General features: G+C 33.8%; 3 protein-coding genes across 3 annotated transcripts; 2 read left to right on the top strand and 1 right to left on the bottom strand.

Moving 5' to 3' along the window:
- The first annotated feature begins 16,569 nt into the window (after window positions 1-16,569).
- On the top strand, window positions 16,570-18,536 carry LOC123656618 (piggyBac transposable element-derived protein 1-like). Its single transcript, XM_045592285.1, has 2 exons — window positions 16,570-16,665; window positions 16,759-18,536. Exon 2 carries the CDS (start codon window positions 16,773-16,775, stop codon window positions 18,534-18,536), a length of 1,764 nt encoding a protein of 587 aa, XP_045448241.1. The 5' UTR covers window positions 16,570-16,665; window positions 16,759-16,772.
- A 6,717-nt stretch (window positions 18,537-25,253) lies between these two features.
- LOC123656668 (serine--pyruvate aminotransferase, mitochondrial) lies at window positions 25,254-35,488 on the top strand. Its single transcript, XM_045592329.1, has 9 exons — window positions 25,254-25,305; window positions 25,409-25,428; window positions 27,944-28,109; window positions 29,356-29,548; window positions 30,644-30,809; window positions 33,051-33,206; window positions 33,341-33,433; window positions 34,309-34,557; window positions 35,065-35,488. Exons 3-9 carry the CDS (start codon window positions 27,951-27,953, stop codon window positions 35,216-35,218), a joined length of 1,170 nt encoding a protein of 389 aa, XP_045448285.1. The 5' UTR covers window positions 25,254-25,305; window positions 25,409-25,428; window positions 27,944-27,950; the 3' UTR covers window positions 35,219-35,488.
- Window positions 35,489-39,140: 3,652 nt separating this feature from the next.
- LOC123656617 (dorsal-ventral patterning protein Sog) lies at window positions 39,141-133,269 on the bottom strand. The gene is made up of 17 exons (XM_045592284.1): window positions 132,893-133,269; window positions 79,368-79,471; window positions 78,884-79,016; window positions 74,725-74,859; window positions 72,625-72,834; window positions 48,708-48,782; window positions 48,375-48,637; window positions 48,150-48,310; window positions 46,119-46,392; window positions 45,755-46,036; window positions 45,123-45,297; window positions 44,610-44,776; window positions 43,709-43,912; window positions 42,574-42,750; window positions 42,363-42,483; window positions 40,378-40,619; window positions 39,141-39,484 (listed from the first exon to the last, which is right to left on the bottom strand). Exons 1-17 carry the CDS (start codon window positions 133,014-133,016, stop codon window positions 39,227-39,229), a joined length of 3,105 nt encoding a protein of 1,034 aa, XP_045448240.1. The 5' UTR covers window positions 133,017-133,269; the 3' UTR covers window positions 39,141-39,226.
- Window positions 133,270-144,179: the final 10,910 nt, after the last annotated feature.

The raw sequence follows: 144,179 nt of genomic DNA, 5'->3' as shown, positions 1-144,179 counted from the left end.
GATAGTTGCCCCGTCATGAAAATAGTGAGTAGGATAGATGCCCTTTAAACCGTGTAAACGAAAAACCCAAACCAAATTTTAGGTAGTTCTACTCCTAATACATCGATTGTCTCCAAGAAACATGGGCCATAGTAATGAAAAACATTTTGTGTTTTTTTATATCTTTTAATTGTTATAATTAGAACATAATTTTTATATCACACAGATTACTATACCTTATTAAATTTTTAGAGCTTTTGTTTAACTAATATAAATTCTTAAGTTTCAACATGAGTATGATATATCTATATATATATATATATATATATATATATATATATATATATATATATATATATATATATATATATAAATTAAATTTTACAAGCATTTATTCAACAAAAGTATAAATTCTTAATTGTTGGTCTAAAATATTCATATCAAGTGTCAACATGCACATTGCACAATCATACTTTCTCATCGAAAGCTGACTGTAGGTTTTCTATAGTCCAAGAACATATTCGAGCTCGCATTCCTTCCTTTCTTTTATATTTTCGTGGCATAGTTCTGCTAGAATCAGTAAAACATCCAAACATAAATATACGGAAATACATAAAAAATATAACAGACACAAAAAAAATTTAAACATATAAACTTATTCTGTATATGGTGAATGAAGGGATAGATGAATAAGGGCATCTATACCTCAAAAAATCAGGGCAACTATCCTTTGTGATTAGGATAGATGCCCACGTATTTTTTAAATAAATTATAAACAAAATAGCATCTATTTACAACTATAAGCAGACTCAATGACCCAGTCTATTGACGTGATAAAAAATATAACGGAATTACTTACTATTTATAAAATTATACAACCTTAAATACTAACCTTTAAAACTTTGACGTGTTTGTAAATTTCGCCACGGAGAAAATTACACACACGTGCCAAACGCGTCCTTGCCACACGAATATCTGTTGGTATCTGAGGTACGGGGTGATTTCGACTCCTACTTATGCGATTAATTTTTATTTGTGAGTTCGGGATGTTAGGTTTTTAGAACACGTTGCATCTATCCCACTGCGGCATCTCTCCCGGTTTTACCATAATTATTATTAAGTAAATCTTACACATTTAAAATAAAAGTTAAGAATAAAAGATTCCGCTCCAAATACGGGAGATACCTACTTTTTCGTTACATCAAGACACGTTAGACAACGAGTGAGATCCCCGCAGTGCACTCCGGTACGAAATTCAATTATTTACCATGGCCCCGGCTGGCAGTGCGTAATTGATTTATTTGCTCATTGCACATGTAACCACGTATTGCAGATACATGTTCTTTAATTGACTCTGTGAAAGAGATGATTGCAAAAGCTATATTGAAGTTCCCACTAAAGTATTTCTTTTGATAATTCCCACAAAAATGCTGCTTTTAATAGTATAAAGGTCGCAAACGTACGGTTTGCCTGATATTAGCGGATACCGTTGCCTATTGACGCCTGCAATACCAGGAGCATTGAAAGCGCATTACCGACTCTATCCTCGACTTTGGCGCTACTTGAAAGCATTGTTGTTTAGTTCTTGACTGATAAAAAATATTGCGAAGTTGTTAAAAATATAATAATAAACTATTTATTCATGTATTAGAAATTACAATAAGTAGATTTGAACCTACCAAGCTTCCCAGTAGATTTTCGGATATTAGAATTTCTTCTAAGCCGTGCAGGTACAGATTACAAGAGTTTATTCAACGTCAAGGGGATTACAAAGCTTATACGTGCATTTATTAATAAAACCTCTAATTTAAATGCATTAAACACTAAAGTTACTGCTCCAAAACCAAATGGTTTATTATCTATAGTTTATTATATATAAGCTATTCAAATTGATTTTTACTGATTGATTTTTATCGTAACAACATTTATACTAACTTAAGAACCTTTTAAAAGACGTTATACATATATTAGTGGGTGTAATCAATTTCACACTGAAACGACAAGCTTGAAGATTTGGGCAGAATTGGCTTACAAGCCACGTTAAAGGACGAAGAAACTAAAGAAGAAGAAGAAGTTAATATTATTTTATAATAATCACTTACCCAAGAAGTAAAGAATTAAACATAATTATATATTTTAAAGCTTTTAAGCAAATTTAATAAGAATTAATTGTAAAAAAATATGCCGCTCCGTTTACTTTGTGATTTTCAAACAAAGATAAATGGTAAGCAAAAAAGATATAAACATTTCTATATAAAATAAAATGCTCCAAATGTAAATTCTATATTAATAATACCTTAGAATTAGCCGCCAGCTGAGAGAGAGACAAATATGTATGTCCAGCAGTGGGATGTTACAGCCTGAAGTATATTATATTTGAAAATAGCAGTAATAGCTTCTAAAATAGCTTAGCTAGCGGTTTATTGTTAAAGCTTAAGAATTATATTTGTTTCTTTATCGCATTGTGCCGAAATTGTACAAGCTGCGCAGCTGCACGACAAAACCCTCGCTATTTACATAATTATTCAACGAATCTCATATTCACTGTTACATATGTCTAGAATAACTAATAAATAATGACTAATAAATATGACATAATGCCTATATTCGTATACATATGTACATTTGTCTTTAATGGTCAAAGTTTAAAAGAAAAATAATAAATTTACTACTTATACTATTGTTTACTACTATTGTTAGTTTCGCATTGATTTAAAAAAAAAACACTCGAATTAAGAACATCCTCTTTTTTTGGAAGTCGGTTAAAAATATTTAATGCTAGTCCAGATAATTCGCATATTGTTAGCTTAGTTTAATTATTTGAATATCAATACACAAAACTTTTAGTGTACTTAAAAAAAACAAGCATTTGTTTTAGGAGAAATTGAGAGATTTTAATTTTTTACTGCAAAAGATTGAATCAAGATAAATTACTTTGTAAAAAATATTCTATTAACTAGACGTGAATAAAATATTTTTAAGCAATCTTATTTTAAACAACAAAATCTTATTATTGTATAACCAAAAATATATCTCCCGAAAGTATTTAATAAATTCCATGAAGTCTTAGTATCTTTTATGCAAATTTTACTCCAAAAATATTCCGAAAGATATAACTCAAAATTAGAGTTACAGAAACTTCAACCATTTGCAATTTTAGTCAAAATAATGTTCTTCTTACTGGATAAATATTGGTAAGTACCTTTGTTTAAAACTCGACTCGACGAATGTGAAAACTTTGAACTTATTTAGAATGTCCATCAAAGTTATATCTTTAAATCCAGCTTTACAATATCCGACGTTTATTTTGAAAATGCATAATGTGAAATCAAAAGCATTTTACGTTTAAATTTACATAACTAACAGAAAATTGCTGTTAGATGATTTAATTCAGGTGCACCAGCCGGACAATGTAGTTTTAATAAATTTATTCAACAAAAATAAAACTGAATATTTTTTTAATAAATTTATAACTCGACTATAACTACAAACACATTTTATTGTTTAAAAGTAAAATTTCATTAATTTTATTTATGATAAAAAAAACAATACTTTATGGTATCGTTCACCAAGTAACGCTTTTTTATTTATAAAATAAACAAACAGCTGGTTCGCTCAAGCTATGCAAGAAGGACTTAGTGAAGTCAACTAAATGAAAATTGCGGTGGGCCACAGATGAAACGAACTGTAAAAATAATGGCCTCCAGCAATGTGACTTACATCGACTAATGCTGACGTCGGGCGATTGCTAAATTCTTCCATAATCTATTCAATGTTCTATCGTGCAATATAAATTAGTGACTTCATTAATTGGTAAAATACATATGTTTATGAATCCTAGTTATTTATTAATTTCATAATTATATTATTGATTATTTATAAATATTTTTATTAAAAATGTTGTTTAATGAATTCAGCCTGTAACATACCACTGCTGAGCAGGGACAGCCTCTTTCTCCATATATAAAAAGGATCAGAATATAATCCACCACACTGCTCCATTGCGTATTTGTGGATATTTTCCCTACTATGTGTAACGATCATTATCACGTGTACCTATATGGATAACAACCGGGACCGACGGTTTTACGTGCGCGAAATATTTATACAAATCCAAAAAGACATCTCGAGCGGGAATCAAACCCGCAAACCGTCAGTGTTTTAGGCGACTATTCACATCACTACACCAGAGCGGTTATTACATGCTAGTTAGTAAAACTTCATTTTGTTGTTAATAACTCAATATATTCAATATATTCATTCTTAATATTAAATCACTTCATTACACTAATTAAATATATGCTTGATTTTGGCGGATATTTCGATGGTCATACAAAAATATTTGTAGAATAATATTACCTAAATTTAATGTAGGAATAATCTCCACACTGTAATCTCAATAAAACAACCGCTCATCAAACTATTTCCTCGATGAAAACTCTCCGGAAATTAAAACCAGAGAAAGAGTCCTACGGGACATTAACTCGCTGAGAAAAGGAGATTTAATTTATAATTTGTTTTCAGCCTTACATTTTGTTTACGGAAAGATCTTTGGGAAGACATTTTCCGGGACGGAAACCCACTAAGTTTACTAATTTAAAAGCTTTGTGGCTGCAATAGCGAACGCTTATAGTATTTAAATTTTGATAAACCCTAGTTTGTATACTTTGTGCGTTTTATCGTAATTTAAAAAAGGTCTATTTAACTAGAGAACAAGTTTAGGAAATTACTTAAAGGACGATTGGTTACGGCAGTAAAGAATATAGCCTCCCCCGCTCTTCCCATGGGCGTTGTAAGAGGCGACTAAGGGATAGCACAATTCCACTACCACCTTGAAACTTATAAAGCCGACCGATGGAGGGATAACCATCCAACTGCTGGCTTTGAAAACCACAGGCCGAAGATGGGCAGCAGCGTCTTAGGTGCGACAAAGCCAGTCCTGCGGTCACCAAACCGCCTGCCCAGCGTGGTTACTATGGGCAACACACATGAGTTCATGTCATTTTTAGCGCGTACTTATGGAGACCAATGTGCAAGAGTGGACTGCGATAGGCTGAAATGATCATGTCAAACGGTTCATAAATAAATAAATGTTATACCAATTTAAAGATTCGCGTTGAACATGTAAATACCCAAACGACGGTGTTTGTAATCTAAAATAAACTAAAAGATATATCCAAAAAATGATGTCCAAAGTCACTATTCCACGCGGACGAAGTCGTGGCACGGCTAGTTTCAAATAATTTTAAATCATACTCCGACGATTGTACATGTATGTTATATTTAAAAAAAACCTTCATTTATTTTAGTGTTTAAAAGTTGTTGTGTTAATTTACTATTCTTTATACGCTATTTGTTGTATTCAATATTCATAATTTATTGTTCAGTAAATACTTCTAATTTTTGTAGTTTCTAACTTGCATAAGATTGTTAGATGTATCGAAAGTTTGATTAATTTCTGATTAAGTAACTTTTTATCGGTTAATCGTATATTCGTTTAGTATAGATTTTAATATAATTTCAATTTTCAGTCAATGCACATACATAACAGCTAGACAATAGCTGGCACATGATTTTTTTATTTATGGCCCTTTTAGAATATATTTTCTTAAGAAGTCGGTATCCGACGACGTTTTCTTATTTACGGACGAGCGTCTCTGCGGATCGCCTGTCTATTTTCTTTTCCATTCCCCCTTCGAAACAACATCCACAGTTGCGATGGGAATCAAAACAATTTGTTGGAGCAACATTGAACTTGTTTTATCTTCATTCCACTTTCAATCTCATAACGTAACTATTATCACACAACATCGAACGCCACCCGACCTCTGTACTTTCCTTACCCTGCCCAATGTTCTTTCTGCGTCTCGTTTACTTATTATACTGACCAAAGTAATTACACCAATTTCTTATTAAGTGAGAAATAAAACCAATTGTTAAACCGCGGTAACCGAAAGACGATAGCGGATTAAACAAATATGAGACTGGCAAGCGTACTTGCCAAATGTGCCATTCGATAGCGCCAGAACATGGCAGCAAATTTACAACCACCCCCTATTAGCACTAAATCTAGACATTAACCCGATTCTGGTAACCAAACTTCACAGCTACTCGTCCGAAATATTGGTCAGAACGAGCCGAGTGTATTACAGCGCGCGACAATTTTATGCTCTTGGCTAACTCTCCGTAAGAAAAGTCTAAAGTGGATAAAAAGTTTTTCAAGTAAATTTATCGCACTATATTACTTTTTAAACTTTTAAATGAAATGATCATCTAATGATTGAAATTTTTATATGAAATGTTCATCTAATGATTAAAACTTTTAAATGAAATGATCCTCTAATGATCCATCTATCGGAACCCTATTGGTTTTCGATAGATGGCATTAGATTATACTCCTCATATTTTTTTCACACCAGTGACCTGATATGAATATCGCATCTTAAGGACTCCAACAATCAGGTGACAGTGTAGTCTTCATCACAAAGAAAACTAGTAACTAAGTCTGAATTATCTAATACTGAAAGAAGTTTTCAAAGGAATGTCTACAATTCCTTTTAAATTCGAACCAAGTGAAAAATAACTGTCCTGATACATTGCAGGCGAAAAGTTGTTTCATTAATAGAGTAAACGTACAGTTTAAATAAAATTGAATCAGTAACTGCATTCAGTCAATACTGATTTACGGTTTGAATGTACAAATAAAACGTATTTCAATTTCTATCACACTAATTTACTACTATAAAAATTCTGCTTTAATTTATCTTTTACAAATAAAGAATCATATAAAATACGAAATGAGTAGTATACATCTCATCACGTTTTTCGATGAATGTAGTAAGTAGTAGAAGTATAGAAGTTTTTTCTTTTCTTGAATTGGTAGATATATCTTAGCTAGGAATCAGAATTTTATACGAAACATTCTTTTAACCGACTTCCAAAAAAGGAGGAGGTTCTCAATTCGACTGTATTTTTTTTATGTATGTTACATCAGAACTTTTGACCGGGCAGACCGATTTCGACAAATTTTGTTTTAATCGAAAGGTGGTGTGTGCCAATTGGTCCCATTTAAATTTATTTGAGATCTAACAACTACTTTTCGAGTTATATCTAATAATGCGTTTTTACTTGACGCTTTTTTCGTCGATCTACGTTGTATTATACCGCATAACTTTCTACTGGATCTACCGATTTTGAGAATTCTTTTTTTGTTGAAAAGGGGATATCCCTAGTTTGGTACTGTGATAAGGAAACCAAAATCTGATGATGAGATCCCAGAGAAATCGAGGGAAACTCTCGAAAAGCCGCAATAACTTTTTACTGGGTTTACCGATTTTGATAATTTTTAATTTAATCGAAAGCTGATGTATATAATGTGGTCACATATAAATTTTATCGAGATCTGATAACTACTTTTTGAGTAATTTTTGATAACGCGTAGTTGCTTGACTATTTTTTCGTCGATCTGCGTTGTATTACTGGTCGATGTAATTGAAGTCGGTTTTTTTTTCGTTTGCGAGCAAACACAATTATTCATCACATAGTCCACTGCCGAGCCCAAGATTGTTTAAAAATGTCAATTTGAAAATTTAGCTATGCTAGTCCGGATTTAAAATTTTTACCTTTGAATTAAAATCCAGGAGATCTATCTACTGAGCCTTTGTGACCGTATACAAATTATAATTCACTGATGCTTTTAATAAATGTTATGTACATTAAATGTGCCATGATATTAGCGGACATTAAAAGGGGCCTGGAGTATCTGTTTCAAACTGGCCATCAGAGGGTCTGGCTGGTTGGATGCAGAAACCATCCTCACCAACCTCCTGGCTCCGAATGAGACCTTCTTGGGAATCTGGAACGAATGAGCCTATGAAGCTGATGATGATGATGATCATGATTTATAACGCCCTTTTAGCCGGTTGCTCCTTCCCCAAGCAGTGGAAAGCAGCCACCGTGATAAGTATACAAAATCTACCACGTTAGTTATCGTCCCCTTAGTCTTCTCAATACGCTCGAAAAAGTATATGAGAAGATTATTCATATCGAACTCAAGACGGAGCGAATGGAACTCCGCTCATGAACGAACTATTCAGATTCAGAGCTCAACACTCATCCGTCCATCAGGTGCACCGCATAAAGGAGCACATTTTAGCGAGATTCACCACATCCCAAACCCTTACAAAGGGGCTCTATTATTCAATATCGCTAAGATATTCGACAAATTCTTGTATAACGTCTTGATATACAATTTCTTTCAACTCAAACTGCTAGACTGACTGCGGTTCACATGATACTTCTTCTCTTGTCGCATTTTCCGATATTGTGTGCACGGCAATCTGTCTTCGCCCCGTCAAATCTGCGCCCGAATCCCACAGGGCTCGGTGCTCTCATTGCTTCTCTATTACTATACACGAATGATAGAAGCCAGACATCACGCTCTATACAACTCCTTCACCCATTCCGATTTCATTCTAAGCCGAGGTGCGATCTCGCTAGGAAAGACCTGTAGGCTGTAGGACAAACGGCCATCCCGAGCCCTCCTAACGGGCTCCCTTTTTTAGCTGGGTCTCAGTACTCAGCCACCCCACCCGGCGACGCTGTCAAGGCTGATAGCGCCAACAGTAATACGCACTCCGAAAAAACAGTTTCACTCCCAAATTCATAACGATTTATTTGGGAAAACGAAACCTATAATCACGAAGTTAAGTATTACTAGTCACTACATAGTATAAAACAAAGTCGCTTCCCGCTATCTGTATGCTTAGATCTTTAAAACTACGCAACGAATTTTGATGCAGTTTTCTTTAGCAAATAGAGTGATTCCTGAGCAAGGTTTATATGTATTTTACATGAATAATATACTAGAGGAACACTAATAGTTTTTACACCCGTGCGAAACCGGCGCGGGTCGCTAGTCAGTAATAAAAAAGAAACATGAATTATTTTCGAAGTTAAGCCAGTGCTAGAGAAATTAAGACATTTTAATAAATAGACGAGACCAAACCGTTAAAACCAGTAACTGTTTTGTAACTCACCTCAGGTGGTATTAGGGAACGTTAATTGTAATATTACAGCGCTTGATTGAAGATATGTGTTGAATATTTTAGCTAACAAGGCAAAAATATCGCTTACATCTATGCGGCAAAGACCTTTACTTTACACAACAAGCACCTAACAAGCCTTTAACTTTAATCCTCGTGAAAACGAAATTGAACATTATAGGTGTTAACGCAGTTCAAATTTGAAACTCTTACAATAAATACAACATTTAGTCTGGAACAAATTGAGAGAAACTGAAAGAAATTTAAGCCTACAGATCTATTCGTGACTCATGGAAATTCCTCGACTGGTACCGTTCAGAACACAAGTAAATACGAATTAAATTTAATTTCATCAAGCGAAGTATTCAGTTAATTATAGAGTTTACCTTTAATAATAGAGAACAAAGCACATGATAACGATATTCATATGACATCCACAAAGGCAGTAAAGCTATAACGATTAAAAATTTGCATATTCCTAAACACTCTTGTAGTGCAGGGACTACGCGCCCGGCTTGCGGCTACTCGACCTCATTTTTATCGTGCATATTTAATTTATAAATTTGCACCGCATGTATGTCTGACATTACTATAAGAGGGTGATGTGACGCTGACACTCAAAGGTTAATTCAAATATTATTCAGCGGGCGAGCTTTTTGCAATATCAACATACCTCTAAAGTGTTTATTTTTAATCTGAAACCTCCATTAGTTAGGCATACACAGGCTCACCCACCTCTTTAATTGTTTGACGTTTGTAATATAAAGCTTAATGCAAGTATAATAAACAAGCTTATATTTTTATATTTTTATTTATGCTAAAGTTTCCTGCTCTAAGGAACAAGTGACAAGATCTCTTGTTAGTAAAAAGTGTCACCCTGCTATATGATTTAAGGCTAGTGGGGTCACGGAGAGAGCGGCCTTCACGACAAGCATCAGTATTGTTTGTTAGGCGATTTTCCTTTCTATGTTACAAGAATAGGGGCAATCAAATAGATAACATTGATTTCCTTGAATATTAATTAATTAATAATACGATTTCTTTATTGCTTACAGGTTATAATTTTAGATGTAACGTACCTATAAGTTGACAATAAATACAGAAGCACATCTATAAACATTTTTGAGAAAAGCTTAAGAAATCCCCTACTTTCTAAAGTCAGTCCTAATGTATAAGACGTAGAATATATACGTATCTGTTTAGTTATGTATGCATGTATGTATAAATGTATGTATGTATGCATGCATGCATGCACGTATGTATGTTATGTATATACTTTATTTGTTTGTAATCTATATATATATATATATATATATATATATATATATCTATCTATAATATATATAAAAGCGAAAGGTCACTCACTCATCACGAAATCTCCGAAACTATAACACCTACAAACTTGAAATTTGGCAAGTAGGTTCCTTATAAGACGTAAGCATCCGCTAAGAACGGATTTTACGAAACTCGCCCCCTAAGGGGGTAAAACGGGGGGTGGAAGTTTGTATGAAAGTCCTATGTTTTTGAAGTTAGAGACTTGAAATTTAAAATGTAAGCTCTATAGATGGTGAAAAGGTGTCCAAATAATGTATCTTTAGAAATCAACTCCCTTTTGGGGTTAAAACGGGGGGTGGTAGGTTGACTCACTCATCATGAAATCTCCGAAACTATAACACCTAAAAACTTGAAATTTGGCAGGTAAGCTCCTTATAAGACGTAGGCATCCGCTAAGAACGGATTTTACGAAACTCGACCCCTTAAGGGGTAAAACGGGGGTTGAAAGTTTGTATGAAAGTCCTCTGTTTTTGAAGTAAGAGACTTGAAATTTAAAATGCAAGCTCTTTAAATTGTGAAAAGGTGTCCAAATAATGTATCTTTAGAAATCAACTCCCTTTTGGGGTTAAAACGGGGGGTGGTAGGTTGACTCACTCATCACGAAATCTCCGAAACTATAACACCTACAAACTTGAAATTTGGCAGGTAGGCTCCTTATAGGGCGTAAACATTCGCTAAGAACGGGTTTTACGAAATTCGACCCCTAAAGGGGTAAAATGGGGGGTGGAAATTTGTATGAAAGTCCTATGTTTATGAAGTAAGAGACTTGAAATTTAAAATGTAAGCTCTATAGATGGTGAGATTGTGTCCAAATAATATATTTTTAGAAATCAACTCCTTTTTGGGGTTAAAATGGGGGATGGTAGGTTGACTCACTCATCACGAAATCTCCGAAACTATAACAGTTACAAACTTGAAATTTGGCAGATAGGCTCCTTATAGGGCGTAAACATTCGCTAAGAACGGGTTTTACGAAATTCGACCCCTAAAGGGGTAAAATGGGGGTTGGAAATTTGTATGAAAGTCCTATGTTTTTGAAGTAAGAAACTTAAAATTTAAAATGTATGCTCTATAGATGGTAGAAAGGTGACCAAATAATGTATTTTTAGAAATCAACTTTCTTTTGGAGTTAAAACGGGAGATGGTAGGTTGACTCACTCATCACGAAACCTCCAAAACTATAACAGCTACAAACTTGAAATTTGGTAGGTAGGTTTCTTATAGGACGTAGACATCCGCTAAGAACAGATGTTACAAAACTCGACACCTAAAGGAGTAAAACGGGGGTTGGGAATTTGTATGAAAGTCCTATGTTTTTGAAGTAAGAGACTTAAAATTTAAAATGTATACTCTTTAGATAGTGAGAAGGTGTCCAAATAACGTATCTTTAGAAATCAACTCCCTTTTGGGGTTAAAACGGGGGATGGTAGGTTGACTCACTCATCACGAAATCTCCGAAAGTATAACAATTACAAACTTGAAATTTGACAGATAGGTTTTTTAAAGAGCGTAGACATCCGCTAAGAACGGATGTTACGAAACTCGACACCTAAAGGGGTAAAACGGGGTTTGAAAGTTTGTATGAAAGTCCTATGTTTTTAAAGTAAGAGACTTGAAATTTAAAATGTATGCTCTTTAGATAGTGAGAAGGTGTCCAAATAACGTAACGTATTGCGATTCGAAGTTCCTGCCCTGATCAGAATGGATTTCTAGAGGCACACCAAAGCGACATATCACTTCTTCGACTAACTTAGAAGCGACTGTTGTAGCTTCTTGGTTTGGTATCCTTTTGTTGATCTTTTGTTTGTGCTGTGTGGCTACGGCACTAAAGAATTTAGCCACCCCCTCTCTTCCCGTGGGTGTCGTAAGAGGCGACTAAGGGATAACAAGATTCCACAACCACCTTGGAACTTAAGAAGCCGACCGATGGCGGGATAACCATCCAACTGCTGGCTTTGAAATACACAGGCCGAAGACGGGCAGCAGCGTCTTCGGTGCGACAAAGCCAGTACTGCGGTCACCAACCCGCCTGCCCAGCGTGGTGACTATGGGCAAAACACATGAGTTCACGTTATTTTTAGCGTGAACTTGTGGAGGCCTATGTCCAGCAGTGGACTGTATAGGCTGTAATGATGATGATGATGACGATGATGATTGTTGCTCTTGTGATTCTCGCAATTTGAAACTTGTTTACTCTTGTAATTCTTGCAATTTGAGACTTGTTTGCTCTTGTGATTCTTGCAAAGCACTACGAATTTCAACCCTTTGTTGCTCTTGTGATTCTTGCAAAGCACTACGAATTTCAGCCCTTTGCAGCTCCATTAATTTAATTAAACTTCCTAATTGAAGAGCCACTTGAGGGTCTGTAGAAGTTACGGTGTCACTCTTGGGCGTGGTAAGGTGGGCGTATCCAGTGGGTGGGGCTTTAGACAAAGTGGGCGGGGCCTGAGCCTGAGTGGGCGGGGCCTGCGCCTCAGTAGGCGGGGCCTGAGCCTGAGTAGGCGGGGCCTGAGCCTGAGTGGGTGGGGCTAGCGACCGAGTGGGCGGGGCTTGAGTTCAAGTAGGCGTGGCCTGGGGGGCGTGGTCAGTGGGCGGGCATGATAGGCGGGGTCAGTGGGCGGGGCTTGACCCACGGTGGGCGGAGCTTGGTCCCCAGTAAGTGTGGCCTCCGCAGCTCGTTGTGCCCTTGTCCTGACGCCCTTGAAGTCTTCTCTCGGAGTTAATGGCATCTCCAAATCTCACTTCCGACACCAGTTGTTACGTGATAGGGTTCGAAGGATTTGGAGAGAAAGACCTGCTGACTCTTTTCAAGACTTTATTCACTAGCACTAGGTCCAAACACTAAGCACTAAGTTCAAACACTAAGCACTAACAATGTCCTAAGTCGTAGCCAATGTCGTAGGTTTCGCTGGTACCACTCTTGATCACTAGTTTTCACTCTTGAAGTCGCCTCGAAGATCGCTCAAACTGAACTGTACTCGCTCGCCTGCGGCTATTTATATCGGCCGACACGAGGCCCAGACCATTCTGGAAAGTTCGCGCATGTACCCGGTTTTCGAGACTATACTTCTATATAGTTCCACAATAGTTCCTCTAACGCCATCTAGTATTGAGTAGAGAGTTTCATGCTATCGCTGTCTTTGTGTGGTTTCAATGGTTGCCGCTAGATGGCGCTAGTTTCTTTGTGTGTTCGTAACAGTACTAATATTTTGTATGTGTTTTAAAGTACAATAAAGTATATATATAATACATAAATAAACAACTGCTTAATTACATTTACACTGCCATAAATTAAGATACCGATAATTACTCTTATTTAACTACACTTTCGCCTGTAATATCCCACTGCTGGGCATAAGCCTCTTTCTCCATTGAGGAGAAGGATCAGAGCTTATTACACCACGCTGCTCCAATACGGGTTGGCGGATATATTCCCTACTATGAGTAACGATCGCTATCAGGTGTACATGATAACAACCGGGACCGACGGCTTAACGTTCTCTCCAAAATATGCGGTGAGGAGACCCACAAGGACTGCACAAACACCTAGACTATGGCCAACATCTGTATGGCCAATACAAATGTTTGTCATGTGCGGGTGTCATGTCATCGAATCGGCAACCGCCAACGCAACAGGTACAAACCGGTACTGTGACCGTTGCGCCAGCGCGGCGTGAAAATTTTAACAACGATACATATAATTCAGAATAAATAAGAAAACGTATCTGCCTCTTAAGTTAAATAACGTCAAAGAGTTTTCACGAGTGCACTCTTTACGATAGCTAAAAACGCTGCAAGGTTCAGCAGAAAAACTATTTCATTTCTTGAATCCAAAGCGAGACACGGGAAACTGAACAATCTAATTACATCTTTTATCTCTTTCCCCCGAGACTTGATATTTTTCCTCGCGTCTTAGGTCACAGAATACTTCTAAGTTGAAAACTCTTTTAATTACATCTTCTCAAGGAGTCCGCAATTAACATCCAGCGGAAACGAGCAAGCGCGGCGAAAATTTAACATAAATATTTATTTTCAAAATAGAAAATATACAAAATGTACATTTAAAACGTATTTTAAAAAGATCATATTTTTTCTAGCATAGACAAAAAGCGGTATGAATGAAATTCTCTTTAAATTTTTAATAAAATGACACTCCTCAACGTTTTATTATTTAATAACAAATATCTTCTTTCGATAACCAAATGCCTGAAATAGTCTTGAATTACACAAACTCTTGAAGAAGTTTGAAGTTGAAGAAGAAAAAAGTTTGTCTAATTCAAAATATTAATTTGCTTTAAATATATTTTATTGTCATTTTTTATTTTATTGAAACAATATACATACATATTTATAATTCACAACTTAAAAAAATGTAAATTGAAATATAAATATATCTTAATATATATAAATTACGCTTCACGTTGTTTTTCCACGATGGACTCCTAAACTACTTAACCGATTTTAATCAAAGGACCCCGCACAATTTGTATGGAAAATGGCTCTCGGCTAAATTGGCTGAAATTTTGCATAGGGGTAGCTTTCAACATGCTGATCGAAAGTCTCAAGGGGCACAAACCCCCAAGTTCAACCCACGACCCTCTACAGCCCCCCAAACCCCCAAAATGCACTTTACAATAATCGACTGCAGTTTTGCGAAGAAATAGGCACCAACATGCTTAACATAATTCTAAACTATACCCCCTCAAAATAGACCCCTGACCACCTACAGATCAACCCCCCACTCCCACCAACCCTTATTTTACTTAGCTTAAGTTTTTAAAAGAGATGAATATCAACATACTGGTCGAAATTCTCAATCAACACCTCCCCCCCCCCCCTAAAATCAACCCTGACCCCCCACACAAACCCCCAATCACCCTAAAATTGAGTAAAGACTCGTGAATGTAGTAGATGATGAAAATATTCAGAAACAAGAAAAAGATGATGATGAAGAAGTCATTCTGGGCTATTATTGCACCTGCCAGAGTGGAGCACGTACGCTAGGTACTTGCGCGCATGTTGCTAGCGTCTTATGGTATTTAGGATACGCCCGACACCAACAACATATTAAATATCCAGATGAATCTTTACTTCATACTACTCTAGATGCTGCACATCGTGAAGTACAAAATCTTAATATCGAAATAATTAACGATTTAGAAGGGGTGGGGGGGTTATAAAGGGTTAGGTATTGGGGGTATGAGATGGAACCGTGGGGGTCTGTGCACGATTTGCAGTGGGTTTGTTCACTGAGATTTTTGACTGGCATTTTGATATCCATCTCTTTCAAAAACTTAAGCTAATTAAAATAAGGGTTGGTGGGGGTGGGGGGTTGAGCTGTAGGTAGTCGGGGGTCTATTTTGAGGGGGTATAGTTTAGAATTATGTTAAGCATGTTGGTGCCTATCTCTTCGCAAAACTGCAGTCGATTATTGTAAAGTGCATTTTGGTGGTTTAGGTGGTTGTAGAGGGTCGTGGGTTGAACTTGGTGGTTTGTGCCCCTTGAGACTTTCAATCAGCATGTTGAAAGCTACCCCTATGCAAGATTTCTGCCAATTTAGCCGAGAGCCATTTTCCATACAAATTGTGCGGGGTCCTTTGCACACCGTGTGCAGTTTGATCCAACTTGAAAGATAGGCTATATTTATTTTGATATATGTAATTATTACATTTAAGAAAAAAATAAGGCGGTACGAAGTTCGCCAGTTCAGCTAGTTCAAATATATTTATATATTATATTTTGTAATTTAAATATTTGTTGATATCCTTTATTAATGTTTGAAAATTAATGAGTCCTTTATTAATTAATTTTCAAACCATAACAACAGTTAAATTAATTAAAAATCATTAACTATTTATATATAAACTTTAGTCGTTTTTTTAACAATCATCATCACAAAATGTCATTTATTCAAGTTCAAGTAACAGTTATATTACACAAAACTACAAATTATTAAAAGCAGCAAAAGAATACCACTGAAGTTTTTACAATGCTACAGTTTACATTTCATTGTGGTAAAAAACGTAGTAGGTAAAATACAATCTCAATAACAGTTTATAATAATAAATTACACAGTTATAGCTTTATGTTTTCACAAATACTTTTGTCGAAAGGTAGAACTTCTTAAGTTTTTATTTAATATCCCTTAACACCACTCGCGGGGGACCTAGATCCCCCAGCGCGCTCGTTTTTGCAAATTATATAAATATTTAGAGCGCGATCCGGTCGCGGCTTTGAGTATTCCCAGTGACGCCCGAAAGCTGGCGGTGTGCGGACGTGCGTCGTGTTAACGTTAGAAGTTTGTAAGGTACGAGTAGTTGCGGGACCTAGGTCCCCCTCGAGTGTAGTTACGTAAGTTTTTTTCGTTGATAATAGTCTTTAATATTTGTATTTTTTTTAGGTTTGTGATACAGTATGAATAAAAATTTGGATTCTCAGCAGATAGAAAGGCTACTAAATGACTTTGAACTCGATGAGAGTGAAAACGACACTATTTTCCCCGAGATATTATCCGATTTGAGTGATGCAGAGGATGAAGTCAGTGTTCACGACACGGAGAGCGATGAATCAGCAGATAGTACTTTGGAAAATGAAGAAATAGAAAACATCGAACAGCAGAATAGAGAAGCAAATGCATTCTATGGTAAAAATAGATATAAATGGGCGAAAGCACCGCCTTCGCAGTCACGAGTTCGAGCGCATAACATAATTTTGCACTTACCTGGCCTTAGAGGTCCTGCTCAGGCAAAAAATAAGATGACGCCTCTCGATGCTTGGCAATGTCTATTTACTGATGATATTCTTGATTTGATTTTAGAGCATACAAATGAAAAAATTACAATGTATTCGGAAAAAAATACATGTAATTCTGCATATACCGACCATCTCAGTAAAGAAGAATTGTGTGCATTTATTGGATTGATGTTTTTATCGGGCATATTCAAATCGGGAAGGGAAGATGCTCGAGGTCTCTGGTCTTCTAAGTGCAAGGGTAGACCTATATTTAGAACAGTTATGAGTCTCAATCGATATCTTTTTATTTTATCATGTCTAAGATTTGACGAAGAACATACAAGAGAAGAACGAAAACAAACAGATCGTCTAGCTCTTATATCAGAAGTATTCAATAAATTTATAAAAAATTGCATAAGCAACTACAGCTGTTCTGAATATGTAACTGTAGACGAAATGCTTGTACCTTTTAGAGGACGTTGTTTATTTCGGATTTACATGAAATCTAAGCCAGCTAAATATGGGTTGAAGATAATGTGTTTGTGCGATGCAAAAACGCATTATTTATTCAATGCTTTTATTTATTCCGGAAAGGAGAAAGATTTACCAGCCAATGCTACCTTGATACCTACGAGAAACGTAATGAAGTTAGCTGAACCGATCTATGGAACTAATAGAAATATAACTGGGGATAACTGGTTTTCTTCTATTGAGTTGATCGACGCATTGATGGAAAAAAATCTCACTTACGTTGGCACAATACGTAAGAACAAAAAAGAAATACCTCCGCAATTTCTTCCTCATAGAAACCGAGTAGTTCTCTCATCACTTTACGGCTTTCAAAGAAACAAAACTCTATTGTCATTTGTTCCTAAAAAGAACGTCAGTGTTACTCTAGTGTCTTCAATGCACCATGCACCTGTGACCAATCCTGAAACCAAAAAACCCGAGATAATCGATTTTTACAATTCTACTAAAGGTGGCGTAGATGCCCTAGACCAAAAGTGTGCTGCTTACTCTGTGAATAGGAGATGTCAAAGATGGCCGACCACAATATTTTGCTCAATGTTAAATATATCTGGAGTAAATAGCCATGTACTTTACAGCGCATCGAATCCTCACAAATACATTAGTCGTTACAAGTTCTTAGAAGAGCTTGGATATTCTTTGGTGACTCCTCATGTTCTGGATAGAAGACGCATTTCAAACCTTTCAAGGGAGCTGAAAGGTATGATGGACAAGTTCCTACGCGAGGTTGGTGCTGAGATACCTGAAGATCAACCAAAACAAGGTCCGAGCCAAAATAAAAGACCAAAGAAATCTAGATGTCATTTGTGTCCAAGAAGCAAAGATAGTAATACTCCTAGGGTGTGCTCAAAATGTATGAAAAATGTCTGTCGTAATCACTCTATTGATGTAAAAATATGTACTGAATGTGAGACATAAGTTGTAATTACATTATAATTATAATTTTCAGCCTAATAGTTGAGACTGATAATATGTTTATAAATAAAAGATAAAAGAAATATTACTCAATTAAGTCTAGCATTCCCTTTGTGATTTTGCATGTTTTTAAAGTTATTGAAGAGTTTATGTCTGTTTTTGTTTTAGGTTTATAGGTTATTAAAAAAAGGTGTTTTTTTTTGTTGTTTCGAAGCTATTTTTTATTTATATTGGACCTGTAAAATAACCCCTATAAATGAACCTTGATTTTTTGCATCTTTTTTATTTGACACTAAAAATTGTAATAATAATTATTAAAACCTAAATAAAACTGCTTATTTTCATTAATTATATGTTTTTCATTTATATTATAGAAATAAATCCTAACATATTCTACATTTTAACATTAAATAATGAACACAAAAGTGAGGTGACTTAGGTCCCCCACGAGTGTAGATGTGTAGACTGAAAATACCGAGTGGTGTTAAGGGATATTATCGCTTTTGATACATTCAACCAAATGTGATGGTAAGAGGTTTATTCATCGAAGGACTATGTAAGCGGCGGCGGCGGTTCTCTCGAAATACATATTGTTGGCGCGAGCTGTGTTGAACTGGTTTCTTGCTACGGCCCGGGTAAATAAATATACAATGTTCAACACGCTGCCTAAACTTACTGTTCTAGAAATTTTAATTTAGAATACTATACCGAAACTTTTTATGTATTGGTAATACTTTACAATTAATCACTCTCACTTCACTCACTTCAACCTATCGCAGTCCACTGTTGAACATAGGCCTCCGCAAGTTCGCGCCAAAAATGGCGTGAATTCATGTGTTTGCCCAGTCACCACTCTGGCAGGCGGGTTGGTGACCGCAGGATTGGCTTTGTCGCACCTAAAACGCTGCTGCCCGTCTTCGGCCTGTGTATTTCAAAGCCAGCAGTTAGATGGTTATCCCGCCATCGGACGGCTTTATAAGTTCTAAGATGGTAGTGGAACTGTGTTATATCCCTTAGTCGCCTCATACGACACCCACGGGAAGAGAGAGGGTGGCTTTATTCTTTATTGCCGTAGCCACACAGCTTGCAATTAATAAAAAGTACAATTTCGCAGTCATGAAATTCCCCTAATATTCGGTGAAACAGTGTTTTTCAATATTCTTAGTTGTACTTTGTATCTTTTGTGCAGGCAATTTATGAAGACAACCATAACTACTTAGGCCATACTGGATATACGAGTTGATGAGAGCGTAACAATTAAAATTGTAAGGGATCTTGTTTTTTAAAATAATGATGTTAACCAAAAACTGTCTTAATTTGTCACATATACGATCTGTTTATGAGCTCCATGAAAATGTATTGTCTATTTCCAGAATCACGTACATCCGTGAATTAACAATTTAAAAAGCTGAAAGAGCACAGTTATTTTTATCTTTAACATGCAAACAGTTACGATTCTGAGCAAACAGTTTTGTTGTGCGAGTCTGTCGCTGGTGCGATGATTTTATTATTATCAGCTTAGTTTTATTCGCATTAAGTCTTACATCATGGCACCACTGCATCAATACATCAAAGTAGTCTTGTAACTTCTTAATGACCACCTCAGGGTCCCTATCATATCAGTCATCACAATACACGTATCAGCGAATTAATAACACGTACACTTTTTAACTCAGCTACTCATATCGCTTACATAGGACAAGAAATGGATTGCGCCAATCACCGATCCTTGAGCTGTATCGACAGTCACATTGATATGGCTACTTAATGTGTCATTCACTTTAACAGCGAATATTCGACAGTGACGTCAGTAATAAAATCAGTATCTAAATAACATTCAACTTTTTCTTTTCAGAAACAAAATAAATAGCAGAACACACAATCCACCATTTTACTTCGATATCAAGTTACTAGCAGCGGAATGGAACTGCTATGAAAGCACTGGAGCGTTAGCTACATTTATTATTTTATTTACACGTGGGTAATCATAAAAAAATATGGTAATAATTCATAAAACAATATTGTAATCTATATATTATTACGTGAAGCAAAAACTTTGTACCCCTTTTAACGAAAATTGCGTGGACGGCAGAGTATAAAATTTTGCACAGTTATAGTTTATATAGAAAAGGAATGCAGAATGCTTATAGTTTTTAAAAATTATGCATAAAAACATATTAAATCAATTTAAAAAAAAAAAAAAAACATTTTACACACTACCATGTATTTGACACGCCGCGTTAGCGCAACGGTTACAGCCATGGATTGTACCTGTTGCGCTGGCGGTTGCGGGTTCAATCCCCGCACATGACAAACATTTGTATTGACCATAGAGGTATTTGCCGTGGTCTCGGTGTTTGTGCAGTCCTTGTGGGTCTCCCCACCATGCCTCGGAGAGCACGTTAAGCCGTCGGTCCCGGTTGTTATCATGTACACCTGATAGCGATCGTTACTCATAGTAGGGAATTTATCCGCCAACCCGCATTGGAGCAGCTTGGTGTAATAAGCTCTGATTCTTCTCCTAAATGGAGAAAGAGGCCTATGCCCAGCAGTGGGATATTAAAGGCTGAAGCGTATGTATTTGACACAATCGCGCATAATTGTATAGGTATTCTTTTGTTGATTGTCAAAGTCTATAGTCAAATTGAAAATTTTTAAATACGGTTCTTTATTTTCATTATTTTATTAGTTTTTTTGCTACTCTCTCGTCTTGTCACCTACACTAAAAGGACTGGTGCGATTTTTGCTGGTGCCATTGGCATAGCGATTCAACGAAGAAATGCTACCAGCATTCTTTATTCCATTCAACGCGGACATGATTTATTTAGTAACTATCTGTAAATATTTAGTTCTTATGTTTTGAATTTTAAATATAAATAATATTGTAAAATTTTGAAATAAATTTGTTTCACCTTAATCGCCCAATATTAAAATAACGACTTAAATTCAATCTTTGATAAACAGAAGAAAATTATAACTAAAAGATGACTTCATATTTATAATGAAGAAAAATTAATAGAAAATTGGTCTAAATAAGTCTTTTCCTTTTACTTTACCTAAACCACTTTGGGAATCTAGACAATTTTCAGGAATATAGTAAAAAGAAATTGAATGAAAGCTATTTCATTATAAAGACGCACATAAATAAAATGTTGTTACCTGCTTTTTACGTTTAATTGTTTGAACAAGGTGGAAATACCATAGGGAAATACGCATCATTTTAATATTTTATTTTTTTAGCCGAAAACCAATTAGCTAATTTTGATAAAATTCCAAACGATTACTATTGAGTCACACCATTTTAATACATCTCTGTTTGGTTGTACGTGTTTGATCGTAAAGGAAAAAAACCTACTTCAATTAAGTCGACAAATACAACGTAAGTAGACAAAAAAATGGTCAAGTAGATACGCGTTATCAAAGATTACTCAAAGAGTAGTTATCAGATCTCAATCAAATTTAATTGGAACTACAAAGCAAGTATCAGCTTTCGACTAAAACAATAATTATCAATATCGGTAATTCCAGTGAAAACTTATGCGGTGTAATATGTACAACGTAGGTCGGCGAAAAAATAGTCAAGTAAATTAAAAAAAAAAACGCATTATGAGATATAGCTCCAAAAGTACTTGTTAGATTTCAATTAAATTTAAATGGGACCACTCGACATGCACCACCCTTTGATTAAAAAATCAACAAAATCGGTTCATCCAGTCAAAAGTTCTAAGGTAACAAACATAAAAAATACAATTGAATTAAGAACCTCGTCCTGTTTTGGACGTCGATTAAAAATATACTAGCTGACCCCGTAAACATTGTTTTGCCATGTATGTTATTAACCTCCTCACCCCCCCCCCCCCCACTCCATAACCTATGGGTATGAAAAACAGATGTTGGCCGATGATCACACCTACCCGATATGCACACAAAAATTTCATAAAAATCGGTCCAGCCGTTTCGGAGGAGTATTTTAACTAACATTGTGACACGAGAATTTTATATATAAGAAAGATGACGCCGTAGTTAAAAATATACCGCCGATGCTCTTGTACAATCTATTCAGCGATGCGTCACCTTTGCTATCGTCATTTATATAGGCGCTTGGGCACAAACATATTTCCCCCCGTTGAAAGAAATCCTTTCAACCATTAAGGTCTTCTGCAGAAGGTAGAGGGCACGATCGAATAAGAGGTCTTCGGACACATCCTCTCGTTGTATCCACATCAACAACACTGGGTTCTCCATCTAGTCCATGAAATAAGCACATCCTAGACACCAGTTTAACGGAGATATGAAATCTTCATGAAATAGCACCATATGACCAACTTTTAGATGCACTTTACTGATTTTATACTTAATTCTTTGCTGGGGCTCTGTTATGTACTCCTTTTACCATCTGTGCCAGAAGTGCTGACGTATTTTTTTAACCATGCATTTCTCTGATAAATTTTACTTGCCTTGTAGTGTTCTAGTACGGATGCTGGTGGCGCTGTCAATGGTCTCCCAATGATGAAGTGTCCTAGGGATAGGGAGTTGAAGTAGAAAGAGGACAACAGAGCACGATTTTTCAAAATAGTGATACTAATCGATAATAATACGATAATAAGTTAAATTAATGTTTCCTAACTCATTTAATATGATATTTATCGACTTGACTCCCGCCTCCCAATATCCACTAAAGCGAGGAGTGTAGGCCGGTATAAATGTAAATTTGGCACTATTTTTGGTTGCAAAATCTGAAACCTTTTCAGTATTATGTTTTAAAATATCTCCTCACTGCGATAAAATTACGACTGTGGTAGCAAAATATCTCCGTTGGTGTACCTCTCCGAGCTATGAAACGTTTTAGCGTCATGATAAAAGCCTCCCCAGACTCACGGCTTCTAAATGAATGTACTTAAAGCGCATACAGATAAATAAACAAATATAACATTTTATTTAGATTTTAAACTTAATTAGACAGTAAATCATAATCACTCGATATTTACATTTTTTATTTGTTTATCTTGGACAGTAAATGATAGTACAGTAGGACAAGATTCTTTTGTGCATTAGTACCAAGTAAGTTAAATGATTCGTTAAGTTAATATTATAATTATTGGTGCTATATTTAAATTATTGTTGCGCCTAAACTTTGAATTATAGTTTTTTAAATAAAAAATATGTTATTTACATTCACATCTATATTAATGTTCTCAAAAAAATGTTTTAAATTTCATCTAAACTTTCTTAGAATTAAACAACCTGAATCTTGCTTGCTTCGGAGTCGCCCTTATCTATGCATCTCAATTGACTCTTAGAATCCTGTTACGAGGTCATCTTCGTACAGGTTCTCTTATATTACGTATTTAAACGGAACCATTTCTCAAAATTTAAAAAACGCTTTCTTGCTAAATTGTACCAATCTCCGAGGCAACCAAGTATGTCAATTAAAGGCAATTTAACACAGACCTTACACGTCTGATTCAATGACCATCGGTCCTGCGACATAGATAAGAAAACCTAAGCGTAGCCGGATACTTTACAGCAACCATGGTCACGGGACGACTGACCTTAATTGCTGTAAAATATCCGAAACATCAGGCATATAAAAAACGTAATAAGCCGTGATAAAATCGGTTTTATTCAATTGCACTTCACCAAAACTATTTACCATTGCGCTGGAGGATGTCTTTAAGAAATTAGATTGGGGGGAACGAGTTATTAACGTCAGCAGCGAATACAACTCTCACCTTCGTTTTTCCCGCGATATCGTCATCTTTGCGGAGACGTTGGGTGAGCTAGGCCAAATGCTGGCCGGCCTAAACGAGTCCTCCTGACAAGTCGGTCTCGGTATGAACTTGGACAAAACGAAAGCTATGTTTAACAACCAAGTCATACCGAGACCGGTATCAGGCGATGGTAAGAAACTTCGTTCCAATAAATTATAACTAAATATTATACATTAATTAATTATTATAAAGCGTTTTTTGTAACCGCTTTTCTGAACATTCTAATACCGGAAACAGTAAAGTTTTCAAATACTATACCTACCTATTATATTTATATGAAAAATCGTGTTTTAAAAAAAAAGAAATATTGGCTATTAATCACTCCTGACTCACGTGATAACAAATACTACAAGTTAGAACAATTTTAATGTAAACAAAACTGACACGGGACCAAATTATAGCGCGTATGTAACAACAAGAAACATTTATTTTATTAATTAATATATAAAAACTAGCCGATTCGGCAATGCTGTCTTGCCGCTAAAAACCCACAAAAAAAGGTTAAAATTTAGGGTTGTATATATTTTAAACGCCAAATCATAATAAAATAGAAAATAAATAATTTATCGAAAAATTAAAAAAAATTTAGGGGTGGACTACCCTTAACATTTAGGGGGATGAATAATAGATGTTGTTCGTATCTCATACCTACCCAATATGCACACAAAATTTCATAAGAATCGGTCAAGCCGTTTCGGAGAAGTTTAACTACAAACACCGCGACACGAGAATTTTATATATTAGATGAACCGCCGAAACGTATATATATATACGCATTACTTCCGGATAACTGCACTAGATTATATTACTTTTGTTTTTGGTGTGTTCATTTTTGTCTGGACAAGGTTTGGAAAAAAAAGAAAACAGAAATTAAAACAAAATTATAACTTAACAAAAACAAAGCGCCGCGTCAGCTAGTATATTTATTAATTCCGGAAAGATACATCTTATCAACAACTGTTCAATGCGCTAGACATCATTTGTCTTCAGATAGCGAAGCTGTGAGTATGTAACACGTACATCTTGAAATTTTAAAATTTTTTAATTTATTTTAGTAATTAAAAATATTTGTGTAACGTTGTATTCTTTATGCGTTTGTTGCAGTGCTTACAATTTACTTCTTGGTAAGTACTTATAATCTTTGCAGTTTCAATAAATTATAACTTGCATGAGCTTGTTAGATGTATATAGTTAACAGATTAAGGGCCTGTTTCTCAAATTGTGGATAAAGTTTATCCTGCAAATAAGTTACGATTAGACTTTAACAGCAGGAGGCATTAGGGCCATACAATAAACTAATACTTTTAGGTTAATATTAGTGAATAGATATATCTCATAAATACAGAGAAATATGAGTGTGAAAAAAATTATTCAAAACTTTTATCTGTTGGATATCATTATCCGTCAAATAGCATTATCCACAACTGGTAAAATAGGCCCTAATTCCATTCAATTGTCAGTTAAGTATCATATATATATTTTAACATAACCTATTAATAAAACTTCATTTTATAATCAATGCACGAAGTAGTTCTGTAAAATTTTAAATATGAAAAGTTTGTAAGTGAGAATTGTCAGCATTCCATTTTTTATCAATAGGTATACCTTTAAGAATATCGTTTCTTAAAAGGACGGAACTTGACGACGGCTTCTTAGTGTATTTACGGACGAGCTTCTCTGCGTGTCTATTTTATTTTCCTTTTCTCCTTGGAGACAACATCCACAGTTGCGATGGGAATCAAATCAATTTGTCGGAGCAACATTGAACTTGTTTTATCCGCATTCCACTTACAATCTCATAACATAGCTCTTATCATTGAACATCGAACGCGACCTGACCTCTGTACATTCCTAACTTTGCCTATCGTTCATTCTGCGTCTCATTCTATTGTTCTACGGAACGAAGTAATGGCACTGAATTCTTGTTAAATGGGATACAAAAACAATTGTGAAGCTGCGGTAACCGAGGGACGATAGCGGGCGAAACAAATATGAGGCTGGCAAGCGTCGCGTGCCCCGGGCGGGGCGTAGTTGCCAAATGTGCCATCCGATAGCGCCAGAACATTGCAGCAAATTTACAACCACCCTATTAGCACTAAATCTAAACATTAACCCGATTCCGGTAACCAAACTTCACAGCTACTCGTCCGAAATATCGGTCAGAACGAGCTGAGTGTATCACAGCGCGCGACAATTTTTTGCTCTTGGGCAACTCTCCGTAATAAAAGTCTAAAGTGGATAAAGAAGCATTTTAAAGTTTTTCACGACATTATTTTGAAGACATTTTAAATGTTAATTAATTATATCTAATTAATGAAATACTGGCGCTGGTCAATAGAGTAATCGATGGGGATGAAATCTGTATTTCAATATATATTTTTTAATGTTTTAAATGTTTTTCTTTTCCTAAGCAAAATAAATGATATTGAAATCCGTTGTGTTAAAAAGTAAAATAAATTTAATCTAAATTATATAACAAATCAAAACAAAATACATATATAATTCGATACGATTGATTCCTCATTTACAAATAGACTTCGACTTCGTTTTAAATGAGATAAGTTATCTTTAAATATATCATTACAGAAATGCGTCAACATATTTATTCAGATACATTAAACTTGTATGCAATATACTAATTATTTGTACTAGTGGTCACCGAGTGGTAGAAATTCGACCATAGTTATAATAATTTAGATTATAAGTTTGAACTTTAAGCAAAGGAGTATATATATATATATATTAGCATTCTGAACTCCTTCTCTATATAAACTATGAGTCTGCAAAATTTCGTACTCCTCCGTCCGCGCAAATTTCGTAAAAAAGGGTACGTTTAAGTTTTTACTTCAAGTATTAACTATTTGAATATATGCATTCTATAATATAAAAATGAGTCGCTGAATGTGTTGCTAAGCGCAAAACTCGAGAACGGTTGGACCGATTTCGCTAATTTTTTTTAAAAATATTCCTTGAAGTACGAGGATGGTTCTTACGGAGAAAAAAATTCTAAAAAAAAAAATTTTAAATTTCCCGAACAAGTCTAAAAACAACACTTTTCTATACTCCCATACAAAAGATTTGTGATAATACTTAAAAGTCAATTTGAACTTTAATACCATACGATAAAGTTTGTGTTAGGCGATACGAAGTTCGCCGGGTCAGCTAGTTGATTATAAATAACAATTTAAATGATAGCAACGCTGTCAAAACGCGTAATTTGACACTCCTAGGAAAATACCCTGTCCTTGGCTTTGGAATTTAAAAAATACGGGTAAGAAAAAACTTAGAGAGGTGTCTATCCTCGAATGGGGCCAGTATCTCTCTTTTTAAGGGTCAAATAAAACAATATATACTTCAAATCTATATTATTTAAATTTAAAAATGGGCTTTTATAGAATATGAAGGGACCTATGTTCATATACACACTATGAATACAAAAATAATATACACTTTAACTACAAAGCTTTTTTGGAAAGTAACGCCAACCTATCCGGCTTTTACCCTACACTATATTTAGTATATTTAAATCAACAAACGAAACCTATATTACTGAAATTCTGGCTTTACAACACAACGGCTAACATCAATTTCCAACTGTCGATTTTATGTAAAATAACTTTTAAATTATCTACATTTTAGATACAAAATGACTACTTCTAAATTCATTGTACCGGTACCTAATATAGAAGATCGCGAGTTTACAAAACCATTGCTATGCGGACCTGGACCCTGTGACTTATGGCCATCCGTCGCTGAAGCTCTCACTAAACCAGTCCTAACGCCCGTGTGCGATGAATTTTTTAATGTAAGTTACACGTTTTTTTACTTTTAGTTTTTTTTTATGTCACTAGGTCGGCAAACAAGCGTACGGCTCACCTGATGGTAAGCGATTACCGTAGCTTATAGACACCTGCAACACCAGAAGCATCGCAAGCGCGTTGCCGACCCAATCCCCAATCCCCCCAGGAGCTCTGATCAACTTACTAACCAACAGGAACACAGTACTGCTTGAAAACAGTATTATTTTGCTGTAATCTTCTGTAAGGTCGAGGTACTACCTCAGTCGGGCTGCTCCATATTTTGAGCAGGAAATTCCTGCTGTGCCCTACCTCAGTTCAGTTCAGTAGTTAGCTCTGAAATTATACAGGCAGTGTTAATGAACCTCGAATCGACGCCATATTACGTTGGCGAATCACTAATTAATGTTACTATTTGACGAGGCATCAATAGCAACAGCAAATACATTTCTCACCTTATATAGGCCATAAAATTCCACTAGGTCGAAAAAACTTGCGGAAGACGATAGTAAGATTCGGTTAGGTTGGTTGGTATTTGACAGTCTGCCCAAACTTTGAAGATTACGTTATTTAAAAAAATCTTAAAGCAATGCGTCGTCTGCGTTAGCATACGGTGTAGAGACGTGGACACTGACATAGGGATTACTCCACAAGATTAAAGTTACTCAAAGTACTATAGAAACGGGCTATGCTTGAGGTATCTCTCAAGGACTTGATCAGAACTTAGATTATCAGCAAGAGAACGAAAGTAACGGACCAAGCCCATAGAATCAGCAAGTAAAAGTGGCAGTGTGTTTATCACGTGTGTCGATAGACGCTTAAGTAGACGTGTCCTGGAGTGGATATCGCGTGGTGCCAAAAGCAGCATGGGACATTCACCAGGTTGCGGTCGGTACACAATGATCTACATAAGATTGCCAGTGAATGATAGAAAAGAGAAGGAGAGACGCCAGCTTTTTTTTAATAAATTGGATATATTAAATTGCGTGACAAGTGAATTTGTTAATGATGACCAAAATAAGTTGTTACTTTAATGGGTAATGAATGTTGTGGTGGCAGGAGAAGATATTTTTCTATTGATTTGATGAAAAAGGTTTACAATCGTTTGCTTCTCACTGCCTCACACGGAATGTTGCAAAATAGGGCTATATCCTATTTCAGCAACGCTGGTCCGGATTAAAATTACCATCTTTGAGTCACTGTGCCATCGTGTCGGTATAACCATTTTAATTCTCTAATGTTTAATGTGTCAAGGTTTTGGCTGACATTAAAAAAGGACTACAGTATTTGTTCCAAACTAAGAGCCATCTTGTGTTGGCCATCAGCGGGTCTGGCTGGTCTGGTGCAGAGACCATTATCTCCAACCTCCTGGCCCCGAACGAGACCTTGTTGATCCCTACGAGAGGAATCTGGGATGAACGAGCCTATGACTCTGCTAAAAGATACGGTAACCAAATTTCTTTTATTGTCACTCCATAAATATTTTATTGTTTACAATATTATACATATAAATCATATGCAAAAAATATATTTAACTTGGCTTGAAAAGATTGAGGTCTATTTTTTAAATATGAAATGTATTATGCCATAAACCTACTATTATTTTATGTTTTATATCTATTTTTTGAGTGCAATAAAGTATGTTAATGAAAATTTGTTTGGTACATATTCATCAAATAACTAGACCAATGTTTACTTTTTAATTCCAAGGCGAACCCATTTTTCAGCTTTTTTCTATTTTTTCATTTTTTAACTATACAAGTAACTTGTACTTAGGTTATTTTGTTTTGTCATTATTATACAGAAAGACAATATATAACTAAAGAAAAAAGAAAGGTTATATTACTATTACAGACACGGGTACGGAACTTTGAGTGAAATAACTTGTAAAATATGTATTAAAAACTTTGAAAAATTTGACATTTTAAAATGGAACTAAATATTGATAACTAAAATCCGAATCGTATTATTCTAAAAATATAAAATATTTGGAGAATATTCTTTAATAGGGACTGAAATTTTTTTCGTTTCTGTCAGTCTATTCATTTATCTGTATGTATTTTCACCGTCACAATAGTAATGAATGGTATTATTTTGGTTCCATACTACGATCTAGCATTCTAGCATCATGCATGTAATTGCAAACGAGGTCACGGGTACAGCTATTTCGTGATAAAGAATATATATGAAATTATTTTTACCTTTAGAGAAATTTGACCTCGTTAGTAAATATTGAAGAAAAAAGATACAAAAAAAATATGATGGTAGGTACTTTAATCCAGTTAAGTGATAGGAGGAAGCAGTTCAGAAATAATTACTACTCTTGATTAAAGAAATGAACATTGAATATTTTAAGCGTAAAAGACAAAAAAAAAATCACTTACACCGTAACTATGTCGAGCTTCTTGTTTTATACAACAAGTACTTACTCAAAAATTTGACAGAGTTTATCCAGATATATCCAAAGCTGCGCCTAATCATCATCATATCGACATAAAATTATTTATCAAACAATTGGCTAACGAAATCGCGGTAATTACAGGTATTAACGCAGTCCAAATTCGAACCACTTCATATACAACATTTACCTTGGAACAGATTGAGAAAGAGCTAAAGAACTTGAAGCCTACAGCTCTATTCATCACTCATGGGGATTCTTCGACTGGTACCGTTCAGAACCTAATTGGCCTAGGAGACCTATGCCACAAGTAAATATGATTTAATTTTTATTTCATTAAACGATGTATTGAGTTAAATATAGAGTTTACCTTTAATAATATAGGTACAAGGTACGTGATAACGATATTCATATGACGTCCGCAACAAAGGCAGTAAAGCTATAACAATTACAAATTTGCATACTCTTAAACACCTTTGTAGTACAGAGAGTACTCATTTTTATCGTGCATTTTTAATTTATAAATTTGCACCGCATGTAAGTCTGACATTACTATAAGAGGGTGATGTGACGCCGACACTCAAAGGTTAATTCAAATATTATTCAGCGGGCGAGCTTTTCGCAATATCAGCATACCTCTATAGTGTTTATTTTTAATCTGAAACCCCCCTTAGTTAGGTATACACAGGCTCACACACTCTTTAATTGATTGACGTTTGTATTATAAAATCTGATGCGAGAATAATAAAAGGCTTTTATTTTTATTTGTGCAAAATTTTCCTCCTCCAAGGAGCGAATAAAAGAGTTCTTATTAGTAAAAAGTGTCGCCCTGCTATATGATTTAAGGCTAGTGGAGTCACGAAGGGAGCGGCCTTCACGACAAACATCGATATTATTTGTTAGGCGACTTTCCTTTATTTGTTACAGGAATAGGGGCAATCAAATTGATAACATACATTTCCTTGAATATTTATTAATAAAATTGCTTTCTTATTGATTACAAATTTAAATTTTACATAAATAAAAGTTAGTATTTTATTTATGCTGTATTGATGTGTTAAAGTAACTTCGCTGTCACTATTTTTTATACATAAATTTACGTGTAAGTTGATGATATGTATATTAGTACCTATATAAATAAGAGTGAAACGTGTAACAAGGGCTCAAATCACAAAGATAATAATTATTATTGTTTATTTATTGCATATTTATTAGAGTTGCAACAAATTAGCAGACAAATGATGTTTATTGTTGCTAAAAGAAAGATAACACTTATCACTGTTTGCGTAACACAAGCTACTCGTATAGATTATACTAACCCTGTGACTCCCAAGTCTACTGCTACTTTTGACCTTGCCACTTCTCTTCTTACTTACTTCGAGCCCAATCTTCTTCGTTTCGTTAGTTAATACTTAACGCGTTAGGATAAAAATTCTAAATAAAGATAATTAATTGTTAACGTGTCGTGGATTCTAACATTTCTATTAGTACTGATATTTTTATTAAGTTAAATAAATTATAATTTAAATTATAATTTATAATATATTTTCGTAACTACAAAAAAAAATAATAACATATCTGATCCTATTTTTTAAAAAAAAATATGTTCTTAATTTTAGAAATTTACTTAAAATAGTAAATTACATTATATCTTAATAAAATTTCTATCCAAAATCTTGGATTGGATATTAAAAGGACCTAAGTAGCTCCAGCTTGATTATGATACTGTATGTTACACCTGACTTGCTGCTGTTGATTATGGTAGATAAAAGATATAAAAATAAAAGTTAAAATATAAATATATTTGCTAATATTTAATTCCTATGAATGAGCTCACGAACGCGCTGTACGATGATGATATGTGAACGTGAACTGATGTATTTAGCTAATAAATCGTGCAACTAACGTAAACTGCTGATCGGGCGATATGTATGTGCGGCTGAACCGTACAGATACTGCAATGATACATATGTGACCTTTGTGTATGAACGTTTGTTAATTATGAAGTCAAAAATACTTTGTCATTTTTTAGAAAAATATAATATTATAAAAAACAAATACTATAAAAAAATCTTTGCTGTAATTTCTTTGCTGTAACCTGAAACACAAAGTAAAGCGCAGTAAATATTCAACTCATTAAAATGTATACTTTGACTTTGAAAATTTGAACAAAACATTTAATACAGTGAAAGTTAACTACGATACATCTAATACATAATAGGTAAGAAGAATATGTATCTGCAATAATTTAAATATTTACTTTCGAAATAGAAAATGTACAAAATGTGCTTACATTTAATTCGTATTTAAAAATTATTGCTTATTTTTCTAGCACAGACAAAAAGCGGTTCGAATAAAATTCATTTTAAAATTCTTTAACAATTTTAATGAAATTGATTTCCTTTCAGAGTTTTTTTATCATTAAACAGTTATTTTTTACTCCTTAAGGTATAGGTTAACCTACATAAGTATGATGAATTTAACATACATTGTTGTATGCATAACAATTATAATACAGATTATAAACTATATATAAACTATGTTTTTACAGGTATGGGACTCTTTTGATAGTCGATACTGTAGTATCAATAGGCGGAGTACCTTTTTTAATGGACGAATGGGGTGTGGACGCCGTGTACACATCATCTCAGAAGGCTCTCAGTGGACCGGCTGGAATTACTCCAGTTGCATTTAGCAAAAGAGCTGAGTAAGTTTTCCCTCTCAATTGTTCTGTTGGTAAGGTTCTATAAATTGATTCATATTATTTGAGCTATTTTGGTTATTGTGTAAAATCTATTAATGTTTTAAACAAACACAACAAAACAATTTTTTTCTTTTCAGAAAAAAAATTAATAACAGAACACATGATCCGCCATTTTACTTCGATATCAAATTACTAGCAGCACAATGGAACTGCTATGGAATCACTCGAGCGTTAGTAACATTTATTATTTTACTTATTCATATATATAACAACTGTCAAAGTTATTATTGTCATTTACACCAATATAATATAACAATAGCGACGGACGTGTCTGCGATGAAAATTATACGGAGCTTGGCCATGCTACAATCTCTCATACTTGTATAAGTTTAGGAAAAAGCATGTCTAAACTTTTTAAGCCTTACCGCAGTTTGATCAAAAAAGAGCCTTAAAGAATCTTTGAAAAAGAAGCCCGATAAGGACTAGATATGACAGTAGAAATTCACTCGTTATTTTTCCATGTACCTATCTCTTACAGTGCCTCTCTCTAATAATGTAAAAGTGTTTCTTAATATTTTAAGTTAACCTCATAACTTTTTATTGAATACTGTATGTATATGGTGTACCAATTTTGATGATTATTTTTTGGAAACCTGGGGGCTAGCCATGTGGATATTTGATGGGTAGTTTTTGAATTATCTCTAATAATGCGTATCTGACGTTTCCTTTATTACGTGTTGATGTAAATTTAAATCGTTTTTTTTTTATTATTATTTGCGAATAAGTCAAGTCCTGCTTTCCGACACACATCATTTTTTTTAAAAAAACAACTGCTTATGTAAATTTGTATTTTGTCAATCAAATTTAGCAAAATGTTCTACGTTATTGTTAGTGTCATCCCTTATATTTAAACAATAATCCCACATAAAATAATAAACTATTTTCATACATTACTTTATCAATTTTAAGTTATATCAGAAACACCCGAAGCACCAATTATTACTTTCATTGGGACTGTCCACAAAATCAATAATGTATCAATTTGACCATAACGTTTTAACTACTGCAATTCTTTATTTAAGAAACGTTTTCTTTGTATTAATAGGTATCATCACACAATGAGCCCACCTCAAATCTGGGCACTTCGATGCTGTTTGAAAGAAGTTTGCAAAATAACTCTTCCGATTTTTTGGAACCAACACGCTGAAGTCACGGCACTCTTTCACAAACGTTTACAGGAATATGGATTTAGTTTCTTGATACCAAAGCCAGAAGACCGGCTACCGACTGTCACCACTGTGACTTTACCACCTGGTTACGATTACGCAAAATTTGTCAAAGTACTCAGAGAAAAGTAAGTCAACATCTCAGATATTCTGAGTAAATGTAGTTTACATAAACATAACATAACTCCTCGTCTTATTGCCTCCACTGGTGACAAGAGGGCTGGTGCATTTTTTGCCCAGAGAATCGGCATAGCGATTTAACGGGGAAATGCTGCCAGCATTCTTGACACTATTACACGCGGACATGATTTATACTAAAACTATCTGTAAATATTTAGTTCTTAAGTTGTGAATTGTATAATCTTTAATAAACTATTGTTATTCTGTTTACATTAATTGAATATAAATTTCATTTTTTACTACACTAGCCATGTAAAAATGAAACTCTAGTATAGTCTCGTATAGTCTTGCATGTCTCATGCTCAGATGATTAACATCGTTTGTTTCATCTCGTGTGTATTCATTAAAAGATTTGATTACTCTTTTTTTAAAACAAAAAATCAACGATATTTTACCAACTTACTAACTTTACTTGATAAGCTTTCTCAGACAATAATATTCATTTCGTCTTACAGGCACAATATTTTCATACTTGGCGGTCTGGGTCCAACAGTGGGAAAAACTTTAAGAGTTGGAATAATGGGAGTCAATTCCACCAAAGAAGTTGCCGAGAGGGTTGCACGAGCTATGGCGGAGACTTTGAAATCCCTTATTAAATCATCGTTGTAATTAATTACAAGTAGCTAACTAGTACACTACATAATGTATGTGGCTATGTTAAATTTAGCTCTTCACCTAGAAATGTTAATTCATCTATATATATATATATATATAAAAATAAATGTTTGTCTGTATGTCATGTCACGATTTTCAACAAAGTGATTTGCATGAGTCCACAAAGGTTTCGGAGTTGGGACGACCATAAAAAATTTTTTTAAGGTGGCGTAGCAACGCGCGTAGGGTACAGGTAGTGAACAATAAAAATAGATTTAAAAAGTACTAGTGTATTTTTTGTAATACCTTTTTTTAGAAATGCTCGTATTTAGAGAAATTACAAAAAAATCTATCAAAACAAAAAAGGGCTAAAGCTAAAGTGACTATGACTGTAACCATGATATGATGAATGTGAGTGATAAAATAATTACTTTAGAAAAGAGCTTACAGCGTTAAAAATACGCATCATTTCATACGAGTTTTTTTCTTTCATTTTCAGTTATATTTTATTATTTTTCCTTGACATGCCATAATAATATTCATTCTTTAAAAAAATGTAACTATCTCTTTAAAAGATTTTAAAAATTTAACGTATCACAAGTAAATGGACGAGTAAAATTATATTTCTGCACCTTACTCTATCTTTTTTTTTAATACTGAAGTCTAAGGAGTAGCTACGCCATACTCTTTGTAAGTCAATAATATAATTAAAATAGAGACTTTAAATGAATCTTTGGCGAACATAACGCAGAAATTACCACCGTGTGGTGGTTTTATTTTTTTAAAAAGTAAAATATATTCAAGTATTTTAAATAATAAGTACTTTTTTGATATATATTGTTAGTTCAAAGATGTTTACTAAAAGCAGCACGATCAGACCCTCACACATTCCAGAATATTTTTTTTCAAAATTAACAAACAGAATGTTGCCTAAGAAAATCAATTTTTCAAAATGCTAAACACCTTACATTACCAACAAAATTATTCAACATTTAGATTATTACTTACATTTTAGGATGTGGGCATCGACGACAACTCAAACACTGGAAAGTTTTTTTGATAATATTTCGGTGATAACCAAATGAATAAAAACAAAAAAATAACTTTATGGTTGTTACCCTCATTTAATTTTAAGAAATTTAGCTGTAACAAACTTTAAATCCCGATAATATATCTTATTAACTACACTGCTGCTGGAATTTTTTTTTTTTGTCTTTATTAAGCAGAACACGTGTATTCATTCTCTCTTACGCAATTTCGTTACGACGCTGCTTCCACTGCGCAACTCCGAAAACCTTAAGGGAGTAAAAACAAAGAACCAGGTGGTGTTCAGAACTTGACTATTATCAAGTGTTCGAGGTAAAACTCGAGTTTCACTAGTAATACTATGAAATTGAGGACAATATCTGATGTTAATTTTTCTGTACCATAGAATTATTAAATATTACTTTTATTTTACTTAATTTACAACAAAGTATATATTTATATATATTTATGTGTGTGTGTGTGTGTGTGTAAAACAGGTAGATATAATAATGTTACACCATGTATTCATTTTCAGATTCATTTAAAAATATGACAATAGAAAATAATACAAAATATTTAGTATAGATATTGTGCCAAAAATTATCCTCGCTATAATATTGTTATTAAAAATATACATATATTGTAGTATAGTTTTACACGGGGGAAAAGAAAATCATGTTTGAATTCACAGGTTTATTGCATACTAAAACCGTATGGCGTTATACAAAATTTTTGACCAGTTTGACCAGTCCAGCTAAATTTAATCCTTATATGCCGAAACTAAATATAGGTAATTCCTTTCAAATCAAATAAAATATATCCCTTTGTATAAAGAGGGAGAATAATCGAGTCGGATACTAGAAATAATTATCAGATAAAAACAATGCAACACAAGCAAGTTGAAAGTACCTTTTATGGCTATTAGTTATGTTATTCGCAAGCCATAGGTGTGATTACACACTACTGTTAGATTATTGCACTAAAACCAGAATAAATCGTGCCATTATCGAGTCATATCCTAATTACGTGAAAACATAAAATTAGATAGCCAATAACGTGAGTATAACAATATAATACATTCACAATTTTGATGGACTAGATCCCACAACAAACGTATTTCTCTTCAAAACGTTTACAATTTTTGGCAAAGTCTCACAAAAGTAAGCCCCCGATCATTTGCCGTATAAGCTAAATACTTTAGATGTATTTTGTCATAAAATAAAATATATTTATCAATATCAATCAAAGCAGACATATTCCTAGCTACATGGCATTTTATCCATCACATCAACACATTTGGACTAGCTTCCTTAATTACGTAACTATAAAACTGTACCTAGTAATTAAACAAAACTAGTCAAGTAATTCACTTTAACTAAATCTAATTGCTTTATAACGGTGTGTAACCGTGCTACCGGTTTTTAACAGCATACGCTAAACGAACAATATCATTAGGTATAACATATATAGTGAAATTATAAGTAGAACAATGTGTAGTATATTTACAAAGTGTGTTGTGGCCGATACTCGTATGATATATCGAACTTAAGTTACGCGTACTTACGTTTACTTACATATAAAAGTTAACACAGGCTGATTAAATACGGTAAGAATTACCGATTATGTATGTTACATTTACATGTGTGGCATTACTTAAAGATATACAAACTACAAGCAAATGCACAAATAGATTGGATCGAATCTACGACGATATACAATTTGCGATGACGTCGAAATGACGATATACGATCGCTACAAAGTGAAATATACAATAAGAGTCGTAAATAAATATGCACATAGGTATAATAAAGTTAAATAATTTATTATTTACATTAAGAAAATATGGCACATCTTTAACATCGACCGCGCTCACATTCCTGACTCTCCGTGCGATCGTGACGAGCAACGCGGTCGGCGAAGCGCTCCGTGCGCCAACAAATTTCTGAATAATACCAATTAAAATACCGGTGGGAAGCGAATATTCAACGCCGAGCGCTCCGGCCGCTCCGAGTCGCTCGGCCGATCGCCGCACGCCGACCAAACTAGACGGACTCATTCGAATCGCAAGAGAACATAAAAATATATCAGTCTATAGAGCGAAGCGTTCACTCACTTAGCCTAGGAGCAGTCTGGGGTATAGACGGGGGCCCGCGCGGGGCGACGAGGAGCGCGCAGTGTTCAGCTGGGCGGTGGTGGCGCGCGCTGGCGGCGGTGGCGCGCGCAAGCGCAGCACGCGTCGCCGCGCCGCCGCTTTGCGCACGCCGCGCGCCCGCAGCGCTTGCGGACACAGGTCACTTCGCCGTCCTGCAATTTTATTAAGCATTTTATTAATCTGACGTGCCGTGATGGCGCCGTTTCAGCACTCCCCGCAACCCGCTTATCTGACGCGAATGGGGATCGATTCTGATGCGAGACATCAGAAGCCATCACGACATGACACAACACATAAATGTAAACGTTGTCATATAAAATGTATGATACCGATTCTGTTCTGATGCGACACGACACGACAGTCAAATATAAATCCGCCTTTACAGTATACCATTTAAAAAGAAAACTTTTAAGAACTAAAATGCTCTATATATCTTTTGTCAATTATTATCTACATCGAGAGCCTGTTTTACCAGTTCTATTTAACAGATGACAGTATCTGATAGCAAAAAGTTTTTGGTTCATTAATCATTTTGCCATCGAACTCTACTTTTTATGAGATATTTCTATTCGCATATATTAATTTTAAAGTTGCAGTTTATTCATTAAGAAAAAAAAACCATAGAGCATAAAGGAAGAAACAGTGCCTATTCCTCCGCTCGCTGTCAAAGTGTATTTGTATTGCCATCAGTCAAATAGCGTTATCCACAACTGGTGAAACCGCCCTTAGATCCTTATTTTTTTTTTCTTTCTCTTCTTCTTTTGCACCCGCATGCAAGCGTCTGACACACAGCGCTTTCTGTTACCTGATTTTTACAAGGCTAAAATTGTAAAGTATTGTAGAAACTAATTCGAAATAATCGAAATCAGTAGAATAATTGTATTAAAAAAATGTATACAGTGTAAATCTTTATTATCGCTCACCTTGCATCGACACGTGACACATCTTTGTTCGCCGTGAGAGTGTATCGATGGATGAACTTCTTTGCCGTTAGGCAGCGGTCCGTCCGGAAACTTGCAGCCGCCCTCCGCCAAAATTTCTTCAGCAGTCCGCGGCGCACCTTGATCCTTAGGCGTTTCTTCTTCCGTTTTCTTTGCCTTAACCTTAAAATGATTAAAACATTATTTAACACTTATTGAAATTCTAGATGTTGTGTGATGATGTGTGTATCTGTGTGTGTGTGTGTGTCCATCAGTGTCACAGATGGACACACACACACGGGGACACACACACCCACACACACACACACACACACAACACACACACAAATACATACATACAATCACATGTATATTTTATTTTATTTTATTTTATTTAGTTAACTATTGTTTGCTCTGTATTACACTTCACGTCTAATTGTGTAATTATATTTAGATTCCTAGAGGGGAGAACCCTGTTATTCTGAGATACAGTTTTATCTTACTAGTTCAGATAACAGGTGCACTTTAGTTGTGAATACATTTATTGATATCACCTTAATTGTAAAAGTGTGAATTGTACCTTTATTTGTTACGAATAAAACCCTTTTTTTTTCTGCACCTCTCCTTGTCAATAGACCAAACAAATAATTTATACATGAACCAAATTTTCAAAGCTCAGATAACAATATTTTTAATATTAAACTATAAATTTAAGAATAAGAAAGCTCTGATATATACTTTCTACCTAATTATTAGAAGTACCTGCCAAACATAAAAAACAAATGTATATTCCCAATAAAGCTGGCTTTTTCTCATTTATCAGGAAAAATTAGTTCAAAATGAAAACGTCATATTTCTAAATTCAAAAGTAATTTACATAATTGGATGTTATTGTTATAAAAAAAATATGTACCTATATATTCTCTCTCATTTAACTTTTGAAGTATATTCATAAAAATCCTTGTTTAATTGTTACTCTTTTATTAAAATCTCACTCGCCATGTACCTAACAACTAAAAACTAAGTTTCTCGACGATTGTTAGAAAAATAACCAAATGTAATGAAAAAACATTTACCTCAGGACAAACTCTGCAACAAGCTTTTTTGTCCGGCCTATAAGCATCTTTCTCTGCACATCTTAAAGGTGGGCATCGTACTCTAGGACATCGCACTTGCCGTGTTTGAAATTCACATGTGCATATAGCACATGTATCATAACCTCCGGGAACGAGATATGGATGCCAAGAAGATCCAGGCGCATGATATTGACCGGCTAAATGACATCCATGGGATTCATTCCAAACAGCTGTAGTTGAATCTGAAAATTATCAATAGTATAAAATCAAAAAAAGAAAATAAACTATACTTTTTCACTGTGTTATGTATAGACAATAATAAAACAAGATGTAACAGTGACATCATCACTTCGGCCCATCGCAGTCCACTTCTGAACATAGTCCTCCCCAAGTTCACGCCAGACATCCCGGTTTTCCACAATGCTCATCCAGCCTACACCAGCAATCTTACGTAGATCGCCGGTCCAGCAGGCTGGAGGGCGTTCAACACTGCAACACACAACTGCCATTGGTCCACACTACCACTGCGACACAGTGACCAGCCCACTGCCACTTCAACTTTCTAATTCAGTGGGCTATGTCGGTTACTTTCGTTCTCTCGCGGATAGTCTCATTTCTAATCCTATCTTTGAGAGAAACCTCAAGCCGTTCCATTGCACGTTGAGCGACTTTAAACTTGTGGAACAGTCCCTTCGTCAGTGCTCACGTTTCTGCTCCGTATGTTAACACAGGCAGGACGCATTAATCGAAGACTTGTCTTCAAGCATTGTGGAACTATATATTACATCTCAAGGTACAACGCTACAAGTAACAACCTGTAATCTTATTAACCGACTTCAAAAAAAGGAGGAGGTTACTCAATTCGGCCGTATGTTCGGGGATAACTCCGTCGTTTATGAACCCATTTTGATAATTCTTTTTTTTTTTTTGTTGGAAAGAAAATATCCCTAGTTTAGTACCATGATAAGGAAACTATGATGGGACTAGGATGGGATCCCAGAGAAATCGAGGGAAACTCTCGAAAATCCGCATAACCTTTTACTGGGTGTACCGATTTTGATGATTTTTAATTTAATCGAAAGCCGATGTTTATCATGTGGTCACATTTAAATTTCATCGAGATCTGATTACAACTTTTGGGGTAATCTTTGATAATGCGTATTTACTTGACTATTTTTCGTCTACCTACGTTGTATTATTTTCGATATAATTGAAGTCGATTTTTCTTCGTTTGCCTGCAAACACAATTATTTACATTCTACGCTTGTTCAAACTATATTTAAATGAGGGTAAAAAAGACGAATATAAAAACATGTTATTTTATCCTTATTATTTATTTTTGTGTTACCCACACATTAGGGAATTCTAAAGATCACTCACGTCACTTAGAACCGTAAAAATCATTATATAAAAAAAATCGACCTAACGGGTACATGGTTCCATAACTTAATTGGCTAGAGCACCCCCACGGCGAGTCGGAGATGCAGGTTCGATCCCCGCTGGACCGGTCGATTTTTGATATGATATTAAAAATATATATTAATTCATCATCTTAAAATTAAAATGTTAAGAAGTATTCAACAATTCAAAGAGCAATTACTGAAGACCTTTTTATACCATATCAAAAATAACAACACAGTGTAAATTAAACCTGCGATAGCGTTTAGATATAGATAGTGTTTTGGCTATAAATATATTTATTTTTTTATTATATTTACATTGAAGAAGATTGGTTCATTCAATACTTCATAATAAAATAAGCACTAAGTAAGAAATCTGTTCAACACAATAATATTAAGAAAATAAACACACTTTACATGTAACATAACTGCTGAGTCGTAGTATTTTATTCAATTAACGTGAAATTTGATTAATATGTATTAACTGTGGCTTAGATAACAGCCGACTGAACCTAACAGCAGACCGACTGCCGAAGAAAATTCAATGTGATTTGTAATAAATAGCGAGATAAATATAATACCTACTTGTACAAATGGGACAACATTGTCCGGGTGGTTGTATAGTGGGCACTGCGCAGTTGACGGGCGGGCAATGCACTGGGTCACAACGTAGAACACCATGCACACAGCTGCACATGTGGCAAGTCTGTAAAGATGAGGAAAGATTCTTTTTTTTTAAATTAAAAATATAAGAATTAAAGAAAAATAAAATAAATTTATTCAAAAACAAAAGTACCTGAGTAGATATCCATTGCGCTCCGTCTTCGTATGTTTTTCCAGAATAAAAGCATGACGCTGTGTTAGACAGTGAATTGTCAGGTGGAGGAGAATTAACGTGCGATGGCTCATAGTTTGCGTTCAGCTCATTATCAGAGTCAGGCACCTCTGGCAGACACGAGAGTGGCACGCTTATCTGAATAGCATCATAAAGTTTTTATTTACTTCAAAAATTCCACTTCAGTAATATAATTCTTATCAGTCTAATTATGGAGAAGAAAAATTTGATTCATCAACGAAATCTTAAATTTATTAAATTTTAATTATTTGATAAGCGCTATTGACGCAACAGAAACGTAACTAATATATCTTCTATATATTAATACGTGTAGCAAAAACTTTGTACCCCTTTTTACGAAAATTGCGTAGTAGTTCATATAGAAAAGAAAGAAACTCAAAGAGAAAAACTGAAATCTGTCAATATTAATCAAGATATAGAAGTTGATACGAGTATACTTAAATTTGGTTTACCCAACACTAAAAACCGCTGTATTAGCCATAAGGCCGCCTATTGCAACGGATGCAAATTCTATTTTTATATATCATTTGTAATAAATACTGTTAAAGCCTTGTATTGGTGTGCGAAAGAGTAAATAAAAAAAATATATAAAAACCGAATAAAATAACAGTCAAAATATAAGTGATAATTGTTGTTTAAGATGAGCTTACCTCAGTGCCATAACTTTAGCGGCATGCAAAATATGAATTGCATTACTATTTAAACGTTTTACGATAAAAATTAATGCCTATTCAATCACACTCATCACTTCAGCCTATCGTAGTCCACTGCTGGATATAGGCCTCCACAAATTCGCGCCAAAAATGGCGTGAATTCATGTGTTTTGCCCATAATCACCACGCTGGGCAGGCGAGGAGTAAAAATTAAACGAAAAAGTTAGCTAATATTTTGGTAGTATTGCACCATCAAAATAATTATACTAATGTATCACACACTTGTATAAAATAAATTATGAATATCCATTAGTTATTTTTAAGTCGACGAAATATCGAATTAGTAATAATAATGAACTATTAAATAATATTGATTCATATATCTGAGATATAAAAAAATACAAATCCATAAAATGTACTACCTGTGGTAAACGCGCGCGCAGGAATGCTGTGTCGTTATCTGAACCTCGCACGTTAATATATGCATTTCCAGCGTTTAACGCCGATAGCTCAGCCGTTGATGGTTCTAGAACTGAACCCTCGGCTCCAGTTAATGCTCTTGAACCACCAATAGTTTGACTGTCCAGCCAGGCAGACCATTGATTGGGATAGCCATTTATTACCACCTGAAAAATATGTAACATAAAGTTACCGTGTGTATATTAAACGACAAGAAGTTCTTAAAAATTTGAATATACTGAAGTATGAACCATATGAACAATGATTATTGACATACATAAGGTTTTAAACACATGCTTATATTATGTTATAATCGTACATAATTTATTACACTATACAAAGTTAGAAATAGCTTTTTTAATGAATTTAATTACCTAGGAAAAATTATATATATATATATTTTTTTTATCAATAATTGTGTTTGCAGGCAAACGCAGAAAAACCGACTTCAATTATATCGACAAGTAATACAACGTAGGTAGACAAAAAAATTGTCAAGTAAATACGCATTATCAAAGATTACTCCAAAAGTTATAATCAGATCTCGATGAAATTTAAATGTGACTACATGATAAATATCAGCTGTGGATTAAATTAAAAATCATCAAAATCGGTACACCCAGTAAAAAGTTATGCGGATTTTCGAGAGTTTCCCTCGATTTCTCTGGGATCCCATCATCAGATCCTGGTTTCCTTATCACGGTACCAAACTAGGGATATCTTCTTTCCAACAAAAAAAGAATTATCAAAATCGGTTCATAAACAACGGAGTTATCCCCGAACATACATTAAAAAAAAGAAAAAAATATAAGCGGTCGAATTGAGTAACGTACTCCTTTTTTGAAGTCGGTTAAAAATACGTACCTCATAGTTCATTCCACATAAAGCATCAACAGACACCCAGGCAAGACCAGCAACTGTTGTTATCGGAGGAGAAATTCGAACATCTGTGCGTCTTAACAGAGCTGGTACGGAACTGGCAGCGTCTGGTAACGGTCGTGATAACAACCTTCCCCGTAACATTGGAGGACCTAAAAGTTACAAAGTTTTTAGATTGGCGGACCAATTCTCAATATTCTTTCTTTTACTTTCACGCAATCACTAAGGTCACAACAGCAGGATATATCCTGCTAAAAATCTGGAACAGCCTAAAGGTGTACTTACACCTTGACCTTACAGAAGCTCACAGCCAAGCTGCTTTCAAGCAGTGTTATGTTCCTGTGGTGAGTACCATAATCAAAGCTCCTTTTTGGGGATTCGGCAACGCGCTTGTTTGTCAATATATATAAACAGTCATTTTAAACAGGAACGGTATAAATATCACTAGGTCCTAAGTAATTTAATAACACACTAAAATTAGTTTAAATGTGATTGTACCTGTATCTGTACCAATGTGAAAAGCAAGTTGATCTTCGTAAAGCGGAGGGAAGATACGAGCGCTCGGTCTTGCAAGAACTCCCGATAGAGTATTGATTATTTCCACTTGTGAATGACGTTTACCTTGTTCTTCCACTAGAGTCATTTTTGGGTCAGAAATTCGAAAGTCCTCTAACTAAAAAAAAAAAATAATGAGATTTAATGTTGTAACATATTTAGTCATGCAAGGTAAAATTTTCCCCCTCGTTTATTCAAATAGGAACAAAATAAGGTATGACTGCATTATGTCCGTCTAAATTTTGTATTATTATTATTTGATACTAGCTGACCCGGCGAACTTCGTATCGCCTAACAGTCGATTCTTTAATTTTATTAACTTTTTTTTTAGAATTTTTCTCTCCGTAAGAACCATCCTCGTACTTCAAGGAATATTTAAAAAAAAGAATTAGCGAAATCGGTCCAACCGTTCTCGAGTTTTGCGCTTAGCAATACATTCAGCGACTCATTTTTATATTATAGATATACACAATGTAACAGACACACAGAATACAGAATGTAAGATTAACCAAAAAGATAAGGTATGAATTTTTTATACTATATAATTACTTACAAATTATATAATATAAGCATACCTGTATATGATACACAAGTGATCCATCCTTGTCTATGTATACCATAGCCAGCCCCTCAGGAGCAGGACCAGCTGGTGGTCTTTCTGCCATTAAAGGTGCATGGAAGACTTCACAGGCTACTCGTTGTCTAACACTACCGGAAATACGTCTTTCTGAAGTTCCTAACGCTTCGACGGATAACATCAATCGGCCTCTTGATAAAGACCGCAGCTCAGCAGCAGAAACAGGAGTAGAAACTTCTAGAATATTTAGTTCATAGCCTGGTTTGCTTACTTTTTGAATCTAAAAATTATATAAGTATGGTTCATTTTTATTTCAATATACTTTGACAATCAGAACTATCCTATATTCATAGAAAACTAACCTCATCAATTATTGTCTGGTTTCTTTCTGGAAGCGTCAGGAGAACCCTTACTGACTGGTCTTTAGACACAGGCATGAATACACCATTGTATATGATAGCCAGATGTAAGCTGGGTGCAGCTCCAGCCGCCCCAGTAACTACAGCTGTACCTCCCCACCATCCTTCCTCTTGTCCTGGTGTGCGGTAATCGTCACACGGTCCGTTACCAATCGTCATGGGTATATGTTCAGGTTCGAGGAGTGACGTAAACATTTCCGTAGAAAGCGCTGGGTATCTAAAATTTAAAAACCGATTTGATTATAATTTTTTCAAAAATACCGAGAAATGTTGTTTAAAAGCTGTTTAAATTAATTTTCTTTTAAAAATATAACTTAAATCTAATCAATTTAACTCTTACAAGTTTTCACATTAAATATTGGATTGGTTGGATATGTCTAGCTAGGTACTAAATTCTTATTAGTAACGTAGTCGAGTGAGTTTCCGTTATTAATCATACGGTTAATTTAATACGAACAATGAGGCTACTCGTAACATCCTTGGAACATTGTTTCGAGGGTAAACTTTATAACGTTTTATAAACTTTATAATGTTTATATGTCCTGGTTAAAATTAGTGTTTGATTGGACGGCTAAGTTCAAGACTAAGGAACACTGTTTAACTAAACGCTTAAGAATCATAAGTTATAATTAAATAAATATCTTATAACATACATACACGGTCGTCTGTTCCTATGATAAGCAACTTAATGCTTGTGTTACAGGTAACAGCCGACTGTTATAACTATTTTTTTTTCGATGAATATATATAGAAATAATACATAGACAAATATATAAATACAAATATTACACCCAGTCTCAGGCGGGAAGCGAACCCGCAACCAGCAGAACAGAAAGCACTACAAACAGCGCTAACGGGATAGCCACGTCGTCGATTAGAATCGATTAGAATCAAATAGAAAATTGATTTTGAATAGAATGGAAAATCGATTTTCAATCAATCAGAAAATCGAATTGAAAATCGATTTACAATCGAAATGAAAATCGATTTACAATCGAATGGAAATTCAATCAAATAGAAAATCGATTAGAAAATCAATCGAAAAGAAAATCGATTTTTAATCGATTAGAAAATACACATGTTAAGATTATTATTTTCACAAATGGTCACAAAAAATGCTACTCATTTGTTAATTTTGACAGTTTTCCTCAAACGCTGAAGAGAGGGGGCGCCACTATCAAGTTTTTGCTCCGGTTCGAAAAAATCGTAGATCCGGGGCTACAAAGACTTACGTAACGTACGTAAGTAATGGGCTTTAAAAATATGTATAACTCAGCTTGAATTATCTATGTATCTATCTACATTATCTATCAAAAGACATATTAGAAACTGAAGTCTTTTGATAGAAGAGTAAAATTATTCAAATCAATGGAGATAGTAGTGGCGACACAGTTTCGACAGAATGCGTTAATTCCTAATAACAAATATTTGTAATAAAAAAATAAGCAAATATGCGTTTATCAATTTGTATATTTTGATCACTCAAAACAAACCCCAATTTATAATACTTAATTTTTAATTAAATTCATTATTTGTATTAAAATAAGAACCAAAGTAAACAGTATTTTTCGTATCCATTTATGGAAAAGACCCATAAAGTGTAAATATAAATTAAGGTAATTGACAAACCGAGTGTAGGATACCTAAGGCACGAATGGTCCATGCAGAGGTAATGCATGCGATTGTAATGCATCGGAAATGTAAGTGCATATAAAGTTATATTATGCTTTATGAAATTGGTCATATATTTCGTATTTTACGATTACTTTCTCAGTTTGTTACAAGCACGCATGACACGCATAGATATTAACGGGCCTTTAGAACTTCTTTACACATACTCGCACTTTGTGCGTCATGCTGTAAAATCTACGTTTTAAATGTGCCAATAAAAAAACACATCATACTATACAATAATAGAACATATCCATGTAGTGTATACTATATTTTTTTTTTTATATAAAATTCTTTACGTACCTATTTATTCGACCGCTGAGAGCACTTTCCATAGAATTGTTACGCTCGTCACCCCAAATCAACGCCACATACAGATTGCCTTCTCTCAATAAGCGCTTATACTCCCGTGGCACTCGACGCCAGACGCCACACAACTGTAAACAAGGCAATTCATTGAGGACCTAAGAGAAGAGTGGTTGATTAAGCCAATTAAATAACAACAAACAATTTGTGATTCGATCGTACCTTATCGGTTTTTTCCTCATAAAGAGCGTGAATCCCAGGAGCTTTTTTTAAAGGATGTTCCAAGAGCATGCGTCCACCTCTATCTAGAAAAGCCAATGATCGCGGTTGTACTTCCATAGAAGGTCCGAGAATAACAGACCAAAATAGATGGCGACGTCGAAAAGTAAAGCGAGCGGTAGCAACGCCTGGCGCTACAGAGACTCCTGTCATATCGTCTCGTCGAATGCACAGTGGTGAACGACCGGTAAGTAAGGCGCCAAAGTCTGAAATATTTTTTTTAGATTATTATTATTTTTAATATAACTTTTCTTTAAAAAAAGAAAAAAAACCTACGTCTTGTACTTAGTTCCTCATCTTCATTAGCCGTTATGACAACCGTTGGACTATCATCTTGCACAATATCAGGAGCTGTAACATTAGAGAATATATTTTATTAAATATTACAAACTGCCAACTTTGTAATTTAAGGTAATTTTCAATGAGGAAACAATTTGATGAAACGTTTACAGTTATAACAAAACTTTCACTATGATATTAACAATCTCATAAAAATATGTCGTGCAAACAATTGATCGCAAATGGGGACCAACGAATAAGTGTCGATTCGCAAGACCTTACCAACCCATCCATTCGGGTTGATTGGATCAAATGTTATTCAATCGTAACAGAATCGGCGTCCAGACGGCGACGGTGGAATTTTCTTTTTTGATTATCATCATATTCTGTTCCAGTTGAAGCTAGAGAATGGCGTTTGATGTAAAACATCACAGCTTTGATGACGAATTTGATAAATGAGCCCACCGCAAATGTATGCATTAATTTCATTTTAATTAATATTTATTTGTTTTTGCGTTATCGTTCCCCGATATAGTAAGAAACTTTTTCTATTATAACGAAAGGTTTTCGGCGTCGTAAAGATGATTTCAAGAATCTACTCCGGTTCCGTAACGATTAAAACAAAATTTTCGCTTTAAAATTAAAAATCTAAATATTGATGTCAGATTAAAAGACAATTTATATTGTAAGAAGAAATGCTTAAAATGAAAAGAATTTTTTGTACAAAAACAAAACTTCTAATAAACTAGAAAGGTGTTAACTTTCTGAAGACCACATTTTTTATACCATTAGGTCAGCAAATACGCGTACGGCCCGCTTGATGGCAAGTTATTGCTTCAGCCTGTAATATCCCACTACTGGGCATAGGCCTCTTTCCCCATGTAGGAGAAGGATCAGAGCTTAATCCACCACGCAACTCCAATGCGGGTTGGCGGATATATTCCCTACTATGAGTAACGATCGCTATCAGCAAGGCAAGTTATTACCATAGACATATTACCATAGACCTATTTCGAGTGTTAAGGCTAAGCAAAATTGTCTCATTTGGGCTTGGTTGACAGGTTGTCGAGAAGCCTTTACATGCCGATGGTGTCACTATATGATGCACTATATGGTCAAGACGTAGCCATTTTTTATCGAAAATTTTGCTGGAAATGCTATCGAGAGATGTTAACAGCTCAATTTCTTCCTATTTTTTATGATATGGATATCACAAACATGTGGTTAAAACAAGCCACTGAAATGATGAATTTATTGCAAACCAAATTTACCGATCGCATAATTTCACGAAATTCAGGTGTTAATGATTAGCCAGCTCGATTGTGTGATTTAACACCGTTGGATTCTTTTTTATGGGTTCATATTAAAGACAGTCTATACGGAGCCATTGGAATCGATTGCAGCCTCAACGCTTAAATTTCGTGAAGTGGTTAACGAAATCGACCCACCATTTTGTCAAAAAATTATTAAAAACTATGGTAAAGAATCGACATACGTAGCCGTGGTCTTGGTAGATATTTATCAGATACCTATCATTTCTCTCTAATAATTGCCAAACCCTACTCTTTTTAATACCGTAAAAATTTTAATCATTATCATCTAAATTAATTGTTTAATTTTGATTTAATAAGCAAAGTACTTGTTGAAAACCCTAATATTATAAAGCTAAAGAATTTGTTCATTGTTTTTTTTTTTTTTTTTTTTGGTAACTAATCTTAGGAACGGAGGTGCGAAATCAATTTTGATTTGTGTTAGATAGTCCATTTACAGAGGAAGGCTATATAATATTTTAGTACATTTTTCCTCATATTTATGTAGGTAAAAACGTTGGATAGAGTTAGTCATAATATAAAATAAAGGTGCAACTGACTTTCCACTCTGTGAATTATACAAATAAATACTAGAATAATAGTCAGCAGTTACTTTTGTAACCAGCTAATTTTTTTCTAACTTTGTTTTACACGCGTAAGTTATGCAACACAAACAACATGCATGAAATTAAATAGGTTACTTCTAAGACTATAAATTATATGGTTAATAAATCGTCTTATCATATCTTTCTCATAATGTAGAATGCGTTGTACAAGCAATATCGGAGTAACCTTAGCAAACATTATGATGAGCTAGACCTGTTTACGCTCTGATATCCTCACAGGTAGATTATGATCTAGTTCAACTCGGCGCCAGTATTCATAATTCAATCTAAGAATTCATTTAATGCTCGAGACAGTCTTAAATTTATAGGCGGGTGGCGCCGACACTGTGACGTGTAAGTCAAGAGTACTTGCAAATGCAAGAAATAGCTGGAATCGACTGGCGTAGACGACCAATCGTTAGCATTAGAATCGATCACTCATAAGTCATTGGTTTACTATAAATTGATGAGATTGAAATGAATTTCGATATTCCTTAAAATTTGCCTAACAGAGAAAAATCAACGCTTTGCTGTTTTTTTACATAATATACAATTGTTTGCTGATGGCATTTATTTTAGTCCTTAATACAAAATCGTTTGAAAAATAGAAATAATGATGTTTGCTCGTAACTAGTCCTCCTTTTCATACTTATTAATATTCTTGGAAGTTTTTTGATAAGGGATAAATGCAAACGATACTAAGCACCTTTGACTGAAACAAGTTCCGCTCGGCGCCGAGAGCATTAAGCGTCTATGTTCGCAATGAATATTTATAAGCATTCACACACGCATTTAAGGGAGAAAATCTGCCAATATCTAGGTTCTTTGTCGAATTACTTCACTCATTAACGTCAGACTACAGTAAATTTAAGCTTTTGAAAGTACCTTAGAGTTAATACGTGACTTGACTCTAATCAGAGGCGAGTTAATTCCGAGTCCGACCGCGGCCTTATGTTTTTAGGCCTCTCCGACGCGGCGAGTTTTCCAATCGCGTGATGTAACCAGGCGCCGCTCTGACGACGACGTTCACGACCGATACCATGAATAGACTTGCGTACGCGACACTTAGGACTATCAAAAATTTATACCTAAAAGACTACAAAAACTGTAACATTCTCCGTCAACTTCTAGGAAAGTTCTTCCTATTTCAGCACAATCTCTAACTTATCAGTTTCACATTCCATTATACCGTGAAATTACGCTAGTCTCATGCTATAGGTACTACAAACTTTTTTAGATTCTGCGTGCTTTACGTATTGCACTTGAACCTTAACGAGTAACTGTTCAGTAAATCATAATACTGCACACGAACTACCAAAAAAACAAATGAACATTGTTTACTGAGACTGGTGCGGACTTCTTAAACATCCATAAACCAACCAGGCCAAACATAATAATCATAATTATGATAAAGTCATCTTATATTGAAATTTTAAATTTATTTTTGCTGTATATTAAACCTGTCATTCTAATACGTACAAAATTAAAATTTTTAATTGTTTTTTTTTAAATATAACCCTGTTAGGCACGAACAAACGAACCGCGAATTCTTAATAATGTAGATCCCACTGACATCTTTTGAGTACAACAGTGAACACTAAAAATTGCCTTGACGTATTCTAATTGCAGTCTCATAATGGATTTAACCACGGAAACAACGCTTAATAGTAAAAAATAAAAGACAAGAGCAAGGTCTTACGAAATTATACTAAATGAATTCGTAACTGCACCTTGACCTCGACACGGTCGCCGTGATGTAATATTTCAGTAACGATACTATTCTGAACAAATGACGATGCATCGTGACGTAACAGCGAGACTTACAACACGCCGCGATCTTCTCGTCTCGTGTCTTCTTGATTGGAAGCTTCGAGTATGCCAACTTTTTATCGCATTAATTTCAAAGATCATTTATCTTTATCACTAAAGTATATTTTTGTGCTATATGACTATTATATCTATACAAAGAGAAATAGATCGCTGAAATTATGTACGTGCATAACCTTTGAACTACTGCACCAAATTAAATCATACTTTTCTTTATTATTAAAACAACATTCGAAAAAAATACTAAAATAGATATAAAAAAACTAAATTTACTTGAAAATTTCGCGGTACGAAGTTTCGACGGGAGCAAAGTAAAAAAAGTTAACTACAATTTTGAGATTTTTTTTTATTGCAGTAACTAACTAAAAAGTTTATATTTTACAACATGGCAAAATAAAAAATACAAATATCGCCTCATTTCTTGTACTTTTGTCAAGTAAAAGAAGACAACTATTTTGTAAAATTACACGACGTACATGCGTTCAACTACCGCCTGGCCGCTTGTGTCATCAGTCAGATGTCATGTGCTTCGCCGGCCGGCAATAATGTTTGTTTGTTTTGGCTTTTTACGTATTAAGGTTTGTGTGAAAGTGTTATCATAATAATAAACCATTTAAATACATCACAATAGACATGGAAAGACGTTTTTGGAAATTCTTGGAATTGGAAAAGTCATACTTTTTACACTTACTGAAATATATGAAACATCTTTATTAAATCCACATTTATTAATTCCTATGTAGAAACGACCAAGTGATAGTTAACTCAGTTGTCATATTTTTAAGCACAATGTAGAGGCAGACAACTGCAATATCTCGTAAATTAAACATAATTAGAAAAAATGAAATATACAGTTGTTTGTCTTTCTAAAAAATATAGCAGTGATGAAAATTTCAACAAATTTGGTTTGAAATTGACAAAATTGGAGCACTCTTTCCTATTTTGCGCTCTCCTGAAAAGTTGCTGGTTTGTATATAACTCTTTTTACTTTGCACCCGTCGGTTTGCGGGGTCATTTAGTTTTATACATGGCTTTTACTTATTAACAATAAATTAAAAAGACAATTTCTAGTATTACTGTTTAATATGTGATTTATGATTACGATTTTTCATTATTTCATCCATTACTATCAAAAACTTAATAAATTTCTCTTTTTTATCTAACGTTACAGTTACAGATAAATTTATAAGCTCTTTTCCTCTAATATGTTTTGGAAAAATTCCTTCAAATTCTGAAAAAATACCTAATTTTCACTTATTGATTCCTTCAAAATTATAAACAAAAGGCTAATTTTTTCAGTCAATTCAGTCAACAATTTTGATAATGAAATTTTAAAATAAATGAAGTTAAACTTAAGCATCGCTTTTTATTCCAACGTTTTGTGCATGAAAGCTGTTTTAATATTATATACATTTATATATATATATATATATATATATATATATATATATATTTACCATGATTTACACGATTCACAATTCTATTAATATTGGCGTGTGGGAATGTGTGGCCTTATAAACATCACGTCACATTGTAAGTAATCTCAACAATATTTTTATTTACTTACATAATTAAAACAATCAATTAAACCCTATCGATACATTAAATACTCGACCTAATTATCTGCTAACCTACATGCGGTTCAAATAAACTCGAGATAACATTGATATTGTATTATTCTATTTACAGTTTCCTTATCTGGATTTAATATAATATCTTTTCATGAATATGTGGAAGATTTAATTTTACGTTTTTGTCATATAAGCAACGTATCATATAAATTGAACTATAACATGAGCTGCACCAAGTAAGTAATCGTGTATATAATCTGTGAAAATTTTAAAATACCATCACAAAATGTATACTAAAAACAATCACATATCGGGGGAGAATCATAAATCAGCAGCAGCCCCCCGCAGCACGTACATTTTACTTAAGAGTACTCAGATTAACTAGCAGCAATTATTATTATTTAAATGGCTCATTGTTATACCTACCCCGTTTAAAAATGTAGGTATTAATGTATGTATTTTTTAAATAGGTACACATGTGAATGTATGTAATTTTAAAATAGGTACATATTTTGACTTGGTAATTCCTTAAAAGTCAGAAACTACACTAAAAACAGAAACTACACTACCAAACGCATTATCTAATTTTTTACAGCTATTAATATGATATGCATATGACATTGCATATCCGTAACGTCTTTGCTTATTGTAATATTTACTAGAATGTCAAGTAGGTGTCACGTATGGATTTTTTGTTATTAATTATATCTTTTACAGAACATTACGATGATGCAAATCTAGGGTATTAAATCATCAGATTTATATTACCTACATACATCTACTCATATAATTATGTACATATGTTAATTACGTACATAAGTAAAAACGAGATTATGCTATTCTTAGTAAACATTAATTTTAAATAGAATTCAACATGTCATTCCGCACGCATGCCATTCATTGAATGAATACCCTTAACGATATCCCCGCATCTGATGTGAGAACAAAGTCGACTTGGCAGAGTCCGCGATAAGACAATGTGTCAGAAAATCGTCAACAGTGACGCCGAACAGCTATTCGATTGAGGTTGACAGTACGATACGGGCCGAGCCCTTATTTCGAATTCCCTCGACACTGACTGGCGTGTTCGCAATCGGCTCCGTACTAATTTATAGGTTATATTCGTAACGATTGTGGCAAAGAATGTTTATGGCACAAGGCGCGGTCTTATTGTTGTCGAGAGACATGCCGCAGTGTCCGTGCCCGCACACACGCCCGCATAACTGTTGCGCTATGAGAATGCAGTGAGCGTTGGCTCCGATTCAATGTCCATTTCCATAAAATATAATTTCATCTCAACATTCTCTTGATGTACCGAAGTTAATGTTTCCGCACGATCTATATTCAAGCTTACCACGAATTGCATGAGTTCATGTAATGTTACGCGAAAAATAGGTCGCATTTGAATAAGAAATAAAGTATTGCATCCGCCCGCTCGATTATATTTCGCTGTAACAAAGTTTATACGACTCGAGATTTGCAAATTTAACTGCAAACTAAAAATGGTCTGTATGTACTTCGGAGACATCGCCCAACCGAGAATCGGTGCCTCAACACCACGTTTCCCTTGTAAGGTCTCGCTGAACGAGGCATTGTACCGCCTGCGGAATTTCTTCGGCGGCCTATGCACCGCCGTTTATGGACGACCACTTAACCAAAAAAGTAGAACAACAATCCACGTCCGCGCTGTTTACAAGACGTGCAACACTCCGGCCGCATTGTCTTGCGGTGAAACGTTAGCGATTTGCATTTAGCGCCTACAAGGTCCGGACAACCCTGCACTGTTTTCTCAGCCCGAAGCTCATGAATTTCTTTTACAAGGACCTATCTCTTGAACACGTTTCGACATCAAATTTCAGTGTAGTAAATAAATGTTAAACTGTTTTTATTACTTTTAATAAAGTTCTTTAGGTTACATTCATTTTTCTTAAATGATCTAAATGTATTCGAATTTGACTTATAGGCAAAAAATTCTTCACTAATTCTGCATGACTTCTACAATATGTATAAACGAATCTTATATTCTTTTCATGTTAATAAATAAAACTTACGAGTAATTGGAAATTAAATTTTAGCATCAAATAAACCCAAAAGTCTAAAACATTTAAACTTTCGAGAAATAAGAAAGTCTAAAGTTTTAAATTCGTAAATAATTTGGCTGATATTTGAACTGTGCAATACAAATAAGAATCAATTGCCTCTCACATAATAATATATGTAATGGTGTGAACGAGGACTATTGGCGAGCGACATATCAAATTACGTACGTACAATATGCGTAGAAGGTTTGAAATTAAAATTTTTACCTGTGCAAAAATAGCACTTATTGTTAAAGTACATAGAATCTAATTTTATTTTTATACGCACTGCGCTTTATTCCGTTCATCGTTTAGTTAAAAGTGATCGAGAAGCGAGGACTGAGGACGCACCGCCAGATCAAAGGCGATCCGTTCTGAATACGAAAGTCCAATGAGTACATATAGAATTACCAATGCGTTTGTAAATTTGAATATGTTTATAATACAGCATCTTTTAACACTAAAACCACGGATTTAACTTATCATTATACTTAATATTTAGTACCGTTACTTTGTTAAAATTTATTCTATAGAAATGACGTCACAAAAATGTGATTTGTGAATATAATTTTAGCTGCAGAATTACAGCAATAACTAATATTGCTCGACTTGTCCCACCGACCCGAATTAATCGATTCGAATTGAAGCAAATGATACGTCGAGTTTAGTTCAATTTAGTGAGCAAATATTGGCGAATGAATGAATCATTTAGCGGTGATTAGGTTTTTAATGTTCAAGTTTTCATTATAAATTCAAAGCACATGTACTCGTAAATATTAAACAAGTGTCTTTTATTTTATTAGTAAAAATATTTAATTATATAATTGCTTCATTTTGGTTGTATATTTTTTACGAAGATTATTACTATATAAATATTTAAAGTCATTAGTTAATAAAGAAATTCAGTAGAGGAGGAGAGCGGGGCTGAAAGAGGTCCGGTGACGAAATAATATAATAATTATACTTAGTGAATGTGAACGCGTCTGGTAGTAAATATTTTAGGGATTGGAAAATGTGCAACGGCGAACATAAAATATGAATGATAAAAGATATTTGTGATTGTTTACCATTGTTGATATAGTTAGGTTAGCATCGTTAAGATAAAATACATAATAATATTATAATCTTTATATATTCTCTTCCCATACTTAGTACAGTACACTAGTCACAGGTCACTCACTAGTCACAGGACTGTCGATCTAGTGTCTTAGATAATAAATCGCCTGTAGAATAAGCACAATGCATAATGTTAACAAATCACATTGATAATCTAGTCTATGGATAATAAATTTAAAAAAAAAAACACAAAACTGCCAACACTTCAGTCTGTAATATCCCACTAATGGGCATAGGCCTCTCTCCCCATGTAGGAGAAGGATCAGAGCTTAATCCACCACGCTGGTCCTATGCAGGTTAAACGTGCCAAGATAAATGAAAACTTCTAAAGTCGTATGTAACACCGAGATATACGTTCAAAATCAATACATATAACAAAAATGTAACGGGTCGCTGTCGGTACATTTAAGACATGAGAAAAAATATTATTGGGACCTTTATCAACGCAAATAGCGTCCAAAACAATAATAGTCAGAATTTTTGTCTGTTTGTCTGTGCGTTTGTGCACGCTAATCTATGAAACGAAACGATTTACTAATAAATTTGGCAAGCTTAGCTTAACATTTAGTGTTTGTTTCATGTGAATAAAAAAGTTAGGCCAATTTAAAAAATCACGTGGAACTTGGAAAGTCACTATTCCACGCGAAGGAAATCGCCAGCACAGCTAGTTTTAAATATAAAGACATTTAAAAAAAAGAACAGAACTTGTAATTTTAACATTATTATATTTTTACCTAACACAACAGTTTCCAGCCTCGATCTCCCCAAAATAAAGTCCCTATTATGTCTAACATACCATTTTATCAAAGACAAGGTCAATATTTTAATATCGGCTTTTCTTAGAAAACAATATTAATTAATCTTAACTAGAAAAATTGCAGACGGATTTATTAAATATAAATAAATATATATATTATAAGTATACACAGAAATAATACATATATAAATATATAAATACAAATATTACACCCAGACTCAGGCGAGAATCGAACCCGCAACCCGCGGCACAGAAAGCAAGGCCACTACAAACTGCGCCAACGGGCTAGTAGTACCTAGTATATTGATGATTTTTCTGTATTCGTGTGATTAAAAATCATCAATATAAAAATGACATATAGGTATGGTCAGGTTCTTATATATTGTGTCTTAAACTTTAATATACTTTTTTCTAAAGCTTAAGCCTTGACTAATAATACGCTCTTGTGAAAGTACGTCAGGACCATAAGATTTAAGGTAAAAACTAGCAAGCAAATCTACAGAAGTACAGAATACAGACTTATTAAGATACTCAATCTGTAAGTTGTTTTTGCAAATGCATTCAATTATGTATACCAGTATTAACTCGCAGACCTTTACAAGTGTGAAATTCGAATAAAATTAATTTAAACGCATGCAATGCAAATGGGAGTCAGGCAAGTCGAATAATAAAAATAAAGCTCAATATAATCGCATTTAAATATTTTAAAAAGGTAAAGAATTTGTACATTGGAGATTTTGCGTCTACGGTACAATCTAGAACGGATGCTGTTAAATTGTTGCTGTGAAATTTATAAGTTACGAAGTTTTTTAACAGGTAGGCATGTAACATTGCTAATACCTTGTTAAGTGTAATATGTAATGCATAATAAACATTGAATAATGAGTATGTAAAATATGCTGAACTGGGAAAGCAAAACTAATTATAATTTCAAGATGACCGCAAGTAGGGGATTATGCTGCAATATAATATCCATAAAAGTAAGTACATTAATGTCAGTAATAGTATTGCAATGTATTAAAAATGTTCATACAATTATTATGTAAATTTTAATTGTTATAAATTATTCAGTATTGACTACCACACATTTATTTCAATCAAATATATGAACGCGTGATCATCACATATGGAAATATTATATAATAAATAACGTAAAATAACATCATTTCATCATCATCATCATCATTTCAGCCTATCACAGTCCACTGCCGAACATAGGCCTCCACAAGTTCACGTCAAAAATGGTGTGAACTCATGTGTTTTGCCCATATACACCACGCTGGGCAGGCGGGTTGGTGACCGCAGGGCTGGCTTAGTCGCGCAGAAGACGCTGCTGCGCGTCTTCGGCCTGTGTATTTCAAACCCAGCAGAGTTAGATGGTTATCCCGCCATCGGTCGGCGTTTTAAGTTCCAAGGAGGTAGTGGAACTGTGTTATCCCTTAGTCGCCTCTTACGACACCCACGGGACGAGAGAGGGTGGCTACATTCTTTATTACCGTAGCCACACAGCTTTTAATAGTTATATTAGTATATTTACAACCATATTATCGTGAAAACAGAAATAGGTTATAAATAAAATGCTCTAACATTGACAACTTTTCATCGATTCAATATTAATCGGATATCGGTAAAATAAAATTATCGTTTCATGTGTATACAAAATTTTTGTTGTACAAAAAAACTATTCTCGTGTAGTGCTGCATATAGGCACATAAACACGGCGCTTTGTGGCTTCGATTCCCGCTCGGGTTGATATTTGTATTTGTACAAATATTTATTTCCGTTTTGGATGTCATCCCTAAGGACGTCCCCACCGTGCCTGAGCACGTTAAATGTCGGTCCCGGTTATAATAATAAATACCTGATAAAAATCGTTACTTATAATAAGGAAAGAACATATCCACCAATTCGCAGTGGAGCAGTGATGTGGATGAAGCCCTAAACCTTCTCCTACGTGGAGAAAGAAACCTATGCCCAGCAGTGGTATATTACAGGCTATATCTTGATCATGAATCGTGCTGTATATAAAAGATTGAAATTATACACTAAGTAGTATATCCAATTTAAAGTGTAACCCATTTATATCAATCATCATATTAGTTCCTGGCATTTGTATGGATTTTATAGTCGCTTATTAATAAAATATTTCAACTTTGTTAAGAGCAAGGTTTATAGCGCTATCGCAAATCTTTCGTAATCGTGACATGTCAATTGGACACGTTACTTGCGTTATTGACATTTGATTATTACTGTTATAATATAAGAGTATTATTCATTATTATGCTAAATTAATGAGATTTTTTTTTTTTTTGCTTTAGACAACACAGGGAAAACAATTGAAAAGCAGTAGAGACCCGATAATCTAAATGAAAAGATCAGGCAAGCTTAAACACACCACCGAGATAAAACAATGATCACAAAGCAAGCTCTATTAACGCTATTGTTTTGCGGTAAATTTTAATCGGACTTATTTTATAAGAACAATATATTCTGTTGTACTTTTAATTGAACTTACATTTAATGAATGGCTTACTAGATGATAAAATTATTGCAGAAAATACTAGAATTGTTGCGATTTCAACTTCAAATCGACGTAATTTATGTTACTAGTTACAAAGTATGCACTTTATTTTATAACTATATGTAGGTGCCTATTATCAATTAACGGTGCACGACAAAACAATTTCGCTTCACAATAATTTTAAGTTAAGAAATCTACGGTCACGACGTGTCATTACTGATAGTGTTGTTTCCACTACCGACGCTTACGAGAATACTATAAGTGCAGTTCGTTCTGGAATACTTAATTAAGTTACTTAAGCCGCTACTTCGCAGAAATCCATCACGGCTAATCTCATGAACAGGATGAAATAACTTTAGGATATTCACGACGTAAACAAATTATTTTACTACTCTTTACTGTGTTATTATAGTGTCTACACGCAACTTTTCCTCGAATTCGTTGATACCATGCAGCTAAATAAATTATACATGAGAAAGTTTTAAAACATACGCACAGTGTGTGCAGTAAGGAAATAAATTTAACCATTGCAGAAAATAAATGTATAAATTGTACTCGGAATAATTTCTTGCTACAACAACATTCCCATCAATATGCATCTCATTCAACCATCTGAACTCAACCTTGATCTTGGCATCAACAAAATATCAATCACATTACAATAATAGAGATCAAACATTCGTTGATGTACTATGAATGGTGCTCTTTATAAACAGACAGAGACTGGCGCCCAAGCATCGGCGTCAGTCTGACCATGAACGTAAGACATTAAAGGTTGTACAATTGTACATCCCTGTTCATGACCTCTACTATAATTATGTTTTCCTGGTACTGCTATAAGAACCTGGAATGTAGAGGTAGGGAGAGGCATGTTTTATTTATTTTTTAATCTTATTTATACTATATTATTTAATAAAATATTTTCGAAAGTAAGTGATGTCCATGAGTTATAAGAATTAGGTACACATAAAGTTTTTTTTTTCGAATCATGGATGATGGCAATTGTGTAAAACTAAGCCTGTTAACAAAATATCATAATTTTAAGGTAATTAATTTAGCCAATATAATTAATCACAATGCAGGAGCAGTTGCAAAATTTATTTACGAGCAAGTAAAAATTTACTTAGTGGCTATACAAATATGTATAAAAAGTTCTGTTTGATTAATATCTGTCAACATGATAATTATCATGCCAAGTAAATATTAATGTTCCTCAGTAAACATACTACTCGAAAGGAAATAAGAGCAATCACATATTTTTTTCTGGAAATCCTTCGATATTTGTGTCTTAAAGGTAATTAAATTAATTAAAATGACTTGTTTGTATAACATAGGTTATAGGTATAGGTAGAATTATTCCTACTAACATTTTACATTAATTAAGTTGTGTATTAATACAATTAGTGTAAAATATGGACTTACCTGCAATAAAGATTATTATTATTGTTAATCAATTTTAGTATTTTTTTTTTTTAAGTTTCCAGTGTGTAAGGAAAAATTCCTTTACCATTCCGGTGCTAAGATTTTCTACAAAATTTTATTTATAATCTGCGTTATTATCCTTGTAGTTTTTCCTACTTTACTTTGGAGATCACGCACAGTCGTTGGATACGACTATTATCATAAAAGCCTCATGAGGATCGTAAATATTTAAAGTTTTAAACATCTTAACGAGTAAAGCTTGAAATATTCTTCTATATAAACGAAAGCTGATAAGAAAGACAACATTGGTACAACAGTGGTACATACAGAGGAACTGAAATCTATGTTTATTTACAGAAGGCAATATAGCAGCATTTTAACACAATCTTTAAATAAGTATTGTAAGCGCATAGCTATATGTAAACAAATGTTTACGCCGCTTTTATAACGAGTAATAAAGTCGTACGTAAATTACGCTATTTAGCTTTTCTGTACCTCATACAAAAATGCACATATACTGGACAAGTTAATTTTTAAATTACATTTGAAATATTTTAAATCCTTATTCTATAAATTGAAAATTTTTAATATTACATAATTATACATTTTATAAAATTTAATATAAAACTATTGGAAAGAGGCATTTACTTGATGGTTATAATTCCGAAGATATAGTTGTGTAATTACATTTATGCTGTATTTATTACTTCTCGTTAAACAGTAAACATTTTCCTTGATTAAAATTTATTATCCACGTAAATATTCATTTATAAGGTCATGACATATTACTTTAATATCGACGTGCATTACATTAACGTACTGTAAAAAAACGTAATTCTTCATATTACAGAAACTGCACAAAAATGAAAAGACAATGAAGTATATTTACATTTTTTGTGTATATTATATGCTTTTGTTTCAAATAAATAAAATAAATACAACGATTTCGTAAGAAACAAAATAAATATAAAATTAGCCAGATAGTATTATTTACTACGGAAAAACGCGTTGTCCTAATAAAAACTGCCATATTAAGTTTATATCATTTCATTTTTTTTTTATATACTTTTCTAATAAACTTTGTAGACACTTTTTAGTTGAGTGTTCTAAGCATGAACCGGCTAGGGAAGCATTAATTACAGTTTTTAGTTTAAATGTGAGCGTATTTCACAATGTATTGACACAACCAAACTCAGAAGAAGCTTATAATTTGTTTAGATTACTTTATAATAATTTATATATGTATATTTTTATAATATTGTTCGTTATTTAGTTTTATGTAGTTGTCAATTGTTATATAAGGTATAATAAGAGTGACATACGCATTTCAGTGTAAATTCCCTTACAAAAATAAAGAAATAAAAAATATCATTGTAGACCTATGATTTTTTTTTATTTCATACTTTATTCACATTTTAACAAATAGGACGAACTTCTTGTATAATTATTTGTAAGAATCATATTATATAATGTATAGACTTCGCAATCTCAAGGCGCTTATAAACGCATAGGTCATCTGTAAAAGCAATACTCAATTGATTAGGTTATTAATTGTATACACAAGTTACTCCATTGCAATTGAATTTATAGTTTCAATTACACGATTCGATTTCTCTTAATGAGTTTGTATTTTATTTAATAATTTATTTAAATGGCATGATGATGATAAAGTTATATGTTACTATAGACTCCAAAATAATGTAAAAAGTAAATTAAATTTCCGCGTTCGGATAGATTATACTGAGTCGTAATAATTTGTTCCACTGTTTAATTTATTAAGTGTGAAAACTTGAAACGTTAAACTACAAAGGCTATTAAATATCGTTAACATTAAAACTCCAATATCTTCCAATAAACGAATCGTGTAAAAACAAATTTAACGATTATATATTTTGACATTTGCATCATTCAAATGTAGATGAATTTTTAAGGCTATCTTATAAAAATCGAATTTATAATTAAGTTACTTCCTCTTAAAAATATTTGGTTTTTTTCTGCGATTTTTTGTATTGATCACGATAAAAACTGTGCTAGTTTTATTTTTTAAGTTTTTTCGACATACATACGTTTTAGAACTACTCTATATATATAATACTCTAATATATAATACTTAAGTTATAACAGCAACACTAAACACATTCATATGTGTTAAAGTCAATTGTATAAGATTATAAAAAAAGTTACCATTAAAAAATTAAATATTCACATATCATTAAAAATATTGTATTTTCTAACATCATATCAGAGAATTCGAAAATGCTCATGTAATATTTAAATTAATCTTATATATAGCCACTCCCTCTCTTCCCGTGGGTGTCGTAAAAGGCGACTAAGGGATAACATAGTTCCACTACCACCTTGGAACTTAGAGAGCCGACCGATGGCGGGACAACCATCCAACTGGCTTTGAAATCCACAGATCGAAGACGGGCAGCAGCGTCTTCGGTGCGACGAGGCCAGCCCTGCGATCACCAATCCGCCTGCCCAGCGTGGTGACTATGGGCAGAACAAATGAGTTCACGCCATTTTGGGCTCGAAGTTGTGGAGGCCTATGTCCAGTAGTGGACTGAGATAGGCTGATGTGATGATTTAAATTAATCTTAAGTGGTAAAAAACTTAATGTAATGAAAATTTGGGGAAAAAATTACTAATAAAATTAGTCAACAGTTAATATTGGCATTAAATGCGTGTTACGGGACCATTTTTTAATTTTTTATTAATTTTTTACTGTACGACACAGACTAAAACCAAAGCACATAAATTTAAATATTAAATTTCGTACACCTATCAGTCCTATCGCTTTCTAGCGATCTTTCCCTGATAGGCATTGAGAATTTGCATCAAAAGAGATACTTAATAAAAAATTGCATAGATAAGACAAATTAATCTACAAAATATATAAAATATTAACTAGCACATTACGTACCTACATGAAACTATTCACACACACAGATATTAAAAAAAAAAAATCTTCAATCTCAGGTATTTGAGATAATTATTTGTAGATAATAAACAGCGTAACTGGTGTTTTGCTAAAATAATTCGTAAAATATAACGAAAACTAATTTGTCGAATAATTGCATTTAATAATAATAATAATAATACAAAGTTCTGACAGACCCAGATGTAGACCAGCCCAGCTCTATATCCTGGTTACAACACGGGAACCTCTTCGGAGAAACCGAAGGTTTTGTCTGTGCAATTATGGACGAAGTTATTAAGACGAATAACTACCGGAAACATATCATGAAAGATGGAACTCCAGACATATGCCGAGCTTGCCATAAGCCTGGAGAATCCATTAGACATATTGTTTCTGGTTGTAGTCATCTTGCTAACGGTGAGTACTTGCACAGACATAACCAAGTAGCCAGGATTATACACCAACAACTTGCTATTCGATACGGCCTCGTTGAAAATGAGTTGCCTTATTATAGGTACCTATAACCCAACGCCATTTCTTGAGAATGGTCGTGCATTGCTCTACTGGGATCGATCTATTGTCACTGACAGGTTTATTGCAGCCAATAAACCTGATATAGTGCTAGTAGACCGATCAGCGCGCCGAGCAATTATTGTTGACATTACAGTTCCACATGACGATAATCTCGTAAAGGCCGAAAAAGAAAAATTAAGTAAATATTTAGACCTTGCCCACGAGATTACCGGCATGTGGAATGTAGACTCAACAATAATTGTTCCTATTGTTGTATCGGTTAATGGTTTATTAGCGAAGAGTTTCGACCAACACCTTAAGAAACTCTCACTTGACTGTTGGATCAAGGGTCGGATTCAAAAGGCAGTGTTGCTTGAAACGGCCCGCATTGTGAGGAGGTTCCTCAGCCTGGAACCTTAACTACCGGTGGCCTGGGCCTCAACCTGCCACCGGAGGACTTACTATTTTTATATTTTTAAATATTTTTATTTGTCTTTTTTATAAATATATTTAAAAATGTAATCATAAGGAAAATATATTGAATAAAAGAAATAATAATAAATAATATAATAAACATACGAGTAACATCTACTATGCAATATTTTTATTGTACTAAGGTATGTGCACGGATTTTAGAATATTATTATTAAAGGCGAAGAAACACGTGACTAGAATCTAATTTATGCGAACTTTTGGTATCAAAACTTTTAGTTTAGAGAACAACCTGCTATTTATGTAAATGCAGATGATAATCGCCGAATTGTACGCATGCGTAGCGCAGTATTGTACAAATGCAGTGCACTATATTGGATACTTCTTTTATTTGTTCGTGGTAAAGACAAAGTTTTTATAAAACTTATTAAATAACAAAAAAGTAAGTCCGTAAGTCTGGTAAGAAGTAGACTGGTAAGATATACTGGTAGATTTTTGGAACGCGGAAACGGAAAACAATAGTATTATTAATTAATTTAGCAACTATAATTATATCATAAGACACTGTTATTTTAACTTAGAATTTTTTTACTATTTATTTTGATATAAAATAACAAAATAATATTTCTAATTTGTTTAAGAATCAATGCCTTGTATTAACCATATAAAAAATTTCAACAAACAACAAACTATTTTCATAACCAGTGTCAGTCATAAATTATTATATCTTAGATAAATCTTTCCACGATTCCAGGCTATCGAGTGCAGGCGCGGTACATTCGTTACAATATTTACAAATTCCTTTCAACGCCTTTTCGTACTAACGCGTAGTTCGATAAACACATATGCTATCTATCTAATAAAAATTTGTGAGCATTTAAGAGTGTTTAGAATTACAGAATTAATCGTAGATTTTTAAACCAATAGTCTTCACATCTTTATCTTATAATTATGTAATTATTAAGTGAAAGATATACATTATATGTCAGTTAAATAATTATCATTGTTAATTGACATAAGCATTTTTTTTAATAATCATTGTTGAAATTTTATTATTTTTAATATACAAGATAAATATGAAAATTATTACTTAATCTAACACTACAGTAATAACTTGCAAATGTATTTATTACTTATCATTAACTTCTTTTTTAAAGTTACTTTTATTATAACTGTTCACCCACTTAAATCTTCACTTTATAAAATATATGACAAAGTTTTTAAGGTAACGTATTGAACTCTAAACTGAAATAATAGGTATAGATATATAGATATATATATATATATATATATATATATATATATATATATATATACTACCTAACACTACGGCTCAATTTAATGTAGTACGAATGAATCACCAATTTCAAACGCCACACGACGCACTTAGGATCGAAAGCGGTAAATAATTCCTATTTAATTCTATTGATACACTTCCGTTCATAGGACTAAAGAACGTCATATTTGAGAATTTTCATGAAAACGACGTATTCGAGGCACGTAACAAAACGCTCATGAATTATTACAGATTTTAAAGGACTGTTTGTGGTCGCCATGCTCTATTCACATTCAAGTGGCGGCTAAAGATGCAGAAAACAGCAAGCGAGCGTTGATCATAAAATTATGTATGAACAAGTAAGTGTCGGCGCCACATTTCTGTGAACAATAGAATGGTATGTAAATGACGCCAAACGCGCGATCATAACTTGGGTACATATAATTATACGCACATAGATTTATTATTTTTACGCGACATATCGTACGCTGGTTCATCCTTCAGAACTTTAAATATGAGTGTGTGTGTATCGTTTTTAATATTTAACTAAGACTAACAATTTAGATACTGAGTTAAAGAGCGTTTCATTAGTAACCAAGAAATTATAATATTGAGCTTGATAAATTTAAGAATAATCTAGGTATAATCAATCATATTAAAATTGATTAATACCACCTTGCGAATATCGTTAGTTTACAAATGAGACTTTCATTACAACTACGAAGTAGGCAACGGAAATATTGTATTAGGATGTCATAATTAGATTTCGGATAACGTTAATGTATATCGTTTTTAACCGACTTCTCGATTTTATCATCTCGTATTCATTTATTTTGCCTAGATTTTACGTGCAAGGATATGTTTAGTGGTACAATTACGTGCCACGAGACTAAATAATATCTTTCAAACTAGGGTCAGACGTCAGTAAGAATCTCGAACTCCGACGATAACCTAGGTGCGACAAAGACGTCAGTAAACTACAGTATGTTAAAACAGTTTGTGCACTTTCAATTTATTACTAATATTTTCTTTAATATTTAGTAAACTTCCATAGATATTAACTATGATTCAAGGATGCCAGAATCACATTTCCATTTCACAATTTCGAGACTAATTGACGTGACTACTTACATATGTAGGTAGCATTGCTTTAGTGAATATTATCGTTATATCCTCATAACAATTTACTAAAGGTGGTATCGGTGGCTGTACACATTCTCACCAAATTTGCTTAGAGCCGCAGTGCGCCGGCGCCAGTCTACTTTCCAAATAGCCTTCGCGTCTCGCCTGTGACCTTTTAAGCACGCACACTTGCCTTATGGGTTATGGGCCAAAACCACTCATAGTCTTATAGATACTGACGCTACAATTTTAATTAATCAAATTATATTATTACCTACATCAATTCGTTTTCTTATCTGGTTACCAAAATCTAGGTAATTACGTGTAATGAGCCGTCTATTTTTATAGCTTCAATGCCGAACGTAGTCACTCAAACAGTGTACTTATTTGAGTTTATTTTACCTTACACGCGAATAAAGCATAATGTTTTACATTTTTTTATTTTAACAATATTGGTATAAATAAACCAGACGCTATTGTCACGCATTTTGCAAAGTAATCATCGGGATCTTTAAATTGGTAAAATGTGCCACTTAAATTCGTTCCGACAATTTGTTTCAATAAAAGTTTCGATAAAATTTTTAAATGGACACGAATTGGCGCTACTTCAAAATACAAACCCGACACAACACGATGAAGGCCTTCTACATGCTTATGTGTTTGCAATAAAACATTATACATAGTTGTGACTAAATATAACAGTTATATTAAGAGCAAGACAGTAACACTATATCAAAAATACTATAGCGTGCAAAAGATAACGATAATGGTTCGTCGACATGAATAAGTATGCAGTAGTCATACTACAAATACGCGTAGCAGGATCGCGCTAGAAATATAATCAAAATTCTTTACTAGTGCCATTGAAAGTTATATGACGCTATTCAGCACTTCTGCGACATTTAATAAATTTATAGTGGAATTTATGTTGAGATTGATTCAAACGAAAATAAAATAAATTTGTTTATGTTCTTTCTTACTAAAACAAAACTAATGTAATGTAATTTATCTGTATTTACAATATTTAAAATATTAATAATAACTAACAATTTAATGCAAACATAAACTAAATAGTATTAACGCCATGACAAGACTTGCAACACTAAAACTGAAGAAATATTAACAGAAAAGAACTTGAGGGTGGAAAATAAATAATACATAATTATTATTTATTTTCCATCCTCTATGTGCACTGTGGCGCGCGTCATACGTAAGTTTGTAAGCGTCAAATTAAGACAATGCAAAAAAAAACACAATTAAAAACAAAAAAACACAAATTAAACGTGATTTGCCTAAGTGATATTTGAATATTTTTATTTGAATATAAAACTATCTGATATTATGTACTAAGGGAACTAGAATTAATTATATAAACATTTTGACGAACTAATAAAATATTTCACATGCTATTAGTCTAGTAATTTTAATAGTAAATTTCAAGTACGTTTTTTACCACATGAAAAAACACTATCGATAAATTAAAACGCAAGCGTGCGTAATTTCAACTGCAGAGATAGCCACCCGCAGGCCGCAGTCACAAGCTAATATTATATAAAATAAGACCAATCGTGTTAAAATGTACGCATTAGCGCACTGGCGCCGTCTATCGGCGACATTTTCATTCCACTTGTCGTCGGCTGACTCTACCACGTTGTATAATAATTATATCAATAACTTAATCATTTTATTATTAAATATTAATCGTGACCGCTATTTCCAACGTAATAAATATTCAAACCGAATATTATAGATCAATATCGATCCCTCGAAACATGCTGGGGACACTTAAACGCAAATTTTAATATAAATTGATTTTATTATTTTATTACGTTTTTTTGTGAGCTTTATCTTGAAATTAAAATAAGTTTTAATATAGTATATATAAGTGAAAAAACACGACTTCAATTTCATCGACCAAGTAATACAACATAAGTAGACAAAAAAATAGTCAAGTACATACGCATTATTAGAGATAAGCCAAAAATACTAGTCAGATCTCGGTTAAATTTAAATAGAACTACATGACAAGCACCACCTTTCAAATAAAAAAAGAATCATCGAAATCGATCCATCCAGTAAAAAGTTATAAAGTATTACTACATAGATCGACGAAAAAATAGTCAAGTAAATACGCCTTATTAGCGATAATTCAAAAAGAACTTGTCAGATCTCAATTTAATTTAAATTGTACCACACGACACGCCTCGCCGTTTTTTTTTTTTTTTTCGAACAGACGATTAACTAATACCTGTCTAAAAGTATATATAGAAAAAATAAAAGGAATAAGCGCCTATTGGATTTGAAGTGAAGTAACAAAGCCTGTGCCGCGCTAGCACGCGTACAACGAGATATCTCTTGACGAGAGAGAGATATAATGTCTACATCGAGTACTTTCTCGAGTACACTACGAAAGACAAAATTCTCTTCCGAAGACTTTACCTTGTCGAATATAGAAACTCGTGCTGCCCTTACAAAAAATATACAATATTTTTACAATGCAACACTGGTATCATTCTAAATTTACACTAAGTTTAATTTACATTGAGTATTGATTGACACTTGACAGTGACTTTAAATAATAATTTTGGTAATAATAACAATAACACTTCATTCACACTCAAGTTTTGCCTTTTGCAGTTTTGGTGTCTAAACGCTAGTTAATATTAGAAATGTAAGTAAATGAATTTAATTAATATTAAATATAAGAGTATTTATATTCTGAATATAATATGCTGAAGCATATATTGTACATGTCAATTCACTTTTCCAATAAGTAATGTACTTTAAACATACAAAATAATGTTGAGAAGTATACCGACTTACTTTCAAATGAACGGGCAGGCTGTTGTTGTTTAGCTGAGGCTCCAAATCAACGGCAACTTTTTTTATTATATAAAGAGCCATTGGTTTTAAGATCCGCCAAAGCGATTCTCCATCGCTTAAATAAAACGGATCACAAATGTCCCTTTTGCGTCTACGGTCGACTTTTCGCGCTTCCCACTCTTCGTATACCGAAATTATATAATTGCAATAGGAAAACGCCATGTTATACAAAAAATAGGCAACCGGTTCTATTTATAACTTTAAAATATTTATATTACTTTATCGTCGTCTTTCTAGTCGATAATATTAAAAACGAGAAGTTTTTCACGTCAAAATTCGATAAAATTATGATACCATGTTAGCTCCCGTAGAGATAAATACCACAAATAACTAAAATTTCATAATATCTCTTCTATTGACGAAACGAGAAGAGTATCACGTGCACGCGAGTAAGCTACTGTAGACATAGAGAGATAATACGAGAAAAGGGGTAGACAAAATTTTGTCGTGGCGCGCATGCTCGGCCTGCATAGGTAGTTTGTTCTCTTCGACGCGATCTATGTAAAAAGAGATACACTATCCGGCGCCGGCGCCAAGCGTCGCGACGTCGCCTTTGTTTGCACATCGCGTATGTTCTCTATTTACGTAAGTACGTTTTGTTTCAATAAACACGTCGCAAATTGCTTCAGACTGTTTTACACATTTCGCATTTTACATCTTAAAATATTTTACCCAGTAAAGAGACCGTCAGCCTCTTTGAAAACTTTAATATATTTGATTATATAAATTGTTTGTTATTTGGTCGCTGAAATAAATCAAGACTAATGAAAATTTGTGTCGAATAAATGCTTCGACTGGCTATATTTTTAATACGTATGATTTTAATATAGAAAATACATTTCTTAACTGACTACTGAAATGAGCATTCCGCTGCGTAGCTTAGAACAGTACAACAATACTTTAAAAGTATAACGACACATTCAAACGCCAATTTATATATATCATGGACTCGCTAAGATGTAGAGATTAATGTTTGAGGTAAATCAGAGTGGTTGTGGCGTCAACACGGGGCCGGGCGCTTAAAGCCGCGCGGCGCGGCCGAGTCACGGACTGTTTGCACCACAAACGACGGCGCTATTATTCAAAACAAGCTTTTAATCTAACCACAACCGACTAACGCCTCCGTATTAACAATCTGGAAAAAATCGCTGTATTTACCTTCTGCAATACCGCAATACAATGCGGATGTTATCGCTTCAATTGGAATAGGTAGCTGATCTAAATCGTTTTTTCTTTGAGATAAAAATTTTAATTTTATTTTGTTGATCGAATCATATTTGAAGCATCCGTGTCCGTTGAGAGTAGTAACCTCATTTATATAAGGTTTAAATATATAACTGACGCGTGAACGATCTCGCACGTCCGATTTAACCTACACAGTAACTGATCATTCAAATTAAGAAAAATCGTACTGCATTGCAAAAAAAAATGTTCTCGATTTCAACATCAAAGTTAATTTTCGCTGGGTAGTGAAAAAGATGCAAACAAAATTATAACATGGAATGCATTGCGGGCAGGGACACCAATCTCACGAAAATAAAACGTCGATTGTACGCGCCATCGGCGTGCACAAAACAAATTCCTCGGAGGTACACGAGGCACACTGAATTAGATACACTCGTGATCGACTGCTCGGTGGTCGGTGATACGATGCCCGATGAACCATGAACAGCTCTGTGAGTGCACACACGCACACTCAGCCGCCCCTCATTACTCCATCTTAAGCCATATCTATCACGATAACTTATGAATTTATCATTTATCGTATCTGCATTTAAACAGTTTAAACATTATTTTTATTTTTATACATTCTCTACTTTAGATTCATAAATGCATATAGAATTTTTTTATCTATAGGTATATTCCTTTTAAGAATGAATATACAGTAAGCATCTTTGTTTGAATCTTAATATACTTGAAAATTTGATGATGATAATAATCGCCGGTCGGCGCCAAAAATATTTGAAAAGAGAAAAACAGAGAAACTAAATCGCCTTACGAAGAAAACATGAGAATCTTCTACTTCGCATTTATTTGGAATATTTACGCTATCGAGCAGACAAACAGACGCGGCGAAGGACTTAATTTATGATACGTTGTGAATAATATACAGGCTAAAATGTTTACTATTAAAACGAAAATATAGGAATAAGGAAAACCAAAACATCCAGCTTAAGTGAAGTCGTACAATCGAAGGTATCTGTGCATTCCGAATTTTCAGTTATGTTAGAACTTGTATTGGAATTTGTTTATAATACGCAATCTATCATTTCTAACGTAAAAGAATGAAGTCAGGCGACGCGTTAGTGAATTACAACTGAGTACAAAATTATGACTTTTAAGGTCTCTACCAAGGGAACCGTACCTACTAAATTTCGTTGCAAAAGTTTTTAGTGTTCATCTAGCCAAAACTGCGGTTCAAACTTGCGGGTTCGATCCCCACACGTGACAAACATTTGTATTAGCCATACAGGTGTTTGTCGTGGTCTGGGTGTTTGTGCAATCTTGTGGGTCTCCCCACCGTGCCTCGGAGAGCACGTTAAGCCGTCGGTCCCGGTTGTTATCATGTACACCTGATAGCGATCGTAACTCATATTAGGGAATATATCCGCCAACCCGCAATGGGGCAGCGTGGTGGATTAAGCTCTGATCCTTCTCCTACGTGGAAAGAGGCCTATGCCCAGTAGTGGGATACTACAGGTTAAAGCGTAAGCGTACACATATAGATTATTTCATAACATGTATTTGAGAATTATACATTTAACTAGAAGTAATTTTGCTGAAAATCTTCATTCGTTTGTCATTACTAGATACTTCGTCTTTAGGTATGACTTTTAAATAGGTTTTATTAATTTAACACCTGGCAACGTTTCAATTAAAAATTACATTTTATAGTGATCTAATGGTCGCCGTCGTTCGTTGTTACATACGGAAAAAAGGCTATTTAAAAAGCTAAAATAAAATACGATACGGAGGCAAACAGGACGTTCGACCAACTGAACTCTTATAAAGGCAGTAGTGAATCAAATCTAATTTGTTTAATAGGCATGAGGCAGATAGACTTTAGTGTTGTTTCAAAAGACTCAAGCTCATAATGTTTTAATCTATATGACAAAAAAGTATTAAAAACATTGACATTCCTTTTAGTCTACATATGGAAAAAGGTCAGCGGACAAACACAAGTGCGTACGTGATGAAATTTAATATTGTTTTGCCTTAGTAATTTGATGTTAATAACCTCAATCAATTTAAAATTAATTTATAATATTCTCACTACGCAAGCGAAACCAATTTGGGACGCGCTTGCAGACCATCAATTAACGAGACAGTAAACAACGAGCGGTTTTTACACACTCCAAACGATTAAGAATTTTGCGAGCCTACGAAAACGTCTCAAAGAATAACGAAAAGAGAACTCGTACGTTGACATCGCCGATATTTACTTGCAAAAATTGTAAGCTGTAAGTTGTGATAGCTAAAAAGGCACACAGACGGCGTCGCGGCGGCGGGTCGACGGCCGCGCTCAGAATAACCACTACCAGCAGCTATATTTGCAGCAGCGGCGCGGGCGCAGGGGGACATCAACGCGTGCCATTTCTGCACCAGCCCGGAGCATCTGAGTAATGTCATTGTAATGCTCTCGATATATCCCACTCACTAGATGCGAGCGGCAGACGAGCTGTCGACAACGTCGTCGAAGTCGACTGCCCCACGCCGCTAACAACGTTCGGCTCCTCTGTGTTCGTCGAAAGTGATTCATTGTTGCCACTCACTCCGTACAGGAGGAATTTTGCTTTAAAATTAATGGCGCATATATTTTCTCAGTTCATTATTGGAACATGTAATTGTGCATTACGAATTAGTGTCGCCAGAAATGATTATCCAGACCGAATGTAGGCAACTAGCGTCCATGTGTTGGTAATGATGAGAATCAGTCGCGGGAGTCGCCGTGCCCGTCCACTGTCATTTGTCATCGCCAGTTCCTGTCACTTCATATGTACGCATACTTTCTCACATCTGCAATTACCTTTTAAGTCGGGAATTTGCCGATTCGACAAAAACATGCAATGAAATGATAAACGATGACAATCAAGTGGCATTAACTGCAAAAATAGGTAATTCAATTATATATCTATTTAATGACTTTGAAATACGCATGTCATAATTTATTGACTTAATAATATATTTTTATTGGAATTTTTTTTATAAGGAGACTAAATTTCGGAGTATCAAATTACAATAGAAGAAGAGACCATTCAAAAATGGAATATTAATCGTTATCATCAAAAAATCATAAAGCTTATAGGTCGCACAGACAATTTCCACATGTGTGGATAGTTTTCGCAACAGATGGCCCGTGAGTCACCAACCTGTTGCGGCGGTGTATGAACGAACGAAATCAAGAAGATAGTAATAAATCATTATCTTCGTGACAATTTTAATAAATTTCAAATTAATTTCCAGTGCCACCCACCTCTTGTAATTCAAAGCTATGTCTTTTGTTAATGAATTGCAATTTGTTATCATTACTGATAACCAAATCGAATGTTGTCAAAATATTCTTGAACACAAAAGTTTCGTGATACAAGTTTATCTTTCCTTCTCGTGGACGTCAGTGGTCTGTCTATAAATATCTCAATATCGCTTCAAGTAAATTATGTTTATATGCACATAAACAGTCGTTAATACGTTGTAGTACCTATTTAACCCCGTTAAATGGTGTCTGTGTATAGGTTTTACTTTTTTTTTTTAAGAAAACATCGCTCTGTATCAGTAATGTTACTCCAAAGTGGCAATCGGCAAGATCGGCAACGCTGTACAAAAAAACTCAAAATATACTAAACGCGGAGTATCAATGTCAGTTATTGTCTAATGTTTCTGTGTTGAAAAACCTCCCACACCTCTAATCTGACAAGAAACTTTGGATCCATCATCTATATATAAATAAAATGAATGTTTGTCTATATGTCCTTAATAGAATCGTAAACTATGCATTTGATCATGTCATGATCTTCAGCAGTGTTGTGCATGAGCCCACAAAGGTTTCTGAGTTGGTACGACAAAAATAAATAAAAAAGCGTAGCAATGCAGGCAGGGTACAACTAGTTACTTATAAAATCATGCTGTGTCACTAACGTCTACGTTGGCATTATTTAACATTAGACTATTACAGTTAAACAAAAGATAAAGTAACTTTCCGTTAAACTCATAACATATATACTTTAGTTCAAATAAATACCAGCGTAAAAGTCGTCATCGTCAAAATGTGATTAATAAATCGCAGAATCTTCGTTAGCATTGTATTTTAAAATACTACTTTTTAAATCTACTATTTTCTTTTATTATATTTTTGTCCTTTTACGTTTAAAAATGAATAAAATATGACACTTATAGTATCGCGAGTAAAATAATTGTATTATGTAAGCGTAATTCTACTTAAAGTTAAACCTCTTAACATTTTAAGGGAACATTTTTAAGAGAAACCTTTGACATAGAATTTAAATGAAAGATAAGTAGGAGATTGAACATCGATGTACCGCTAGGGGAACGCTATGTTAACAAAAACAGAAGTGAAATCGGAATTTAACTAAAGTTCCGCCTCGAAGGACATTCTCGACTTAGGAACAAACAATGTCAGCTTGGAAAAGTATGACATCAGTCAATATTATTATATAGACTTAAAGTAAGAGTGACATCATCAATTTTAGAAATGGACTTAAATCGACATCATGACAAGCTTTGTGGTGTGTGTAGAAATGAATGTAGAGAGCATAACACTTAGCAAGGAACGATGTCGCCCATAAATTAATGCAGTTTTAATAAGCACTACGTAAATTACATTTTGTGAAATCGCTTTTAGCAAATACTACAATTTTTTTATACGCAATTTACATAATCTATTTAAAAAAAACCTTATAAGATAAAGATCTTACTTTCTTTTCGTATTTTAAGTAACGTTACGAATACTAATAACATTTAAGACGTGTTTTAAGCGAGTCGGTACCAGTAAAGTACTTATATACTTAATTGAAGTGTTTTATATTTTTTAAAGAAAATTTACATTTATTCTGAGCTACCAAAAATATACAATATATTTAGTGGATTATCATATATATCACTACATCAATTCAAGAGGAATTTAAGAGGCTATAAAAATGATACATGATAGTTTTACTGACACGCGAGAAAAGACTGTCTAAACTGATAATGTTTTAAATACTTTTTTAGCTCTGAATTATAATTAGTTGTATCTGTGCAAAAAAGTTTTTGTACAGTAAATAATACATATCTAGTCTTTAATAATATATCACACGAAATACGCACTTTATGTTCCTACTTTATAATGTAAATACCTCGTTAATAAAATATGTTTATTTTTAATTTTATTTCACATCTGTGATGCATAAATAATTTATACTAATATGCTCTAGTCTATACTAATATTTGTGTGTTTGATCGCGCCAGTCTGGATCTACTGGTTTAATTTTAAAAATTTTTCTTGCGTTAGAAAGTATTTTATCGAGGAAGCTAAAACATTAAGATGACTCAGAAGAAACAGTGACTATAAATAATTTAAATGAACAACTTAACGCAGGTGATATTATTTTTGATATCTAGAAATCTATAATACGTGAAGCAAAAACTTTTTACCCCTTTTTACGAAAATTGCACGGACGGAGGAGTTTGAAATTTCGCTCATTTATAGTTTTTATAGATAAGCAGTACAAAATGCTAATGTTTTTTGTTTTAAATATAGATAAAAAATACATAAAATCAATAAAAAACACTGCACACACTACCATGTATTTGACCCACACACGCATACATAATATGTATAAACTCTTATGTTTAACGTACAAATTTATAATTTAAATTAATTATGGTCTAATTTCGATCACTGGGCGACCACTAGTATATTATATATATCGACATATATATTTAGTGCTTGGTTCACATATCACAGATAAAAATTATAAGACTGGCTTTAAAAGTCAAACTTTTTCTATAAAATAAACCCACTCTTTGATTACATAAAGAAATTCTAGAAGTTGAGAGTCGAGATGATAGACGCAAAGGAAATACAGATAAACGTTCTCTACTCGTTGTTATAATAGCCTGGTCGGGATAATTAACTCGATCCAAACCGTTGTCGATCGTTATTAATATCGTGTATGTCACCGTCCATTGTCTTCAGCTTGTTACCACGCTGTTCTTTTGATATTGTTAAACGATCCGTAAAATTAGACTTAAAATTACGCAACGACTTAAATGAACATTGTAAAGCAGAAATGGTTTTAGATATACAAGCTCAGCACAGTGATACACACGCAAATTTTAACCGAATAGTTCAGAGTAGCGCTGCTAAATTTCCAAGTGCTAATTTTTGTTTTAAATTCATGTCGTGCTCAGTGAAAAACACATCGTGACGAAATCTACATGTCACAGGTGAAATTCTCAGAGACGAAGTACGTTTACTATTAGTAGTTACTGGTACATCAGTCAAACGGCAGCGGAACAAAATTGTAGATTACACTAGTAGGGTGGCAATTCAGCGTACAGTCCGTCTGATAATAAGCGGTTCCCGTGGCCTATAGATACTTGCGACACAAAGAGGATCATAAGTGCATTGGCGTCCCTACCCCTGCAGTCATCACAGCAGATCCCTTGAAGCTTAGACTACTCACTAAAAGACCACAACATTTGAGGCTAAATTTTTGAACACTATTTGAGGCTTGATTTTAAAATGCTGCACAAAATTGTGACGAAGACATAATTTGTAACTAATTAATAAAAAAGAGAAGATTCAAGGTACTTACAATTAATATCTCCTGGACAGGTCTTGCAGCATCTACCTGGTAGAAGTGTTGGCGTGTCGCAGGAAGGTTCTGGACACTCGTTTTTTATATTGCGGCAGTGGACCTTCGCAACGACCCGTCGTTTCTTTTGCACCTGAAAAAGATAACATACATGAAATGCCTTATGAAAATAAAATAACTATTTGTATTTTAATATCTTCATAATTTAAGTTCAGTTCAGTATTCCCAACGTTAAATTTTATTTTACATAATGTTATTATTGTATACTATTCTTTGAGTTATGGAGCGTTTTTTGTCTATAAGTTTCTCCAACTAAGTGTCAGCTTGTCGCCCAATTAAAGTTTGAAAATACGACCCTTAGGACCTAGTCAGATAGTTGATTAAACATTCAGACAAGCAAAATCATCTTCTTCTGCTCTATTATATTAAAATAATACATTTGTTGTTTCCAAATCGATAAAAACAGTGTAATCCTTATACTTACCGATATACACTCACATTTGATGCAGTACATCACACCGAAAGGCGGACCAAGGTCTGCAAACCACTTCGAACCAAGCTCTTTCGCTTGTTTCCCGAATTGACATTCTGTAACAAATACAAAAAAGTTTTTCTTTTATATGATTTAGCCTGTAACATTCCACTACTGGGCTTAGGCCTCTTTATAATATGAGAAGGATTGGATCGATATCAGTTATTTATGATAATAAGCGCGAACGAAGGCTTAACGTGCTCTCCGAGATATGGTGGAGAAACCCAAGGACAGACATTCAAAACCAGGAACAAATATTTGTACATATACAAATATCCATACCATGCGGGAATCGAACCCGCAAACCGTCGGTGTTTTAGGCGACTACTCGCACCACTGCACCAGAGCAGCACCTGCAGTCGTATTTTTAACCGACTTCCAAAAAAGGAGGAGGTTCTCAATTCGACTGTATTTTTTTTTTTTTTTTTTTTTTTTAATGTATGTTACATCAGAACTTTTGACCGGGTGGACCGATTTCGACAAAGTTTTTTTAATCGAAAGGTGGTGTGTGTCAATTGGTCCCATTTCAATTTATTTGAGATCTAACAACTACTTTTTGAGTTATATCTAATAACGCGTTTTTACTTGACGCTTTTTTCGTCGACCTACGTTGTATTATACTGCATAACTTTCTACTGGATGTACCGATTTTGATAATTCTTTTTTTGTTGGAAAGGGGATATCTTAAGTTTAGTACCGTGATAAGGAAACCAGGATCTGATGATGGGATCCTAGAGAAATCGAGGGAAACTCCTGAAAATCCGCAATAACTTTTTACTAGGTGTACCGATTTTGATAATTCTTTTTTTGTTGGAAAGAAGATATCCCTAGTTTAGTACCATTATAAGGAAACCAGGATTTGATGATGGGATCCCAGAAAAATCGAGGGAACTTCTTGAAAATCCGCAATAACTTTTTATTAGGTATACCGATTTTAATGATTTTTAATTTAATCGAAAGCCGTTTAAAAGCGTTTATCATGTGGTCACATTTAAATTTCATCGAGATCTGATAACTACTTTTTGAGTAATCTTTGATAATGCGTTGTTACTTGACTATTTTTTCGTCGATCTACGTTGTATTAGTCGTCGTTTTTTTTTCGTTTGCGAGCAAACACAATTATTTCATACTAATAAAATAACACTATGAGTACACACTTTCGATTTCCATTTACTATAATTCTTTAAATGTCTTGTAAAATTTCAATATAATTCAAATCTATAACAAGCAAGTTTTATAAATTTCACATTAAAAAAACTAAGTATTAACTATTAACACAGTGCACTGTTAAACCATTTATTCTTTTTGCTCCACTGTTTATCACATAAATTGTAATGTTTTAAAGTAAATAAATAATAATTTTTATCATTTTCTTGCAAAAGCGTTGATTAAAAGCGATATTATTTAATTTCACACATAGCTGGGGCATCATTAAAATAGAAAGTTAAAATACTTTGAATAGTTCAAACGTGTTTTGTCCTGTTTGTAAGTCTTTAACTAAATGTACATTACTGTTTTACCCTTTTACAGATTTACAGCGAACTATTCTAAAAGTTCTTCTTATTTCATCGCCTGTGTCTTGTACTATGTAGGAACATTTACTGTAGTGTCATTACCCTTTTTTTATTTATTTATTTATTAATAATTTAGTGCACGATACATTAAAGAATTGTACAAAAGGCGGGCTTAATGCCAAAAGCATTCTCTACCAGCCAAACCTTAGGACGTACAAGTGCAGACGTTTGTAGGTGTGCAAAATTGAGTATAAGTAAAATTCACATTAAGAAGAAAAAAAGGGAGGTGGCAATCGTTATATTTATATGTCTTATCAAATATCCCATTAAATATAATCAAACCGCTCTTAAAAATTACCTCGCAGCCGTTTCCCGATATAAAACGTCTAGCATTTTGTTATTTGTGAATCTGTAAACCAGCGGGGGGTATTCGGTAACAAACAACGTCGTAGCTGCTTTTAGTTATAACGGACACCTTCACCTGGCGGATTTATATCAGCAAAGCGAAATAGCTGGAAAGTTGCAACCTTTCCAATGTACCACAATGATAAATGTATCACGATTGTCGACAATTGTTTTAACAGTTGGAAATTTTATTAATTAATTTAAAGGCGCGGTCACGACTCAAAATGCCACTTGAAATTTTAATTAATTGCACGGCAATACGATAAATATCGCGAAGCTTATCTTTTATTTAACAGAAACCTTAGATTAGACTGCATGGCCTTAAACTTACAGTTGATCGTGTTCGCATAAAATCAAAATTATATTAACAAAACTATTTTTAAAAAATTCAAAAAGCAGATTGTGGGTATCTCATTTGTTAATGTGATAACATTTTCCCTCCTTACTAGTACAGTGACGTGACGAATATATCACACGTCTGCTTTGATAAAAACAACGCAACAGTTACGTTGTGTCGCGCCAAAACAATGATAATGTTTTCATTTGACATTTTTACGTCTACAGTGAGAAGAGAAACATTATTTCGGTTTTGATTTTTCACATCAAAAAGCATTTCAAGTTTTATATTCAGTTTAAAAAATTGTGATGTTTTCTAGGAATTAGCTTAGTATAATACGTTGTATTTTAATCTAATTATATACATTTCTTACATAAATGTCACGATTGTGTAACTTATTATTAATGGGCAAAGGTTAACGAAATATATCGATTAAATATAATTCATATTCATATTGATTGCTAAGCACGATTTAGACTAATATTCAATTTAATGAGGTAAAAGTCAATTTTTTTTTTTATTCTTTATTTATAAAGCCATACATCTTCTATATAAGATTAAGTCAGCGTCGAAACGGTTAATAATATTAATTGTTAATTAACTCGCTAATTATTTAATATAATGTTATAGTCGCTAGTATATTACATTTATAATGAAACATTTTAGTTCCAAATGGTTATTATGGCCAGAGGTCATGGTCTTAACTCAGATTATTCTGTGTTTTGGATTATTACTTCATTTTTTAATTATGGTCATGTTATTTCATATACAGTATTTACTTTGTTTTGAACAGATACAGTGACATATTATGGCGATGGTAAATCAATATAAACTTTAAACCTCGTCAAGATTTTCTCCTTGTCTATATCTATCGTATATATAAAATTCTCGTGTCACAATGTTAGTTACCATACTCATCCGAAACGGTTGGACCGATTTTTATGAATGGACCGATTTTGTGTGCATATCGGGTAGGTCTGAGAATCGGCCAACGTCTATTTTTCATACCCCTAAGTTATAAGTAGGGGGAGGGAATTAAGGGGGTTAATAATATATATGGTAAAACAACGTTTGCGGGGTCAGCTAGTCTTATATTTAAAATTCTCGTGTCACAATGTTAGTTAAAATACTCCTCCGAAACGGCTGGACCGATTTTTATGAAATTTTGTTTGCATATCGGGTAGGTCTGAAAATCGGCCAACGTCTATTTTTCCCGTAAGTTATAAGGAGGGGGGTTAAGGGGATTAATTACATATATGGCAAAACAACGTTTGCGGGGTCAGCTAGTATTATATGTTTGATAGGATGTATCAACAAAAACTCGCTATCTAAAATAGGCGTGACGAATGATTTTGAAAACCTCTTCCGTGATGTGGGTAGGTGCACATTTACTATTTACGAAAAAACCTTTATTTCGGTAATAAACTTAAGTTTAAGGAAGTTTAAAACAATTTTTCTAACATTTTTTTCAAATAGTGCGCCAAAAGGACTACATTTGTCATGGCGTCGGCTCTGACGTTACGCTTAGATAAACATGTTATTGTGTCTAAGAACAAAACGCACTGAAATGAAAACTCCGCTGAAATCATTCCTATCGTAATATCTGCAAACAGTTTGATCCTGGTTAACCTCGTTCACTATCTAAGGCAACTGGGGATCCAGGACGGTTCCCTCGCAGCCAGAATGCAGAAGGTAGTCTTACTCAACTCGACTAGGATTGTTCTTTAGTTTCTCAGCCTACAGCCCTAACCCCCGGTCGTTTGAACTCATACCGGGGCGTTATCCTCTACCCGCTTGTATTTATATATGTAAGTATATGTAAATTTATTATATTTATCTATTATATATGAAACGGATGAAGTGACATCCAGCATAATAATAAAAATAATGCAATAATAGTCTAGAAATATAAAGAGAACTTCTTAGCTGAGCCCACCAAAAATCCTTTATAATAAGAACTAGTCATTTATATGCCGCCGTTGAGAGGACATCAGTCTAAAAATAAAAGTGCTGATTATGGCGTTGAAAGGTAGAAAACAAGCGAGTAAGCGTTGAAAACTTTAGCTCTTTAATCTCGGTAAAATGAGACTACCTCAATGAAACATCTATTCGGCCACACTATGATTGATTACTTATTTCCAAAACGTATTTAGTTCGATTCATAAGGAATGGTATTATATCTTTATTAAATACTAAAGTTCAGCATAGTATACACGTCTATCTGAAATAATAATAACCGTAAATGCAATTGAAAATTTGTATTTTACATGGCAAACCTTGATAGGGTCGAATGATAATATCATATATCCAGTTTTTGAGAGTTAACATGAACGGCTCACACTATTGATTCGGCGTAAATAGATCATTATCAGATGGCTTAGGTCGATAAGGTGGCCCGGCCTCTATAAATAGACGTCACTGTTATCGCCTTCTCGTAACTATTTAATTAACCTCACTCCACGAGTGCACCGATAGCGGTCGAGACATGTTGCGTGAGAACATATTGATTTTAATGTCAATACGGCTTCTACTGTTTTCTATTCATATATTTCTTTCGCTACTGCTCGGTATCAGCGTCATTAATACTAGGATGGAGGGAGACCCGGATAAGGATGCGACAATCACGAGTCGCATTCATCAGATGATAAACACTGACTAAGTAATCGTGGCAACTAAACGTCTCTATCTGCATAAACTATTATTATTTTTTATAATATAATAAAAATAAAAATAAGTGTGTTTCTTGATGTTAACAAATCATAGTTATGTATCTCTTCCAGTCGATACAAGCATAACAAACGATAAATCAAACCGTAAAGTTACGTAGGGAAGGCAGTCAACATATTATATCAGTTAATACCTGTAAAAATATTATCCCCGAGATGATTTAAGCATATAAACTAAAGCGAGACGTCGCGTAACCTTCTCCCATATTCTCGGAAACGTTGGCGCTGAGCCAGTAACGGCTCGCCAGGGAAATGAAGTATTGGCGACGCCCGTCTTATGCTGGTCTCACGATCTGTTTATGGAAATTTGTACCCTATATACATACATTTGTTTATTTTGGATATACTAAATATCTATAAATTTGTCAGGATTCTCGTGAAAATACTCGAATAATCTAGCGAATTTAATGCTAGAAATGAAATTTTACTGTGACACTTAAAGCATAACACACTTGCGTAAAAGTTCACAATATCATAATATTATTTATTTTCTTGGGAAATAATTGATGCACTATTGTGTACAGTATAAGGTAGTAAACATTTGAGAAATTTGAAGCGCGGAATGCACGGCCGTGGCCTCACGGTTACCACTCCATTGTAATATCATAGATCACGATAAGTATGACATACATGTCAAACGGGCAAAGGTATACGGCCGGCTCATTGAAACGTGCTCAAGTCGCTTCAATAAATCCTCAACATAAAAGGGTTGAAATAGGCGTAGGTACGCCGTATTTCAGCGAGCGTAGGCAGAGCATAAATTGTTTGCCGTGAATTAGCCGTAAGATGTGTAGGTAAATTAATATGGAGTGCGTCAAAGTAAGTGCGACCATCGTTTGAAACGAACTTCTACAACACTTAGCAAAACATAAATGTATAGGTAGTTATAATACAAGTATAAGATGTGTTATATTAAGAATTTTTTAAAGGTTATCATGACATTACCAATTAGCATTTACGTTCATTTTAACATATAATTGAAGCAAAAACAGGTTGGTGTTATGAGCTTTGTCATATTAGTAATAGCATTACACCTTTTATTTCAATTTTAGGACATATTTTTAGAAACCATAATTATAATATATACTGGAAGAGATATTATATATATAATATCTCTTGTGTAACCCAGCAACATCTTGTGTGTGTAAGGACAAACTTTATCAGATTACAACTAGTAAATAAAAAATTGATAGATATTAATATAAGTTTCTGATAGTCCCTAGAATTTAATACCCAAAAAAAAATTCATACGTAGATTAACACTTTTAAGCGCCTAGTCATCCGACTTTTTTTGTACTTATTTGTAAACACTTATTAAAAATTCTATTCGGTCGATCAACTGTGACACTAATCGTCGCCATGGTTGATTAATCGATGCGCAACAATAATTCTTATGAGCTGCCGCGATCGACACCTGTTGCTGATATTTGATACTCTCTGCTTTACATAATACGCGTGGCCGCAGACGTCCAACACCTGAGGCCAACACTATCCTGCTACTGACATATCAAACTAATACGATCAAACCGAACCTTTTTTGGACATTTTTTTTTGTATTACAAATATCATCGTACTAATTCTAATATAACACAAATGATCTAAATAAATCGCTTTAGCAAAAAACCACCTACAAAATATTTCAGGAATATAATAACCATGATAATATAATATAGGTACAACTTTATATTTATTATATATATGTTATAAGAAAACATCAAAGAATTTTTACAAAATCTGAAGAAACCTAATCATAATTGTTTATGGTCTAACGGCATCAATGTTATTATAGGAAGCTAACAGATATCGAAAACGAAACATTAAATCTTATACTCGTAGTATGTAATCAAATGAATCGTACAAAACGAAGCCATTAATTGCCAATGTTAGTTGATACTGCGCGCACGATAATGCCTCTCGGGTTCGCGTGCACTGTTCGTCTCGATTCGATTAATATGAACACAGCAGAATAGTCGCCTCACTAACTCGGTCCGATCAAGGACTAATGACAGTGGCCGCATAGCATGATATTATGTATATTAAATATGATATTGTTTTTTACTATCTAAATCTATGTTCTTTTTATTACACTAAAACGACCACAAATGTTAATAAAATTGAACCTAATCTTGTAAGCACAGTTTGGAACTTTTTATATATTTGCGAGATAATGTCTCAGTGTATCAAAATATTGGAAATGGTATAATCTGCCGAAACAAATTGTATGTCAAATTTGACCACCTTAATTTCCTCTTTGAATCCAGTTTGCTATGACGTCATCACGTCTATTTACGTGCAGGTATATCATGTATGAATGTACTTCTTTAAGAGTATTTGTTAGCCATAAATTCTAAGATTTTTAATAGAATTCTGTATATCAAAAGAAAAAATTCTTCTAGTGTCTACCTAATATTTCATTAAAGTTTAAATCATTATCTTTTTGATATATTTTACTGTAACACTTATAACGTTCCATAAAGATTCTTATGAAGAAACGAGTCAATGAGATAAGAGTATAGGAGTAGAGTAGTAGGCTTATCCATTCACCAAGAGTATAATACCACTCATAAAACTATTCCTTGTTTTTTATTTATTTATTAAAAGCTTTCAACTTATTTTTAAATAACAGAAATGTAAAAATTAAAATAATACTGAGGTATTATCTATAAAACATATTATATGTGTGAGTCTATTGGTTTTATAGATGTAAAAAAGTTTCATGATACTGGTAAATTAATTAATTAATTAATTAATTAATAATTAAATTGTATCTACTTTATATTATTTTTATATATAATTATGTAATCTTACCCAGGTAATCTCAACAATATACTGATCTTTTTAATTTTTTTTTTAATAATCACATGGTTCTAGTATTGCCATTTTATATCATTTCATATTTAGGAAAATTAATTACACATTTTAATAAGAACTAAGCAACTATGTCGATATGGGAACAAAATACGCCAGGCAAGGTTGACGACATTGCATTCGCGCCTTCCTGTCTCTTCTACTAAGTTTTCGTTGCCGCTAATGGCATCCCACTGACCTTTCTCGCACCCAAGTTGAGTTATAACTGGAAATATGCTTTAATTTAATTTAATTAGTTTATGCATTCTATTAAGTGAAATTAAACAGCAATTAAAACAGCTATCACGCTCGTAAACGCATCGCCGGCGGCGCGGAGACCTAGCATAATAAATTTGTATCTGTATCAATAGTCTCGTTTCCTTCAATTTTTATTTATTGTTGTGGACTTCATTGACTGAGCCCGGCGCCTGCTTGACGCAATTGTGACTGGTTCTTCTCGTTTCATATGCCTATAATTCAACAAATATATGTTTATTTCCAGTATAGTCTGATTAAAATGCAAAAAGGCGATACGACCGCTGTTTACATTCTCGAACTAATTGGGTGTTGATCAAAAGCATTATGATAAATCATTTTTCTTCTTTATTAATATTTTTTAATATGTACCGTGGCTTTTATTTCTATAAAAATCTATGATAGGCGTTTGTTTAAACATCTTTACGAGGTGAAGACAGCTTCAAAGACGGCAAATACCTTATTGGGACGAATTCATGGTTAAAAGTGTGGGTAGACGAATAACGGTGTTACATCGTGGTTTTTTTTTATGTTTATATCCAACTTTTTTATATTTTAAGGAAAATCGTTTCATGGCCTAATCGATTATTAGTCTGATATCATAATATCCAGTAGCAGACAGTGGACAGCTGCCAACTCGCTAAACAAAAATATCGTATAATTTATTGAGTATCATTCTACGAATGCTTTTAGAATGAGCGTTCGTACAGTTGCACCTCATAAAAACAAACTTAAAAAATATTTTCGCAAATATGAGTCGCCATCAAGGTACAAATGGAGACAGTGCATACTCTGTGTATTAATAATATTGATGTTTATTTCAGTCTAGTTTCTTTGAAAAATACAGCTCATTATAACGTCTGAACACGTCTCGTGAAAGTGCTCAGACACAATTTAGTTCAATCTAGATATTTGCCTTCATAATTATTTTTATGAGACCTGAGATCCTAACAATAACATAATCAAAAGATGATGTAAGCTTTCCCTATAGCGGAATGTCTTTCGCTAGGCAAATTTTGGACCACGAAGAAATTATATCACAAAAGATCTTAGTTTGACCCCAGTATCTGTAGGCACATCGTTAATTTTTCTTTCTGAAGAAAATACGACAGTATACACTTATTGATCACAATATATCGTTACTCAACTGCTGGATAATAGTATTTTATGCAACTTACGTGTAACTTAGTTAATAAACAGTATTCGTATTTTTTTTTTTTTTTCTATAAGGATTGGAGGAATTGGAGTGTCTCTTTGTAATATTCACATAACCGTTTTTTACGGCCGGACCGATTTTGACGTGACTTTCACTGACAAATAGCTGATGTAATAAGGAGTAACTTAAGCTAATTTCATTTTTGAAATATTTTTGTTTTGTAACTCTGCGAGCTGAATAATATTTTTTTACAATTCGACGCGTACGAAGTCGCGGGCACAGCTAGTGTTAAATAAAATAAAAAAGAATGACATGTAGGTAAGAAATAAATAAATAAATTTAACATACAAAAAAGGTCGTCTGAAGAAGAAGAGATAACATAAAATATACGCAACTCTGGGCAGGAATCGAACCCACAACGCTGGAAAGTAGACAAGGTAGCCGGGCTACTGCCAACTGCGTTAACGGGACATGTAATTAAGAATATTTAATATATCTATCTAGAATTTAGAAATGAATATGCAGTCTACAAATAAGTAACAAAAATGTGGACTCATTCAAATACGAGTCAATTGTACTTATCAAATTTTGCTTGTTTTTACGTACTTGTCTAAATATATTAGCTAAGAATTAAGATACTCATACAGCAAAAAGTGAAAATAAAAATGTACATGTATAAAGCATTATTAGTAAACGCTTTGCGGTTTAACACATATCAAAAGACTCCTCTGTTATAGAACAGAGCTATCAATCAAAAGACAAGAATGCAAATTTTAATTGTGTTCGGGCCGGGTCGATGTCGCGCGATATTATGATCGCAATTTATTTGCGCGACGACGCGGCTCGGGGCGGGGCGCAATGCACGCACTGCACTGGGGAGGGAGATAACCGCCAATTATGAATAAACTAGCTTTACTACTATGTTAATAAGACTTGAGATTTTTCCTCAGCGATTTCACTAAGCGAGAACACTCATTAATGGTTTTGAGTCTCCGTTATCGTACCTAGTAGAAAGCCTTTCGAGATAACCTATACCTACAGCCGAGAGACACTAAGCCGTTACGTTTATATTAATAACACTTAAATAGTATATTTTATTTCATTACCAATGCTTAAGCGCGAATTAGAAGTAGGTTTATGTGAATGTAGGATGCTGTCGGTAATAACGTCTGTATGTCGTGTATGGAAACGTAACAGTTGTATTTACGATGATACTAGGAAATATACGTATGGTACTTATGTAATTTATCTAACTCCCACTAGAACTTATGTAAAATAAATAAATTTGTAAGTTTCTTGTGTACTATGTCTTCAATTTCTACATAATAGCAGTTGACAAATGATAACTTGGGTATTTAATGTCGCTAGTAAGGTTTTCAATGTGGCCCGATGGGGCGAACGAAACGTGCAGCGACGGACGTGAGCACGGCCTCATTTCTTAGGCTAAATATAATTTCACTTGATCATTTAATTATATGGAGATTAATGGGCGAGCAGAGATGCCAAAATTTACGTTAGTAAAGTATATAATATTGCGTGAAACATTTACTATTGGGGCGTCGGCGTCGCGGCGTCTTAGAATCGCCTGAAACTTTGTTTATGTTGTGGCAGTGGGCGGTTCTTAGCTCCTAACAAAAAATAAGACTGCTATAAGTCTGATGCATGTATTTGTATATCCGTCTACGACTTCGTATCTTTTTTAAACGATTTTGATCCAGTTTTTGATTTTTAAAGTATCCTGGTCTTAGCTATATTTCAATAAAATCTATCGTACGTTTTATAGATCATCGGTTATTTTCGAGGCTTTGAAGATACTGTATATCTTCCACATGTTAAATTAGTTGCAATATGTTATACAGTTACATCAATAATGTTGTAATATCCCAGTATTGTATTGTGTTGTTGTATATATATTACAACAAAGTAAATCATATTTATTTATTTATTTATTTATTCTTAATTTACACCAAAATACAGACAGATATAAAAAAAGGTATTGTACAAGATGTATATATATAGTCCTCCTCATCGATTTCGATGACGGCGACCCAGGGAGTCATGACTAATTTCTCTGATGGGCCCTAATATGGCTCGCTAATCCACTTTAGTTTTAAATGTCCTAGAACAAGTGCGGCAGTAAAGCTGACCCGCAAAGTTGTATTACAACCACAAACAAGATGAACCTTACAAGATGTACAAAGGCGATCTTATGGCTAAATAGCGATTTCTTCCAGATAACCTTTGGGTACTGGACACGATACAGTAGAAGCGGTTAGAAGTGTGCACATATTAAGGAGGAAAAATCGATAATAAATAACGTTAAACATATTGTTTACATGTTTAATACTAAAAATACGAGGCATTATCAGACAAACGTAGATATAAACATTCATATTTGGGTTCTTTGTAATAGCTTTTAATCTGATGATATACGAAATAAAATGACAACAGCTCGATAAGAGGTTCTAAGTTTTGTATAGTCCTTGTTCTTGTGTTATACAGGGCAGTGTCGTTTGTATTTATTGACAGTTAATTAAAGAATAAATCAAAGAACGAATGAGCAAATTAATATAGACAGCTTTATATGGTGTGAAGGCACATGCAATATTACATTCACAATATCGTATCGTTTATCGTGTAATGTCCTAAATGTAAATATATAAGTGTGATCGCATGGTTTTGGTTGTAGAGAGTCTTGTTGTACAGCATAAAATTGTAACTCTGTAAATCCTGCGTATTTTAACAAAATTTTTAGGTAATATATTTTTTTTGAGTTTGTTTTCATTTGTTTGTTTTTTTTTTTTTTTTTTTTTTTTTTATTATGAGGCATTTTTCATATCCTCGAGTTTCAAATCAAATGATTCTAAAGAAGTTACAATTCAATAATTGTGTTTGCAGGCAAACGAAGAAAAACCGACTTCAATTATATCGACAAGTTAAACGCATTACCAAAAATTACTCCAAAAGTTGTAATCAGATCTCGATGAAATTTAAATGTGACTACATGATAAACATCGGCTTTCGATTAAATTAAAAATCATGAAAATCGGTACACCCAGTAAAAATTTATGCGGATTTTCGAGTTTCCCTCGATTTTTCTGATATCCCATCATCAAATAGCATTCAAGTAATAATATTAATAAATAACCTTCATTATCACGTACGAAACCTTTGTTATCAGACAGTCGGGTAACTTGTATCTACATACATTTCATATTCCATTAAAGTATATATGACGAATAAAAAATGAAATTCTTGGTCTTAAAATTCTAGTCTCAAGTTTACTATAAAAAGGACAAGCTCCACTTAAAGCTATTATTTATTTTACAAAACTAACATGAGCAGCCAGACGCTAAAAAAGTAATAGAAGTGCCATTTACATTTATCTGTCCACATTCGTCGCGAAACAGCGGATTGAGTAAAGGAAAGGTCAACAATACACAAGCCGCGGCGCCAGGGATAAATTAACGAGGTAAAAATATGACTGTAGTTTCTTAATTAATAAAAAATATTTTACATACGTGTTAATGATGACGTCTATAGAAAGCTATAGAACACAAGCTATTTTGAGATGCATAAAATATGCACATTACACATAAAAGTTAAGGTCAAAATTTTAAGTGTTAAACTGTTCCAGTTTACTAACCGTACTATATAATCATTCAGATCACTAACCAGTGATGATATATTGATAAGATGTTTGAGTCTATCAATAACCCTGACACACTTTTAATAATGAAAGTTTTCATATACCTACGTATATCAATGTAAGACTAACAAAACTGCTGGGCGTTGAACTCTATCAGTTACTGCATAACTACTTCTTTCTTTCTTGTTATAAGAGTCTAAACTTTCCCACCAAAATATTTGAGTACAATAGTTATTAAAACAAATAAAATAATTTATGTCACCATATATGTCATTGACCTTTCTGCTCTTATTTAGTCTTGCTTATTAGGCACTACTTGCTTTCTAGTGCTGACCTAAACAACACCAAACAAAGAAACGTCTAACCGACAAAATCTAAAAGGCAAAAATCCTCAGTTTTGATAATCAGTTACCCAAAATTGTATCTTTGTGGTAGTTGAAACCATGAAATTTGGTTGGTAATGAAATATATTGTTCTTTTTTTTCTTCAAAAATTTAGCTTCGTGAATAGTTAATAAAAAATATAATCACAAACCTCGGCGGCGAATCATTATTATTTTAACAAATTTGTAACATTTATATTTCAAAATACACGTTCGCAGTAGATTATGTATAATATATAATCCATGAAGAAAACTGTATTCTACGAATTTTAAATCTAATCTTAATCTGTAATTCTCTGAAAAACACTGATAAAATGTGGAAAAATCTCTTGATGTCTAACAAATAAGTTTGAAAATAAAAATAGTCTTGTTATAACTTAAAAATCAAAAGCTATTGTATCGAAGTTCCTTACGGCAGGCTTGGAGGTGATAGAGATTTTGCTGGGCGACCGAGCTGAAAAAATGTGAGACTAAAACCGTAAGAAAAATACACACCGGAAGTGGCGTAATATTAGTCATACTACTGTATAATATGACATATGTAAAACCGAACTCATTTTTTTTTTTTTTTTTTTTAATTTATTTATCAAATAAACAATATTGTACATATTTAATATAAATAGCATTAAAAACACATTTAACATTAACAGCTATAAATGTTTGGCGTTGTTTCGTAAAATAATGAATTAAAATAGCTATCGTTGGGATGTAGTGTCTATTGGATTAGAATTGTAGATTTTGGAAATTGGCTACATATTTTTAATTTCATTTATGTATGTTTCTATAAAAATATTTTAAATAGCTGTTTGTTGAGATTGTATGTTTCAAAAGAGTGATAGATTGATAGGTATATATTTAAAAAGTAAAAATAATATATTTAAAAATGATAAAAATTATAATAATATATTTTAAAACAATAAATTAAAAATAAAGTAAAATAATGTAATAATTTAATTATGATAGTATATTTAAAAACTATCATAAAAATTGTTTGTGAAACAAGTTTTGTAGATTGATTATAAATACGAATTAAAAATAAAAAATTTGATTGTGATAATAAGATTAAGAAATATGTTTATTGCATTTATCTCCAAACCACGCACCTTTTGCAAGTACTGCATTTGCAAAGAAGAATTACTGTCATGTAATGTATACATAATATGTATTTTACACTTTCTATACATTTTTTATTATATTTTTATCATTATAATGTTAGTTATTATACTATAATGATGAATAATTTTTAGAACCGAGAAAGTTCTAAAAACGAATGCACAGCGTTAAATAGAGTCCCTGCAACGAAAAAGAAATCAATAAGCCTACTTAGAGATATTTCAGACACCAAATATGGACATAATCTTAAAAAATACTGACATTTTGAATGTTAGACGTACAGGAGTTGTAGACTTTATTCAGCTATATGTAAAACGAAAAACGGGTTTGAAATTATCATGGTAATCTACATTTCATCAAATACGAAAATTGACAATATAAGACCTTTCATCCATCGAGCACTGAAAGAATATACTGAAGAGGTTTCTGAATACTTGGTGAAAATTTCCATCAGCTTTCGATGATTTTGTTTGGTGACTTTAATGTCAATTTTGCAGGTGAAAAAATCAGAACCACTAAAACCATTTCTTTTAGAAAAATTCAACTTAGGTATTAACAACAATCCAAAAGAATCGACAACGAGATATGGTACTTACTATTGATATTGTTTTTTGAAGATATTTTCACAAAATAGAATCGCAAGCATATAATTATACCTTATTTTATAATAAGTTACCACAAGCCAATAGTTTCAGTAATAGAATTTAATGATGAGAATCGATTAATAAAAATTACGTATATTACTAATAAACATTTTATTAAATTATTTATGTAATTTTATACTGTCGACAAAAATAAATAAAGACGCATGTTTTTTATTTCACTTAATAGTTTGAATTATTATTATTATTTTTTGTTTGATTTATTTTATTTTAAGATATTTGTTATTTTCTAAAATACTAAATTTCCTAAATACTTTTATGTACTTAATTAAAAACCAATCAACAAAATTCTAAAAAAAAATCAAGAACTAGAAAATATATATAAAATAAAACAAATTTTTTTTTCAAATTGTGTTGCTTTTATACTATCCGAATGAACTTCGTTCCTACCCGGTGTCCCATCATAACCACATAATTTTTTTTTTTTTTTTACTTATTTAGTGACACAGCTCCCAGCACATCTATTTATTACCTGATTATAATAAAAATTAGGCTTAAAATCTTAGATAACAATTTAAAGCAAAAATTACCAAATTTAATATAAACTTAACGGAATTTTTTGAAATGAGGTGCAATTAATTTTGTCTTCTTTCTGCTATATTTATTTTATTTATATACATATGTATAAAAATGTCGTTACAATTAGAGCACTACGAAACAAAGACCTTGTTATAAAGGGAAATTGATATCAAATGTCTAAATGTTTAACGTCATACGCCTCAATAAAGCACACTAGACTGAATCTAACGTCTGATCACATAAAAGTTGCACTTCTATATCTCAACTTTACCTCACACGATCACTCGACAAGATTCACATGACACCTTTACTGAGACCAACGAGATATACTGACTTTATAGTATATACTAGCTGTGCGCGCGACTTCGTCCGCGTGGAATTTAACAAAAAAGATATTGTTTAATTCGCGGAGTTATAAAAAAAGTCTAAAATAGAAGTAGCCTAGGTTACTCCTTGTTACATCAGCTATCTGTGAGTGAAAGTCCCGTCAAAATTCCGTACAGCCGTTTCAGAGATTAGCCGGAACAAACAGACAGACAGACAGACAAAAGTTGTAAAAAATGTTATTTTGGTATATGTACGGTGTATACATCTATATGCATATAATAAAAAACGGTTATTTTAAGATTACAAACAGACACTCCAATTTTATTTATTTGTATAATAAATAACCATTTTTCATACAACGTTTGTTTCAAGACTTGTTTCTTTGCTAAGCTCGATTTGCATATTAAACGTTTGCAATGTATTATTCTTTTAAGTTATGCAATAAATCAATTGAAAGAATATAAACTAATTTCAATTTCATTAATGAGTATAAAGGTAAATTTTTTTCTTTTTTTTAGTCTAGGTCCACGTGTTCAGAATTATTTTAATTACTTCACTACTAACGAATGTCTTCTCAATTGAAAAAAATTAACTAAGCCTATAATTAGATTATTGTTAACTATTAAAAAATATGGAATAAAATGAAATAATAAAATGAATATGGAATAAATTACATAACTTGGAAAAGCGAATCGCAATGAAGGGCATCTCACGCCTAATTAGAGCGGCATCGCACCCTGCTTGATGACGCGAAAGATTTGAATACAATAGCGCAATAGCTCAAGTTCGTCGACGCATGTATAAGCCGTCTTAAGAGTTCGAAATCTACGACAGTTAGGTATTGTATAATAGACTTAGATGTATACGTACAAATATATTATCCTCCTTTTGTAATTGAACATCGCAAAGGATTTAACAACCAATTGACTACCAATTAGGATTAATAAGCATAAAAGCCCAATGGTTAGTTATTGACTTCGTACCTACATATTGCATTCAACGTTACGATAAATCCCCAAGGCTACATTCCACCGACTCGGAGCGACGGCCAGTTGCGAACGCATATCTCAATGTGATTTAACAGAAATCTACTAACTAGTTAACAGAAATGTCGACATAAACTTGTCGAAAATGAAGATTAATTTATTTACCGATGAATTTTCAAAAATATTACAAAGCGAGATCGTAGTATGTGTGAGCGAGTGTAAGCGGGTGTGAGCGGGTGTATGAGCGCAGGGCCAGCGCCACCCGCAAAACTGCGCCCACTTTCCCCGCAGAACCTCAGTTTATTCAATTTATCTTCACTGACGCCAGCGAGGGTAACTGGAGGTCAGTAAGTGATAGTATTCAGTCACGAGTGATTAGTCAATGTCACAGACCACATGCTTTGTAGACTGTTCGCAATATCTCTACCAGTACAGAAATTATACTTGGCAACGTACCCTCTGAATCATACTTGAATCATATTTTTTAATAGTCTTCTCGTTCATTTTTTTAAAACATATCACAAAACTGATTAATTTTTAGGCTATATAAATTTAATGCTTTAGGTGTCTAATTCACGTGTTTACGTTTCGGTTGTCGAAGTGTCTGTCCTAAAAAATCAACTAAACATTTAACGATAACCTACGTACATATATATCTGAAAATAGCGATATCCTAGAAATCGCCGCCGAAACAAGTTTATTTCCAGCGCTGGGTACAGTGACACCATCCATAGTAGACTTGATGTCCTCGATGAAGACTCAATATTGGTTTCAGAGAGGACAAAAACGTGTAGACAATGGAAAATGTTGCGTCCTCGATAGTGAAGATGGCGGTGCCGGCGACCGTCTGACCGTTGCCTATTTGGGAACTCGGAATCCCTATTTGGAAAGCTGTGCTTCAAGTAAGATCGATATCGTTCTGTAACTGCGATGCAGCATACGGTGTGGCCCGTCAACCACCAATCACCTACCTTTATGGTTTACATTTATATTACTATCTTCTATTGATTTGGAAAGTAATAATAATAAAAAAAGTAATAAAACAATGAAATAGTTTTTATTTTGCTCAAATTATGCAGTTTACATTATCTAGAAGTGCCGCGTAGATCGGCTTTAAAAATCAAATAAGAACTCACAAACTCCTATATTAGTAGATTTAAATTCTTTAATTACTTTATAAGAAAATAAATTAGAGTCGTCTCACGCTAATTAATCTAAACAATTCTGTGACTGTTTTTGTCGTCGAATTTATAATCAATTTAAAGCTACTAATGCAATTTGCAATTTAAACTAATTGTTTGTATATATATTTTTATATTTAATGTACGGTAAGATTATCAAAATAAACAAAAAAGTATAACGGCGTGAAACATAAAGAGATATAAAACTAAAAGCGTTATAATTATTACGAAAGTTTCAAATTATTTGTTTAGTGTAACAACACGAGAACTGCAATATCAAAGTTATAAACTTTAGAAATATAAATTGTACGCAATCGCAATATGTTTGTTCTGCATAAATTACAAAGGGATAGGTCGTAAGGTTTAACTATAAATTCCAAATATATCTAATCTATAAATGAATAGAATACTATCACACTTCTACATTCAACGACTTTTACTATTGATATATCTTATTTTAGTCGTAATGTTGGCTTTTCTATTTATATTATGAATACTGAGAGATACTTGAACACGACTGGTCATAATTTAGTAGCGAAAAAATTGCTTCGCTTCAATAATTTTCGACGCATTCCATTCTAACCTTAACACCATAAAATGTCTGGGATGTCGTGCACAATTAGCAAATACGCATATTTGTATGTTACAAGTAAACATCAAAAAAAAAAATTTTTTTTTAGAACGGATATCAGAAACACAGTCGTTATATTCATAAATTACTAATTTCATGTTCATTGTATTACTTTTCTCAGGGAAGTGTACTCACTGATACCATTGAAAACGTGCGTAGGTGTGACGACTGCGCGTGCGCGTGCTGTTAAGCTGAATGAGTGCTCGTTAAAAAGCGACCCGCCGTGTAATTAGCTGCCGGCACAACATAAAGCATCAAAAATAAAACAAAGTCGCGCTGTCCCACGGCCCTCGGGCGCCTCGTGACTACTCTCACGGATCCATCACGAAACTTTACACTCGTACTGCATCTTATTAAGTGTTATGAAAGGTCTCTCGTAAGTGACAGTTCCTTTTAAGGTGAACCGAACGCCCTTTGCGAACTCTGATACCGCTGCTGACATGCCGCCCCACGGCGTCGCTTTTCGTACATTAAGGTATCGCATTACTTTAGCCTGTGTTACCGCATTAACTACACCATATACCATGGTCGATTTTAATTGACATAAGTAACAGTAATTTTAAATATTAAAAACAAATTAGCCAAGATTCGCTAACGAGTAATCCTTGAAAAAAAATCGAGGTAATTTACAATTTCTTCGTTCATTCGTTGCCGTATGCCTTAAATAGGTAATGGTAGTCGCTGGAGGGTGCTATTATCACGTCACAGAGTAGACTTTATCTCTCAATTTAGTGATAATTTCATAAAGACAAGAAGGCGGCGTCAGGGCTGGCATCGAGCGCGGGAGGTCCGCACTTGCATTGCTCAAAGAAACTACTAATTGCATGCCGCTTTAAGGATGCTGATCGATAACACAATAATATGTTTAATACCAGAATCGTAGTCGGAATATTTTATTTTGTTTTGGCTTAAAAAAATATGATGGAATTACCGTTGCCTGAAGAAATAGAGGCGAACTAGAATAAGATAGATGTTGGCTTCTAGCTCTCTTAAGATTTTTGATGCCATTCGCAAGAGAGTTTAGTGGATAGAGTAAGTAAATCTAGATTAAAAGTCGCAGGTTAACATTGCTAACTTTTTAAGTGTGACAAGTACAAAAAATTTCTTTCGAGCTCAGAATATCATAGAAATCATAATGAAGAAACTTGTGTGCCATATAAGGCTATAAGATAGGCAACAAAACGCGGTGCAGTAGTGTGGTGAATTAAGTTCTAACACTTCACTTAGAAAAACTCTCTCACTTACCTATTAGTAGTACACATTTAGAATATGAAAACACAAAATAGTAGTATATTAATGAAATACTAATTTAGACTATTTTAAAATTTAAACCAAGCAAATAAAAATTACAATCAAATAATATAAGTCGGTATTTGACAAATGAACTATTACATTCAAGTGATATTGAAAAAACTATTAAAACGTTATTTAATTACATGTAAATAAGCACGGGCCTGGTAATCATAGATGGCATGCGGGATCATTTGCTATGCACACAGCTAAAGACCGCTCCGGCGGGCTGATCGAGCCCTCCGACCTCTCGGCTCGGTTCGAACGCCCCCAAGAGAGCACAAATTGCGACCAGTTACATTACATGCATTATTTAAACACGACAACCTTATAAGAAAGTAATAATGTTATAGTGTACGTATGTCGCACGCGGTGAGTCAGCCGGGGCGCATTGACCCTCGCGCAACCGCCGACGCACACTATTCCTGTGCACACAACATTGTTTGATACTCAAATATTACATAACAACCACTTTATTGACAACACACTTTTGTGTTTAATCATCGGAAATATTTCATTCATCAACACGCTACAATTTTAAATCCAAACAAAATAATTTCAAATAAGAAATTAAATTAAAAATGATAGACTCATTAATTAAACTTTTTCAATGTATTAATTTTTTTTAATCACCATTTATTTACCTTACTTTTTTTTTGTAAGCTTGTAGGGGCTAGTCTCTGAAACTAATAAACTGATTCTGAAAGTTTATTCACCTATTGAAAGCTACATTTTTCCTGTGTCTTTGGCTATATTTTGTTTCCTTAAAAGTATTTAAAAATCGGAAATAAAAGCATAACTACGCCGCTTAAGATATTACTAGGGAGTAATTATAAACTTTAATACTATCTACTATAAAAATATAATAAAATGGTAGGAAAGTCAAAACTGTACATTAAATATTTTTTTAAAAGAATACTTGGGGTGTGATCTACAATCGATACCGAAGCCAAAAATATGGTTTTTAGAATTTTTGTCTGTTTGTCTGTATGTATGTCCGAGATAAACTCAAAAAGTACTGCATGGATTTACTTCAAATTTGGCACGAATATTATTAAGAAGTCAGGTCAACATATAGGCTACATATTATCACGCTGTCACCTACGAGGAACGAGCAGTGAACCTTTATTTCTTCAACGCATTCTGTAACAACGCGTAATCTAACGACGCATATTTGAATGTTGTTGTTATTATGTTAATAATAACCATGCTATAAGCTAGCTTCACACTATAAATAAAGACATTCTGTAGTTTATTGCACCCGTGCGAAGCCGGGGCGGGTCGCTAGTCTACTATAAAAATAAATATATAATATCTCTTTGTAGATTAAAAATAATCCAATACGCTTTATATCATCTATCTCTAGAGTGTAATGTGTTATGGCATTTTGTGTCCAAAAGTTATTCAAATTTGGAAAGTGATTTATCAGCCCTTAGTCATAATTTGATCTATCTGGTCTATTTATCGATAAAAAAAATTATCGGTCAAAGTTATGGTCTTGAACATGTATCTAAGATTCCTTTCCTTAAATTGTATATTATTTGTAGGCATACTATGGGATACGGGAAGATAAACATTATCGTGGGGGACGCTGCTGCTAGACGAAAACTACAGTAGGTAGTCAATAAACTCAAAATATAATACAGTAAACAAGTTTGATGACTAGAGAAGTAGGCACGGATTAGGTGGTTACATGTAAGTTATTAACGAATGTCAAATAATTATGTTGCAAACGGAAAAAACCGACTTCAATTACATCGACAAGTAGTATAACGTAGGTAGGCGAAAAAATAGTTAAGTAAATATGTGTTATCAAAGATTACTCAAAAAGTAGTCATCAGTCTCGTTTAAATTAAATTGGAGCAAAAAACAAACACCAGCTTGCGATTGAAATAAGAATCATCAAAATCGGTACACTCAGTGAAAAGTTATGCGGTATATTAGAGTACGGTTGAAGAACGATCAAAACAAAAAAATTATTGATCACAAAAATGACCGACATAAAATATAGTTTCTGTTTTAAGATGCGCCTACATTATAGCTATCTATTCAATCTCTGAATATTCGCGTAGCCATTAGCGCATCACTTCTTCAGAAAGCATTGCGTGAACGTACTACTGGCGCGTCAGTATATCATTCATCAGTTGTTCTCTACGCGTGTAAATTTGCATACTGTGGGTTCGGTCTGGCGGGCATCGATGGAATTAAAAGAGAGCCAAGAGGGTCGATCTTGTGTCGATACTGTCACATGACTAATGGAGCAGGCGCCGATCACCGATATCGACAAATAAAAATATACTCGGGCCACCGCCGCTGGCGATGCAGCCGCAGTCAGCCGGCCCGAGCGTCGCGCCGCACACACGGCATACGATCGCACCGACTTGTAACACGCCAACGCGGGCACTAACCAACTCTCAGTCTGTCTGTATCTATTTTGGTACTAAATAGCTAATCGCGCCTCTCGTATGCCACTTGATATGATTGATTTTTAAAATTATAAAAAAAAAAAAACAAGAAAATATATAAAAAATCAACGGTTTATATATGTGTATTTTACTCGATTTATTGCACTTACTTAAATGAAGTTAGTGGACGAATACTAAAAATACAAGTGTTTATATATATACTCACTATTAATAAACACAGTTTTAATGTTACGCTAGAAAATATACAAATGCGTGACATGTCGATGCTATAATTAATTAATCAGGCGATATGGCAGTCATATTGTGCACGAATTTATTGACACTAGTGGTCGCCCAGTGGTCGAAATTCGACGAGAATTAATTTAAATTATAAGCTTGAACATTATTAAGGTCCCTGTTGTCATAGCTAATAATCAACAAAAGAATATATAATTGTGTATATGCGTGTCGTGTGTCAAATACATCGTAGTGTGTGTAATGTTCTTTTTTATTGACTTAATGAGTTTTTAGTAATTTAAAAAAAATATTAGCACTCTGCACTCCTTCGCTATATAAAATACTAGCTGTGACCGCGACTTCGTACGCGAATTTGAATTTAACAAAAAACTTATTGTTCAGTTCACAGCGTTACAAAATAAATAAATTTCTAAATAAAAGTAACCTAAGTTACTCCTTATTTTATCAACTGTCTGCTAGTGAAAATTCCCTCAAAATTGGTTCAGCCGGTTCAGAGCTTAGCCGGAACAAGCAGACAGACAAAAATTGTAAATAATGTTATTTTGGTATACGTACCGTGTATGCTGTATCTATATGCATTTAGTAAAAAACTGTTATTTTAATATTACAAACAGACACTTCAATTTTATTTATTTGTATAGATAAGTGTGCGAAATTTCATACTATTTCGTCCGCGCAATTTTCGTAAAAAGGGATACAAAGTTTTTGCTTCACGTATTAATATATAGAAGATAATAAACGAAACAGTAAAAATATACAGCACATGATATGTTGAGTCAGGCATTATTTAGCGCAAATATATCAGCTTCTATAACGCTACAGCCACTTGATTCTCATATCAATTCTCAAAGAAACATTTTAAGAGCAACTTCATTTATAAACACTTACAAATGCACTAGTACTTAGAAAATAGATAATTGTTATTGCTTGACAATATTAGAGAACATAATTGTGTTTGCTCGCAATCGAAAAAAACCGACTTCAATTACGTCGACAAGTAAGTAATACAAGGTAAGTAGACGAAAAAAATTAACAAACGCACTAGTCGTCACTACATTTTTCGAGGGTTTCCCTCAATTTCTCTGGGGTTCCATCATCAGATCCTAGTTTTCTTACCATGTATATGTACCATGAGGTACCACACTTGGAATATCTCCTTTCCAACACAAAAATAATTATCAAAATCGGTTCATAAACGACAAAGTTTCGGTATATACCTTCGAATTGAATAACCTCCTCCTTTTTTTGTAGTCGGTTAAATAAAAGTAATAAATTTTAACGACTTAAATGGATACTTTTATTGGCAAGAAACTTACTTTTTATTTTTAAATCGATAGAAAATTCTGTGAACTAAATCGTTATAACAAGTTTGACAGAGGGCGCCTAAATACTATTGAATAAATAAAATAATCACCTAATGCATGTATCACTAATTTAAATTATACGAATTGCGTAATGTTAAAGTACAAATATCATTGGTAAAAATTTATTGCGTGTTGTGCGCAAATTATTAAACTGCATCGTAACACCAGTTACGTTACAAAGATGTCGTTGATAACGTGGGTGGTATGTCACCACTTACGTAATTTGGACGAAACCACTTCAGTTATAAAACTTTAAACCAATTACTGTCGAATAATTATCTGAAATTTATTAAAAAACTGTATTTATTATTCATATTTTATTAAATTCAAATTATATGTAGACTTACAGAAATTATCGTATTTTAAAGAATTTTATAGAAATAACGGATTTTCAACAGTGATCGGTTTTTCATTACTTATTTTTAATTAAAAAGCGTTTATGGCAACACAAAATTATTAAACTTTACTTTTTATGCAACTATATATAATTCAGATTGTTGCTTCAAAATCAGTGCGTTTAATATAAATGAAAATGTTGTGAGGGTTCTTTGTCACAAATTCATACGCAAACCCACGCGCAAATTCTGTCTCTGTAGGTTACTGTAAATGATATATACCTTATTTGTAACTTTGTAGTTTGTAAAGTAGCCAGAAATCTCAGAGAGGGTCAAAGGTAGGGTTAGCAACGCTCTGAGGATGCAACTATTACAGGCGTCTGGCTAAACTAACCGCGTTTACGATCAAACTCGCTGTAAATAGTTGGAAACCCGAAATAAAACCTGTCTTTTTTTCTTTTTTTTTTATTTTATTTCGATATTGTGTTTCGTCTACAACTTATTAAGTCGGTAACAACTCAAAAGGAATTGTTAGCAAAATATACATTAATTTAAAAACAAACATAATTGCTACCAGAGGCTAAGTATGTCGAATAACCTTAGTATTAAAGGCGAGTAAATCCTATATAATAAAAAATGTTTGTTTGTTTGAAGGCACTCATTACAAGATCTGCTATTCCAATTAAAAATATATACATTACAATAGCTATTTATAGTCTGTATGTAAAACGTCACTATACGATTCTCTGGAACAGTACAATAATGGGGGTAAAACTGAGCTAACATATAGAGCTCATCTCAAAATCTATGAAATCCATAAATTTTTACAAAAAAAAATGTAAAGAATATTATAGGCTATTAATAATTACGTTACGATTCATAAGATAAGAAAAGTAATCTTAAATGTCAAATGATTTGACTAGTGTCGAAAGTAACGCGAGCGAGACTGCGGGGAAAGTCTTGTTGTTTAATAAAGGTCAAGTAAAAAAAGAACACGAGAAATTTGCCCTTTCGACGAATTATATATTTATAATAAAAACAACATTATTAAATTGTATTCATCGTTATAAAGTAATTAAATTTGCAACTACATTAAGATTGAATAATATATCATAATAGCTACTAGTTTCCTATACAATTTATTACAAGCGGCCAATTATCAGTCTATCACGACATAGTGGCTCCCACTCAATAGACATTTGTTTAGATAAAACATAAATAAGTAAATTGTTCAGCAATAAAGTAAGACAGTTTGACCGATGACCGAAGGTGGGCGCGGCGTGGGCGTGGTATCTTCTAATTATCATCTCATAGATTAAAGAATTGATAGTCATATAACAAACAGTAGTGTCTTGTTTTTTTATAATGTAATAACTATTAAAAAACCTTATTTATTTTCTACACTGTTATTGATATGTTCATGCTTTATGTATAATATATATCCGCGATGTGTTCTATAGATACATTTTAATCACTTTCGTTTATTTCAATTAACCGAACAAAAAGTTAGATATTAAACGATATAAAATAAAAATAAATCTGTGAACGGTAATTATTGTCCATCTAATTATATCATTATAATAAGGTAGGCGGTCCACGTCAATGAATAAGAAAATGCGTCAATAACTACGTGCAACACTAGACATGACAATCTGCTGGTTGACCGGACACACGTCTCTCCGGATCTTGCCAAATTACAGCTTTGTGGCGGATAGTGGTACGGGTGAAAATTAAACGTAATCGGTGCAGCTGGCTAGTTACTAGCCGACGACAGACACTTCCGCACGAGAGTGACGAATCAACACCACTAAATATTCAAAAGACAATATCGAACCGCCGTTTTTCGACGCGACGAACACCTGAAACTGAACGCGATCGCTCCGTCGCCCGCTTGTCTCAGCCTTATTGAAGAAGGTTCAACAACCGACTACCGAACTAAAGTGACACGACGCCTAGATATATGCGGTATGCGGTTTAATATCTACCGAGATCGAAATAAATCGCTAGGATTATTGCCAAGTGGAAAATCATTATTATATATTAGACACGAGGAATTCACTTTGACAATATTTTGACACTGTGCGGTCTGTAGGATTTAGATTCATCCGAAAAACCCAAAATGTTTTATATTATTTTCATTTTTTCTCCTACGCATCACCATCCTATTTATCACAAGGTATTAACTCTATTTCGCGTTACAATATTAAATAATGACAACTTTACTTGAATTATTTGTAATATGGTAAATCTGTTTTTACCACGCTTTTATTACCGCGCTTTTATTAGCTTGGGTTGTATGTATGTAATGGCATCTTTGAGCATAATTTTCACCAATTTCCAGAAGTTTGATTAATTTGAAACCTTCCATACATATCAAGGACCGACGACAATGCAATAATTCAATAACAGTTTCCCAATATCCTTATTAGGACCGCCAGGATTAATAAATTCTTTCGTGGATCTTCTGCAAGGGAGTAAGAGAGTCGGCAAATAATTAATTGAAAAATCGAACTAAAAAAAAATTTACTTTAAAAAAATTAAATAATAATAAGAATAATAAGCGTTTATTTCAGACGTGTACATCCATAGTATATTAGTGTGTTAGTAACAATATTTACTTATAATCTATGTTAGTTATTGTTAGTAAGATGATAATAAAATAAAATAAAATAATCATTTTAGTTGGCCCGTCATTGTTTCTATCCAGTATTTTTGAATAGAACAATCAGGGCGAGCCGTGATTGTCCTCAGGATGCTGTTGTTGCTGGCCCTCATGCGCCGCAGCAGAGACGATGCTTTTTTACGCATAATCGCGTGAAATCCATCAACCCGTGCATCCGCGAACATTCCTGAGGCGCTGCAAAACCGCGGTAGCCGCAACAGCACTCTGAAGGCATTATTATACTGAACACGTAGTGCGTTGTAGGCTCGACGCGTGTAGCTCACCCACAGACCACCCGAGTAAAAGGACTGACAAAAAGCCCGGAATAGGGTAATCTTGACACCCGCAGTACCACGTGCGAACCTGCGTGCGAGCATATTGCTTCTCACCGCCAGCGCCCTACGCTCTCTCTCAATATCGTCATCATCATTCAAATCAGCAGTGATTATATGGCCTAAATATTTAAATTTGTTGACTCTGCTTAATGCTACCCCGTTTAAGGTAATTGTCGGTACATGACCCGGTAACCGTTTACCAGCCTTAAACACGAGGATGTTACTTTTCTTAGCATTGTACACTAAGCCGTGAGCCCTCGCATACGACTCGCAAATCTCTAATAATTTTCTTAACCCACCGATTGATGGACTCAGCAGCACCATGTCGTCCGCGTAGCTTAAATTATTGACGCATTGCCCATCGATATAACATCCTACATGAACGCTGCTGAGACCCTCAATCAGCTGATTGATGTAGAGATTAAAAAGGGTGGGAGAACTAAGTCCACCCTGTCTCACACCACACGTAAGGGTATACTCATCCGAAACGGCCCCCGCCCACCTAACCTGATTTTTTTGGTGCTTATACCAAAATTTCAAGAGTTCGGTACATTCCGCCGGCATACCCGTGCCCCTTAGCTTCTCCCACAGGAGCTCATAATTTACTAAATCGAAAGCTATGGATATGTCTAAAAAGCAAGCATACACCGGCGTTTTCCTCTGAGTATAATACTTGACAGTATGCTTAAGACTAAAAATAGCACTTTCTGTAGAGACACCTTGCCTGAACCCGAATTGAGCATCGTCAAGTTCCACATACCTACCGAGGTAGCCGTTAAGCAAACTGTCAAGCATTTTTGCAGCTGTAGTTGCAAGCGATATAGGCCGGTAGTTGCTCGTGTCAGATGTGTCACCCGTCTTATTTTTAACAACAGGTACTACAATTGTACGCATTAACGCTTCTGGTAAATAGGTATGTCCCAGACTACAGTTAAAAAGCATCGCAAGTATACGAGGCAGATGCTCGCCGGCATACTTATAGTGTTCTATACTTAGGCCATCGTGCCCAGGAGACCTTCCTCTCGTCATTTTAGTAATAATTTTAGACAGATCTTTTGCTAAAAACTGAACAGATTTCCCAGACACAGTGTTTATATTGCTACCCGATACAGAGTCCAAGAGTGATGTCACCGTGAAATGTTTTTTAAAAACATTCGCAATATCTTTTAAATTATGTTTACCCCCTACGCTTACGGGGATACTGGGCCTAATATTTAATTTATTTGTATGTGTTAAAAACCACGCTTTTTTAGCTAATCGAACTAAGAAGTAGAAAATAATTACAAAGAGTTTATATTACTGTAGTAGAAGATAGAACAATCTATCATAATTAATTACTTCAAAATAAAATTATAATAAAATTTAAGTTATTAAGAGAATAATTCAATTCAGAGTAAAAAGCGTGGGGTTCTAAAATTCTATTCTAAAAAATCTATACTGCGCAATTTTCGTAAACAGGGGTACAAAGTTTGTTTCATTTATCAATATATGATAGATATATACATGCAGACTCTTTTCTAAATTCTATCTTAAATTATTACTAAATCATTAAAACTACACTAAAACATTTCCTTTTTTTTTTTTTTCATTTAAGTAGTTTTAGTCCATAAGGAAATACGGCATTCCATAGGAACATGACACTTGATACATACATGAAAATTAATGAAGTCGTCGTCACATACCAATGTTTACAATCTTGTACAATAGTTTAGCTAGTTCTGCGAGAAATACGCCAAATTAAGTTATAACCTCAAAGTTCTTGAAAATTTTGGGTTATTTTATCATTTATTATTTATTATATTTTGTGATCAACTTAAATATATAATTTAATGAAATATATTTTAATATATTTTTTTATAAAATATATAATTTAATGTATGATATATATTATATAAATGATACCTTCAGTTAAAGAGACGACATTTCGTATTTTCTTTTAGGTTGACAAAAGTTTTGAATATTTTTTTTTTATTTTTTTTATAGCACGACACTGTGTATTTATTTAAATACATAATATAATAAATAACAGCGCTAGGATTTGTTAGACTGCGTAAAATTTGATATAAAATACTAAAAATATTTATATCGTATGATTGATTAAATTATTCGAGATGGATCGATCATTAACAAACATACTGCTTCGTCTTACCTACGAGGCGAGAGAAACTGGCGCCACCCGACCATCTAAGGAGTGCAACTGTACAACCGGACAACCTATTTAGAAATAATCGGCCCGTATTTTGAGTTGACTTGCAACTTATAGTACTGCACGGCTACGCGATAAATCCGAATATGTTCACAGCTTCGATAATATTTCCGAGCTAGTTTGCGAGCTCGTTTATTGAGTTTTATGAGCTAACCGGTACAGACGCACAAACATCAAATAACACGATTTTTCAAAACTGCGTACTCAACTAGTTACTTTTAATAACAAAACTATTAGTCATATTTAAGATATAGCACCATCGTTATCGTTTAAATTATTCATTGTTATTGTAGTAGTAGTTTTGTACATTATTATTAAAATATTTTTTGTAATACACTAATAACAACGTTACTTTGTTTATAAACAATTATTGAGCTTCGTATAAATATTTTTAAAAACATTTAAATGGCTTCAAACACGGGTAATAAGTTTATTGCACGCCTTCATGGAGGCTGTGCTTTATTCTCACAAAATGAAAAGTGCGGGAAGCGCTTACTCTTAAGCCTCTATATTTTTGTAACAATGCGGTTAATATGCTATAAAATAGACATTTTTAACAGAATACACATCAAACTCTAAATTAAATATCATTTAAAGTCTTTTTAGGGTTCCGTACTTAAAAAGGAAAAAACGGAACCCTTATAGCATTACTTTGTTGTCCGTCTGTCTGTCAAGACCCTTTTTCTCAGGAACGGGCGGAGGTATTGAGCATAATTCTCTTAAATTGAGAAAGGGGCGGCCTATGCCCACCAGTGAGATGTTCCAGGCTTTTGGATTTTCCATTTTTTTTTTAACAACACTACTTAATTTTATGCAAAATGCTAAAAAAGTTTAGGATTACAATGACTAGTTCATTGTAATCCTAATTGAGACCTCAAAAACATTGAATTTCAATTTCAACATACATTAGAATTATGCAAGTTGACAATTAATTAGATATTCTTGACCCCCTTACACACGCTTAGGTCAATCGCCTGTTCACATAGGCCAGTCGCTTCTAGATTTATATAGATATCCTAAGTTTTTCGAAACAATTACATTGGTCAATCACAATTGTCTGGTATTAACAATGCAACATAGACTATACTATATAATACATCTCGCAGAAAGATGATAATGATAATAGAGCACGAGTTGGGAGACAGCGAGACGACATGTCTTTATAACGTCCTTTATTAATTCTTCAAGCTGATCGCAACTTGACAAATTTAATAATTAATCGCATTGAAACGTTGATTCAGTACAATATTAATAGCTTTAAAAACAAGAATAGTAATTGAAACAAATATGAAATTTGATTAACTGTTAAATGAGATAAATATTTATTTATATCATTATCATTAATTCAATCAATAACAATAAATAGAATGATTGAACTGTTTTGTTTTATATATAAATTATATATATAATAGATATACTGATGACATAGTTTTTATACTATAAAATAGCCTATACCCTTCGTCGATAAATGGGCCATCTAACACTGAAAGATTTTTTCAAACCGGACCAGTAGTTCCTGAGATTAGCGCGTTCGAACAAACAAACTCTTCAGCTTTATAATATTAGTATAAATATGCAACAAAACAACCAATATTTGTATTCAAGTACTTACGTTACTCGATAACAACTTTGTTTATAAAACTTTATAAAACAGCAACAGGATAGCTCCTTCCACGAAGGTATTAAGTGCAACGAGCCACGCTCTCAACACAGCAGCAAGGATATGAAAGTCACACTAGCGTTTATCCATAACACGTTTCGCGAGCGATTGAGAGGAGTGCTCGGATCCATTACACGCTGCATGAACAAACATTTGTACAGCAAACAGCTATTGCAATTAATACCCACATAATAAATACCATATTCGCATAACAAATTCAATAGGAATGCTTGTTGAAACTTTCCAGCGATGGGTAATCTGCGAAATTGACATTGGGCGCCAAAAGGGCTCTCTGAATGATTTTAAGTGCTGTTTGGCGAGAAGTGGAAGCGAATAAATATTTATTGAGCCTGGATGGTGACTGGCATCATCGGTATATTTTTTACACTTAATTAGGGATGACTGCGCAATCTTTTCCAAGAAATTACGAATGCAAAAATAAACACAGCAATTGGTCCGTTCGCTCAGTCGATATTTATTATCAAATAAGATTAAGTTTATTATTATCCTCTATTATGATAAATACTTAAATGCTATAAATATATATCTTATAAATTAAAAAAACAAAATGTGAGCTGGAATATTTTTAAAACATGTGAACCTAATTCTTTATGAAACTATAAGAATACCCAACGTTCTATGGAGTAGCAGATATTCTCGACGTCCTGAGATCATTCATGCACCCGATTGCTTTATTGTTGGCACTTCCGTTTGTAATATAGCAATAGCAACTGATTGGTCGGACGGAAATGAACGAATTGAATTGATTATACTTTTTGACTTTAATAACAAGTATTTTAATATCTCCGCTCATTTTGAATTCGTCAATCTATAGATAAAAAATTTGAGGAGCTTAATTTTTGAATAATTTTTTGTATCAACAATTTATTGAGAACAAACTACATTAAAATGGCAAAGCCGTTTCAAATTAAAGCTTCAATTATTAAATCATACATTGACAATTCACGGTGTTGGAGTGTCAGTTTTTTTTTTTTTTTTTTTTAATATAATTATGAATAAGTTAAAAGACAGTATGAATTAGTAAAATAATTGGAAAAGAAAATTAAATAAATTATATATTTATTTTGCTGTAAGATGGATTTAAACACCCTTGACAAAAGTTTAAAAAAATCTACATTTCCAAAAATATAACAATAAGTCATGGTATTGCAGTATTGATATTTCATCAACAAACAATGTAAAAGATGCTATATTTTAACATGAGGTACATTATAAACTTGAGCAACGTATACAGTGTTATCCAACAACCTTAAGTTAATAATAATATTTAATGAACTACTCTAATCTAAGGCTAAGGAACCCTCGCCAGCTTTGCGCCTACGAAGACTTGTCACGACGTGCTTTGCAAAGTATGACGAGGATACGTTTGAATTATAATAACTTATTGCTAATTTATGCGTTTGTAAAGCAATCTTTGATTACGAGGCCACACCTGCTTCGATACTGATTACTGTTTTAAATAAATATAGTTACCGTATGACCTACACACTACTTACCGATATTATTTGTATCCTTGCAAAAGGCATCAAAATTTGCTCATTTTGAATTCGTCAATTTTTTTTTAATTATGTGCAATTGTATGTACCTACGGATAAAAATTTATACAAGTTTTATACACAATTTTTTTTCTGTTGCAAGTTTCGTTTGACATACCAAGAATGCACATTTTTTCAATGATTCTAATATTAAAACTCTTATGCAGTACATAATTGAGTAAATTATATTATTTTTAGCATTAACATTCGAATGTAACAAATACAAATTCGACATAAAATATGTCTCTTTATAATGCTAGAATAAAGAATTTTTTGTCAGAAAAAAATATCAAAAAGATTATATCGAACATATAAAGATTTCAAACATCCTCAACAGGAAGATAAATATTCTAATACCGCAAAAATAACGCATATTTTACAACTATAATAATCAATCGCAGACGATCTCTAGGTAAAATTCCATTATTAGCATTACGACATCACGATTCTGTACACGTTTATACAATTTATCGATGAGTAAATTGCACTATTTACTTTAAAATGTCAAATAGACTTATTTACTTTCCTTGGGTAATAATTAATAATATACCTATATCATTTTGGAATCATCATCATCATAATCATCATCATCATCAACATCATGATCATCATCATCATCATCACTTCAGCCTATCGCAGTCCACTGCTGGACACGCTACTGCCGGTCTTCGGCCATTTTAAAATAATTTTATTTAATATCTTGAGAGAAGAGCCTTAATTATTTGAAAGCATCTAAATTATTTCAAAACGTTTGAACTTTCAATAATAATAGCTTTGTAACTCAGGCATCTGGTGTATTGTCAATACATACAATACCAAGTATTCCCAGTAAAGAATGAAATGAAAAAGATGCAGTTTTCCAAGTCAAAACAAAAATAATAAAACAAGTGCTTATATGTTTATGCATAGGTATATACGAGTACACCATTCGCCTTTACATAAACGCACCTACACTACATTGAACATAACCGTTAACTTGTTTAACATAGTGCTTAAAACTAACTAGTTATGTAGTTCATAATAATCAATGTAATCCTATTTGGCCATATTCATACTTAAATATTCTTTTATAATACTGTATCATTGCATGGATTACCTAGAAAAACATGAAATTGACATATTTTTTACTAGGCAATTCTATCTAGACAATCGATATAACTGAGATAGGGCACAGCAGGAAATTTTCTGCTCAAAATAAGTGACAACGATGGACTAACATGTCGTTACCCCCTTTTTAACCGACTTCAAAAAAGGAGGAGGTTACTCAATTCAGCCATATATATACATACATATATATTATGTACGTTCGGGGATAACTTCGTCGTTTGTGAATCGATTTTGATAATTCTTTTTTCGTTGGAAAGGAGATATCCTAAGTGTGTGGGTACCATGATAAGGAAACTAGGATAGAATCCCAGAGAAATCGAGGGAATCCCTTAAAAACCCGCATAACTTTTTACTGGTTGCACCGATTTTGAAGATTTTTAATTTAATCGAAAGCCGATGTTTATCATGTGGTCACATTTAAATTTCATCGAGATCTTATTACAACTTTTGGAGTAATCTTTGATAATGCATATTTACTTGACTATTTTTTCGTCTACCTACATTGTATTACTTGTCGATGTAATTGAAGACGTTTTTTTTTTTCGTTTGCCAGCAAACCCAATTATTATTTGTCTGATATATTTTTGTCAAAGTAAACAAAATGTTAATATTCATCCTATTGCATATATAGTGAACATTCCAATGAGAAAATGAATCATCGATTACTTCGATCCCTGCCTTAATTACGTAAACGTATGTCGTATGATCGTCGATTTAAACATAAACATTAGAAGTTTTCCGCTACGCAATTCCGCTCGAGTATACTTTTATTAATTGACTTAAAACTAATTTTTTTTATACAAATGTTAACTGTTTATAAGTAATTTACTCGACACTTTTGACTAGCAATGAGCGTCACTATATTTAATCAATTAACAATAGTCAATGCATATCAAACGACATAAAATTCCTGCATATTCACATATACTACACAATATGTATGTAAGTCTGGATTTATCAAAAATATTGTTCATCGTCATCATCACTTCAGCTTATCGTACTGTTAGTTAGACATAGGCCTCCACAAGTTCGCGCCAAAAATGGCGTGAACTCATTTGTGTTGCCCATAGTTACCACACTGGGCAGGCGGATTGGTGACCACAGGGCTGGCTTTGTCGCACCGAAGACGCCGCTGCCCGTTTTCGGCCTGTGTATTTCAAAGCCAGCAGTTGGGTGGTTATCCAGCCATCAGTCAGCTTTTTAAGTCGGTTGGTAGTGGAACTGTGTTATCCCTTAGTCACCTCTTACGACACCCACGGGAAGAGAAAGGATGGCTATATTCTCTACTGCCGTAACCGCACAGCGTAATATTGTTAATGTTTGTCTTTGCTGTTTCTAACAAATGTTAATATTTAACAAAGAAATCACGAGAACAATGTTTGTGGGCATAAACAATAGAATCGTGAGTTGCAAGTTGCACCTGCTGATAACAGTTATCAGTGCCATTGTTGATCTTTCTATGGCTTTAGCCATAAAGACTATTTACAAAAACGACTTTTATATCTAAACATATTTACGGTTTTATGAATTAGAAAGACCTAAATCTTACTTTATTTGAATTAAAAATGAAATGATCAATTACTGCATGAATTAGACTTTTTTTAAGACCCATTCCCATTTTCGGGAACAATGTTTAAAAATAATTACGAATATTTTTTAAAAAAATTTAACAAAAAAAATTAAACCGCCGAAGAAACTGAAAAGCGAATAAAAAACGAGTGTGCTTTAGACCACACGACTGAAGTAAAACTTACGAACCGTAAATCTTTCTCTCTCTCTCTCTTTCTATATTTTATTGATTTATTTGTACAAAAAAAACTTTCGTTCGCCTCACCCGATCACACTTATCATAACGCTCTCGTCAGTCATACACAGATACGTACGCTTGGCTTTGGAGTAAGCTGGTGAATGAATGCGTGATGAAGCGTTTCGAAAAGGGTGATCGGGGTAGGTAAGTGGAGCAAGAGAGAGAAGTGCGAGCACACATTTTCTTTTTCTCTTTCTCTCATAGCCAGTACGTTTCGTATATCTAAGACACAGTGCAGGCCTATTGTGCAGGCCTATTACTTAAGAAGTTTTACTTCAGTCGTGCGGTCTAAAGCATACTCGTTTTTTTTTAATTTGTTTTTTGTAATTTGTAAATCAATGGGATTTTACGTTGTTAAGTTGATTGAGTTATGGCTTTTACTCTACGAAAACGACGACGCGTTGGCGCAACGGTCATAGCACTGGTTTGTGGCTGGGGTTTACGGGTTCGATCCCCACACATAACAAAAATTTGTATTGGCCATACAGATGTTTGTCGTGGTATGGGTGATTGTGCAGTACTTGTGGGTCTCCCCACCGTGCCTTGGAGAGCTTGTCAAGTCGTCGGTCCCGGTTGTTATCATGTACACCTGATAGCGATCTAAACTCTGATGCTTTTCCTGCATGGGAAAAGAGGCCTATGTCCAGTTGTGGGATATTACAGGCTGAAGCGTATTTCTTTGAAGTTAAAGTTATTTAGTGATCCGGTCATTGATTGTTTTTAATATCAAATACATAAACAAAATATAGGTACGCGTTGACTTGAGAACCTCCTCCGTTAAACAATTTGAACTGGATATTTTCATATCCTAATAAATAATGAATAAAACGAAACTGTTTTAATAAGAAATAAGAGTTATAATTGAAGCTATGGTCTATTGAGTGCTGTTATGAATTTATAAAATAGTTTTAATGATATATTTTACAAGCGTGAAAATGAAAATGTAAGAGCATATTTTTTTTTAAAAGCAGTATATGAAATTTATGGCCTTTTACTCAAGCACAGCAGTTTTGTCCTTAGACATTTTGATGTACTAGTAGTAGAAGATAGTTCTGTTCCTTGGAGCAGCACGGCTCAAGCGCAACGCGAGCGGATGCACGTGCAGCGGCGTTATTAACTAGCGTGCTGAAGCGCGGCTTGCACTTCCGACTCAGATTCATTGCCGCGCCATTCATACAACTGCGTCATTCATTTAATTCAAGTTCATAACAAGCCGGCGACCGTACGTTCGGCTCCCCGTAAGTATCGTAATTGTATCGTATCGAAACTTATTACTATCAATTTAGATAACCATCATTTCCACGTTTCCTAGTCAAATGCATAAAAACAAATCCGCTTCAAAAATAATTCGACTCATATTGAATCGTTTCTTGGTATCGACGCCGACGACGAAGCGATTCAAACAATCTAAGGTGTCTAATAATTCACGGGTCCTTAAAGGTAAAATTTTAATTAAATGCGTCCCGCACCTTCGTCGGTTACAATATGGTCCAAATCGAACGTCAAACGAACTTTAGTTCGTAAACAGGGACCGCGCGGGCGGCATGCGTCCGTGGCGCCGAGATGGTATCGCGCGGGCGTAACGTCCCACCGTGCCACACTTTTCTAACTTTTTGGTCTCTCGGGTCGTGCGGAGGCGTATTATGTGCAATTGTAGCACGCGAGGGGCACCTCCGGCCGACGACCCGTTCGTCTCACGCCGCATAATCCGACAGCGTTATGGTCAGCCCGGCGCCTTTGTTGGCTACCGGCTTAATTAGAACCGTGGGTGGCGTATGACACGCCAGGATCTGATCATAAAGGCGCTAAAAATTCTACCTGCCCGAATCTGCGCCGACAACATTCCTATCTCGCGTTTTCAAAATTAATGCCCATTGTCCAAATATAAAAGGCGGCATTTGATTGGGCACATTGATAACGACCCGGCCGACCCTGTTGAACTGAATAGGTCTTCTAGTGAGGATAAACGTTGTGACTAATGCTTTACGTACTGATTATTCTAGTTAATGTCGTCGAGGCGAGTTTAATTGAGACGTATGCACTCAAATTCTTTGACCTCGATTAATTTCATGCAAGCGAATTCGTTGTGCGTTAATATTGGTTGGAGGCTTGCTACAAAGATATTAAATTATATTGTCTTTGGCTTGCTATTTACACAAAAGTAATTTTTAATAGATCTTAGACGTTACTTTTGTCCCGTTTATTTGTCTGTTATTAAAATATACTTCACGGTTACCAGTACGATTCGTAGACTGGTACCGCTAGTAAGTGCTAAATTTGCCTTTAAAATTAACTAACGCATTGCAGAACGTCAACAGGCAAGATGAATATCTTTTGTTCATAGAAGAACGACGACGAGGAAATATAACGTATTATCAACACAGTATGAACACTTTTCCTACTTTATATTATTATTAAAATAAGTGTCAATATTTGTATGTCTCTAAGTCTAATCTCTCTCTCTCTCTCTCTCACTCCCTCTCCCTCTCTCTCTCCCTCTCCCTCTCTCTCTCCCTCTCCCTCTCTCTCCCTCTCCCTCTCTCTCTCTCTCCCTCTCTCTCTCCCTCTCCCTCTCTCTCTCATCTTATTCCATTTGATGATATTTAAAGTTACATACGGATTTAATAAAATGAAAATTGTCTGACTATAAACAAGTCAAAATTAAGCAATAATCTAAGCCATAAGCTCTTTGTACGCAAATATATCAAATGTTATTGACGTCAAAATGCTGTAATTTTAAAACTAACAAAACCATATTTGGTTTCTAATATAATTAACAAATTCTTAACATAGACTTATGAATATTATTTTGTTACTTTGTTTGTTTGATATTTAATATGAACATGTTGTTTTGTGTTACTAATTTATTTTAATTATATTATTCACTATTACATTTTTTGATAAAATTGTATACGATCAATATAAAAAAGTGTCTAGTGTTTTTTTTAAATAATAATAAAAAAATGTATAGAATGTCAACTAGATTACAAAACAGTTTTACTACATTTCCATATTTGTATTCGTGCAATTCGTTTAAATTTAGCTTGACCACAATTTAATTGAAGTTTTTTAATATCCGTAATTATCATTACACAGGTTTTTGTTTATTTTTATTTTTAAATTATAGTAATAAAATTATATTGGCAAGGTTTGAGGTAAAATGTAATACAAACTAGTGAATGGGTTGAGTGCGTCTGGCTTTCTTAATTGATATTCATATATAAAACAAAATATTAAATAAAAACGCATATTTTATTTTATTTCTTTATTATTTCAATTATTACAAAAAATAAGGAAGCTATATTATATATATGCTATTTAACAAAAAAAATAGCATATTAATTACTGGTTTCAAATATGAAAATCACATATTAAATATTTCAAATTAGGTCGGAGAATTAGAGAATAATAAATACGAACCTCTTTGAGGTGAACAAAATATTTCGTAACTTAAATTGCTATAACTTATGCGCACAAAACTACTTTAGACGGGACATTACAACAATGCAGTTAATCTTAATTTCAAAGGTGTTGCGAGGAGCTTATAATATGAACAGGACCAAGCTAATTACAAAGAGTACATTGCACATGACGTGGCATCAGTCAACGGATCGTTTGTTACGCGCAAGCTTCAGGGCAATGAACCATACTCTGAATTGGATAAGAGTCCTGCGACAGCCACCGACATAACTCAATCCAACCACGATTTACGACATAACACTTCTGACATATTCACATTTTATTCATTTTATCTTCTTTTGCCAAAACTCTCTCATTACGATTGTAATATTCTTGGTTTCGTCGAAAGTATGTGTCCACTATTCGCGTTTTACCGATTGTTGATCCAGCAAATATTTGTTTCACAATCACAATTCAGCAGTCCTGTCCAGTTACTAGGAAGCGAATTATCTATTGATATTACTCTATCAAGGGTCTTGGTGGCCATATTATCTATAATCTCTTATTGATACGATTATGAACATTATGACGATTATTGCAATGATAGATCGATCACGATTCAGCCTGTAACATCCCACCGCTGGGCATAGGCCCCTTTCTCCATATAGGAGAGGGATCGGAGCTTAATCCGTCGCTCTCCACTGCGGGTTGGCGGATATATTTCCTACTACCTATGGGTTTCAGTGAGCTTGTGACTTATTTCATATTACTTTATTAATTTATTAATTTGCGAGTATATTTTACATATAATATAATATTGCTTTTCAATGGGCGTTGGAAAGGTAATGGTAAGGAAAGGAAAGGAAAAGGTATTTTGTCCCGGGCGCGAGTTAAGCTCGCTACGTCACTGTGTAGGTAACCAATCGTTAAAAAGTAAAATAATACATTAATAAATTATGATTTAATAAAAAAAAAATTAGTGGTCCAATAAAACAAAGTTATTCTCAATAAAGAATTAAGTTATAAATTTTTCAATCGAGTTGAAAATATCATGTGTAACGCGAAAAAAACAATAAATTACTTTTGAAATTAACTTTAACGTCGAATAACTTTGAAAGGAGTGAATAGAATTAAAATGTTAGAAAAAATTAAGGAGGGTATTAAATTTTCTTTGAAAATAAGTATTTTGAACCATAAAAATAATGAATGACGGCGGTGTGGTTCGCCACCCATCACGTCTCGTTTCTCGCGGGGGCGAAAAGTGGCCCATGGAGAGCCGCTTCGCTACGTTGAATGTAAGAGGAGGAATGGATGGTAAGGTAGATGAAGTATGTCAGATGATGGATGAAAGATTCATAGATATTTTGTGTGTGAATGAAACCAAGAGGAAAGGGTGTGACACCACGGTACATGGACCCTACACGGCATACTGGTCGGGAGTCCCCCAAACCAGCCGAGCCTGTCAGGGAGTTGGTGTGATCCTTTCCTCTCGAATGGTTGAATGTGTGATGGAGCATGAATGTGTAAGCCCAAGACTCCTCTGGATTAGGTTGAAAGTCGGACTCACTCGCTTGTTTATCCTTGGGGTCTATGCACCGACGGATCTGCGCGGAGGTGGGTCATTAAAAGACCAACAAGAGAGAGAGGAATTTTGGGATAGCATGAGAGAGGTCTTGAGTAAATGCGGAGAAAATGAACGGATCGTAATGTTAGGGGATTTTAATGGGTGGGTTGGAGTAAAGCGTGATGGGTATGAAAGAGTTCTGGGTACGTTTGGGGACGAAAGAGTGAATGACAATGGGAGAAGTCTGCTTGAAGTATGCTTGGAATGGAATCTTTGCGTGGTCAACACAATGTTTGAACACAAAAAGATCCATTTGTATACAAGAGATGAGGGTGAGTCTAGAAGTATGATTGATTTTGTAATTGTGGATGAAAGACTGAGAAAGAAAGTGCTTGACACTCGGGCATACCGCGGTGTTGGTCTCGACACAGACCACTGCCTGGTCATAGCCCGAATACGTGGCCTCTTTAAACGATGGCGCCACCGAGGGGCCGAGCCTACGAGTGTTTTAGCCAGAATAAAAGTGGAAAATCTACAAGGAAAAGAAAAGAAAGATGAGTATGTAGAGAAACTGAAAGAAAGTTTTAAAGGCATAGAAGAGATAGGGGTGATTGAGAATTTGTGGGAGATTTTTAAGAAAGGGGTCGTGAATAGTGCTATTGAGGTGTGCGGGGTAGCTAAAAGAAGGAAAGGAAGAAAGAACTATAATGTGTGGATGGATAAAGATGTACAAAAGGCTGTGCAAGAAAAGAAGAAAGCGTGGTTAGATTGGTTAGCAACAAAAGCTAACCAAAAGGTTCAAAAGGCAACGGATGACGAGGTAAAGGAAGCAAGAACGAAGTATAAAAGATTGAAATCAGTAGCGAAAGAAGTTGTGTCTAGAAAGAAAGAAGAACGAAAGGATGATTTTGATAGGAGGCTCACTGAAGATTTCCAGTCAAACATTAAGTTTTTCTGGAGATCCATCAAAACAGCCAGAGGAAAAATTTCTCCCTCGGAGCTGAGCACAATCAGGAGTCAAGATGGGAGCGTTATAAATGGAGAAGAATGTGTGTTAAAGAGATGGAAAGAGTATTTTGAAAGTGTGTTTGAAAGAGAGGAAGTGCAGGTACAACATCCGGCACCTTCCATTGAGAGTAGTATAAATGTCGATGAAAGTGAGATAAGCATGGATGAAATAGTGAAAGCGCTGAAAAGTATGAGATTAGGTAAGGCTGCAGGGTATGACAGGATCACCGTCGAGATGCTGAGGGCTGGACAGGGTATAGTGGCTAGCCAGCTGTACTGCCTTTTTAATTTGTGCTGGCGAAATGGGCAAGTACCGGAAGACTGGTGCAAAGCCGTAATCGTGCCGTTGTATAAGGGAAAAGGGTCACGGCAGGACTGCATAAATTACCGCGGTATAAGCCTTCTCAGCGTCGTCGGTAAATTGTATGCGAAAGTGTTGATTGAAAGGGTTATGAATGAAACAGATGAAAAAGTATGGGATGCACAAGCGGGATTTAGAAAGGGAATGGGATGTACGGATCAGGTCTTTTCCTTGCGGTGCATAGCCGAAAAGTTTTTAGCAAAAAACAAAAAGGTCTATTGCGCGTTCGTGGATCTGGAAAAGGCCTATGATAGAGTGGTGAGGAATGAATTGTGGTCAGCATTGTCCGTGTACGGCGTGAGCGGCGCACTCATGCGAGCACTACAATCTCTTTATAGGGATTCTAGTGCTTGTGTGAGGATAAACGGGGCATACACTGAATGGTTTAATATCGAAAAAGGTGTTAGACAGGGATGTGTAGCGTCACCGTGGCTGTTTAACTTGTTCATGGACAATTGCTTGACAGAGTTAAAAGAGAATGAAAGTGGGTTGAGAATGGGTGAGTTACTCGTCAAATGTCTTCTCTATGCTGATGACCAAGTATTACTTGCGCCCTCGGCCGAGGAGTTGCAGGAGATGGTAACTGCTATGAGTGGAGCTTTTGTTAGAAAGGGAATGAAGATGAATGTAAAGAAGACGAAAGTGATGGTGTTTGAAAGAGATGAGGTAGTGACAGACTGTAATATCGTGATTGGAGATGAACAAATTGAACAGGTGAATGAGTTTGTGTATCTGGGTTCGAAGTTTACAAGAGATGGAAAGTGTGAGAGTGATATTGAAAGAAGAGTGAATGCAGGAAACATGGTGAACGGAGCTTTGAACTCCTTTATGAGCAGTCGGAAGGTGTCTAAAAAGGCTCGTTTGGCTGTGCATGAGGGGGTGTTGCTTCCGACACTCATGTACGGAAGTGAAAGTTGGGTATGGCAGAAGAGACATGAAAGCAGAATAAATGCAGTTGAGATGAGAGCGTTAAGAAGTATGATAGGAGTTAAACTGAGTGATAGGATGAGAAATAGTGAGATAAAGAACCGGTGTGGTCTGAAAGAAGATGTAGTGACAAAAATTGAGAAAGGTATGCTGAGATGGTTTGGTCATGTCGAGAGAATGAATGAAGAACGACTGACGAAAAAAGTATATAAGGCGAGTGTGAGTGGAAGTGTTGGAAGGGGTAGACCTAGGCGGACATTTCAAGACCAAATCGGGGACGTCTTGAAAAAAGGCCAGGTCAAGAGTACCCTAAACCGACGAGCATGTATGAAGGGAATAATGAAAGTGGATGAAGCGAAACAAGTATGTAAGGATCGTAGCAAGTGGAAAGAAGTGGTCTCTGCCTACCCCTACGGGAAAGAGGCGTGAGTATATGTATGTATGTAAAAATATTGATATTTCTGTTAGTTATAAAAATCCAAAATCGAAACGCAAAATTGAAAAAATAAATGAATGTTTAAGGCACGATTACAAGGAAACCACTTGTTTTACATTAATTTACTAAAACAGCTTTTTTCTAGGAAATTTAATTTCCTTTTAATTTTCAAATAGATAATTAGATAGATAATTGACGAGTTTTGAGTAAAAAATGCTATAACTTTTAAAAAACCTAAAGTCATAACGATACACCCCTTAATATTATTACTAAGCGCTCGAACTTTCACATTAATCTTTTTTTATCATCCTGAACGATATTTCCAGAATATCGTTTAGGATGATAAAAATTGTCTAGTCTAGTAAGTATTCATATATAGCATTTGTTTAAAAATTTAACCTGGATAGGAACGTTTAGTTTTTAGTGACAAAAAGAAGTATCAAAATTCCGTATTCGGTTCTGTACTGTAAATCATTGAGGATCCCAAAGGGGATATAAGTGAAAGCTAGTATTGATACACGCCTAACGGAAACCCGCAAAAATCCATACCAGCATAACAATTACATAATAGCTGATTAATGTTCAACACTTTGACACATTTTCTATGATACGGCTGAAACGACGCCCGCATTTTAATTTGTGAGCAATTCACCATTTTATATTTTTAAAATTAAATACGTTGTGAAGTGATTTTTTTACTGTCATAATAAATGTACCAACCCAGGTCATTACCGTTCTACCTATAACAATACCTATATAGCGTACGTATGTAGATAAAAACTCAAGGCAGTATGAAAATTACCCGACGGGTCGTACAATGTCACGCAATAATCAGAGACGCGCAAGCACATTTTCATTCCAAACGCAACGCAGTACACAAACAATCTTGTATAATAAAATGCATAAACATTCCAGAAATCAGGATTATTCTCAAGCGCGCATGTGTGCGACATTATGTATTTACTAGTGACACACTACATTTCCTCCTTCCATATTGGTTCTTACGTTTAACTGTACATGTTGTATTTATTTAATATGTCAATCAGGGTTCTGAACCTCTTATTGCTTTTTAAAACACGAATTTATCAATTACACTGTTATGTATTTAAAAGTACCTACTGGTATCGATTAACTGGGGAATCGCATTCATCACCTTTATGTGTCAATTGTAACATCATATGTTACAACTGACACACTAAATAAACATGTCTACCGCCCTATGTATAAATAATTAAGACCTGAGTGACCATTAACGTAACATGAATAGGTATTATTGTTACGACAATTCCTTGCAGTTTTTTAAAAAAGGACTATGCATTTTACTAAGCAACAAATAGGTACAACACAAATTCCTTTATTATTATTTAATTTTTTATTTTCAATTTAATTTTTAAGATCACAATAGGTACTCACAAGTCATAAAAAAATTGCGTCAAAAAAATAAATAAATGTAAAACATTATTAAAATTACTATTGATATGCTACCGCCTTTGGGTTACAAGATCATTTGATAAAAGCCAATTATTATGCCAAAAATAAATAACAATGTGTAATGTCTAATTATAGATTTATTATTATTGGAGTAGGTACTTAACTACTTACATATCTCGATTTACTTGAGTAAATCTTTCTACAAATTAATTTAAGGATTATGCAATTGGATGCACAAATTTTTGTTATAAATATACAAAGTGTTAATGCGTTTATATCCTCGTATGTTTAAATTAACAATAATCCAGAACATATGTAAGATAATACATATAATACATATATCTATCTACATATCTGACAGGTTGCTTGATGAAATCGTGTCCAGTCAACGTAAATTAATCAATAAAATAAATTAATTAAGGTGGTAAATTACTTAAATTATTACCATGATTAGACTCTCATTGGACGGTTTATGCAGAACTAACTTACATTCTTAATTCTTTCATTAATGTCATTCTTCCATTAAACACATGAGGATAAATATTCCTTGTACCGGATCTTAGACCATAACAAGTTGTTCTTTGCGATGATTGTATCGAACCGCCTCTGTATAATGTGTTACACTCCGCATACTTCTTCTATACTTTAGTAAGATGAATGTTGTAGGTGGAAGTCGACATTTAATTTTATATACAACTAGCTGTGCCCGCGGCTTCGCCCGCGTTGAAATTAGTATGTCACAAAGTTTTCCCGGCAAACTTCCAGTGAAACTCTCATCAAAATCGGCTTAGCCGGTCCGTAAACCTTCCTCTTGCCAATAGTGGAGCCCTCTCTCCAATGGTGAAACCGCATGAAAATCCGTTTATTATCCGTTAGATTTTGAGCGAATCGATCACATACACTTTTGGGAACTTTGTTTTATAATACACCAACCGTTGCCCGCGACTACGTCCGCGTGGTTATGAAGATATGCATAACTATTAAGATGTTTAACGCAAATTATTTTTTTATTTCAGTCACTTGAAATGCTTATCAAACTGAGTAACTTTTTAAAAGGCACAATTTAGTATAATTTAATAGTTATTTTTATAAAACCTCTCTATACACCACATTTTTAGTTTTACTTTCAGGCTGTATATGTTTCATACAAACTATCAACCCCAATTAAACCCCCTAAGCGGTGGAATATCGTAAAATCCGTTCTTAGCGGACGTCTGCTAACTATAATCTACCTCCCTGCCAAATTTTATCTTTGTCCAACCTGGATGGATAGACCATCCAGCGGTTTTTGAGTTCTTCTGATGAGTGAGTTAGTGACCTTTCTCTTTTATATATATAGATTACGATGCATTATTTGGACACCTCCTCACCATCTATAGAGCATAGATTTTAAACTTCAAGTCTCTTACTTCAAAAACATAAGACTTTCATACAAACTTCCGACCCCCGTTTTATCCCCTTAACGATCGGGTTTCGTAAAATAAGCTTTTAGCGGATGTTTACGCCCTATAAGGAACCTACCTGCCACATTTCAAATTTGTAGCTGTTATAGTTTCGAAGATTTCGTGATGAGGGAGTCAACCTACCATCCCCCGTTTTAGCCCCAAAAAGGAGTTGATTTCTAAAGATACATTATTTAGACATCTTCTCACCATCTAAAGAGCGTACATTTTAAATTTAAAGTCTCTTACTTCAAAAACATAGGACTTTCATACAAAATTCCAACCCCAGTTTTATTCCCTTAGGGGTTGGTTTCGTAAAATCCGTTCTGAGCGGATGTCTACGCCCTATAAGGAACCTACCTGCTAAATTTCAAGTTTTTAGCTGTTATAGTTCCGGAGATTGCGTGATGAGTGAATCAATCTACCATCCCCCGTTTTAACCCCAAAAGGGAGTTGATTTCTAAGGATACATTATTTAAACACCTTCTCATCATCTATAAGGCATATATTTTAAATTTTAAGTCTCTTACTTCAAAAACATGGGATTTTCATACAAACTTCCAACCCCCGCTTTACCCCCTTAGGGGTCGAATTGCGTAAAATTCGTTCTTAGTGGATGTCTACGCCCTATAAGGAGCCTTCCTGCTAAATTTCAAGTTTGTAGGTGTTATAGTTTCAGAGATTTCGTGATGAGTGAGTCAACCTACCATCCCCCGTTTTAACCCCAAAAGGGAATTGATTTCTAAAGATACATTATTTGGACACCTTTTCGTCATTTATAGAGCATACATTTTAAATTTCAAGTCTCTTACTTCAAAAACATAGGACTTTCATATAAACTTGCAACCCCCGTTTTACCCCCTTAGGGGTCGAATTTCGTAAAATCCGTTCTTAGCGGATGCCTACATCTTATAAGGAGCCTACCTGCCAAATTTCAAGTTTGTAGGTGTTATAGTTTCGGAGATTTCGTGATGAGTGAGTGACCTTTCGCTTTTATATATATAGAGATTAACATCACTCAATTTGTGAATCAAACTTCAATCACAGAACTATAAAAAATCTATACTTAATATTATAATTGTGTTTACTCACAAAAAAAAACCGACTTCAATTACATCAAAAAGTAATTCAACGTTGGTAGACGAAAACATAGTCAAGTAAATACGTTATCAAAGATTACTCAAAAAGTAGTCAACAGATCTCGATCAAATAGGGCTACAAAACAAGCATAAACTTTCGATTAAAACAAGAATCATCAAAATCGGTATCCAAAGTGTGTGTGTGTGTGTGATATAAGTCAGTGTAAATGGGACAAAAAAAAATGAAATCGCTCGTAACATACATAAAAAATACTATCGAATTCAGAATCTCCTCCTTTTTTGGAAGTCGGTTAATAAAGCTAAAGAGTTTGTTTGTTTAAATGCGCTAAACTTAGGAACTGTTTTTTCGAATTTAAAAATTATTTTCGTGTTGATTAGTGCATTTACCGGGGAAAGTAATAACATCACGCAACGATCAATAGGAGTCGAGCATTCATAATAAATATTACGAAAACTAAAAATCAAATGAAACGACAACGCCGCGTCGCATCGCATGCCGGAGCAAGTCGTCCGGGTTACACAGTAACGGTTAAAAAAATATTTTAATACGATTTTTCCTCAAATTAACGCGGGTGAAACCGCGGGGTACAGTAGATAATATGTTGAAGAATTCAATTCTCATAATTTTTTCCAGAAATCAGTTAACAAATTATAAATGTTACCATTGACATAGCTTTTATGTTGAAATTTCACTTCTTTTTATTTATTTTTCAAGAAATAAGGATTATTCGTATACTTCGCGTAATCATATTTGGACAGTGGGCATTTTTCAAAAACTGCAATTTCTTGAGAAATAAAGCTCAATTTTCACGCAACCAATTATTTATAGAAACTACATATAGTGTTCGACTCCTAACTGCGCTCCTTCCAACGTGGAGGTATTATTATGTAGGTGTAATTGTACACATTTCACGTAATAAGACGAATCTTAATCCTTTTTTAAATTTTACTGTCTTAATAGTTGATATAGAGCTCTGCAAGGTACTTCTGCAGAACGAGAAAGTCAATTAGTAATAATTTTCTTTTTAAAGGCGTGTTTACTTGCTGCCGAAAGGTATCATGCAGAACGAGTCTGTCTCTGTTTATTTAAACAAAGTAAATTTTCAAAAATGGCTAAATTTTTTTCACGCAGAACATAATTATTTACACCCACGGAGGAAGGAAATGAAGAAAGGAAGAAATTTGAAGGAACGTAGTTAGGAGTCGAACACTCTGTATGAATGTAGAGACTTCTCTTCAGAAGTATTTATTTATATCCGTCACGTCGCGTCTCGCTCGGTCGTCTAGACGCCGAAGACAACTTATTTTTCTCATCTCGGTAATACGATTTTTGGCGAGTTCTTAAATACTTTTTGGCAAACATTTTTATTCCTTAAGAAATGAAAGGAAATTGACGAGAATACGAGTCATTTATAGCAACGTAACGCTCGGAATGTCCTTGATGTCTATTATAATTATTATTATGTTATGGACATGACATCGTCCTGGCGCTGAGACAAGGTTAAATGTAAAACATATTTTGTAATTTTATTAACGCAAAACTGAGAAAGTAGATTCAAGGTAAAAATGTTAATGTAAGCGATGACGCTTAAAGAGAAATTGGATTGTTGAAATTTTTACATTTTCTTACATCTTATAATGATTACTATATTATTTTGATTTAAAGTACGACTAAATTAGCCTACTGTAACTCGTTATAATGTATAGAGGTTAGTAAACAATATGTTTACTTGTAAAACGCATTTGTACTGGGATAAGGTCAGAAATATTTATTACTTTATCAAAATATATCTGTGAAAATATCTATGATTCTTCTAAGTTGATCTTTCATGTTTTATATACTTCTGAATATGTCGACTATCTCTACATCTCACGCTAAAAACACATAATTATGATGCTCTTTTAAGCTTTTAGAATACATTAAAAATAACATTAAAGTAATAAATGACAGCTATAATAATCTGACAACCATTGCGGTGTAGTTGCGCAAGTAGCCTTAACACCGACGGTTGTGGGTTCGATTCCTACTCAAATAAATTTATCATAACACAGTATAAAACGAAGTCGCTTCCCGCTGTCTGTATGCTTAGATCTTTAAAACTACGCAATGGATTTTGATGCGCTTTTCTTTAGTAAATAGTGATTCCGGAGAAAGGTTTATATGTATAGTACATGCATAATATAGTTGAGGAACACTGAAAGTTTTAGAGGTTTCTAATGTGATGTCTTAAATAAACACATTTTTGCGCTTACATTGCAAATATTTATTTGATATTTTATGTTTAGTATCAGCATTGCAGGGTTGCAATGCTAATACTAAATATGCGAAGCCGTGGCGGGTCGCTAGTACTTGTATAAATATGATTTTCTAGTTTTGGGTATGTGTCCTTGTTGGTTGGTTGTGGAATTCGCGGTGGCGATTATGATCAGATACATCCGATAGTGATCGTTACTCATGGTAGGGAAATTTTCTGCTCGCCCCGTTTTCTACAAAGAGAAGGGACCTTTGCTCAGCAGATGGTAGTCTGATTCAGTTAATTACTTTAATAATATAGTGATCAAAGTGTTTGTACCATTTTTAATTAATTTAATTACGATTTAGTATTTGTTTTGTAGATTCGTTTCCTTTAATTAGTAAATATATTTGTGTCGACCGTTTTAGTGGAGTACCACTAACAATAGTCACGGGTTCGATTTCTACACAGACCAGATGTTTTGTATTCATAGAAATCTTTGTTTCTGGTTTATGATATATGATTAAGATCTTAACACTTGGTAAGGAAGGTATTAGAGTTATGGATTAAACTCCATATTTTTATACATTGTTAAGTTTAAGTAATATATTGCCTATTAAATATTTAAAAAAACATATAATTGAAATTGATACATTTTTAGTAAATAGCTACTTCTGGTTGCTTATTATGTTTTAACAAAATATTGTTTCTTATACAGATACTCTCGTCAGATAGTCGTATCTCATCACTATCACTCACATTACCGGAGAGATACCAATATTGACATTGTATTATTTTATTTGATGATACGCTACTGTTTCCGAAGACGAGAAATCTGACGCTGTCAAATCCTACTAATTTCATTTACTGGCTCAAAAAGGAGCCATTTGGTTTTTTGGCCAGTGTGGTTTTTTAACAAACTTCAAAAAAGGAGGACGTTCTCAATTCGACTGCTCTTTTTTATGATTGCTACCTCAGAACTTTTGACTGGATATATCGATTTCGATAATTTTAAAGTAAAACTTCTTTTCGTGCGCTTGCCTTGGGGAGTAAGTAGTACCTAGTAGTAAGATAGGAGAGAAAAGTGTGAAAAAAAATAGTTAAAAACAGTCCGATGTTACCTATAACACAAGCATTAAGTTGCTTATCATAGGGACAGACGACCGAGTGTGTATGTTATAAATAAAATAAAAATAAAAAGAAAAGTGTGATTGGGCGAGGCGAACGTAAGTTAAGAAAGAAATATAAGTTAGTGAAGATAGAAAGAGAGAAAGTTACGTTTCGTAAGTTTTACTTCAGTCGTGTGATCTAAAGAACACTCGTTTTTTTTAACTACTAATCTTTATCCGAAAGTGGATACTTGTGGACTACTTTTTAAGTTAATTTGGGTATTATATTGATTATTTTTTTGACTACCTACGTTGTATTACTTATCGATGTAGATAAAGTGAAATCGGTTTTTTCATTAATTTGCGAGCAAACATAATTTTAAGTACGAAAATTTTGTGAGAATGAATATTTAAATGGATGGTTGTTACTCTTGTAGGAAACTTCGCTGATTGTAATGAAACTTAGTCGGTAAGTAGCTGGAGGTCCAAAATAATACATACGCATTAAGACTCTTTTTATTCCGACTTTCTCTCTCTTTCTCGGCTCGCATATTATGTTAGTGAAACCGCGAAACGCATCTAGTAAAACACGAGTTTTTTTATGAATCATCTCATTCATAAAATAGCAAAATGTGAAATATGTGTACCTATGTTTTAAAATATACATAAATAGATAAATGAAGTATCGATGTAAGAGTGAACATTTAAATTATATAAGAAGTAATAAGTAAATATTACGTTTATGTTTTTTTTTTGTTTCCTTTATTAATAAACGAGTTAAACTGGAGTCACCACACACATAAGTAATCATAGTGTAATTACATTACACATCTTTAATTTTATCATACAATTCTATGGGAGCGTAAGTACATGATAGCGATTTGTCGTCGTTGATAACTTGTTGCCGCTGATATCTCAATAAAATTACCGTATAGTAAAAAACTACTACAGGTAAACTCCATCCGTCGGTGTCCCCGACATAGCTATGTCGGACACGACTTATCTTTAAATTAATAAAATATTATCATTTAAATTATAACAAAACTATTAATCGACATAATATCTTACTATTCAAATGATAAAGAATATTCGCGTAAGTAATCGTATAATTTTATCACAGTCAACTTTCATAGTAAGTATGACTTAATTAAATCATAATATCTAAGATTATACGCAATCGTATAAACATTGGCAACCAATAAGATAAGGAGCTATTACTGAAAAGTAGGTATGAAAAATAATGATGATAATGTAAGATATAATAATTATCTCAGCGATAAAAAGAATTGTTACGAAATGATATCCATCGGTTAAATAGGCGATTCCTTATGTTTTGCAAAATTACGTTGTACCTATCAATCGGACAAGATAAGATTGCAAAGTCGTACGATGTTTATGTCGAGTCTTTAATAAACAAAAATTGTACTTTTATTTTTATTAGGAAGTATAATTTGAAGCATTCTATTTCTTTAAATTTTGCTGCTATTAGAGACCTAAAGCTAAATAATATGTACAATTCACATCTTTAAAATATATCATATGTATTTGTTTATCAAAAGAATCCAGTTATATTAACGTAAAAGTATAAAAAATAAACCTCTCTTGAAATATACATTACTTGTTAAAAAAGGTTTGATATTAATTATAATAATATATTTCTATTAAATGAAGCAGGAACGGCTTAAGCATATATAGGTAGTACGATATGCATTGGTTTCGCTATCGATAAATTTATCAAATCAATCAATTTATCAATCCTATCTGGTCGTTATAATTACTACTATATTTTTATAATATTATCTTAATTGACATTAATGATATATTCACACGCATTTGGAAAATGCAAAACTACTGAAAAGTCATAAAATTAGTCTTCGAATATCATATCTTTCGAGATACATACTACTACTTTCGACATAGGTACTCTTTTTTTGCTTTATGACAAGATTCAAAATCGATATTATTTAATTAAAAGTTCTCGTACATAAATGTTTTTGTATTTTACGTATTTAAATCTAACTTTTTATGAATTTATTCGCTGTTATTATGGATAAAATATTTAAAATGTCACTACGTCCTTTAAAAAAAACTAAAGTTAAAAAATATGTTCTGACCAGTAATGTTTAACAACAAAATCGACAAAGTTTTATTTTTAAAGGTTAATCTGAATATTTTTTTTTAGTCTGATAAAATCCCTTAAAGAATTAGAAAGACGAAATAAAGTGAACGATTTTGTGATAATCTTATGTACGATCATATAATCCTGTATAACTTAACCAAATATACATACATGTAGCTTAAAGTCTTTGGCCGATAAAAAGATAACTTGTATCATGCGTCAAAAATAGATCACTTGACATTTTATTGTGCGTGTTGAGAAGAAAGCTGATCGCCGCTCTCACGTGGCATTGTTTTTATTATCCCATCTTACCGGCGATGACATCGAAACAAAAACGATACGTATCGACGGATAAAATATACTAATAAATCGTAATAACTTGCGACCGCTCACGGAATCACTTGGCCCCGTCACAGCATCGTTTACCTAACTAACGTCTCACACAATTTAATTAATCGAGTCGCCTTACTACTTCTCTATCAGGTCACCTAATGTAAAGTCTAGTTATTTACATAAACATTCTAATCCACTTATTATAAGACGCGTATATTTATTTAATATGTACTTAGTGCATAAAGTATAGTTGAGCGCATTGCAACAAAGGATTTATATGCGAAAGATTTATTATAATCTGTATTTAATTGCTCTCTTACTAGAGTCTCCTGGACATACCGGCAGGGCGTGTAGTGCGACGCGCGGGCTCATCTTCGCGCAAGTCGGGTGCATGTCGCCGGGCAAGTGCCGGCCTGGCCGGGGCCAGTGCCAGTAGCACCAGCAGCGCCAGCGCAGGCAGCATCGTACTGCCCACACCTACCACTTGTTCTCCCACCTGCTTTCAGATAGTCCCGGCCACGAGCTCACTATTTTCGCTGCGCGCGCTCTTTTCGTTCGGATATCTGATGCAGTGTTTATTCGAGCGGATACTCGCGAGTGGTAAGCGTGCACATAAATCGTATACGTCGTTACCGTGCGACGGTCGAGCCAGACTGAGGCGAGCGAAGAGCGATTTCCCAGCTCGTGGGGCGAGGGGGCCGGCGCGCCCCTCGCGAAAAACGCGGCATTAGAGCGGCTCACAGCGGTGCGGGCGGGGAAAATTGCAGCGCCGCCATCCGAGCCGCCCGCCCCGCCGCTCGTCGACACGCGCCGCCGCCGCCGTCGCACACTCACTTGCACTTGTGCTGCAACTTTTGTCGTTTATTATTTCCAATTAATTACTTACGCCTGGTAACGCTCTGTTGTTAACTAAGTCATAACGAAAATCGAAATAGCAAAATCTAATCTTAAATACAAAGCTTAATAACCCTCAACATTTGTCTTTTTTAAAGATCATAACAACAGATTAAGTGCTTAAGTTTATCTGAAGATATTTTTAATTGAGCCCTTTAACATAAACTTATAACGTTTGTTTTAACCTATAACTTTTAACAGTAAAATAAATTTTAAAATTTATGGTTTTGATCATAGAATATAAATCGGTTTAAAGCATATGAGGGCTTTTGTTATAATTTATTGAAATGTTCTTTGGCGAAAAGCCCAACTATCGTTTTACGAATTTAGAAAATCAATGGAATATTTGCATTCCGTACTTCAGTAGAAACATGTACATAAATCTAAGTGCATAATAGTAATCGCAGACGCATAATAATTTTATTTGATAGTAACAATTAAATATTTCTGGAATGAGTAATGATGGTTGTCTGATACCTATTAATCGTTAGGTATACACAGTAAACACATAATATTATGATTAAATTGTTATGCATAGTTGCGTTTGACCAACGCATAAAATTATTTTTTCCCACTTTTTATTAATATTCCCAACATGAGGTTTATTATTTAATGCAATATTTTTTATTTATTTATTTATTTACCGAAAATAAAGATACAATTTATGTGATAAACAGCGCAGCAAAAACAATTAACAGTTTAACAGTGCACTGTGTTTCTAAAGTAATAATACTAAAGTACACACGATTCTAATACACACGTACTAATATAAAAATATGATATAAAGCTGTACAAATAATAGATTTTATATGTGAATACAATTGGAAAAAAAATTAACATCAAGTGGTTAAAGAATAATAATAATTATAATAAAAATAATAAATGCGGCCATTTCAATCTCTCTCTATTTATTGTTCTAAAAAGAATTTTTAAATGTTTTTATAGTTGTTTTTATTTTTTGATTTTTTTTTTTAATTCCATGGCAGATTATTTATTAAGAAAAGAATAATATATTCAAGCGTACGTTTTCCATAAAAATTACTATGTCTAGGTATTTTTAATGTGTGATTTGTAATATTTCTTGTTAGTTTATAGTGACTGATTTTTATTTGAATGTTTGAATTAAAATATTGTTCTAATAATAATGTATATTTTATTTTAGTATGTATTGGCATTACTATGCAGTAGTTAAATAATTTCAAGGAGTTGCTTTTGTATTTATTTCTTATGTATATGGGTACAATTGTTTTTAAGATTCGTAATTGGAGATGATAGACTCTATCGAGATCTGATTTAAATGTAAGACCGTAGGTGCTTAGTCCATAAGATATAATAGATTCACCTAAAGATTTATAAAACATTAATAGTATTGTGAATGGAATTTTCGGTTTAATTGTAGTTAATTTGGTTAATAGGGAAACGAAATTTATCGCAAACATTGTTTATATGTTCCTTCCAATTGAGGTTAGTATCTATAGTAATACCAAGGTAACGCTGAGTTTTAACAAAGTCAATGAGGTTACAGTTACAGGTATATAATGAGGTTACAGTACAGGTGGCTATGTGCAGTGGTTTGTATGTCTCCAGAGAATCTATTTTGCGTTGAGCTTATATAGATGGCTTTTGTTTTTTCTCTATTTAATACTATACTTAATTTTTTTTTATAAGTTATTAAAGATTAAACTATATACATTTAGAGTTAATATATTTGTACAGAGCCACACTAGCCAACTAGTACAAACAATGCCATAGAATATATAGAATTGTCGAGTTTTAATCGATAGCTCCCTAGTTTCCAATCGAGCTAAAGTTTTGTATGCAGTAAACACGTATTAGGGAGGTGGTAATTGTAACATTGAGCTGCCTTGATGATAAAACTGTAAGATAGGGGTTTGGAGGACTTCGAAATAAAATGACGTAACCCAAACGAGTTGAGTTCATCATTTTATTTGAATTAACTAGCGTCCTACTAGTCCTAGAGAGTATCGCCTATACGACAAAGAGGATAAATGCATCGACTATAATGTAAAATAAATATAAAACTTTGATATATATGCTATGCCCGCGGCTACGCCCGCGTTGAAATCAGTGTGTCACAAAGATTTCCCAGCAAACTTCCAGTGAAACTCTCATCAAAATCGGCTTAACCTTTCCGTAAACCTTCCTCTTGAAACCCCCTCTCCATTGGTGAAACCGCACGAAAATCCGTTCAGTAGATTTTGAGGGAATCGATTACATACATTTTTGGGGACTTTGTTTTATAATACACTAACTGTTGCCCGCGACTACGTCCGCGTGAAGCGCGCGTCGCGTCGAACAAAATGGTTCGTTGAATTCATCAGAATTGTGGTATAAAATAATATAGTAATAATATAGTATTGTAGTGTAAATATGTTTAAAATATACTCTGCATGCAATTTAGTTTTTAATATGGTTCTACATAAATATATGCCACGGAATAGCGTAACGCACGCTCCTCCGTGACTCCGTGACGGCAGGGGTAAATAAAATATCCTAGTAATAAATTATCATAGTAACGTAAAGGTTAGATATTGTATAAAATATATTTTTTTGTACTACTTATAAGTGATCAATATAAATGTTTCTTGAACACATAGGGTTGCAAAGGCGGCTATTTTCTTTTAAACCGACCCTGCTGTATAGGTTTCATACAAACTATCAACCCCAATTACCCCCTTAGCAGTAGAATATCGCAAAATCCGTTCTTAGCGGACATCTACTAACTATAATCTACCTCCCTGCCAAATTTCATCTTTGTCCATCCTGGATGGATGGGACCATCCAGCGGTTTTTAAGTTCTCGTGATGAGTGAGTCAGTGACCTTTCCCTTTTATATTTCTAGATTAGGATACATTACTGGACACATGGACACCTCCTCATCATCTATAGAGCATACCTACATTTTAAATTACAAGCCTCTTACTTCAAAAACATAGGACTTTCATACAAACTTCCAACCCCGTTTTAGCCCCTTAGGGGTCGAGTTCCGTAAAATCCGTTCTTAGCGGATGTCTACATCCTATAAGGAGCCTACCTGCCAAATTTCAAGTTTTTAGGCGTTATAGTTTCTGAGATTTCGTGATGAGTGAGTGACCTTTCGCTTTTACATATATATAGATAGATAGATAGATAAAGACCGCAGATTTTTTTAACTCTTATATCAGTGTAACAAACACATTTACTAATTTAAGACATTGCGATTTATGATTAACTTAGCTGTGACCGCGACTTCGTCCGCGTGGAATTTAACAAAAAAGTTATTGTTCAGTTCGCAGAGTTATAATATATAATAAATACATTTCTAAAAAAGTAGCCTAGGTTATTCCTTATTACATCAGCTATCTGCCAGTGAAAGTCCCGTCAAAATCGGTCCAGTCCTATCAGAGATTAGCAGGAACAAACAGACAGACAGACAAACAAAATGTGTAAAAAAATATTATTTTGATATATGTATCGTGTCGCTTCAGCCTGTAATATCCCACTAGGTATAGGCCTCTTTCCCCATGTAGGAGAAGGATCAGAGCTTAATCCACCACGCTGCTCCAGTGCAATCCAATGTATCGTGTAATACATCCATATGCATTTAGTAAAAAGCGGTTATTTTTATATTACAAACAGACGCTCCAATTTTATTTATTTGTATAGATAGGTAACCAATTTTTTTAACGTTATTTATTATTGATTTTTTTCCTCATGAATATCTAACCGCTGCTACTGTATCGTGTCCTATGCGTAAAGCTCATCTGGAAGAAATCGCTTTTTAGTGATAAAATCACCTTTGTACATCTTTTTAACCGACTTCCAAAAAAGGAGGAGGTTCTCAATTCGACTGTATTTTTTTATGTATGATACATCAGAACTTTTGACCGTGTGGACCGATTTCGACATTTTTTTTTTTTTATCGAAAGGTAGTGTGTGTCAATTGGTCCCATTATAATTTATTTGAGATCTAACAACTACTTTTCGAGTTATATTTAATAATACGTTTTTACTTGACGCTTTTTTCGTCGACCTACGATGTATTATACCGCATAACTTTCTACTGGATGTACCGATTTTGATAATTCTTTTTTTGTTGGAAAGGAAATATCCCAAGTTTAGTTTAAGTCACATTAAAATTTCATCGAGATCTGATTACAACTTTTGGAGTAATCTTTTATAGTAACTATTTACTCGAGTATTTTTTCGTCTACTTACGTTGTACTACTTGTCGATATAATTGAAGTTGGTTTTTCTCCGTTTGCCTGCAAACACAATTATAATACGTAATGCTCGTGCAAAAGACTTAACACAAATTAACACAAAATCAAGAGACTTTCAGCCCGTGTCCATCTCCAGCGTATTAATTTTTTATGAAGAAATAACAATCAAGACTGATTAAGCATATTTAAAGACTGATTCACGTATGTTTGAAGATTAATTAATGTGCAGTACTATACTTAATAACGAAATTAAACTTTTGATTAAAATTTTGTAATTTTTATTTATTTCATTACTTTGTTTATCGATAACTATACTTTACAACACTATGCAAAATTGGACCTAAAGGTTGCTGGCGCTACAGGCACTTCAGGCGAATTATTGCACGGCAGTTAAAGGGTTAAATAGATAATATATAAAAAATGGGATGCCTAAAACTATCCTGAACTGACTATTTTTAATTATTTTTTAAAAAAATATTTTTAATTGAAAAATGACTTGATACTGTTAAACATATAGAATGTGCAGCCGTTAGGTTGCCTATTTTTTACCTCCTAGATGAATTACTGGGTTGCCAGGTATAAACAGGTATGTCGATGCGAGTTATCTTCTTTACATGTCTTGCCCTAAATATTGTTACAAAGAAAAAAAAACATTTTTTCTATAGCACGTAACATTTATTACTGTTACAGTGTGTTAGTAATACATTAATATAAAACCAATAAAAATATATAAAGCTTATTCGAAGTTATCTCTATTGGCTGCAATACAGTCCTTTAAACGTTGAGGCCAGTCATCAATAGAAGCACGCACTTTTTCCATGGGAAAATTCTTCACTGCTAATCATATAGATTGTTTTAGGGACTCCAAATTATCATAGCATTTAGAGCAAGCCATACTCTCTAAAACTGACCTTTATGGACATATTTCAGCGGATTAAGATCGGGACTAGGTGACGGCCAGTCTTCAGCTCTGATAAAGTCTGAAACGTTGGTTTCTAACCAAGATTGGGTGGATCGAAATTTATGACCCGGCACTGAGTCTTGCTGAAAGGATCATTTTTGGTTATTGTTGTACGTGGTGTTGTTAAAGAGCTTAACTACCTTCTCATGAATCTTATTTTGATACACTTATACCGAAAAAAAATGTGACTCAGTCACTCCTTCGTAGCTAACATCCCATCAAACCATCACTGAAATCGGATAATGTCCACGTTGTACTCTGTTGACTAGAGATGAGCTTCCTTAGAGCTTTGAGCATAAATACGGTCATTTTGTTTTGATAAAATATTGCTCAATTGTAAAAATGTTCTCATCCAAAACCAAAAATTTTCTGTGACCTCACTTTGCATACCGAATAAGTAATTGTTTTGATTTTTACCTCCCTATTCTTTTTTAAATTAACAGGTAAGAAATGACCAGTGCGTCTCTTATAGGCTGCAAGTCCTAGGTCATCTTTTAAAATACGCGACATGGTTCTAAGTCCCATCTTTATCTCCCGAGATAAAATCTTTTGCTTTCGGATGGGATTTCTACTAATTCTTTCCCTCACTGATTTGATCGCCTTTTTCGCACGAACACTACGTGGACATATCTTTTTCTGGCACAAACAGAGGAGGTTTCATTGTACCTATCAATAACCTGATACACAAACATTTCACTAATACCAAGCGTATGGAGAGTTGAAGGTAAAGCTTTACATTAGGAAAAACTGAATTTTAGGATTGTGGGGGGTAGGGGTGAGGGAGGGGAACGCTAACCCCGGTACCATTGTCACACTTCGAAACCCCATGGTTATGGAGATATCCATGGTTAAAGTTTTGAGATTATAAAAATAATTTCGAAGCTTTCACACGTTATTTTCACATTTCAGAAGCGGTTTTTTTTTTCACATTTCACACGTTATTTTGACATTTCACACGTTATTTTCACATTTCATATGCTATTTTCACAAGTTATTTTCAAACAGGAGTACGTAAAAACGATCTCGACTCCAAGATGAACAAACGATACAACTTACGTTACTCATGCTCCGTTCCGTAGCTTTCAGCTAAACATCAGTTGTATCGTTTGTTAAAAAACCGTGTGAAAACGATAAATTAACGTCTGAAATGATAGTCAAACCAAATTAATTACATAAGTTGAATATAGCGATCAAATTTTCTCCTCGCTGTTGTTGGTCAATGTAAAATACCTATGTCACGCTGTTAGTCCTAGCGGCTTTCACTAAGTTACCGTTACTGCAGTGGCGTAGCGTATGTGGCGTGGCGGCAGGGGCGACCCGCCTCGGGCGGCACTTTTTAGGGGGCGGCAAAATTTAACAATAATTAAATAATAAAAATATTTTGTAAATATTTAAACCATGTTATGTTGCATTATTTTTATTGCAACTACAAATTCGAACCGATTGAAAGGAGGACGGAATTTTTAATTACTTATTTCGTGGCGAAGTCGGGGAATCCCTTTTCTTTGAATGATATTATGTAGCGACTGGCAACGTCTTTACTAGTGAAAATTACACGTTTATGGCTAATAATCAGCGAGAATGACTTCTATTACATACAAGATGTAAGGGACAGCTATCCTTCAATAATCCATTAATTCGGACCATTATTCTGAGTATCAGACAACAAGAATTTTTTATCGCAAAACCATATAGAAATAGATCTGGGGGTTTTTTATACCTCTCCGGTGAGTGAAAAATCGCTCTTATTCATCTAGAATCATATTCTGTGGTTAATAACTATTTTTATTGTACTTATTCTAGCCACACAAATATCGTTGTTGACTTTGGAACCACGTAAAAAAGTGACAAGCCAAAAATAAACCTACCAAAAAAATCGAAAAATTTCGAAATTTTCTGACAAGAAATTCCACTAGTCCTAAACTCAGAATAGTAGTTATGAGTATACTGGCGAAGTTAAAAGATAGCTGTCCCTTGCATCCTGTATACATATTAAGTTGAATATAGTTTATTTCACGTACGGCGAAGGCCCTTTAAGGTACGGGGATGTACGCGATTCTTTGAAAAAGTTTGACAATTCGAAGAAATTTTATGGATAGTCAGTTGTCCATTTCACATCGTCTCGTATCTTATGTTACGCTTTCCAAATTGTTATTTTTGTGCAAATAAGTAGGTACGTGTAGTGGTAGTGAAATAATTCAACAACTTTGTAAAAAATTGAATTTTTCAACTGTGTGAGTATTAAATATTATATTTATATAATTGTATGTTGGAATGTTTAATGTATTGTTCAAACTTTAATTTATTAAAATAAAAAAACCGCCGATGTGCGAGTTTTACACTCGCATACCCAGGGTTTCGTACAAATAGTCTAGTCAACAAAGTTCAAAAACGTGTTTAATAGAAATAAAGCTCCTAAAAATATGTTCTTATTGTGGTTTTAAAATTTAGAACTTCGAATGTAAATAAGCCAAGTCAAAGCCAATAAGGGTTTAATGGCATTGTTACTATTTAAATAAAAATATATATAAAATCTACTACAAAAAAAAAATACTAAATAAGAGGGCAGCAAAATTTTCTTTCGCCCCGGGCGGCCGACAACCACGCTACGCCACTGAGTTACTGAGACCTAGGCGTAAAAAGAAGCACTCTTTAGAAAAGCTCAGCACTGAAGTTCGTACTAAGGGTGTCTTCTAGCGTGATCTATTATCTCGGCTTAGGGGAAAGTCGGATTGAAGTACTGAATTTACCTTATATCTACGTCACGACGTATGCCCGCTGTCGGCACGCAGGGATCTCGCCTCCACTAGCGGAGATGTTACCATGCGTAATGTGTATTAAGACTTTAATCATAAGCTGGCTCTTATCATATGGTCCAATTTAAATTTGATCGAGATCTGAATCTTCATAATAATAATAATAATAATCTTTATTGGACACAATCATAATTCATACAATAAATAGATTACCCGCACTAGTAGTACTGTGTTGCAGATGCCAGTATCCTCCCCTTAATTACATGTAACAACAACTTATGCCCTTAGGCATTAATTATTATTAATTTAATTATCATTAACTAATTATAATTACAAAAAAGAGATATTATAAAAATTTAAAACTAAAATTAGCATTTAAGTAGATAACATGTGCCATGTTTGTTTACTTTTTCACTATTTCTTACAATGTATATTTAATTATTTATTTTTTCGGCTACTTACGTCGTAAAACTTAAAAATTGACTTAACCTAAACATGTACTAAATATTATTATTTTTTATCAATGATACTTACGTTTTTTTTAGGGTTACGTACCCAAAGGGTGAAAACGGGACCCTATTACTAAGACTTCGCCGTGTGTCTGTCCGTCCTTCTCTCTGTCACTCTGCTGTATCCGGCTGTATCTCAAGAACTGCGATAGCTAGACACTTGAAATTTTCACAAATTATGTATTACTGTTGCTGCTGTAACAACAAATACTAAAAACAAAATAAAATAAATAGTTAAGGGGAGCTCGGGGAGCGGTTTGGCATTAATAAGTGCTGGACGCGTGATGGCTGCATCTATGTCGTGGCTCCGAATGGAACACGTTATAAGGCTGAGAACTTAACTGACCTTGATGAAATCCCAGATGGCACGCCCGTAGAAGTAGTCAATTCACCACCTCCAAATATAGCTACCGTAAAATCGTCGGAATACAAAAGTGTTGCATCTCGATCTAAGAGGCCGGTAAAAAAATAATTCATTTGCAATAACTGTCACTTACACTTAAATATATAATATTACGATTTGATTTAACCATTCTTTAAATTCATTTTATACCACTGTACAATTTTTAAATTTAAACTTTTATATTTTATAACTTTTTATCACTGTCTTGTTTTTATTTTCGATTGAATGTTGGTGGTCGTATATGTTTTTTTTTATGTGACTACCTACGTGTATATGACAAGTTTGATATTGACAATATTATGAGATTGTCACTGTAGTGGGTAATTTGAATTTTTAATTATGTTCGAAATTTAAATTTTATTGTTAAAATTTGTGATTTTTTTTTTCTTTTTTTTCAATCATGTTTATATCTCTTTATTTTGTTTAGTTTTCTTCTTTTTCATTGTAAATATTAAATGTCATTCCTATCCTTGCAGCTGGCGGGTGAGTTAAATGGTTTTTAGTAACTTTTTTAATATTAATTTTTCTTTTCATTTGTTTTATTTTTATTTTATTTTTGTTTTTCTTTTTTATATTTATATTTCATTTTAATATTTATATTTATATATTTTTTGTCTGTTTTGCTTATTATAAATATTTATTTTCTTTTCTTCTTGTAATTTTTAGTCATACATATTATATACGTACTTTTAATAATTATTTCAAGTCAATGTCATTTTCAAGTGAATGTAGTGAATTTATGTCCTTATCTTCATCTATTGAGGAAAACTCTAGTGACGACAGTTTTCAAAATATTCCCTGTTTAAGCGACAGTCTAAATTCTCATTTCTCTAGTTGCTTAAAGAATTTCAATGCAGTTCACATTAACGCGCAGAGTATTCCTGCACATTATCCTGATTTCTTGTCTACCTTTGGCAGTGTTAGCCATATCCATGCTATATTAGTTTCCGAATCTTGGCTTAGGCCTTGTTTACCTTCCACTTCTTTCTCTTTACCGGGATTCCGCCTGATCCGTAATGATCGCGTTGGCCGGTCGGGTGGAGGGGTTGTTATTTATCTTCGTTCTCAAATCCCGTATTATTGACACTTCGCAACCTCAGACCGGTGGTGGTGCCGAACATCTTTTTATCGAAGTGATTTTTTCACATGCCAAACTACTTCTCGGTGTTTTTTATAGTCCATGTCTCACTGTTGACTATTTTGGTACTTTTGAAACATTACTTCATAATTTTACTTCCTTATATAATCACACGGTTATAATGGGCGATTTTAACACCTGCTTGCTTAAAAACAACCACCGGTCTACCCGTCTTAATACTATTGTTAACGCTGCTAATTTGCATATTTTACCCTTATCTGCTACTCACATTGCTCCTAACTGCTCTCCTTCACTTCTAGATTTAATTATTGTTTCCTCAATTGACCATGTTACTAAACATGGTCAATGTACTGCTAACGCTTTCTCCTATCATGACCTCTTATTTTTATCTCATAAACTTAGGCCTCCTAAAATAAAATCTAGAATTCTTCTGCAGCGAAATTTTGGTAGGATAAATCTGGAACGAATACGGGAGGACGCAACTAAAATTGACTGGTCAGGGGTTTACAGTGCGAGTACAGTTGATGAGCAAGCAATAGTTTTTAACGCATTATTAACTCAGCTATATGATGTTCATGCGCCTATTCGCCCTGTGAAAATAAAACATCTTCCGGCGCCATGGATTACATCTGAGATTAGAAAATTACAGAACAAAAAGAATCGTGCTAAAGCGAAGTACAGGATGGATCCCAGTGAGGTTAATAGGGAAAATTATGTAAGGGCTCGAAATCGCTGCAATAGACTGTGTAGAGATGAAAAGCGACGCTATATCTATAAATCT

This window comes from Melitaea cinxia, chromosome 9 (assembly GCF_905220565.1).
Source record: "Melitaea cinxia chromosome 9, ilMelCinx1.1, whole genome shotgun sequence".
In the NCBI taxonomy this organism is placed as follows: Eukaryota; Metazoa; Arthropoda; class Insecta; order Lepidoptera; family Nymphalidae; genus Melitaea; species Melitaea cinxia.
Note: the sequence above shows the minus strand (reverse complement) of the source record. Positions and strands in the feature narration are given on the sequence as shown.

Coding starts and splice junctions, on each gene's coding strand:
- LOC123656618 (XM_045592285.1), top strand. CDS start 16,773: ATGAATAAAAATTTGGATTCTCAGCAGATAGAAAGGCTACTAAATGAC.
- LOC123656617 (XM_045592284.1), bottom strand. CDS start 133,016: ATGCTGCCTGCGCTGGCGCTGCTGGTGCTACTGGCACTGGCCCCGGCC. Junction 79,472..132,892: donor TCGCACTACACGCCCTGCCG/GTATGTCCAGGA, acceptor TATTTGTTACAG/AATGTCAATTCGGGAAACAA. Junction 79,017..79,367: donor TCAAATGTGAGTGTATATCG/GTAAGTATAAGG, acceptor TATCTTTTTCAG/GTGCAAAAGAAACGACGGGT.
- LOC123656668 (XM_045592329.1), top strand. CDS start 27,951: ATGACTACTTCTAAATTCATTGTACCGGTACCTAATATAGAAGATCGC. Junction 29,549..30,643: donor TGACTCTGCTAAAAGATACG/GTAACCAAATTT, acceptor CGGTAATTACAG/GTATTAACGCAGTCCAAATT. Junction 34,558..35,064: donor GTCAAAGTACTCAGAGAAAA/GTAAGTCAACAT, acceptor TTCGTCTTACAG/GCACAATATTTTCATACTTG.